Source organism: Suncus etruscus, chromosome 2 (assembly GCF_024139225.1).
Source record: "Suncus etruscus isolate mSunEtr1 chromosome 2, mSunEtr1.pri.cur, whole genome shotgun sequence".
NCBI classification, from domain to species: Eukaryota; Metazoa; Chordata; class Mammalia; order Eulipotyphla; family Soricidae; genus Suncus; species Suncus etruscus.
In genome coordinates, this window is record NC_064849.1 from 112,102,385 (window position 1) to 112,246,563 (window position 144,179).

Below are 144,179 nucleotides of genomic sequence, written 5' to 3' on the forward strand. Positions count from 1 at the left end.
AGATAGTATAACAGGTAGGGCACTTGCTTTGCATGAGCCAGATTGAACCCAGATTGGATCCCCAGCATCCCATGTGTTCCCCCAAGTTTTCCAGGAGTGATATCCACATGCAGAGCCAGAAGCCTTGAGTATCACTGGGTGTGGCCCCCAAAACAAATAAATAAAAAACAAGACAAGGGCCGGAGAGATAGCATGGAGGTAGGGTGTTTGCCTTGCATGCAGAAGGACAGTGGTTCGAATCCGGGCATCCCATATGGTCCCCTGAGCCTGTCAGGAGCGATTTCTGAGCGTAGAGCCAGAAGTAACCCCTGAGCGCTGCCAGATGTAACCCAAAAACCAAAAAAACAAACAAAAACAAGACAAAACCATCAAAAGAAATAAGGTGTGCCAATTCAGACTATTTAGTTCACACATATTCACAAATAAGTCATGCACTCTCATCTTGCACCCCATTATCGGGCAAAAAATTGCATACGATAGTCATTTGATAAAATATTAGGTATACTGAATTAAATCTTTAGAACTCTTATATTTTATTTTTATTCATGTGCTATTCTTGAAATGTCAAAATTACAAAAAAAGAAACAGATGAGGAGTGAAGGCTTGGTGAGAAAAGCACCTGGGAGATTTCTATGGTGATCAAGTTCTATATCTTGATCATGATAGTGGCTTCACAAATCTACACATGTGAACCTGACATGCTTTATACTCCTGTCAGTTCTCTCACTTTGATATCTAATGAACCTAAATAAGATGCAATGAATGCAGCAAACTAGACAAAGGATGCGCAGACCTCACAGAATTACTTTAACAACTTCCTCTGAAACCTACAAGTATTATAAAACAAAAAATTAAAAATCTGCTCTGAGACTTCTCTCCCAGCGTCCTTCATCTTTCTATGCATTTTCTCATGACTTGATCTCTCTTTGACCCTGCCTCTTTCCTCCCTCTCCTGTATTCTTCTTGAATTGACCAAATGAAGAAACTAGTCCAGCCCCCATTCTCCTGTTATCTTATTCCTTTAAAATGTCTTATAAAACAACCAACACTAAAAACATTTCAAACTAAGCTTTTTATTTATTTTTATTATTTTTTCCTTTTTTGGCCACACCCTGCAACTCTCGGGGGTTACACCTGGCTATGCACTCAGAAATCGCTCCTGGGTTGGAGAGATCAAATGTTGCTCCTGGGTTGGGAAGACCAAATGGGAGGCTGGTGATCGAACCAAGGTCTAGAACTATAGCTGATGGTGTTTTGGGGACCAGGAGTTGTAGAGGTTTTTTATGTGGGGGTGGGAGGAGCCACAACCAGCAGCGCTCAGAGGTTACTCCTGGCTCTGTGCTCAGAAATCACTCCTGGCGGGCCCGGAGAGATAGCACAGCACCGTTTGCCTTGCAAGCAGCCGATCCAGGACCAAAGGTGGTTGGTTCGAATCCCGGTGTCCCATATGGTCCCCCGTGCCTGCCAGGAGCTATTTCTGAGCAGACAGCCAGGAGTAACCCCTGAGCACCGCGGGTGTGGCCCAAAAACCAAAGAAAAAAAAAATCACTCCTGGCAGTTTTGGGGACCATATGGGATGCCGGGAATTGAAGCAGGTCTGTCCGGAGTCTGGTGTGTGCAAACCAAACGCCTCATCCTTGTGCTATCTCTCCGGCCCAGGTATAGAGGCTAAAATTCAGTCTGGACCCCTCTGATTGCTGAATTATCTCTACAGACCTAAGCATCATTCTGTTTCTTTTTGTTGGTTTGGGGACCATATCTGGGTGCTTAAGGTTCACTCCTGGTTCTGACCTCAAGAATCACTTCTGGAGGACTCTGGGGACAATTCAGGATTTCTCAAATTGAACCAGGTTGGCAGCGGGCAAAACAAGTGTCCTATTCACTGTCTTATTGTTCTGCCCCTCTAACCATCGTTTTGTTTGTTTTAGTTTGGTTTTGATGGGTGCCTCGCTCAGTGGTGCTCAAGGCTTACTTCTGGCTCTTAGCTAGGAATCACACCTGGAGGTGCTCAGAGGACCATATCGGGGAGCTGGAGATGGAACCCGGGTTGCCCACAAGCAAAGTAAGCATCCTAACCTCTGTACCCCAACCATAGTTCTTCATATTAACAACATACAATACACATCTCGGAACATTTTTTCTTTATGAACAGAGTATTCAATAATATTCTTGTACCTATGGATTAAGTGCATATAGTCAAGATTTAATAGGAAAAGTGATAAAAAATATTGTTGCACTAGTTTTTTTTTGCATAAAATCACAGGTTAAAAAAAAACATAGCCAGCCCATGTGCCCAGCACTTCATTTGGAAAAAGTGGTCATTACAACTTGAAAACATCAAACACACACAGTTTGTCCCCTAGGGCCTGCAGAGTGAATCTGGCAACACTTTGGAAAAGTACTACTTTCAGTTCTCAAGAACCCAAAGAGCCCTCTGGCTCTTCCAGTGGGTTCAACCCCCTAAATATTCTCAATCCTTTGAAAAAAAAATTATGAGTTGCAGGTGTTTACGTTTTCAATTATTTTCTTTCTGTTTTTTTTTTTTTTTAATTTTCATCATCATTTTGGATGCCTAGACAGGGAGTGCAAGTCGCAGACCTTAACAGTTATCCTTAAGGCAGGTGTCCTTTTTCTTTCAGACCTGTTTCTCTCTCTTCCTCTCCTCTCCTCTCCTTTTCTTTTTTAATTAATTAATTTATTTTTTGAAAGCAAGAAAACTTTTAATCTAAACAATATTATAGAACTAAGATCAATAATTTTGCCACATACTAAAGGTAAGTAGAAAAATAAGAATTATATAACATAATAATAAAAATTTGTTTTATTTATATTTTGCTATATTAAACCTTGCCTTTTTATTTTGATCATAGTCCATGTTCAAGGTTCTAATATATTATTGTGTACTTTTATTTCATCTTAACCTATAAGCTGATAAGTTGTAGAAATTCTAAGCCTTTATACAATTGGAAATTAAATTTTAACTATTTCATTACTGTAAACATTCATTTTAGAAGTTCACTTTAATTCACTGTGGAATTAGATGTTCTGTCTTATTAGAAAACATTTATTCTCTAATAGAGAATACAAAATAGAAGTTTATTATTTATTCTTTTTTAATTTAAACCTTTCGCCTCTTTTCTAAATCCCAAGCGTTCATCAAAACTCTCACTAGAGGAGACCACCCTAGGAAGGCGCAAGAACTGGTTTGAGAACGGAGAAAGTTTGTCCCTAGCGGCGACCCGTCCTGGCGGCTGCCCGGAGCAAGATGGCGGCGGTCTCAATGTCAGCGGCGCTGAGACAAGCAGTATGGGGGAAAAGGGCCGCGGTTAACGCCGCCGTGTGTGTTTCCCGGGTCCCGACCAGGTAATGAAACCGGCAGGACCCCTCTTGAAGGTTTTAGGGTCCGTCTGCTTCCGCGGAGATGTCTGCGGCCTGGGAGGCGGCCTGCCCCGAGCGTCCTCCGCTGACCCTTTGCTCGGACGGGACGGGCGGGCGGGCGGGTTTGGGGGTTCGGCCCGATCTGGGAGCGCTGGTCGGACTTCGGGGGCGTGAATGCCTGGAGCCGGGAGGAGGAGCCGTGGGGGGTTGTCTGGAGAGGGTCTGCTGGGTGGGGTGCCCCGAGAAGGGGAGGAGTCTCTTTGCCCCTCCCCCAGCCTATCTGCACCCCGAGTTTCACCTGTCCCCCCCCTCACGTGAGTCGTTCTTCAGACAGCCTCTCCTTTTCAGGGGTTGGCGTGGAATCCATCAGGTTTCTCAACGTGGAGGCTCTTTTCTTCCTCTGGACCTGCTTGGAAGGAAAACTTGGTTTCTTTCTTTAAATACTTTTTGGTGTATTTGGGGGTCAGACCCGGCTCTACTCTCATTTGGGGGTCAGACCTGGCAATGGCCATAGGCTTACTCCTGGCTCTACTCTCAGGGGTCATGTGGGATGATGACGATCAAATCCTAGTCAGCCCCATGCAAAGCAGCAAAGCAGGTGCTTTCCCTGCTGTACCATCTCTTGGGCCCAATCATGAACAATTTTTTGAATTTATTTATTTTTAAAAAATAATATCTTTATTTAAACACCTTGATGACAAACATGATTGTAGTTGGGTTTCCGTCATAAAAAGAACACTCCCCTGGGGTCAGAGAGAGAGCATGGAGGTGGGACTTCTGCCTTGCATGCAGAAGGATCGTGATTTGAATCCCAGCATCCCATATGGTGCCCCGAGCCTGCCAGGAGTGACTTCTGAGCGTAGAGCCAAGAGGAACCCCTGAGTAACACGCTGCCAGGGGTGACCCAAAAAAACAAAAACAAAAACAAAACAAAAAGAACACTCCCCTTCACCAGTTCAACATTCTCATCACCATTGCCTCATCTTCCCCCCATTCCCAAACCCCCCCCCCCCCCGCCTGTATTCGAGACAGGCTTTCTACTTTCTTCACTCATTGATATTGTTATGATAGTTCTCAGTGCAGTTATTTCTCTAACTGTGCTCATCACTTTGTGTGGTGAGCCTCATATCTTGAGCCAGTCCTTCTAGAGTCTAGAAGGGGTCTCAAACTCAATTTACCTGGGGGCCTCAGGAGGCAAAGTTGGGGTGATCCTTGAGTGCAAAGTCAGTAGTAAGCCTTGAACATTGGGGGGTGTGACCCAAACAACTAAAACAAAACAAAACAAAAAAAATTCCTCTAGGGCAGGGCCACAAAATGTTGCAAACGGGCCCGCAGGCCGCGAGTTTGAGACCCCTCATCTCTATTGTCTCTGGGCAGTGTTACAATAATGTCTTTTATTTTTCTTAAATCCCATAAATGAGCAAGACTATTCTCTCTCTCTCTCTCTCTCTCTCTCTCTCTCTCTCTCTCTCTCTCTCTCTCTCTCTCTCTCTCTCTCTCTGACTTTTCACTCAGCATAATAGATTCCATGTATATCCATATATAGAAAAATTCATGAGTAATTTTTGAAGGTGTGTTTTATTTTAGGTTTTTAATAGTGAGTGTTGGGTGGGAAATAAGAGTCCTTGAATCCTTGGATGCTTTTGACTGTAAGTGGTTTGTCACTAAGCTTGAAGACAGTGATATGAGATGGATGGTTTTTTGTTTGTTTGTTTGTTTTTGGATCACACCTGTAGACACTCAGGGGTTACTCTTGGCTCTGTGCTCAGAAATCACCCCTGGCAGGCTTTGGGGACCAAATGGGATGCTGCAAATTCAATCACCTTCTGTCCTGGGTTGACTGTGTGCAAAGCAAACGCCCTACCACTGTGCTCTCTCTCCGGCTCTGAGATGGATGTTTAATAAAGATAGTGCAGGACTTCTGGGGAAAGGTAAATAAGTTTTGTGGCTAGCTGTTCTATAAGCAGAGAAACTTGAAGGATGCAAAATGTTCCTTGTTTTGTTTGCTTTGGGGCTATACTCACTTGTGCTCAAGGCTTGTTATCAGGGATCTCCTGGTGTATTTTAAAAAAATTAGGCTGTACTAAGAATTGAACAACTGATTTACTGTACTATACTGTACTGCACTATTTCTGAAATCTCTAGAATCATTTCTGTTGGATAACATGCTCCTCTGTCTGAATTGGGGCCAGAATAGAAGTCTTTCAGTGAGTACTTGTTCTTTAAGATATTTTGAAGATTGGAGTTGGCACCATAGTACAGCTCGTAGAGCTATTGCCTTGCAAAAAGCCAATCACGGTTCTATCCCGCGCATTCCATATAGTCTCCTAAGACTTGAGCTCTTGAGCTCTTGAGCTTAGACCCAGGCATAACCCTTGAACACCTCAGAGTGTGGTATAATAAAACAAACATAAAAACATTGTACAGATTATGTATTCACATATGTATATGTGTTCATAGTAACATATGCATTCACAGTAACTCAAGAATTGAAAATCAATTTTAAAAGACCATGGTTGCCTTCATAATCAAAACATGGCAACATCATCTAAACTTTAAGCCATAACCAAATTTTCTCAATGTATGTTATACTAGCTGAAATGAACTTAATAGCTTTTTGTTTGTTTTGGGGCCACAGCCCTCTCTGCTCAGGAATTATTCCTGGAGAGCTCAGGGGAACATGTGGGGTGTTGGTATCAAACTGTAAGCTAAGCAAGCTTTCTGCCCACTATACTATCTCTCCAGCTGCTGAAATGACTAGATTTTGGAAATATGATAATTAGCAACATTTATCCAGTTGTGAGGATTTCCTTGCAGATGTTTGGAAGAGTTTTGGAAATAACATAAAACTTAAAATCATATAATTTTAACATTCTAAAAACTCAAAAACTAAAGAAAACAAATCAAATTGCAAGTTTATTTTTTCTGAGTCACTTTTTAGTTTAAAAAATATCTGACCTTGGGCCCGGAGAGATAGCATAGCTGTGCTAGCCTTGCAAGCAGTTGATCCAGGACCTAAGGTGGTTGGTTCGAATCCCGGTGTCCCATATGGTCCCCTGTGCCTGCCAGGAGCTATTTCTGAGCAGACAGCCAGGAGTAACCCCTGAGCACCGCCGGGTGTGACCCAAAAACCAAAAAAAAAAAAAAAAAAAAAAAATCTGACCTTGAGATGCAATAAAATTTATAAGCTTTTGGGGCCCTAATGATAGTACAGTGGGTAAGGTGCTTGTCTGACATGCAGCTATACTGGGTCTGATCCCCAGCATCCTGAGTACAGAGCTAAAAGTAACCTCTGACCATTTCAAGGTATGGCCCAACACCCCTAAACAAACAAACAAACAAACAAAAACAACCCACATCAAAACTGATAAGCCTTCTTCCTTCTATATTTTTGCTTTACATTTGTATGCAAATCTTTTCATTGTAATTGAAAGCATGCTCTCTATTGCTGAACCACATCACCCACTCATCCATTAGTGACTTGAGAGTAATGAGGATTTCAAAAAGTTGAGGGAAGAGAGGACAAATTAATTTGGGAAATCCCAGTATAAAATCAATTTAGGGCAGGAGAGATAGCAGATAAGGCCTTCACCTTGCACGCAATCAATTGGGCTCAATCCCTAGTACAATATATGGTCAGTCCACCAAGCATCACCTGGAGTGATCCCAGGAGTAGCCCCTGAACATCTCAGAGTGTGGTCTCCAAACAAATGGAACGAGATTGATGTTATCATGATACTTAGAAAAGCTGTTGCAAGTGAGCTAACATTTCAGATCACTTTCATAAAATGAGGGAGGATGGAATCAGGCATTTGACAAGAAAGATAGTTGGGAAAAAAAAAAAATATATATATATATATATATATATTTTTTTTTTTTTTTTTTTTTGGTTTTTGGGTTACACCCGGCAGTGCTCAGGGGTTACTCCTGGCTGTCTGCTCAGAAATAACTCCTGGCAGGCACGGGGGATCATATGGGACACAGGGATTCGAACCAACCATCTTTGGTCCTGGATCGGCTGCTTGCAAGGCTATCTCTCCGGGCCCTGGGAAAATATTTTTAAAAAAAGAACCTAATGGGGCCAGAGCAGTGGCATAGCAGTAGGGTGTTTACCTTGCTACGGCTGACCTAGCACGGACGTCGGTTCAATCCCCCGGCATCTCATATGGTCCCCAAGCCAGGAGCCATTTCTGAGCACATAGCCAGGAATAACCCAAGTGTCACCGGTGTGGCCCAAAAACAAAAAAACTAAAACAAAACACAAAAAAAAGGACCTATTAGAAAGATAGTTAACTACTATAGATTGGTTAACTACTATATAGTATATGCTATATACTATTTATACTATATATATCACATATAATATATACTATATACGCTATATATATATATATGCTATAGCATATAGTATATACTATATAGTATAGTTAACTACTATAAAGGTATATGAGCCAAACCAGCAAACAAACAAACAAAAATATACAGGTGAGAAAATTTGTATGTGTTTCAGCTGATCTAGTTTCTGTGCTCTGTGCTGTAATGTGAATCTCAATTTTCCATGTTACTTCTCATTTCCCCAAATTAAGTCTCAATTTTCACATGTTTCTCATTTCCCTGGAGTGATTGAGAAGCAGGGAAAATTCCTAAATCCACTTAAATCTACCTAAATTCCTAAATCTACACCTACCCTTACATTTCTGGACTTTCCAAGGGATTCTATGGCATTGTTGTGGGGAAGTTGAACTATTTACGTAGTATATTAAATGGACAGCCAGATAAAATGCTAGTGTATTTCCAGAGAAGTACTTAGACTTAAGATATTTAATGCAGTGGTCTTTAGTTTTTGGTTTTGACTATCTGTTCTTATATGGCACCTAATATTGGCCATTATTTCTTATTTTGGACTTGAGCCTTAAACACAAGGAGCTCCTTAGAATTGTAGATCTGCAGCTGATGTCAGTGATTGTATGGGACTTTTTTTTTTTTTTTTTTTTTTTGAGGCCTGTTTTGTGCTTCAATCTCTGTCTCTAATCTGTGGCTCTATTTTCTTTTTCATCGTTAGATAAGCCAGTATGAAATTATGAGTCTGCAGGGACCTTTGATGAGTAAGAGTCCAAGGGTTGACCAGAGTTCTGTGTCTGTTACACCTTTCTGGGAAATTATCTCAGCATGAATTTGAGAAACTCTTAGAACATTTAAAACCAGTCGGTTGGCTTCTACTTCAGATCAGCTGGATAAACAAATTCTTCTATAAAGGATACCCACTTTATTAGTTTTTAGAACACATCAACATCAACTTTCTAAGTTTGAAATGTCTCTGAAGTATATTCTAATAGGATTTATTGTTTTGCATATTTTTCTTATTAAAATACCCATAATTAGTTGTTCTGTTATCATAAATAGTAAACATTTAATTTTCTTTTTTTTTTTTTTTGGTTTTTGGTTTTTGGGCTACACCCGGCGATGCTCAGGGGCTACTCCTGGCTGTCTGCTCAGAAATAGCTCCTGGCAGGCATGGGGGACCATATGGGACACCGGGATTCGAACCAACCACCTTTGGTCCTAGATCAGCTGCTTGCAAGGCAAACGCCGCTGTGCTATCTCTCCGGGCCCACATTTAATTTTCTTCATTAGTTTTTTGTTTGTGTTTTGGACCACACGTGGCAGTGCTAGTGTCATGGAACTCAGGTTGCTGTGTGCAAGACAACTTTCCTATTCACTGTACTTGTGCCAGCCACCACAGGGTCTTTCTTGGTTATGTTAGCATAATATCCTGACATTTTTGGGGTGGAGATTGGGATCTTTAGGGTCACACCCAGTGGTGTTGTGGTGCTTCTGGCTTTGCTTGGGAAACGTTTTAGAGGTACTAGGGGACTGCTTAGGTGGTGCTGGACATCAAACCAGGGTTGGAATATATAAGGTCTTAACTCTTTGTATTGTCTCTCAGTCCAACACAGTCACTTTTTTTGTTTTTGTTTTTGGGCTACACTAGGATAGACACTAGTAACTCAGGATTACTCCTGGCTCTGCACTCAGAAATTACTCCTGGCAGACTCTGGAGACATCTAGGATGCTCGGATTTTAACCCAGATCAACATGTGTAAGGCAAACACACTACCCACTGTCAACACAGTCACTCTTGGTCCTACCAGTGCTCGGTGCCACTCCCAGTGTGCTGGGAATCATGGTACCTCCCTTTAACACACAAGCACTTATATACTCACAATTGAGCAATTTTAGCACACGGCAGTGGCTATATGATACAATAGGTGGGAGGTTACAGTATTGTGAAGGGCTGAAAATAGTTAAATACTATCTAACCAGTGTAATACTTCTATACTATGCTTATCACATAAATGATTAAGTGCATATTTAGTGATTATGAATGTCTAAGAAAGCATGAAGTCATAGACAATATTTACATTAACAACTTCATTAGTGAAAGCCAAGTAGGCATCTACCTATATAATATGAATATACAGTATCTTCATAATATTGTAGTGATCTGAGTTTAGTATAGTAACCAACAATTAACTTTTTTTTGTTTGTTTTTTGGGTCACACCTGGCAACACTCAGGGGTTACTCCTGGCTCTACGCTCTACGCTCAGAAATCGCTCCTGGCAAGCTCAGGGGACCAAATGGGATGCCGGGATTTGAACCACCGATCTTTTGCATGAAAGGCAAATGCCTTACGTCCATGCTATCTCTCTGGCCCCTCAAAATGAACTTTTTAATAGAACCTGTCTTACAAATTTTTTATATTCATTCATTCTAAGTGTATTAGTACATTTTCAGTTGTCTTGTTTTCTCTTTTATTTTTATATTTATATTAAAAGAACAAAGCTGGGGTCATAGCTTAAAGGGTTAAGGTGTGTGCTCTGCTATCTGGGGGCCTGGGTATAATCCCCAGAATTTTATGGTTCCTTGAGCACTATGGGGTATGGCACCCAACATTCTCAATATGGAAATTAATTATATTTGAGAAATATTACTCATAGAAAATGGGAGCTTTTTGATTTTGAATTAGTTGTAATTAAATGTTATTAGACTCTGCAGCTCTTTTTAAAATTTATTCTAAATATTGGTCTACACCTGGTGATGCTCAAAGATTATACTTCTGATTCTGCAATCAGAATTAGTCCTGGCAGGCTCAGTGAACCATATGAGATGCCTGGGATCAAACCATGTCAGCCAAGAACAAGGCAAGAGCCCTACCCAGTATACTAGCTCTTGAGCCCCAGACTTTCCAGTTTTTATTTCTAGGCAATGGTATGATTTAGCAGTCTAAAGGAATATATTGATTTTTTTATAATGAGAATAATTTTGTCTAATTAATACTAAATTAAAATATTAATCTCTGCTGTTTTCCTTTTAGCAAACATGTTCTTTGTTTGCGGGCCTATCTGATGCTCTTTACTTTCATTCCTTTACTCATTTTGTATGGTGTTTCCAGTTGAGAAATTAGAGTGAGTTTCTTTTGGTAGTAAGAATTTTTTTTCTTAAACTTCAAAATTGTTTTGGTGAGGACTTTGTATTGGTGATTGGATTCATCTGAAAGTATATTTGTGTAAAATAATGAATATCAAATATATACCTTATTTCAGTGATTTTTAAGGAAAACACCAGTCTGCCACCTTTAAAACATGGTCTGTGTCTGTCTTTTAAGAGTGTTTTTGTATCGGGGCCGGGCGGTGGCGCTCGAGGTAAGGTGCCTGCCTTACCTGCGCTAGCCTAGGAGACGGACCGCGGTTCGATCCCCCGGCGTCCCATATGGTCCCCCAAGCCAGGAGCGACTTCTGAGCGCATAGCCAGGAGTAACCCCTGAGCGTCACCGGGTGTGGCCCAAAAACCAAAAAAAAAAAAAAAGAGTGTTTTTGTATCCTTCTTTGGCTGGTCTGCTTTCCTTTAGCAGTTTCACTCACTACCCCTTTTCATCCATCATGAGGTCTGTCTACAGAGCAACTGAACCAGTTAAACTTTTGTATAAAATTAGACTTATTGATGCTTTGGTGGTAGAAATTTACTCTGTTGTGATTAAAACCTAAGTTCTTTAAGGTTGATAGATAATTGCATATAATACATGAATTATTATAACTTTTATTTTTTAATTTGCAATGTTCAGAGATACTGATGAAACTTGCCTATACCTGATTTTTCACGGATACTACATTCTTTATAACAACTTTTGTCTAAATATTGAGATATTTCAACAAACTCATTAAGCTTTTTGTCCTTTAAGCAAGACCCAAGCAATTTTTAATTTCTATTTTAAGTTTTCTTTTTCATGTCTGCTATTGAATTATTTTGATAGGGGAATACAACTTTTAGAACTAGTTGTTTAAATGTGATCTTTCTTTGCCTTTACTCACTTGGCTTAAATTTTCTTTTATGGGTTCATTCTCTATTTAGTGCTTTTTAAATCTTGGTTGTGCAGTAAAATCACCTGCTGTAGGCATTAAAATTTTGAATACCTTTCTTACAGTATGTATTGGTTTAGATTTAGGGTTAGCTCTGTGGTACGGGTTTCTTATGGAAAAAATGGGGCTGAAACTGCCTTTAAAAAACAGTTGTTTTATTTTGAAGTGTATTTTTCCTTGGTGAGGGGTGGGGAGAAATGAAGATTTTCACAAACAAAAATACTTCAGTTTTTGCATAATTTCCTAATCCAAATTGTTTTATGCTTTTCACCCATGCACAGTATGGAGGCTTTTTTTTTTCTCCTTGGAGAAACTTTGAAGCAAAGCAGACATTTTGATAATTTTGCAGAAAGCAGGCCATATTACTCATTCTCTAGAGACTCTGTTCTTCCTTTTGGAAGGGCTCAGGTTTAATATAGCACAGCTGTTGAACTCTGCCCTTCAGAGTTTTAAGAAGAAAGTGTTTTATCCTTTAAAATGGAAATGCCTTTTATAGGAGGTGGTCTTGGCTGGATATAGTTCTCTAAGAAAGTTTCATGCTTTTCTAGAGTTCTTTTTGTTTCAATGATTTCTTGGAATTTTGGTGTTGAGAGTACTTTCTCTGAGAATAAATATTTTAATGTTGTTGGTTTTTTTTTTTCTTTTAATGTTTTGCTGTGTTCTTAACAAAGCTAGATGAAGAGATTATTTCTTTGTGTTTTTTTCTAGTACTCAAAATGTATTCTTTGCTTTATTCATCATTCTATATATAAGTAAATGGTCCTTGAATAAGGCTTACTAGACAAAAGATCCCGTTCTAGATGAATGTTCAACAAGCCATATGCTTCTCCTAAAAATGTCAGTCTTTCTTGATGAGCTTTAAAGTGAATCCAGATGTTTTGGTTCTTTGGAGCACTACTGTTCTTTGTTTGGAAAGAGCACTTTTCAAAGAGATTTCCTTAAAAAATTTAGAAAAATTGACATATAATTCTTATTTATAATCTTTGCTTCTTTTTTCAAAAAATTACTCTAGGCAGTGTAGTTTACAATATTGATAACGGTAGAGTTTTCTGCATAAAACATTCCATACCACACCTCCACCAGAGTGTTCATTTCCCTCCATCAGACTTTTGCCTTTTAAATCTGATGAAATTAGACATTAGTAATTTGAATTTATATTATATGAGGATTATATTATATATTATATTATATGAGGATTGGAAACATAGGACTTGGAGTTGTAGAATAGATTTTTATATGACTTTTATTAGGATTTCATTTAAAACATTTGAAACATAAAATAACTCATTTACTTTTGTATGATAAAGATGATATTTTGTGGAAAGAATATAGTTTTGTATGGTTAATGCCCTGAACCTTGAGCATTTAGATATTTAATGCTTGGTCAACTTGAAAGCATATAGATTCAGATACGTTTGTGTTGGTGTATAGGTAAAACATATTTAACTTTACAAGAAGGTTTCCAAAGTGTACCTTTTTCCACTTACATCAGCAATGTATATAGTTGTTTTGCATCTTTGTTAATATTGGTAGAATCAGTATTTTAAAAATTTAGTAGTTTTAATGGGTGTACAATAGTCTTTCACTAGTATTTATTAGATATATCTTACAATTTAGTCTTATTAGGTGTATGATTTGATGGTTTCCAGCTTATTTAGAGTTGTGCAACTTATCACAGTCAATTTTAGAATATTTTCTTTGCTCCAGAGAGAACTTGATGTCCACTAGCAGTCATTCCTTGTTTGTGCCTTTTTGGAGGGGTGGGGATTGGGACCACACCAGGGTGGTGCTACACCAGATTCTGTGTTGGGGAGTGGTAGCTTCCTGTTCTCATCTGCCTTAACCCTGCACTCTCTCTTCCCCTCCTCCTTCTTTGTTCATTAGGTAACCACTAATCTACTTTCTGCCTGTATGGATAAGCCTATTAGGAAGACATCAGACAAATAGAATTCTGAGTTATTTTGATATGGGTTTCTTTTACTTTTTTAGTTAGTGTTTCAAAGGTTTATTCAATCTGTAACACACATGCTTTTTTGGGGGGGTGGTGGAGGGATCATACCTGCCTGTGTTCAAGTTAGGGGTTCAAACTCTGGTCCTGAAAGCAAAACATATGCTGCAATAGCCCTTTGAGCTATCTCTTTTTTCGGGGGAGGGGCCCACACCTGTTGATGTTCAGGGGTTACTCCTGGCTATTAGCTCAGAAATCGCTCTGGCTAGGGGTAGGGAGACAATATGGGACTCCGGGAAATCAAACCAGGTTTGTTCTGGATCTGCCATGTGCAAGACAAACATCCTACCACTGTGCTATCGCTCTGGCCCCTGAGCTCTCTTTTTATTGATGAATAATTTTCTTTGTATGATCATACTGCTTTTTGTTTATAAAAATATTTGTAGACTTTTGGTACTGTATTGGTGTCAGGGTAATGCTGCATTTATAAAATGAGTTGTTAATTATTTTTTTCATCTTTTTTCTTTTAAAAATTGCTTCAGTTTCAGCCTACAAAATTTGATTTATATTAATTTCCTTCAAAATAATCTATTTCCCTTGGTTGCTGGCTCCAATTTTCAGCACTAATTCTTGGCAGCACACTTGATCTTTTTCATCAATCTTCAGGTGATAGATCCTTTTTTTTTTTTTTTTTTTTGGCCACACCCTGTGATGCTCAAGGGTTACTCTTGGCTCTGTGCTCAGTAATTACTCCTGGTCGGCTCAAGGAATCTCATGGGATGCTGGGATCCAACCCAGGTCAATCACATGCAAGGCAAATACCCCACCTGCTGTACTATCATTCCAGCCCAATAAATCTTTTAAAATAAATGTTTTAAATCTTTAAAAATTCAATAATTTGAATTGGTACTCTGATAGATATTTTATTTTTTCTTTTTTATTTTATTTATTTATTTTGGGGGGTTTATGGGCCACACTCAGTGGTTCTTAGGCAATACTCCTGGCCCTGCACTCAGAAACTACTCCTGGCAGTCTCAGGGGCCCAAGAGGGTTGTTAGGATCAATAAGCACCTATTAAGTAATAAGTTACCTCTACAAACTTGATGTTACCTAAGTTTTAATTCCACCTCAGTTTCCTATTGGCCACCATTTTCAGTAGGGTATTGCTGCTTTTCCAGTGTATATTTAGCATAGCTTAGGGGGCTTGTGTGCATGTGCATGTGAGTTTTGAACCTAAGGCTTCATACCTTTACTGTACCACTGCCTCTTGTAATATTCTTGTAATATCTTCTAATATCCCTGCCTCTTATAATTATTTTCTAGTCTCAAAAGAGACTACAGACTTGACTACTTTCTCCACTCTTTTTCATAATTTCTTATTTCTTTGGGGATGAGTTTGTAGGATAGAAAAGTTCAAGCAAAAACTAGATCAATTCTCAGAGTCTTGTGGGCTGTCTGTTTCATTGACTTCTTAGAGTTCTGAGTCAGCACATGGGTCTTGGTTGGTTTATACCATACTCTGAGAGCTGATCTAGGAATTAGAAGTGAACAGCGGCATTTGCCTTGCAAGCAGCTGATCCAGGACCAAAGGTGGTTGGTTCAAATCCCGGTGTCCCATATGGTCCCCCGTGCCTGCCAGGAGCTATTTCTGAGCAGACAGCCAGGAGTAACCCCTGAGCACCACTGGGTGTGACCCAAAAAAAAAAAAAAAGGAATTAGAAGTGAAGATTTCAGGAGTGGTAGAGGGAAAACAGGAAAAAAAAATAATATTGCCATTCATTCTGTGACTAATAAAAGGCTTAGTTACACTGAAATCTTAGCATGACCCATTTGAGGAAAGTTGAATATGTATCCTCTGGTTCTATTCCTTTCCATTGAAGGTGTTAGCGCTTTGAGCGGTACTGGGGCTTCTGAAGACACTTAGACGTGATTGTTTACCGGAAGTGGAATGCTAGAGTCTGAACTATAGCGGTGATTAAAATGATATATGAGCTAAGGGAATGTGACAGAAGCATGAAAAAGTGTCACAGACTTCCTTACAACTCAAGACACTCTTTAACCTGGGGCTGGAGCGATAGCACAGCGGGTAGGATGTTTTTGCCTTGTATGTGTCTGACCCAGGTTTGATTCTTGGCATCCCATATGGTTCCCCAAGCCCGCCAAGAGAGATTACTGAAAGCAGAGCCATGAGTGGCCCCAGGTGTGGCACAAAAACAACAGCAAGAACAAAAATGATCTCTAATCTATTTTTTTGAAGGTGTGAGGGAGTTGAGGAGCTCAAGTGATAATTCTAATAACTGTCACTTAGTGAGCACGTAGGCACCAAGGTATTGGCTTTACTTTGTTACTTGGTCTCATAAAAGCAAATGATTCCATTTTAGATGATCTGTTGACAGTTATGATTTGATTTATTCCTAGAGTTGCAAATAACTTACTTATTGAAATTTGATTTATTTGCTAAGACTCTGAAAGAGAAGACAAAGGATTTGGAAATTGAGATCTTTTAAGTAACCAATAAATATCAATAGACATTCTCCATGGAAGTATTATTTTTTATATACAATTTCATGTTTAAAGTATTCGTGGCAGCAAAGTATTATTGTCCTGAGTGCCATGTATTTGACCATGGACTCTGTATAATGTCTTAGCAAATAAAAATCAAACCACAGAATTCTTTGAATTTGAAAATATAACTTAAATAATCACGTTTTTAGGAAAAGCCTATTTTTCCTTACTGTTAATGCCTAAGTGATTGAAAGATCAACAATTAAAAGTTAAAACAATTAAGATAGATAAGTTAGTTAAGAAAGTTAAGATAGTTTTTTCCTACCACTGACTTTTAGGCTCTAGTTCCTCTTCTACCATTACATATGATTATATGGTGGTAATATTTTCTTCCATTTTATTAATATGTTTTAGTGTGCCAATTCATTGCATAATTACAACTCAGATGTATATAATCTACATCTGAGTTCATTTCACAGATTTTGATTTTCTCTTCCCATAGTTAAAACATCATTCTGGGGCTAGAGAGATAATATAGAGGGAAGAGTGCTTACGTTGCACTGATCCAAGTTTGATCCCAAATACCCTACATGGTCCCTTAAATTCTTCATGAGTGATTCCTGAGCACAGAGCCAGGAAGGAGTAAGCCCTGAGCATTGCTGAGTATGCCCCACCCCAGCTCCCTGAATTATCATTCTGTTGTTGATGATGTTCATGATTTATTTATGTTCATCTTAGTTACTGCTTTTAAGTGGTCCATCATTAGGATTGGGGTTTCTTCTTTTGTTTGTTTTCTTTTGGGACCACACACAATAGTCTTTCCAGGTCTCTTAGAGTAGTGCTCAGGGGACCATGTGGTGGTAGGAATTGAAACTGGATCTCCTGCATACAAAACATGTGTACTATGTTCTTTGAGTCCCAGGGCATAGGTTTATTTTTTATTGGTTGTTTTTATTTTTGTTTTATTTGTTGTTGTTGTTGTTTTTGCGAGGGCAGGGCACACCAGGTGACACTCAGGGCTTATTTACTCCTGGCTATGCACTCAGAAATCGCTCCTGACTTGGGGGACCATATGGGATGCAGAGGAATCGAACTTTGGTCCATCCTAGGTCAGCTATGTGCAAGGCAAATGCCCTACTGCTGCACCACTGCTCTGGCCCTGTGGTTGGTTTGTTTTACTCTTAATTTTTTGTTCTGTATCTGTTGCTATACCAGCTCCCTTAATAATCTCTTCTTAGTGTCTTTTGTTTATTTTTTAAAATGTATTTCCAGGGGCCGGAGAGATAGCACAGCGGTAAGGTGTTTGCCTTGCATGCGGAAGGTCGCTGGTTCGAATCCCGGCATCCCATATGGTCTCCCGAGCCTGCTGGGGGTGATTTCTGAGCATAGAGCCAGGAATAACCCCTGAGCATTGCCAGGTGTGACCCAAAAACCAAAACATAAAAAGAAAAAGAAAAGAAAATGTATTTTCAGTGATTTTTCTCTTTATTCTTAACTGCATGTCTTTTAAAGTCAGTTCTACTTACACTTTAGTCTCAACACTAATGCTATCTAACTCTGTACCTATTTTGTACCTGTTTTCTCTCTATAAAGTAGACCTCATACGCTGTTTCATAAAGTATATAAACTGTTTAGGGTAGTGCCTAAAAAATTGTAGCAATATTAATCAACATTCTTTTTTTTTGTTTTTTTTTTTTGTTCTTGGGTCACACCATCAGTGCTCAGGGGTTACTCCTGGTTCTACGCTCAGAAATTGCTCCTGGCAGGCACAGGGGACCATATGGGATGCTGGGATTCGAACCAACGACCTTCTGCATGCAAGGCAAATACCTTACCTCCATGCTATCTCTCCCGCCCTCAACATTCTTTTTTATTAAAAAACAACAACAACAACAACAACTGGGGCCGGAGAGATAGCACAGCAGTGTTTCCCTTGCAAACAGCCAGTGCAGGACCTAAGGTGGTTGGTTCGAATCTCGGTGTCCCATATGGTCCCCCATGCCTGCCAGGAGCTATTTCTGAGCAGATAGCCAGGAGTAACCCCTGAGCACAGCCAGGTATGGCCCAAAAACCAAAAAACCAAAAAAACAAAACCAACAACTTTGTTTTGTTTCCTTTCTTTCCCACTTTCCCTTTCCTTTTTGTTTGTTTTTGGACTATACCCAGCAGTGCTCAGGGATTACTCCCGGCTCTTTGCTCAGGTATCTCACCAGCAGGGATTTAGGAGACGGTATGTGGTATTGGGGATTGAACTCTGGTTCTATGCAAATAAATGTCTTGCCTGTACTATTACTATGGGCCACCATCCCTATACCCTCCAGTCCCTTTATAATAAATCTTACTTAAATTTTAGTTTCTTCAGATAATGAGAATATCTTAGATTTTTTTCTTTAAAATGTTCTTTTCATAAATACATAAAAGAATGGCCTGCATTGGCTTTTCCAGATTGTGACCTCCTATGCACTCCCAACTTAATATAATTTACTTTTTTTTTTTTTTTTTTTTTAAATTTTTTTTTTATTTAAACACCTTGATTACATACATGATTGTGTTTGGGTTTCAGTCATAAAAGGAACACCACCCATCACCAGTGCAACATTCCCATCACCCAAGTCCCAAATCACCCTCCTCCCCACCCAACCCCCGCCTGTACCCTAAACAGGCTCTACATTTCCCTCATACATTCTCAATATTAGGACAGTTCAAAATGTAGTTATTTCTCTAACTAAACTCATCACTCTTTGTGGTGAGCTTCCTGAGGTGAGCTGGAACTTCCAGCTCTTTTCTCTTTTGTGTCTGAAAATTATTATTACAAGGGTGTCTTTCATTTTTCTTAAAACCCATAGATGAGTGAGACCATTCTGCGTTTTTCTCTCTCTCTCTGACTTATTTCACTCAGCATAATAGATTCCATGTACATCCATGTATAGGAAAATTTCATGACTTCATCTCTCCTGACAGCTGCATAATATTCCATTGTGTATATGTACCACAGTTTCTTTAGCCATTCATCTGTTGAAGGGCATCTTGGTTGTTTCCAGAGTCTTGCTATGGTAAATAGAGCTGCAATGAATATAGGTGTAAGGAAGGGGTTTTTGTATTGTATTTTTGTGTTCCTAGGGTATATTCCTAGGAGTGGTATAGCTGGATCGTATGGGAGCTCGATTTCCAGTTTTTGGAGGAATCTCCATATCGCTTTCCATAAAGGTTGAACTAGACAGCATTCCCACCAGCAGTGGATAAGAGTTCCTTTCTCTCCACATCCCCGCCAACACTGTTTATTCTCATTCTTTGTGATGTGTGCCATTCTCTGGGGTGTGAGGTGGTATCTCATCGTTGTTTTGATTTGCATCTCCCTGATGATTAGTGATGTGGAACATTTTTTCATGTGTCTTTTGGCCATGCGTATTTCTTCTTTGTCAAAGTGTCTGTTCATTTCTTCTCCCCATTTTTTGATGGGGTTAGATGTTTTTTTCTTGTAAAGTTCTGTCAGTGCCTTGTATATTTTGGAGATTAGCCCCTTATCTAATGGTTATTGGGTGAATAGTTTCTCCCACTCAGTGGGTGGCTCTTGTATCCTGGGCACTATTTCCTTTGAGGTGCAGAAGCTTCTCAGCTTAATATATTCCCATCTGTTAATCTCTGCTTTCACTTGCTTGGAGAGTGCAGTTTCCTCCTTGAAGATGCCTGTAATGTCCTGTAGTGTTTTGCCTATGTGCTGTTCTATATATCTTATGGTTTTGGGGCTGATATCGAGGTCTTTAATCCATTTGGATTTTACCTTTGTACATGATGTTAGCTGGGGGTCTAAGTTTAATTTTTTGCAAGTGGCTATCCAATTGTGCCAACACCACTTGTTGAAGAGGCTTTCCCTGCTCCATTTAGGATTTCCTGCTCCTTTATCAAAAATTAACACACAAAAATCAATGGCCTTTCTATACACCAACAGTAATAAAGAAGAAATGGACATTAAGAAAACAACCCCATTCACAATAGTACCACACAAACTCAAATATCTTGGAATCAACTTGACTAAATATGTGAAGGACCTATACAAAGAAAACTATAAAACTCTGCTCCAAGAAATAAGAGAGGACACACGGAAATGGAAACACATACCCTGCTCATGGATTGGCAGGATTAACATCATCAAAATGTCAATACTCCCCAAGGCATTATACAGATTTAATGCCATCCCTCTAAAGATACCCATGACATTCTTCAAAGAAGTGGATCAGACACTTTTGAAATTCATTTGGAACAATAAACACCCTCGAATAGCTAAAGCAATCATTGGGAAAAAGAATATGGGAGGAATTACTTTTCCCAACTTTAAACTGTACTACAAAGCAACAGTTATCAAAACAGCATGGTATTGGAATAAGGATAGGTCCTCAGATCAGTGGAATAGGCTTGAATACTCAGAAAATGTTCCCCAGACGTACAACAATATAATTTACTTTTGGCTTCCACCGTTCCTCTGAAATAGCTTTTATCAAGGTTTTCTGTGACCCTGTTGCTAACTGAATAGACTCATCTCAGTCCTTATCTTACATGACCTTTTATTACCCCCCCCCCAAAAAAAATGTCTTTATTATTTTTGATAGAGTCTTTCTTGACTTCTATTTAGGCTTTCTACTTTCTGTTTTTGTTTTTGGGCCATACCCAGTTGTGCTCAGGCTCTGTGCCAGGAAGTTACCGTTGGCAGGCTGGGGGACCATATGGAATGCCCAGTATCAAACCCAGGTTGGCTGCATGCAAGGCACACACCCTACCTGCTGTACAGTGCTCTGCCCCCAGTCTTTTCATTTTTTAAATTTCTTTTGTTAGTTTTGCTTTTTGTTTTTTTTTGTACCTGGCAGCACTCAGGGGTTATTCCTGGCTCTATGCTCAGAAATCGCTCCTGCCAGGCATGGGGGACCATATGAGATGCCGGGATTCGAACCACTGTACTTCTGCATGCAAGGCAAATGCCTTACCTCCATGTTATCTCTCCAGCCCTGGGTCACACTTTTTAAATTTCCTTACAGTACTCATCTCACCATTCTTTCAACTATCACCATTTCTCAGTTTGATTTATAGATCTTACTGATTTCTAGTTTTCACTATATGATATTTTGTGTGCACACACATATGTAGGGAAACAATAGCAAAATGAATTTCTGTGGCCTCACCATAAAATATAAAAGCAAGACAGTTAACTGATATGTATCTTTTTTGTTTGCATTTTTTTCTGGCATGCTGAACAATCTCTTTCCCTCCCTAAATTTGTCCAACTGTAATGTTCATATGGAGAAAGGAATTTATAAATGTGATTAAATTGAAGATTTTGGCATGGGCGATTAGCCTGATAAGCCCAGTGAAATCATTGTGGTTCTTATAAGACAGATACAGAAATCTAAAGAAAAGGAAATGCCATGTGGAAGCAGAGAATGGAGTGAAGTGACAGTATAATAAGCAGTGTCAGCAGCCTCTAAGTTGGTAAAGACAAAGCACAAATTGCTGTGGGAACCTCCAGAAGGAACCAGATAGCACTCTGATATCCTTATAGAAGATTTTGGACTCTGGAACTGTAGAGTATATTTGCATTGTTTTACTCTACCAACTTTGTGATAACTTACTAAAACATCAATAAAAGATTAATATATTCTTTTCGTATCTTGTTATCTAGCACGACTTCAACTATTTGTATTAATGCATACTGTTCATTTGCATCATAAAACTTTTCACTCTGTAGGGAGTCAGAGCAAAAGCACAGAAGATAGGCCTTGCAAGAGGCTGTCCTAGCATCCTGCCTGTCCCCCCAGTCACCACTAGAAATGACCCCTGAGCAGAACCCCTGAACACTGTTGGATGGCCCCCAAGCCAAAAAACCTTTCATTCATTAAAGTCAAGATTTATGTATAACAGCCTAAAAAGCCAAAAGAATATAGCCCAGTGGCTCAGTTAGTTTATTTATCATAATGAGTTCAAATCCTCAGTGTCTCCATATGCAATTAAGCCTGGCACCTTTGCTATTTGAGCCTGGCTGCTCTGCTCTCTTCCACCCTCAGCCATAGTAATTTCCTGCTATAGCATGCCCAGTAAGCACCACAGTCATAAGTCTAATGCTTTACTCACTGTTCTTATTCCACAAAGTAGTACAAATCTCAGAACTGTCGCCAAGGGTGCAACCACCACAGCCAGATGTTTGATCCTCAGCAAGTTCCTAAAGGATTTCCAGAGATATTTCTTAATATCTGCAGTTTTGCCTAAAGCATTGAGTTTAGTAATTAGTCTCCATGTTAGAGATGTGATTCTCTCTTTGTCTTGATTCATACATGGTTTTAGAGCTCTTTTCTTTTCTACTGCTTAAAATACTTCATTGTTATTGCCGATTTCTTGCCTGTATTTTCCTCTAGGTAGAAATTCTGTTTTTTCTTCACTTTTGTAATTTCACTGTAACACAGTGTTTAAGAGAGAGTAGATTCTCAAATTCTACATACTGTTTTATTATGGAAATTACAGAAATGACAAAAATTTACAGTGTGTTTCCTAAAACAGAATAGCACTTTATTTTTTTGCTTATGTTTTTGTTTTTTTGGGTCACACCCGGCAGTGCTCAGTGGTTACTCCTGGCTCTACGCTCAGAAATCACTCCTGGCAGGCTCGGGGGACCATATGGGATGCCGGGATTCGAACCACTGTCCTTCTGCACGCAAGGCAGACGCCCTACCATTGTGCTATCTCTCCGGCCCAGATTAGCACCTTTGATCAATTTCCTTTGTGAAATAGCTATTTGGTTTCTAAAACCATCATGGATTATAAAATCATAGATTACTGAAAAAAAAATTTTTTTTTTGTTTTTTTTGTTTTTTGTTTTTTTGTTTGTTTGTTTTTGGGTCACACCCGGAGGTGCTCAGGGATTACTTCTGGCTGTCTGCTCAGAAATAGCTCCTGGCAGGCACGGGGGACCATATGGGACACCGGGATTCGAACCAACCACCTTTGGTCCTGGATCGGTTGCTTGCAAGGCAAACGCCGCTGTGCTATCTCTCCGGGCCCGAAAAAAAATTTTTTTTTATAGTTCCATGATGTGTCCTGATTAAGTGTAAGTGGAATTAATGTTAGAAAGACAGCTTTTTGTATGATTTGGGGTTTTGTAAAGACTCCAGAATTTTTTAAAGAATGAAAAATATAAAAATTTATTGTACATTAAATATTACCAATAGTTCTTTTTCTCTTCTAACAAATAGCTGCTAACTGTAGATTTTTGGAATATTAAAGTTCTTGTTATCTGAATAGACCCAGACTTTTGAGTTGGAGCATCAAATATTCTGCCGTTAAAGTCCACATAGACAGACCACATGAAATTCCATAGTTTAGTTCACTTTAGAAATGAAAGCAAGTAAATTGGATATAATAGGGTTTTAAAGTATTTAGAGATATTCCCAAATAGAGGCCTGCTGGTTGAGAATTGAAAGGAGACAAAATGAGAATCACTGAAAAAATAAAAATAAGCACTGTTTAGAAACAAAGCATTCCTGTCTTAATAAAATTTTATTTTATATATATATGGTTTTTTGTTTGTTTGTTTTTGGGTTGCACCTGGCAGCACTGAAGGCTTACTCCTGGCTGACTCTGAGCTCTAAGAACTTAATTCCTGGCAGGCTCAGGGTATCATATGGGATTCCAGGGATTGAACTTGGGTTGGCTCCAACCCCTGAGTTTTATTTTATTTTTATTTATTTATTTATTTGGTTTTTGGGCCACACTCAATGACATGTGGGTTATTCCTGGCTATGAGCTGAGAAATTGCTCCTGGCTTGGGGGCTTGCACCACTGCTCCGGCCCCCCCTGAATTATATTTTAAAAAACATTATGAACATGCTTATCAAGACCATGCCAATCTTATTTTTGTTTTGTTTTGTTTGTTTCTGGTTTGGGGATTATATTTGGCAGTGCTCAGGGAGAGATTAGAATTTCGGTTTGTTTATTATTTCATTTTTAGGGGTGTTGGGACATATCCAGGTTGCTTAAGGGCTGATCACACTGTGTTTGTTTGTGGTGGTGCTTGGTGCTCTGGAAGTGCTGGGGTTTGATTGAATTCAGCCTTCTACTTTTGCATGCACTCAGCATGCAAAATTGAGCTCTTTCCAACCCTTGGTTTACATCTTCAAGTACAGAATTCAGATGGACGTATAAAACAACCAAAACAGTAACAGTTTTGTAATTGATTAACTTTTGCCAATATTTCTGATATTTTTTGCATATTTTATTGTTTGCATAATTGTCAACAGAACTAAAAGTTATTTTAAATTAAAATATCTTCAGGGGCCAGTGTGATAATACAGTGGCTTAGGATGCTTGACTTGCATGCAGCTAACCTGGGTACATTCTCCTAGAGTCCCTGAGCACCACCAGGAATAATTCCCAAGTGCAGAGCCAGGAGTAACCCTTGAGTAGTATGGGTGTGCCCCTTCCCCCAAGAAAAGAAAAAAACGGCAAAACATCATCTTCATGTGTATGTTTTTAAAAGAGAAAATATTATTAAAGTCAGTGAAAGAATCATGTCATCTTAGGGGCCGGATAGCATGAAGGTAGTGCATTTGCCTTGCATGTAGAAGGACTGTGGTTTGAATCCCGGCATCCCACATGGTCCTCCAAGCCTGCCAGGAGTGATTTCTGTGCGTAGAGCCAGGAGTAACCCCTGAGTGCTGCCGTGTATAACTCAAAAACAAAAACAAAAAAACAAAACAAAGAAAAGAATTATTTCATCTCTAATTTTTTTTTTTTTTTTTGGGTCTCACCCGGCAGTGCTCAGGGGTTACTCCTGGCTCCACGCTCAGAAGTCGCTCCTGGCAAGCACGAGGGACCATATGGGACACCGGGATTCGAACCGATGACCTTCTGCATGAGAGGCAAACGCCTTACCTCCATGCTATCTCTCCGGCCCCTCATCTCTAATTTTTATATAGATTATATTAGTTTTGTTTTCAACTGCATACAATTCTGAGTACTTATCTAAAAATTGTTGACTTAGGCATTTAGTTAAGTAATTTACTAAGGGAAGTCTGTGGAAGTTTTAATTTGTTCAGGTCTAGTAGTCTGCAGTTTTATTGACTGAATTTGGATGAATCTTACAATGATGAGTTTTTCTTAAGTGGCATGAAGGCCCATAAAACTATTAATTGAATGGCAAGCATGCTATATTCTTCATTAAGCTAGCCACCATGGAGTTTAGAATGTATGAACTTCAATGCTTTTGTACATAAATATTTTGAACATTTATGAGAAGGTAAATTTCTTTGTGTGTGTTTGTATATGTGTGTCTGCCTGCCTGCCTGCCTGTCTGTCTCTGTATCTATTTAGAGCCACATATGGTGATGCTCAGAGGTTACTCCTAACTCTAGTGGTTCTTGGGAGGACTATATGGGATGCTGGAGATTGAACCTGGGTGGGAATCAACCCGAGTCAGCTATGTGTAAGGCAAATGATTGAACCTGGGTGGTAGTGGGTAGGGGTCCCTGCAAGGCAAGTGCCTTACCCACTGTACTATCTTTCTAGGCCTCCTTTGCTCATATTTTGTACTTAAATTTGTACTAAATTCTGTTTGAATTTTCTCTAAGGATGTAAGTTAAAAGTGTAGGTGTTAGAATTGGGGAGTTAGCTCAGAGGGCTAGGTAGTGTGCATACTTTGCATACTGAGGCCTGAATTTGAACTCTTGTACTATGTGGTCTTTTGAGTACTGTGGAACTGATCTCTGAGTACCACTATGTATGGCCCCAAACCAAAAAAATAAAATCAAAGTAGATAGATTTTAGATAGTATTACTGATACCGGAGACCTCCCCTAGTTTCTATATCTGTACTAATTAACATTTATTGAGTTTTGATAAGGTGCTAATTTTTACATATTTTTCATTTAATACTCAGTAGCTATATAATAGTAAATGTGTGTTGAATATTACTTTTTGTTGTATAATATAACTTTGTCAGTTCTACTTATAGGAGAATTTGCAGTAAATTGTGTTATATAATTTTCAAAACTCGTTTCTCATATGCTCAGTTATCACTAATTTGCTCTTTATTGGGAAATCTTTATTATAGTTTCTTATGCTTAGAATTTGTCCGTGTATTTTATCAAATATATTCTTATTTCCTTAGTATTTTTCTACAAATAAATTATACCAATCAGTATTTTATTTTTTATTTTTTTTATTTTTTTTGGTTTTGGGTCACATCCAGCAGCACTCAGAGGTTACTCCTGGCTCCAGGGTCAAAAATCACTCCTGGCAGGCTTGGGGGACCATATGGGTGCTGGGATTCAAACCATTGACCTTCTGCATGAAAGGCAAACGCCTTACCTCCATGCTATCTCTCTGGACCCTTCATTTTGTTTTTAATTGTTGCTTTTCATATTTTCATACATACAAAAAGTTGCAAATGTGAGCCTGTAAAACCACTATTTAAGTTTAATGTGTTGTATTTTTGCTGTTTTCTCATTTTGCATTTGTGTGGATATATGTCTATAGGCAATCACAACACAGGAGTATGTATATTTATGTGTCTATGTTCAAAATACACATATTCTTTTTTGTAAGCTATTGCAAAATAAATTAAAACTATCTTGTTTTTCTATCCATAAGCATTTCCTTTTACTTTCTGATGTTGAGGCACACATGTGGTCTTCAGGGATTACTCCTAACTCTGTCCCGAGTCAGCTGCTGTTGTGGTGCTGATGGGGCCATGTAATGTCAGGGATCAAACGTGGGCCTTTGCGCTCAGTGCTCTCCAGCCTATTGAGCTCTTTCTGGCTCAGTACTTCCTTTTTTGTAATGGTGAATTACCATCCAATCCATGAAGGATTTCAAGCAAAAGAATGGAATGATTGTTTATAATTACTTGGTCATATAGGGATACCTTTACTGAAGATAAGAGTAGGATGGGGAAAATCAATTAAGTGCTTATGTTTTAATCTAGTTGCGTGATAATGAGGACAGAAGTAGAAGCATGCATTTGGTAGTACTTTCTAGTTAAATTGGATAGAAAAAGAAAAGTTAGCTATTTACAATATTTAGAGAAAGTCTGGAAAGGATGTGTTTGTTTAATCTTCTGTAGGATTTTTTTTCTTGCCACTAAATGAACTGGTCCTGCATGTTTACTAGAATGAAAGAAATGAACATTTATTTCTTTTTACACCAGGCACTCAATGCCAACAATGTAACGTGTTATTTAATTCTGCCAGTGATTCTGCGAGGTATTATTATCCTTATTTTTGCAGATGAGGAAATTGAAGTGCGGAGTTGTAAAGTAATTTGTTGTAGATCATATTGCTCTTAAGTGGCAGATCTGGAAGACTGACTAATTCTGAGGTCAGTGCAAGACTGTTTTCCAACTTGTTTCATGACGTTAAAGAATTTTCAAGTTAAGGTTTTCTCTTACTAAATGTCTTAGCAGTTCTTAATCATGTGATCATCAACCTATAAGAAGTAGTAAGCCCAGGAGTGCCAGATTGACTAATGGACAGATACTTCCTTGTTGACCCTTTCCCTCTGTTCTGATATTTGTGGGGTAGGTGTGTGTGTTGGGGGATGGTGGCAGGGAGAGTTACATCAGGTCTTTGGTTGATCCACTTGCACAACTCACTTGCTCACTGTGGCCACACAGTGGTTAGGGTGTACTGGAGATGGCCTCATGATACTTGGGATCACAGTGGCAGTGCTACTGGATTAGCACTCAGCGATTTGGGACTGTGCCACAGAGTAATATTGTGGTCTGCATGCCTTTAAGGCAGGACTCTACCATTGAGTCTCAGCTCTAGGCCTTTAAATATTTCATTTTGGAGACAGAGAAATAATCCAGTGGATAGAGTGCTTACGCTGCACGCAATCCACCTGGGTTTGTTCTCTGGGATACCCTATGGTGCCCCTGAGTACTAACAAAAGTAATTTCTGAGTGCAGAGCCAGGAATAATCTCTCCAAAAACAAACAAAATAATTCATCTTTGAATTGAAAAGTTTGGGTGTTTTTTTTTTGTTTTTTTTTTGGGCTCATCCGGTGATGCTCAGGGGTTACTCCTGTTTCTGTGCTCAGAAATTGCTCCTGGCTATGGGGACCATATGGGACACCGGGAATTGAACCCAGGTCCTCCGTCCTGGGTCAGCTGTGTGCAAGGCAAATATACTACCGATTTGCTATCGCTCTGGCCCCCTTTGAGTTGCAGAGTAAGTAATATCTACCACTAGCTTTTGTTTTGATAGAATTGTTGTTAGGTGTTTGTTAGACTGTCATGTTTTTATCATTTTATTTTATTTTTTTGTCATTGAGTTTACTGTTTATCTGAAATACTTTTTTCTTCTGTTTTTTTTTTTTTTTTTAATTTTGGGCCCACACCTGGTGACACTCAGGGGTTACTCCTGTCCATGCGCTCAGAAGTCATTCCTGGTTTGGGGGACCATATGGGATGCTGGTATTCGAACCACTGTCAGTCCTGGATCAGCTGTGTGCAAGGCAAATGCCCTACCATTGTGCTATCAGTCCAGTCCCTATTTGAAATGCTTTTTTTATACATGCATAAACCTAAAGATTTTGTAAGTTATACAGAAAATTTTAAAGCTGAGATACCTAAACTACAAATAAGCCGTAAACTGTAATACTTCAAAAGAAGCATAAAGACAAAAAAAAAAATGAAACCAATAGAAAGAAAGGCAAAATATATACAATAAAACCAGAAAATGAAAAAAAAAATTAATGTTCTGAGACTTAGGCAAGTTTTGGACCAAACCCAAGGAGATGATGGCTCAGGGTAGGTGGGTGGGAAGATAGGTGGTGGCAGGTGTTTGGAGTCACAGAATCAAACCCTTCCAGTGCAAATTCGGGGAGACTACTTGTTCATTGTGGCTGAGGGTTTATTGTACAGAGGCCTGGCCAATAGGATGCATAGTTAAACCTGCATGCAGAAAGTTTAAGAGGAAGTGAAGGTCCTTACTGGTGACAAGACCATCAGGTAACATTTGAGTACCTGCAGTGTTTAATGGCTAAGCAGGATGTGGGCTCTGCTTTAGGGAGACTAGCTGTGTTGTTCCGTAAATGCTCATCTCCCCCATCCAGGGATGGCCTCTCCCACAAGGTTGCATGTTGAGGCACCTTTCAGGGGCTTGTTGAGAAAGGGCTTTATGAAGGCTTCTGCTGTTTGTTTTTTTTTTTTTTTTTTTTTTTTTTTTAGGTGGGAGCCTTGTCCTGCTTTTCTAAGCCTAGCAATAAAAATGAGTCTAGGGCCCGGAGAGATAGCACAGCGACGTTTGCCTTGCAAGCAGCCGATCCAGGACCAAAGGTGGTTGGTTCGAATCCCGGTGTCCCATATGGTCCCCTATGCCTGCCAGGAGCTATTTCTGAGCAGACAGTCAGGAGTAACCCCTGAGCACCGCTGGGTGTGACCCAAAAACTAAAAAAAAAAAAAAAAAAAGAGTCTAAAATACATTGATTTTTCTTTTAGTAAGTGGTAAGCTGTTTAAGAAAAAGAAAAACAACAACACATAGGTGATACAGCAAAACATCTTATTTTGTTTCCCTTTAAAAAAATAAGTTGTAATGCTATTAAACACTAGCAATGCAATGTTTTAAAAGTGACCTCTCCATTCACTTGAAATCACTAAATTCTGAATCTATAATACTCATAACCTTAATCTGTCAGTGTAAAACAGACATTATACAACATAAATTTTCACAGCTTACGTTCTGCAACTGAGATTCCAGAGAGAGGTATATGAAAAGAGAATTACTTATCAAACTCTGTTAGGATATATGAAACTCCAAAATACTGACTTACAATGCCAGACTTATTTTTTGTTCATGCTGCATTTCGCTTTGGGATGGACAACTGAGAACTGTACTCTTTCATTTGTCCTTACTTGGTGACCCAAACTCTGATTACTCTGACAGAAGCAGAGAGATAGCTACTATCAACTGACTTTCATTTATTTATTTTGTTTAACTGTGAGGACCACATCTGATGATGCTCTGGGATTACCAGGGTCAAACCCAGAGATGTTGGGGATTACATTTTGTATAAAAAATCAAACCAAAGCCTTGAAAATTTAACATGGACTCTAACACTTGCACTATATGCCAATTTTAAAACTTTCCTGAGTCTCAGTTTCTAAATCACAAAACTATACTCAACTTTAGAGACAGCAGTTAAGTATAATCTTATATGCTTAGAAGATAATATTGTATCTCATGGCCAGAATACAAACTTTTAAGTAACAGCATTATGTACAGTTGATTAGATGAATCTATTTGGGTGGAGTTAAAGTCTCAGGGGTTCCCACTGGTGATTTGACTAGCTAGGCCAGAGAATGGATCTGAGGTTACTGTGCATTATTTTAACATATCAGGCTCACTATCCTTTATCCCTCCTCCACTTTTCACTTCTCCTTTACCACTGTCTGTTCTCCTCTCACCTTGGTAAATTTTGTTCTGTTGGCATAGTCTAAGGGTTTTTCATTGAACATTGTTAATTAAACCCTTGCTGTGTTTCTTTATGTATCACATATGAATGAAATCATCTCTCGTCCTTTTGACTTTGGCTTGATATGAAACCCTCCGATTCTGTGGCCGGAGACGGCACAGCTGCGTTTGCCTTGCAAGCAGCCGACCCAGGACCTAAGGTGGTGGTTCGAATCCCGGCGTCCCATATGGTCCCCCGTGCCTGCCAGGAGCTATTTCTGAGCAGATAGCCAGAAGTAACCACTGAGCACTGCCGGGTGTGGCCCCAAAACCAAACCCCCCACCCCCCAAAAAAAGAAACCCTCTGATTCTATATACATTGTAGTAAAATACAAAATATCTTTGGGGAGGAGAGTTTGGGCCAAACCTGGTGATGCTCAGAACTTACTTTTGGTTCTATACTCAGGGCACTGCAGGCAGCGCTCAAGGGGACTGAATCTGGATTGGCTTCGTGCAAGGCAGTGCCCTATTTGCTGTTCTTTAAGGTGTAAGATTAGATGATTTATTTAGGCCTTGTTACCTTATGCAAACCATGTTTCCTTAAGCAAGCCATGTGCAAGTAGCTTTGAACTTTACACTAATCTATTTTTCATATTTTATAGTTAATGTCTTTGTTTCCAGAACTTCTTTTACCACTTCTTTGGTTTTTTCATTTTTTTTTTTTTTCATTCTTGAGCAATAGATATTCTAAGGATGTTGCTGATGTCCAAAGGTTTGAATTGATACTGGTTTTCTTTCTTTTTTTTTCTTTCTGGTTTTTGGGCCACATCCGGTGTTGCTCAGGGGTTACTCCTGGCTGGCTGCTCAGAAATAGCTCCTGGCAGGCACGGGGGACCATATGGGACACCAGGATTCGAACTAACCACCTTTGGTCCTGGATTGGTTGCTTGCAAGGCAAACGGCGCTGTGCTATTTCTCCGGGCCTGTTACTGGTTTTCTTTTAATGGTTAATTTCTGCCTTTATAGCATTGTGATTTGAAGGGATACTTGACATGATTTCAGTCTTTTTTTTCTTTTTTTTTTTTTTTTTTTTTTTTTGGTTTTTGGACCACATCTGGCGGCGCTCAGGGGTTACTCTGCACTCACATCTGGCAGCGCTCAGGGGTTACTCTGCACTCAGAAATCCCTCCTGACTTGGAGAACCATATTGAATGCCAAGTGATTGAACCTCAGTCCGTCCTAGGTCAGCCGCATGCAAGGCAAATGCCCTACTGCTGTGCCACAGCTCCGGCCCCCCAATAAATGTTTATTAAGCCCAGCTATTTATCTCCATACTTAAGACTATTTTTTTTGTATTAATGTTTTTCTTGTTGATTCGGTCAATGTGAGAGTAGGGTGTTCAGAGTTTCCTACTATTATTGTGCTCATGATTTCTCTGTATCTGGCATGGGACTCTCTGCATGCCAGGCATGAACTGTAGCAGTATGAGCTATCTTGGCCCATATCTTTGTGATGTCTGTTGGAATTTTTCTCATACTTTAACATTTTAAGTCATCTTCTATTCATTTTCTTTATTCACTTTGTTTTCTGATTTTGTTTGTGGATCACACTCCATGGTGCTCAAGGACCTGGCTCTTACTCAGGACTCACTCTTGACTGTCTTTTTAGGGATCATAATTGGTACAGGGGATCAAATTAGTATCAGCTGCTTACAAGGCCTTATTTCTGTAACCCTTAGGTTTATTACTTTGAAGTTTTTCTTAAAGTAATGGAGCTTAGAAAATTCTGATGTGCTTGAATGTCTTCCCTTGCTTTTCTACTCATTCATCTGTGGGTAGGTTCCTCTGTTTCTTTATTATGTATGTTGCTAACTGAGGAATAGGGGTGAGGCTCCTTATTGCATCAGGCCAGTTGGTGATGGGTGCAAGGCAGGGACTGTGGCTTTGAATTTTGTATGGATCTGGATGTCTGTGGACAATTTGTGTTTAGGAGTAAGTGGCTTTGGTATAAGAATCTTCTGATAAAAGGTGCAAGAGATGATAGTTTAACTTCTTTTCTGATTCAAATCCTTTTGGTTTTCTTTTTCTTTTTTAAACAAAACCCAGTGGGCCTTCATAGAGGTTGCAGTTATAGATGCCCAGTAACAGTTGTAACATTGAATTGTGTGAACCCAGTACTATGCAGCAACCATAGTGCTAATGTTATGTGGAACAAAGTGGTATCCTTTGGTGACTTATTGTAAGTGTTTGGCAAAGCCTGTGACTCCAGATTTGGATGGCATCAAATTAGGAATACTAATTCCTAGCATTCCAAGCAGACCTGAACAGTGACCAGGAGCGCATGTCACAATTGTCCAGTGGCAGGTCTCTGCTAAACTTGAACAAGCCTGTAGGTGACCTGAGAATTAAGATTTTGGGTGTTTGAGGGCACATTTTCAACATTTAGACAGCAGATACAATAATTAGGGCTTGTTCAGGAACTGTGCATCATGTTAGTTATCCTCAAAACACACTGTACCTCAAGATTGTAAGTACCTGGGGCCGGGAAGGTGGCGCTAGAGGTAAGGTGTCTGCCTTGCTAAGTGTAGGACGGACCGTGGTTCGATCCCCCAGTGTCCCATATGGTCCCCCCAAGCCAGGAGCGATTTCTGAGCACATAGCCAGGAGTAACCCCTGAGCGTCAAATGGGTGTGGCCCAAAAATCAAAAAAAAAAAATGCAAGTACCTAAGGTATCTTTGTATTGGAATAAAGAGGAGGACCTGGCAGGCATTTAGGGGTTCATGGTCTCCAAACTCAGGGATGCTATCCATGCTCGGCTGTGGCCATTCAGGTCACTATAGGCAGGAGCTTCTGGAGGCTGCTGGAGCCTCAGTGACAGACAGAGCAACCCTCCAGTGATAGCAGTCCCACCAGTAATAGCCAGGTTCCCTTGCTAATTGTACTTTGGGAGGTCAGCTGTAGAGTATGAGAAACTGGGTGTGATGACTTGGCTAAACAAGTATAGCTGAATTCCCAGCTTGCTGAAGTATGGATTTGGGATAGTGGAGCTCACCTCAGGAATATGCTCTCAGGATCTGATTTTAAGGATGGAAAATTGCTCCTTAAGAAAATGGGGAGGATAGCTCAAAGTGCTCGAGCACATGCCTCATACCTAGCAGGGTTCAAATCATGGATCTCTGAACATCCCAAGGGTAGTCTTGGTGTGTGGTACTGAGGATAAGAAACAGGTCACTAGGATGTACAGCAAATACCTTTTAAAACTCTGTATTAACTTCAGCCCCTTTTTGTCCACTTTTTTTGAGGGGCCACCTGTCAGTGCTTAGGACTGACTCTTGGTTCTCTCTGGGATTACTCCTAGCAGGGAGCAGGGGGCAATATGGATATAGTATCAAACCCAGCTTGGCTATGTGCAAGGCAAGTGTCTTACTTACCTGCTGTACTATGGCTTCAGCCCTTTTGCCACTTTTTATCTGGGTTGTTTTGTTGTTAAATTTTAAGATTTCTGGGCCAGAGAGATAGCATGGAGGTAAGGCGTTTGCCTTTCATGCAGAAGGTCAGTGGTTTGAATCGTGGTATCCCATATGGTCCCTGAGCCTGCCAGGAGCGATTTCTGAGCATAGAGCCAGGAGTAACCCCTGAGCGCTGCCGGGTGTGACCCCAAAACCAAAAATAAATAAATAAATAAAATTAAGATTTCTTTGTATATTTTCAGATATGTGTTTTGCAATTATTTCTCTTTATTTTGTTTTATCTTTTTATTCTTTTCATTCTTTTTTCTTTTCATTCTTTTTGGCTTTCTTTCAAAGATAGAAACTTTATTTTTTTTCCTTTAATTCTTTATATAAGCACCATGGTTGCAAAAATATTCAGAGTTGGGTTTCAGTCATTAAATGTACACCACCCTTCACCAATGCAACTTTTCCCACCATCACTGACCCCCATTTCCCTCTTTCTCTAACCCAGGGGTCTCAAACTCAATTTTCCATGGGGGCCGCAGGAGGCAAAGTCGGGGTGAGGCAGGGCCACAAAAGGGATTTTACAAAAGAAAAAGCCCTCAAACTTCATTATTAACAGTTTTCATTATTTCTTCTGAACATGAATAGAACATTGAGTGAAGATCATGAACAGTTCTGCTGAACATGGCATCTTTTGCCTATTCCTTGCTGCCAGAGACTTGACAGCTCTTCTTCTCACAAATCTGAACCACATTTGGCTTTAGAGAGGAAGCAGTTGAGACTCTCAGTAATGCTTGAAGATGATCATCATTAAGTCTAGACCTGTACTTTGACTTATTGAAGTTCAATGTGGAGAATAACTTTTCACACAAATATGTGCTCCCAAAAAGGCACATGGTGCGCTTGAACATTCGGGAAAGATCAGGGAAGCTGGGGGGCAATTCTCTCAAAAACTGCCCATGCATGTCTGCTTTTCCACTAATCTCCCTGAACTTGGCTTTGAGATCAGAGTTGCATTGCAGGTCAGTGAGCTCCATTTGAAGCACAGGAGGGGCATCTTGCACATCAAAGGAAAAGGAGTCCACAAAAATTTGGAAAGTGGCTCTGTGCTTTTTGAAATCTGCAAATCTGTGATCAAATTCCTTCTCTAGCTTAAAAATAGCATCAACATATTTCTCACCACTGAATGGTATGCCTGCACCCACAAGTTCCTTGCATGCTGAGAAATGGCAAACGTTTGTCTGAGAGAGCTGGGATTTTCATAACACAAGTTTTGTGGAGAATGCTTTCATGTTGTCATAGGCAGCACTGATAAGCTACTCCGGGCCTTTTAACATCTTGTTTAGTACATTCAGCTTATGTGTGATGTCAACAAGAAAAGCTAAGTCCATGAGCCATTTGTGATCACTCAACTCAGAAACAGCATTCCCATCCTTCTCCATGAAGGCTTTCATTTCTCTCAACTCAAAAAATCTTTTCAGGACATTTCCCCTGCTGAGCCAACGTACCTCAGTGAAATAGAGCACATCTACATATTCTGACTCCATTTCCTCTAAAAAAGCACGGAACCTCCTGTGCTTTAAGCCCCTGGATCTGATTTGGTTGATGCATTTCACTACAACAGACATCACATTGTCACACGGCAGGCATTTACTGCAAAGGGCCTGCTGATGGATAATGCAGTGAAGAGCAATGGCCTTCTCTACACCCTCCTCTTCAAGTTTTTTTTTTCTTTGAACAAGTGCCACCAGTCCATTTTTCCTCCCTGTCATCGATGGCGCTCCATCGGTTATTATTCCAACACACCTCTTCCATGGCAAACCTGCATTCTCAATGGCATCACACAGATGCCGAAATATCTGATTTGCGGTGGTCTGGCCATGCATTGGAATTATTGTGAGCAACTCCTCTGTCCATTCAAAATTGCACTCAACACCACGGACATAAATTGTGAGTTGCGCAGTGTTTGTTATATCTGTGCCCTTGTCAAGAGCAACTGAGTATGCATCAAAACATTTGGCTTTCTCACACAGTTGATGATAAATGTCACTTGACATGTCAGAAATGCGCTCTGCCACATGTTGGCAGAAAGGCTGATTTTGCTAAACTGACCTTTCTTTTCCAGACAGATAATACTTGCAGCCTGTAACATGCATTTTTAAACAAACTCTCCTTCTGTGAATGGTTTCCCTGCCTTAGCAATCATCTCACTAACTATGTAACTAGCTTCTACTGATGCAACATTCTCTTTGGTTGCTTTCTTGAAGAAATCTTGTTGCCTCTTTAGACATGCTTTAAGACTGGCAACCCGCTTGGCTCTCTCATTTCCTTGATATTTTGCATATTCCTCAGCATGTTTAGTTGAATAATGGTGTTTCAAGTTGTATTCCTTGTGCACTGCAACATTCTCTGAGCAAATAAGACATGCGGGGATGCCCCTGTGCTCAACAAGGAAATACTGCTTCTCCCACTTTTCCTGAAATTGTCTGTGCTCGCCATCAATCTTTCTCTTCACTGCAGGCTTTGATGAAGTCATGATGAAGTATAACAAAATCTAATTCTGTAATAAACTTCTCTCCCTTCTCTCCCTTAGGCCTCCAATAATGCAAGGGACAGCGGGTAGGAGCAGTGGAAATGACGTCTGCGCTAGGCACAAAGTATTCACGATTATTCTCTTACTGAATATTTGCAATAAAAAATCACATTAGTAAGACAAAATCGCATTAAACATTTGCATACCCCGAACGGAACTGCTCGGTTTATGCAAATGTTTAATGCGATTTTTTTTCTCACTAATTTGATTTTTATTGTGATTATTTGGTAAGTGAATAATCGCGAATATTGCCATATTTGAAGGCCGGCCGCAGGCCACAAAATGTTGTATGGAGGGCCGCAAACGGCCCGCGCACCGTGAGTTTGAGACCCCGGCCCTCACCCCTGCCTGTCTCTGGTGCAGGCATTCTACTTCTTTCTCTTATGGTCATTGTCTTGGTAGTTGTCAATCTAGTTAGTGCTTTAACTTTGCTCACCACTCTTTGGGGCAAGCTTTAGATCATGGGCTGCCCTACCCTCAACTCTATTATCTTTGTATATTACCATACTGTCTTTTATTTTTCTTATATCCCTTAGATGAGTGAGACTTTTCTATCTCACTCCCTCTGACTCATTTTACTTAGCTTAATAGTCTTCATGTCCATCCATGTATAGGCAAATTTCATTACTTTATTTTTCCTAACAGTTGCATAGTATTCTATTCTGTAGATTCCATTATGTAGTATTAGAAACTTCATTTATTTATTTTTTGGTTTTTGGGTCACACCCGGCAGTGCTCAGGGGTTATTCCTGGCTTTATGCTCAGAAATCGCTCCTGGCGGGCTCCGGAGACCACATGGGATGCCAGGATTTGAACCATCATTCTTTTGCATGCAAGGCAAACACCCTACCTCCATGCTATCTCTCCGGCCCCTAAAACCTGTATTTTAATGAGTGCCATCTTACCTATATTTTTTCTTTTTTTTTTTTTTTTGGTTTTTGGGTCACACCTGGCAGTGCTCAGGGGTTATTCCTGGCTCCAGGCTCAGAAATTGCTCCTGGCAGGCACAGGGGACCATATGGGGCGCCGGGATTCGAACCGATGACCTCCTGCATGAAAGGCAAACGCCTTACCTCCATGCTATCTCTCCGGCCCCTTATATTTTTTCTTAATAAATTGTGTTTTGACGTTGTTTCCTAAAATCCCCTGGCTAAACAAGATCACTTAGATTTTTGTGTATTTTTACTAAGGTTTCAGTTTTATTGCTTACATTGAGTTCAATGATTCATTTTGAGTTGATTTTGTGGAATTTGGAAGGTGATCATGTCAATTTTTTAAAAATCTACATGTGGATATTGTTCCAGTTTTTACATACTGAAAAAAGGAAAGTATTTGTTGTATTGTATTGTGTTTGTGCTTTTTTAAGATCAATTGGTTGTGCATATTTGACTAGCCTGTTTATGGACTGACTATTCATTCTGTCCATTGATCTAATTGTCTGTTCTTTTACCAATTACACATCAATTTGATTACTGTAACCGTGTACTAAATCTTTAAGTCAGAAAGAGCCATCCCTTTGACTTTTTTATTCTCTTTCTCAATTAAGTTGATTTTTTTGAGTTTTTGACTTTTTATATGACTTTTTTAGAATTGGCTTGCTGGTGACCATGAAATAACTTGTTGAAATTCTGATTTTGGTTTATTGGAACTTAAGATGAAGTTTGGGAGCCTGGGCATTTTAGTAGCATCAACTTTTTGTTTTGGGGCTATACCCAAAGGTGTTCTACACTCAGGAATTGCTCCTGGGGTGCCAGAGATTGAACCTGGGTATAGCATTTGATAGCTCTGCTATCACTCTAGCCCCACATCAACTTTTCTTATTTTGTATATAATTTATTACATTTTTTTTGTAATTTCTTTCATCAAAGTTTCTAGTTTTTCTAATTTATAACAGATACTGTATACTGAGAAGTTCAAGATGTTCTCTCAAAAAAAATATTAATGGTAAAAAGAGAATGCAAGCATTTCCAGAGAGCTTGTACAGCACCCTCAGATGAATCCTGAGCACTCTTGGACCCTGAGCACTACTATAAAGTCTGAACTGAGGAGGCCCTCAGCCCCTGAGCTCCTCTCTGAGTGATGTTCATTTAGTACAAAGCTAAAAGAAATTATTTGGGGGGAAAGAGATAGTATAGGGGTTAAGGCACTTGCCCTGCATCTTGCCAGCCCCTGCCTCATCCCCTGTATCACATGTATTCCTTGAGTACTACTAGGGGTCCCTCCTGCACACAAAGCCAGGTATAACTGTGGGCCACTTAGACTCCCTTTTTCCCTCAAGAAAAAGAAGAGAAATAATTTGTGCTGAGAAACAGTTTCTGAATATCACTGATTCGAGAGTACTAATACTGCTTTCCCTTTAAAGTATATTAACCTTACAATGAGAATAGGAAAACTATATCTTTTATAGCAGTTTGAAACTACAGCTTCAAATTTTATTGACATGCCTGTAGGTTTCCTTCCCCTAGAACCTGAGTAGTGTGATTGCTAAATAGAGGCAAGGCTCAATAAACTAGTAGTTTCTGTTTACTCACTCAAAACCCAGCAACCATGTTGTGAGAAAGTCCAAGCTGCCTTATGGAAAACTGTGCAGAAAAAGCCACAGGCAGTTCTATTAGTTAGCTGTGTGAATAAGTCTCTGGGCACGGACTCTAACTCAGCTTGAACTATCTCAACAGATACCATAAGTAACAGAGATAGACATTTTTGTCAGACTGTGACCAAACTATAAGTAGCTCTATACGTAGAAAAAAATGGCTATTATTTTGCTAGTTGAGTATTGGGGTGATTTAACTATATTATCATTGCAAATATTTCACTATGCCTCTCTCCCTCCCTCTTTTTATTACTTCCTTCCTTCCCTCCCTATTCCTTCCTTCCTTCCCATAAAACTACCCTCCATCCCTCAGGAATCCTGGCTATGCCAAGGGGACCATATGGGATGCCAGGGATGGGACCCAGGTCAGGCCTGTTGAAGGCAAGAACTGTACCCACTATACTATTACTCTGACCCCTCACAATGATTTTATAAGCATTAACTTTAAGGAATCAAAAAATAGGGGCCTGAGGGATAAAGTAAAAAGGCAAAGATCCCATATATGCTTTATTTAAATGTAATGGAAATGGAAGTAATGTGCTTTAATTTACAAGTGAATTATTTGATTTGAATGCAGATTTATCATAATTTCTAGCCTTAACTTACAGTATTTACTATGATCTTAAACGTTTAACAGATCAAATTAATAATTTTCTCACAGAGCTTCTTTTTCCCCATTCTTCTGAGTCAGGTGGAGCTTTTAGGAGGACTAATAACAATTGTGCTTCTGGATACAGCTCAGATTAAACCAATCCTTTGAGAGTCATCCAACAGACTAAGGAAAGATTTGTGCAAGAGGGATAAAGATAATTATGTTCACATACCAGACTTGGAATGGAATTGACAAGTAATAAGAAAGAGAATGTGGGCAAGGTATAAGAGGGCGGTAATAGAGAAACTGGAGGGCATGATGGAAAATGTAAAAAAGTAAATGAGAAAGAAATAGACCCAGGTTTATAGTAACAGCATATCAAAATAAACAGTGCAAATAAAGAGGACTAAGAAGGAAAGATGTCGCTATGGCAGTAATATAAAAAGCCAGACTAGAAAAAACTCACAATTAAAGGCAAGTCATTGATAATATTGGCGAGAAAAGAATTTCTCCACTGATTGGAATGACTTGAGAATTGAGTTTGTCTTTTTTTTTGGCATATCCTATAAAACCTGGGAACAAGTTTGCCAATTTGTGTGGGGGGGGCTGGCGGGGAGGTGGTTCACACCCAGCAGTGCTCAGGGGTTGCTCCTGGCTCTGTGCTCAGAAGCCACTCCAGGCAGGCTCGGGGGACCATATGGGATGCCGGGATTCGCACCACTGTCTGTTCTGTGTCAGCTGTGTTCAAGTCAAATGCCCTAACTCTGTGCTATCTCTCTGGCCCAAGTTTGCCGATTTTTTTTTTTAAGTTTGCCGATTTTAACCTAAGAATTAAGCATAACAAATAGTGATGAATATAGATTAATGGAAACACTATTTCACTGAACAACCATGGCAGATTTTCTGCCAGTTTTTTTTGGAAAAAAGTGATGTGTGACCATTTGTGAAGCTTTTTTTTTTTGGTTTTTGGGCCACACCCTGTGACGCTCAGGGGTTACTCCTGGCTATGCGCTCAGAAGTTGCTCCTGGCTTCTTGGGGGACCATATGGGACGCCGGGGGATCGAACCGCGGTCCGTCCTAGGCTAGCGAAGGCAAGGCAGGCACCTTACCTCCAGCGCCACCGCCCGGCCCCCTGTGAAGCTTTTTTAAAAAAATTGTGCCAGTATTATTTTAGATAACTGGATCTGATGATTATATGTAGTGAAATATGGAGTGAGGTTTTTTTTTTTAAATAACCTTTGTTGACAAAGTCTTGGTAATCAAGAGACAAAACAGTAAAAGAAAAATAACTTTTGAACAAAGGGTGCTACAAACTAAATCATAAAAAATGACATTGGAGGTAATAAGTACAACGTATAGCAAATAAACTAATATAAGATATACAAAATACTGTTAGAAAACAGGACAAAAATCACAGAAATAGAGGGATGGGGAGAGAACAGAAAATATAAAACACAGTAAATGGTAATACCAATAACCATTTTAAATGAAAATGATAGAAATATATCAGCTGGAAAAGGACTATATAAGTGGATAGAAAAACAAACCAGAACCCAACTATAACATACATGGAGAAACCTAATTTGTTTAGAGCATTGTTTAAAGGAAAGTGATCACTCTAGACGCAATGGTCCTCAAACTATGGCCCGTGGGTCACATATTGTATTTATTCCCATTTTGTTTCTTCACTTCTAAATAAGATATATGCAGTGTGCATAGAAATTTGTTCATAATTTTTGTTTTTACTATAATCTGGCCCTCCAACAATCTGAAGGACAGTGAACTGGCCCCCTGTTTAAAAAGTTTGAGGACCCCTGCTAGAGGAAGTGGGGGTGCTAAAATGTGGAAAAAACAGTAAATCACAGCTGTCTAATCTAAAGTGCCTGTCTTAGAGGCTGGCCAGGTATGGGGAGAGAAATATTTCAGTTTTTGGGTCACACCTGGTGGCACTCAAGGGTTACTTTTGGCTTTGTGCTCAGAAATCACTCCTGATAGGCACTGGGGACTATATGGAATGCTGGGATTCGATCCACAGTCTGTTTGAATCAGCTGTGTGCAAGGCAAACGCCCTACCACTGTGCTATCTCTTTGGCCCCAATAAATATATTTTTTAAAGCAATTGTACTTAGCCCTTTGAAGCCAGGTCTCCATCATAGATAAAAGCACAGAATGGTCAAGACATTCCAGTGCTAACACTGGATTAATCTCAGATAAAGCAGACTCATTAAAAATTATGTATCACAAATAAGGTGTACTAGGGCATGATATCTTGTCAAATTATTAAATATGCCATTAGTCATTTTGAATGTGGGGGCAGGAAGATGACTTGGTGGCTAAAGTTCTTGCCTTGCAATCTTGAGGCCATGAATCTGATCTCCAGTAACCACCCACCCCCCTGCACATGGTGATCCTGGTAATGCTCTTGTCTTTGATCCTCTGAGTGGCAAAGCTTTCTAGCTGCACTGCAATACAACTAAAGGGTGCAAAACTATGGGAGGAGAAGAAGTGGGTAGAAATGAAATGTATTGGAAACTTAGCAGGGAGTATGACCAAGCAGGCCTGATGACCAAGACTATATGAGCATCACCCCTGGTGTGTGAACCTTAGCAGAGCACCAGAACAAAATGTGTGAGCACTACATCCATGCATGTGTGTTCTCCCCAGTTACCCCAGTATTATCAACAGAAAGGAAAGAGGGAAGAGAAAAAAAAATCTTTCATGTCTGTGTGCCAAATGAGAAATTAAAAATAAATAAGAGGAGAAATAACCTGATGGAAGAAACCATTACTTTAATGAGAAACTTCAACACTGTTTTTGAAGTAAATGACCAAGTCATTTATCACTGACAAATGACAGACAAGACATAAGGATATATGGTTGAACAGCTTCATCAATCAGCTGTATATGACTGACATAAATAGAACACTTCATTTACATTTGCCACAGACTCTTATGGAATACTTACTAAGTAAAACTATATTTTAAATTTATAAAGTATACCTTAATAAATGTAAAGAATAGACATCAAACAATGTACAATTGTAAAAATATCCTATATACTGCATTTTCAATTCTAGGTGAGTAGGTCTGAAGCAGGGTTGCCACACAAATTAATAAACCAAGATAGTCATGAGGGAAAAAAGCATGGAATCAGGTGGCTTCTAGCCTCGCAGTCTCTGGGCCCACCAAACCCAAACTTCTCTTTATTGACCAGCTGAGATCCAAGGGGAAGAAGAGGGGGAGGGCCCAGTGAGAGACAAGAATCTATCAAGCTAATCTAGTCTAGGTGGACTTTTACATGTTAAAGGTAATTGGTGAAAAGGAAAAGGAAGCTGGGGAATGCCTTTGTTTTGGGTAAAAACAGTGTACCAACACACAGTCAATTACAATTAAAATAGAGGTCAAAAGGAAATTACTCTTGTCTTTTGGGAACATATCTGGTGGTGTTTAGGGATTATTCCTGACTTTGCATTCATTAATTACTTCTGTTAATGGTGGACTATATGGGATGCTAGGGATTGAGCCCAGGTCAACCATATGTGATTCTAGTATCCTATGTAGATCCAGAGTACCTCTTTTTAAAAATTGTGAGCTGCAAGAGGGAATTTTATAGTATTAAATGCATATCTTTGAAAAGGTGGCCTAGGGGCCAGAGCGATAGCACAGCGGTAGGCCATTTACGTTGCACGCCACCAACCCCAGATGGACCCCAGTTTAATTCCTGGCCTCCCATGTGGTCTCCTAAGCCTGCCAGGAGTAACCCCTGAGAGCTGCCGGGTGTGACCCAAAAACTAAAAAAGAAAAGAAAGGAAAAGGTGGCCTAGACTCACGATAGTACACTGCAGGGGAGAAAAAAAAATCCATGGCAAGCAGAAGAAAATTAATAAAAGTATTATATTAGAAAATGATACAAAATATCAATAAATCTCAAGTATTTAATCAGGAAAATAGAGCTAAGAAACAGATTATCAGTATCCAAAATGAAATACAGATAACAACTAGTGGCCTGGGTGTTTTAAGGATAAATAAATACGAGGAACTGTGCTGACAAATGTAGGAACTTAAGATGAAATGGCTTTTGTCTTGCATGCTGCTAGCCTAGATTTGCTCCCTGGCGCTACATACGGTATTCCAAGCCCAAGCAATAGTGATTACTGAACACAGCTAGGTGTGAGGAGAGAGGCAGGAAGGGAGAGAGGGATTTAATGTTACTAAGATGCCACTTCTCCTGGCATTAAATGGAGGAAAATTGCTCTATTTTTAGAATTTTAGAACTATAACTCATTTGTAGTTCCAAAATTAGAATTCTGGCATGTTAATTCATGGTTATCCACAAGCCAATTCTAAAATTCGTATGGAAAAAAATAAACAAACAAAATAGTCAGCATAACAGAGAAAGAGTGAAAAAGCCAGAGGAATGGCACTTCTTGACTTCAGGCTTTAGTACTCAGCTAATGTCATCAAATTAGTATGGAACTGGTAAAAGACAAAGAGATCAATGGACAGACTAAGTAGTTCAAAAATGGAAAGATAAGTATTTGTAAAAGTCTGTTAAAGAACCAATATCCATGATATGCAAAGAGTTCTTAAAATTCAATAAGGTGAACAAACAACCTAGATAAAAAGTGAGCAAAAGAGCTGAATGTACATATCATACAAGAAAACATAACAAAGTATATGAAGAGTGCTCATCATCATATTTCATTAGGGAATTAAATGAAAACAATGTGATATAATTCACATGTATTAAGGTAGGTAAAATTTAAAAAAGTAAACCCCCACCCCCACCCACCCAAACCCTGAAAACCTAACAAGAATGAAAGCAAGTTTCATTCTTATGTTGCTGTTGAGAGTGCAAAATGGTAGTCACCGTGGAAGACAGTTTGGCTGCTTCTTAGAAAGCCAAACATAGTCAGCATACACTCTAGCAATTAATTGCTTTCTAGATATTTGTCCAAATGAGTTACAGGCCTGTGTCCTCACAGAAACCATCAAATGAATATAGCAATACAATGAAATGTTAAGGGACAAATAGATAAACAAATATATGCTTTTAAAAGTTTTTAAGCATTGCATAGGGGTGTGTGTGGGGGGGGGGCGGTTGTCTCTGCTGCCTGGACTTCCAGTTATACTCATCCTAACTATATGGGTCTAAGGATTCTGTGCTCTGCTATTATGATGCAGTACTGCTTTGGTCCAGCAACGCAGAGAGGCCTTTAGGGCAATGCTTATTGGGACCCAGGTGGTTCTGCAATGTCAGGTATTGAACTCAAGACCTTGTACATGCAAGGTTTAAATCCAAATCTTTGAGACACTTTACCTAGCCATGCACAGATCACAGTGTAATAATGTAATAACTCACATTAATTTAGTATTATCTTCATTAGAAAAATAATGTATTTTTGGGGAAAGAGGTTGGGACTACACCTAGCGGCAATAGGAGTTACTCCTGGCTCTGCGCTCAGAAATCACTCCTAGAAGGCTCGAAGGACTATTTGGGATTCCAGGGATTGAACCCAGGTCCATCCTGGGTTGGCAGTGTACAAGGCAAATGCCCTACCATTGTGCTGTCACTCCAGCCCCTGTAGTTCCTGTAGCTTGATTTTTAAAAATGTCGGGGAAATGTAGCCACGTTTTTGTTTCCCTTGTTACTTCCTGGCATTTTTCTTTCAAAAATTTTATTTTCTGAGGTAACATAATTTATACTAGTTACCATTTTGTTTTGGACATACAAATTTACTATACTACCACCATCAAAGTTCAAAAAAATATCCTTCACCTCTGATCCTTTCTGGTCTATGATATCTTCCAAAGCATGAATTTTAACTGCTTGTGCAAATAATTTTTTTTTTTTTGTTTTTGTTTTTTGTTTTGTTTTTTGGGTCACACCCGGCAGCACTCAGGGGTTACTCCTGGCTCCATGCTCAGAAATCGCTCCTGGCAGGCTCGGGGGACCATATGGGATGCCGGGATTCCAACCATCCTCCTTCTGCGTCTAAGGCAAACACCTTACCGCTATGCTATCTCTCCGGCCCCTTGTGCAAATAATTTAAAGTAAGTTTTATGTAAATGTATTTTGGATGCAGGAGTAGCTTATTTACAATGATAAATTTATAATAACAAGTAAGTACAAATGATTTATTGAAAGAAAAACAAATAGGGAAATGAGTACATATTTAAGACTATTAAGTCAACAAATTCTTTCATATTAATTTTTAAATTGTTACGAGATTTTATACACATATGTATTATATGTAAAGCTATTGAAAATTAGGTGAGAGCTGGAGTGATACATCCTTGCACTTGGCTAACCCCAGGTACAACTCGGTATCCCATAAGTTCCCCCAAGTACCACTAGGAGTGATTTTTGAGTGCAGAGCCAGAGTATCACTAGTGTGACCCAAAAACCAAAAAAGAGTTGATTAAACTTTTTATAAATTGTTTTGCATAAATATTTGGTATGTTATTATGATACTACACTTAAATTATAATAGGTTTTGGAAATTTGAGTCACAATGATATCATAATAATTTCAAAAGTGGTCTAATATGATGGGTTAACTTTATGTCTTCTTTTGGGGGGACCACATGTTGGGGTGGTCAGGATTTACTTTTACCTCTGCTCTTAGGGATCTCTCCTGTAGATTTAGGGGATGATTTAGGGTGCAGGGATTGAACCCAGGTTGTCCATGTACAAGATAAGCATACTATTGCTCTTGCCTTAGGGTAAGATTTTTGAAAACTGGGGCTGTAGAGATTGCATGGAGGTAAGGCGTTTGTCTTGCATGCAGAAGGTCAGTGGTTTGAATCCTAGCATTCCATATGTTCCCCTGAGCCTGCCAGAAATGACTTCTGAGCATAGAGCCAGGAGTAACCCCTGAGTGCTGCTGGTTGTGACCCAAAAACCAAAAAAAAAAAAAAAAAAAAAAAAAAATTTTTTTTTTGAAAACTGAAATGTTAAATTGTCAAAGCCAGTTATTGCTGTAACATTAGTAAAACTAGTGTATACATAAAATAAGTTAAAAATCTGTTCACTTTAATTTATTTTAGGTAAGATTGGGATGATGCTAGTATAAAAGAACTGGATTTTATATATAATTTATGACTTAGTATTTTTATATGTAGATTTCAGCTCTGTGGATTGGATATAGTACTAAGCCAATAATATTTGTTAGTATGATTGTGCATAGCATTACTATTTATATTTAATTTTGAAGACTTTTTTTTTTTTTGGTTTTTGGGTCACACCCGGCAGCACTCGGGTTACTCCTGGCTCTAAGCTCAGAGATTGCCCCTGGCAGGCACAGGGGACCATATGGGATGCCAGGATTAGAACCACTGTCCCTCTGCATGCAAGGCAAATGCCTTAACTCCATGCTATCTCTCCGGCCCCGACATTTTTGTTGACATATAATTCTTCAACCTTTTTGTCTATTAAGAATATGTTGAGATTTTTCTTTCTGCTGTCATCATGTAGGTATCAATCAATATTCTAGAAAAATTACATAGTCTTGTATTTCTTTTTTCATGGTTGTGATAACCATATGGTCTACACTTATAAAAACAGCATAGAATTTGTCACTGGTGGCTTTTCTTTTTCTCCTTTTGTTTGTTTGGGACCATATCCAGCAGTGTTCACTCTTGGCTATGAGTTCAGGAACTGATTGGTGGAGTGTGAGGGAACATATTGGATCAGTAACAACCTATAAGAAAAGCATCTTAGGGGGCCAGAGCGGTGGCACAAGTGGTAAGTCTGCCTTGCCCGCACTAGCCTAGGACAGACCAAGGTTCAATCCCTCAATGTCCCATATGGCCCCCAAAGCCAGGAGCGATTTCTGAGCTCATAGCCAGGAGTAACCCCTCAGCATCACTAGGTGTGGCCCAAAACCAAAAAAAACAACAACAACAAAACAAAACAAAAGCACCTTAGCCCCTGTAACATGGCTCTGGCTTCTGGAGGCCTTTCTGTGACAGAGCGAATGCCCATAGACTGAGAGAAGGTATAGATTGTGATGAACTGTCACCTGAGAGTTTGCCTGAAACTTAGGAAACATAGCAACTTGGGAGAAAACAGATAGTTTTTGTATCCTCTTCTTTCTTTCTAAAACTTTTAATTTTATAAGACAGATACTGTGAAAATAATTTGTTGATCTGAGATTTGTCTTTCTTTTTTTTTTATTACATGGATCATTTTCCTTTTTTGTTGTTGTTGTTGTTTGTTTCTAGCTACATCTGGCTATGCTCAGGGCTAACTCATGATGGTTCTGTTTTCAGGGATCATTCTTGGAAGGACATGGGACCATGTGGGGTGCCTGGGATCAAATCCAGGTGGTCAGTGTGAAAGGCAAATGTCCTATCCATTGTACTCAGGCTCTAGCTCCGTGCATGGATCATGTTTTAACCTTAAGTCTTGCATTGCAGGTTGTTGAGCACTTCCACATGGAAGATGACACCAGAGCAAACTCGAGAAAAGCAACTCATAATAGTTGATGAAAAATTGGTAAGATTTTATGTTCTAAAAGGAATAGAGTATTCTATGATTTTGCATAAGGCTTTTTTAAGGAGGTGATTATGAATTTCTAGATTGTACATAAGTTTTAAGAAATATCACAGTAAGGTAGGGGCCGGAGCCGTGGCACTAGAGGTAAGGCAACTCCCTTGCAAGTGCTAGCCTAGGACGGACCATGGTTCGTTCCCCTGATGTCCCATATAGTTCCCCCAAGCCAGGAGCGATTTCCGAGCACATAGCCAGGAGTAACCCCTGAGCGTAAAACGGGTGTGACCCAAAACAAAACAAAACAAAACAAATATCACAGTAAGGTAACTGTTGTTAAGTTTTCTCTAATATATTATACAATGGATTTATCCTCATCAGATAGGAATAAATGTGAATGTAATTCAGTCATATCATGCAATTACAGAAGGCAGACTTGGGAACCAGAGAAATAGTGCAGACATAGGGCACTTGCTTTGGATGCAGCTCACTGGGTTACTATCTCTGACACCCCGTAAGGTTCCTGTTAGAAGTGATCTTTGAGCACAGAGCCAAGAGTAAGCCCTGAACAGCGCAAGGTATAACTCAAAAACCAAAGGAAAAAAACAAGTTCAGATTCCAAGTCTTTTTTACTGTATGTATTTACTTTGTCATTTTAGAGTTGACAGACAAGACATTAGGGACAGAAAGTTTATCATAGATTGGTTGTCAGGCTAAGGTGCTTTTCTTTCTTTTTTCTTTTTTTTTTTTCTTTTTTTTCTTTTTCTTTTTTTTTGGGGGGGGGGTAGGGAGGAGCATACCCAAAGCCATAGAGAAATGAGGAAAATTTGGGTGGTGACATAAATTACTGGTTTTTAATCTTTTTACACCTATAGGCTAGCACACGTTTACCTGAAGGTCAGCAGTTGAAAACCACTGATGTAAATAGTCTCTCTCACTCTCTATTTTTTTTTTTAATTGGTTTTGGGACTACACCTGAAAATATTTAGGGATTATTCTTGACTGCACTCAGGAGTCATTCCTGGCAGTGCTTGGGGGACCATATGGGACGTCAGAGATTGAACCCCAGTGGGCTGTGTGCAAAGTAGATCCAGCCCCTAAGTGCTTAATATCATGATTTATGGTGATGGTTCTATTTCACAATCCATACTTGTTTTATTTGTTTTTTTTTTTTTTTTTTTTTTTTTTGTGGTTTTTGGGTCACACCCGGCAGTGCTCAGACGTTATTCCTGGCTCCAGGCTCAGAAATTGCTCCTGGCAGGCACAGGGGACCATATGGGGCGCCGGGATTCAAACCGATGACCTTCTGCATGAAAGGCAAACGCCTTACCTCCATGCTATCTCTCCAGCCCCGATACTTGTTTTATTTGTAAAACAAAACCCCACAGCACTCTATAATTAAAAGGATGAACTTTACTACTTATAAATTATTTCTCGATTGTTTATAAAGGGCTATGATATCTTAATTCTGTGTGGATAGTACTTTATAACAAATATTCATTGGTTTACAGTGTACCATATAATAACATAAAGATCATGCCATTTTCTTCATGACAGCTCTGTATATTTGAAAACAGCTGTCTGGTCCCAAATCTGTGATTCTTTTTTTTTTTTTTTTTTTTTTTTGGTTTTTGGGTCACACCTGGCTCTATGCTCAGGAATCGCTCCTGGTAGGCTCAGGGGACCATATGGGATGCCAGGATTCGAACTACCATCCTTCTGCATGAAAGGCAAACGCCTTACCTCCATGCTATCTCTCCGGCCCCAAAATCCGTGATTCTTTTTTTTTGTTTTTGTTTTTTTGTTTCTGTTTTTTTTTTGGGGGGGGGGGCCACACCCGTTGGTGCTCAGGGATTACTCCTGGCTGTCGGCTCAGAAATAGCTCCTGGCAGGCACGGGGGACCATATGGGACACCGGGATTCGAACCAACCACCTTTGGTCCTGGATTGGCTGCTTGCAAGGCAAACACCGCTGTGCTATCTCTCCGGGCCCAAAATCTGTGATTCTTAAAGAGTGGGCTGGGCAGAGGGGACTCAGACTGAATGCTTTTGAAAATATTGCCAGGATTTCTCATGCTACTCCAGATGTGCAGTCATGTGTAGTGGGGATTATGATCTCTGTTCCTTTAAATCCTAGCACTCTAGTAAGGCTGTTTGAAATTTGCTTTCTTTATACTGATATGGATCTTATGTTGTGTTCTGCACATTAATTGCATATTAATTGCATCTTCTTATCTTGTTTTTTTCTCCTTTTTCCTAAGGCATAGAATGTAGAGGGAAGGAAGTTTGGTATTTTTTATGTAAAGACTATTCTTTCATTTTAGAACTGTATATAATACTGACATTGTTAGAGACACTTCAGAGAATTAAATATCCAGATTACTATTAACAGTGAATTTTGTATGAGAGCATGTGTTAAATTTCTTGCCACTTTAAGATGTTTTGTTGTGTCTGAATTAATAACCTTTTCATTTACTCTGAGAACTATTAAGATATTGAATATGCAAAGAATAGGCGCAGCATTTTAATAAATACTGTCAATTTTTGTAGAAGCATAATGTTTATTTTAGAAAAAACTTTGTGGACTACACTGTTGTTAATTCCAATTATGTGATGATACTTCATACAGATAATGAGGAAACTTAAAAATGATTGCCTGCCTGGCCTTGATTTTGCTGCAGGAATTTGGTGGTATTGAGACAGGGTGAAGAATGTCTTTGCCTTTGTGCTCTATTTAGAGTGACTTTTTTTCTCCTTTATGCTACCCCTCTCCATTCTCCCTTTAGTATATTTGATGAATACCCAAGTCCAATGTGTATGTTATATTTTTATATTCATATCACTTAGACTGTATAAAAGAAAGAAGTAGATTTTGCAATATCTTTTAAACATTTTTTAATAGATACTCCACCACAAAACTACCAACATATTAAGTACAAGTTTACGGGCATATGTGTTTTAATCATTTTTATTATTTAAAAAATTCAAGTTTGCTGTACTTTAAATTAGAGTTATACAGCCTTCTACAAATCTCATTCATTATTTGCTACTATAGTGAAGCATTTAAAACAAAAACATCATAATAAATAGTAAGAATTATTAATAAAAATATGTGCAATAAATCGTAATAGTTCGGACATTTATATTTCTTCTGTAAAATTATGTTGACTGCCATTTTTCCTTCATCATTTATTTATTCAATATGCAAAGCACTTATATTTACTAGACACTATACTTGCTTCATTGTTTCAGTTCACACTCTCACTAGTTTATTTTTCACTTAAGTGCATAATTATTTGATTTGAAGACTCTTAAGTATCGCCTGTTTTAAATTTTATAAAGGCATTATGGCTAGTTATTCATGCATTCTGCAAAAAAAAAAAAACTTCTGTTAGAACTCTGCAAATCTCAAATCTGGAGTTAATGGGTAAGGATGATCATATTTCTGAGCTTTTTTCCTAAGATATTGCATGCTATTCGAGTCAATAGTTTGGATAGTTAAAGTAGTTTGTGATAATATCTTGATTTAAAATTTAGGTGTGCAGTGTTCTGATTGTTGCTGAATTTATTATTCTTTATTTCTTGATGACATCTTCCAAATAACAGTAACAGCAGTTAGTTTTGTTACTTGCTGACACTTACAATAAGTAATTGCTATTTAAGCAATTGGTATTAAGCAAATGGTATTAGTGGCAGCCAGCCAATTGGATGATAATATTGCTGTTTTAGAATGGCTGCAAACAGCAAGTTATTTAATCGAAGTTTTTGTTAACTATAATAGGTTTACATTTTTTTCATTGCTTGACCTTGTTCTAAGGAATTACTAAAATTGAATGATTTTTGCAAACTTTCAAAAATAAACTTATTGCTACATAGGCAATTTTTAAACGTTTTTTTCTCTTAATGTACGAAATGTTAATAGATGAAAACTTTCTGTAAGTCTGCAAACTTGAATTTAAAAAAAAACAGTCATTAATAGGTGATCTGCACATAAAGATAAATCTAAGTTGGAGGCTTACTTTTGCTTTGACTGTTTGCTTTTTTTTAAAGGGGTCAGTTTTCTTTTGGTGAGATTACTTTCTTTTGGTGTATGGCAGTGCTATCTCTGCTAGATTATTGAAGGAGCAGTGTCTGCGATGGGGTTGTACAGCCTTCTAGAATCTCAAGTGTCTGTTTTGTCTGGACTGTCCACACGAAGCATTCTTGTGCAAAAATTTCAAGGCTTTAGTCTGGAGCACCGGGTCAAAGGATATGTCTCTTTGAAGGGTAGACAGGAGTTTTTTATGTTTTATTCACTAAGTAGTATTTCATTTTACATCAAAGAATTGCAGCCTTGAGAACCTTCCATGGTGGCAGTTTAACATGTTGCTTTTCCACTAAATATGGAATGTTTCTTCCTATTCCTCAGTCTATACATAATAATTTATACTTTTATCTTTAGATAAGTTTATTCAAAGAAAGTAATGACTGATTATATAGATATTAGTTTGCTATGTAGCTTTATGTTTTAAAACAAACTTTATAACAGTTTTCTCTGGTTTTACAAACCCCCAGCTCTTAAAAAATTAATAGTTTTAAAGATTATAGCAAAACTATTGTTTAAAACTCTAAAGAAAAAACTAATGATTTTGAAGCATATGTTTTATATTGAAATGACATGATTTAATTTTTTAAAGTATTTTCATGTGTGTGAGCTTAATTTTGAAAAATATTTAAAAACCCTAGTAATGAAAAAGATCTTTTTTCTTTAAATATATCAAAAAGTATAGAGCTTTTTTCTTAAAAATATCCTAACTAAAATGTTATTTTCACACACTATCAAACTATGTAAGACCTGTTCTTTCTAAATTCTTAATAGAGAAAATATTAATAATAGTTTTTAGATGTAAGCAAGAACCTCTAAAATTAACAGAATGATCTTGCTATATTAAAATTGTTAAAGTAACAAAAGGTTTTTCCTCTACAATATTCAGCCATCTCTATTATCTGTGATTCTTCAGCAATTAAAGCAGATTTATTTTGCTCTTTGTTCCTACTTGGAATACTTGAACAATGCTAGAGAATTGAACTGGCTGGAATGTTTTATCTTTGAAAAGCTTTAAAGTTCTATGTACCAATTAGCAAAGTACAGTAAAGGTTTAAACTGTTAATAGCCACAACATCTTTAATGCATAGATCTGTAGTATGCCAGCACTCTGTAACAGTTCTCCATTGTATGTCTCTTTTAAGGAAAGTAACTGTGTCAGTTTTTTTCTTGCTTTACTACCTGCTGTGTATGGAAATTGTGTATAGTACTTGACACTTGCTTTCAAGAATTTAAAATTCTTGCATATTATTATGTAGGAAGTTTGGCTCTCGTTAAAGTAGAATCAATGATATTTGCTTAATTTTTCTCTTAATATTTTTGGTTATATTTTGGAGATATGTATGTGAAAATACTATTTTTTTTCTTGAATGAATTCAGTGTATATATCTATAAATTACCTCCTAAGGAAAATATGATGATTATAAGCTAATCATCAAAGTTTATATTGGTGTATATAGATAAGATGATGCTTTATTTTATATTACATTTGAATGCAGGTTTTTTTTCCCTTTGGTATTAGGAAAGTTGGTTTTTTGTTTTTGTTTTTAAGGGTTAGGACTTATTAAATTGACCATTGTGCCAAATAATTTCAAAAGTTAAGAATTCATCCAGATTCACCCACTCTAAACTTATTTTTTTCTTTTTTTTTTTGTGGGTGTGACCCAAAAACAAAAACAAAAACAAAAAAAAAAGAAGAAACATGTGAATGGGCTTTTTTCTTTTTTGCTTTAATTTCTGTTTTTGTTTTGTTTTGTTTGTTTATTTTTTGGGGTCACACCCATGAACCACCGTCTGTTTTGGATCGGCTGCATGCAAGGCAACACACTACTGCTGTGCTATCTCCCCTAATTTTTGTTTTTTGTTTAATAATTCTTTTAGCTTTAAGTATATTGCATATTACCGTATTTTCCAGCATATAAGGCAACTTTTTTTGTGTGTGTGGTTTTGGGGTCACACCCAGCAGTGCTCAGGGATTATTCCTGGCTCCAGTCTCAGAAATTGCTCCTGGCAGCACGGGGAACCATATGGGACAAACCGATGACCTCCTGCATGAAAGGCAAACGCCTTACCTCCATGCTACCTCTCCGGCCCCATAAGACAACTTTTGAAACAAAAAAAGTCAACCGAAAATTGGGGGTCGTCTTATACGCAGTGTATATCCCAAAAATGTTTCAATATGCCGCTAAATGAAAATTGTCTAAATATTGCCACAAAATGAATTTTCTAACTCGATCCTGCACCAATCACTGGAAGGTTGCTCGGACCGCCTCTCTAACTCAGCCAATCCAAGCAGGCTTTTTATGCATGCAAATTAAACAATGTTCTGGACCTGAATCTACACTGTAAATAGCCTGCTCAGATTGGCCAGAGTCAGAGAGGAAGTCTATTACAGTATAACCTTTGAACCATTGCTTGTTGTGATTGGCTCACTGTGGTACATACAGTTGCAGCATAGGAACGTTCTGTCTGATACAGCGAATATAGGCCTAAACCTATGTTTTAACTGCAAAATTAGGGGGTCGTCTTATACGCCCAGTCGTCTTATACGCCGGCAAATATGGTAGTTGATGACGATTGTTTTGTTTTGTTTTGATTTTACTTTTCAAATTTTTGTGCTTCCAAAAAGATATGAAAATGATCATGGCTCTCTCGATCTAATACAGTGAGCACAGATAATACCAAAGTCTTTTATTCAAAATGTTTATCTAAATTAAATTCAATAACTAAGGATCTGATTAATATAATGATTTGCAAATATCACAGTGACTACTGAATATATGTTATAATTAAAATCTACCAATTGGAAGCCAAAGCGGTGGCACAAGTGGTAAGGCATCTGCCTTGCCTGAGCCAGCCTAGGACGGACTGTGGTTCAATCCCCCCGGTGTACCATATGGTCCAGGAGCGATTTCTGAGCACATAGCCAGGAGTAACCCCTGAGCATCACCGGGTGTGACCCAAAATCCAACAAAGCAAAACAAAAAAACTACCAGTTGAAAAGAGTTTGGACTAATTTGAGGTTTGTTATCTGTCCATGAGGGAAGATTCTTCTCTAGGTTCTTGAGCTGGGCAAAGCAAACAAATCAGCATCAGATAAATAGGAGAAAAGACCAACTTAAATAGATACACATGGAGAATTGATGTGGCTATAAATTTTTTTTTTTTTTTGGTTTTTGGGGTCACACCCAGCAGCATTCAGGGATTACTCCTGGCTCTACGCTCAGAAATTGCTCCTGACAGGCTCGGAGGACCATATGGGATGCCAGGATTTGAACTACTATCCTTCTGCGTCTAAGGCAAATGCCCTACTGCTATGCTATCTCTTTGGTCCCAGTGGCTGTAAAATTTTTAATGACTGGTGTAAACTGGGATAATCCTGTGCTATGGAATGGGACAGTGTCTTGGAGCATCAAAGAGAGAGGAAGACAATCTATAAGACAAGGATGGGAATAATTTCATCTGACAGAATACTATTTGTAGATCTAGAGATGATCCTCAATCAAGATAATCCGCATTTCTTAAGTAGTGATAACAGTTTGTTTCAAGGCCTACAGGGCCTGAATTGACCTAAGTTCCACATATCAAGTGGTACATAGTAAGTAAAAAAGGTCTATGGTAGGGGGCCGGGCGGTGGCGCTGGAGGTAAGGTGCCTGCCTTGCCTGCGCTAGCCTAGGACGGACCGCGGTTCGATCCCCCGGCATCCCATATGGTCCCCCAAGAAGCCAGGAGCAACTTCTGAGCGCATAGCCAGGAGTAACCCCTGAGCGTCACAGGGTGTGGCCCAAAAACCAAAAAAAAAAAAAAAAAAAAAGGTCTATGGTAGACATCTTAGAAAATGCTTGTGTACTTTTAGGGTGAGGCCAGTCCTTCACATATCAAAGAAAAGTTCTTGCTATATTAATTTTATACTGTATTACATATTTATTTAAATATGATGGGATTATGTCTAAATTGTTTGGAGATTAAAATTCCTGTAACCCCAATAGTTTTTAGCTACAGTGTTCTGTAGTTGCACATGAACTTTCTGAGCACAAGCAGGGGTTTCAAACTCAAATTTACCTGGGGGCCCTAAGAGGCAAAGTCGGGGTGATCCTTGAGTGCAAAGTCAGTAGTCAAAGTCAGCCTTGAATATTGGGGGGTGTGACCCAAACAACTAAAACAAAACAAAACCAAAAAAGATTCTTCAAGGGCAGGGCCACAAAATGTTGTAGGGAGGGCCGTTTGCAGCCCTTGGGCTGCAAGTTTGAGACCCCTGAGAGCCAGGAATAAGCTCTGAGTATTGTCAGATGTAGCGCCCCCTGTCTCCAAAATTACTTTTAAAGCAAATCAGAGATTAATTTGTTGGCATTTTATTTTATTTATATTTCTTTTTGGCATTTATAAGTTTTTATAAATTTTGAGTATGTAGAACTGGAGAAGAAAATAAAGCAGGTAAAGTGTTTTTTCACCTTGCATGCCTCTAATCCTGGATTGATTCCCTGGTACTATATATGGTTCTTTAAATACTGCTAGGAGTGATCCCAGAGTACAGAGCCAGGAGTAAACCTTGAGCAGGTGTGGCTCCACCTCTCTTTTCCAAAAAGTAAATTGTAGACAGAAATTTTTAAAATTAGGATCCTAGGGTCTTTTCCTTCGCATTTTATTTCATTTTTTATTATTTTATTTTTGGTTTTGGTCATTTTTATTTTTGGTTATACCCAGTGGTGCTCAGGGCCTGGTCTGTGCTCAGGGATCACAGACAGGCTCACAGATAGGGATCCTGGAAGACTCAAGGGACGATATAGGATGCTGGGGATCAAATCCAGCTTGGCTGTGTGCAAGGCAAATGCCCTACCCACTGTACTGTTGCTCAGTCCATCCATTTTAGAGTTTACATATGTATAACAACTTATATTAAAAAGTTTTCTTGGATTTGAAATAGTTTTTTTTATTACGGCTCTGTTGGGCACTGAGATAATATGTCTGTCAACATCTAATTCCCCATATTTCATGGCTTTTATCCTACCACCACCCCTTAAAATGGGGAAAGTTTGTTTTTTGGTTTTGGGGTCACACTCGGCAGCACTCAGGGGTTACGTAATCCTGGCTTTATGCTCAGAAATCTCTCCCGGCAGGCTCGGGGGACCATATGGTTGCCAGGATTCAAATCACCATCCTTCTGCATACAAGGCAAATGCCTTACCTCCATGCTATCTCTCCGGCCCCGAAAGTGAAGTTTTTAATGCTGCAAAGGAAGATAAGAAATTGGAGATGCCGTGATTTGAACCATCATCCTTCTGCATGCAAGGCAAAAATGCCCTACCTCCATGCTATCTCTCCAGGCCCGAAAGTAAAGTTTTTAAATACTGCAAAGGAAGATAAGAAATTGGCTCAGCTGCTGTCCACTATGTAGGTGCTGACAAAGTCCTGAATTCATTTAAGCTTTTGTAACTTGCTTCTGGTCTGTGGCTGCCTTCAGTCTCTCTCTCTCTCTCTCTCTCTCTCTCTCTCTCTCTCTCTCTCTCTCTCTCTCTCTCTCTCTCTCTCTCTCTCTCTCTCTCTCTCTCTCTCTCTCCCCCTCCCTCCCTCCCTCCCTCCCTCTCCCTTTCTCCCTCTTTCTCTTTTTTTTTCTCTCTCTATCCTTTCTCTGCTTCTTGGAGTTTACTTTGCCTATTTGAATGACTTTTCTTCTCTGTCTTTGCAATTCTCTCTTGATTATTGCTGACTTTGTAGTTCACATTTATCTCTTTTCTTTTTGTCCGTTGTTTCCTTTCCCTCCACTTCATTGTCTCCTTTTATCCAGTATTCATCTAATATTTGTCTTCATATTTCTTATTCCTGCCTCTACTTAGTTTTAACTATTGGTCAGATTTTGGATATCATCTTCCATTGTTCTTTTCTCCCATTGTTGCTTTTTCCCCATTCTCTCCTTTCCTCCACACCTTTCCTCCTTTTGTCCTTTTTGTTCTTTCTTTCTCTTCTCCCCAAGTGACAAGAGAACTCTATCCTATCTAGAAAGGAGGATGGATGACCCTACTCTTGCCAATGCAAAAATTTAGGGATCAAAGACATCTGAGATCAGGACCCTGAAGCTGGTTTTCAGCTGCTGTCTATGTGCTCTGGTTCTGGAAAGTCTATGTGCTATTTCCCACAGTCAGGACAAATACACATACAGGATGCCATATGTGGGGATACAGGACACCAAGAAGGTTCCTCTGTGCTTCTGGACCTCTCTTCGCTCACCACCACCACCTGGTCTCTGAGTCACATGAGTCCCATCACTGGATCTTCAGAGCTGAGTCAAGGCCCCATACCACTACCAATTCCTTTGCCACCTGGAGCAAGTCTCTTTCCAGCCTGAACTTGCTGAGTGGGCGCTGGGCAGATTTCAAGGCTCTCCAGAACATGCTGACCCTCTGGGGCTGCAGGTCATTCCCCAGTATGTTCAGGCTGGCTAAGCTCTTGCTGTACCGAAGCAAGCGGGATTGGTGCTCGCAGCCTGCAGCAGTGAGCTGGCACTTCTGTAACCCCTGCATGGTCATACTATTTTTCTGTTCTGTTTCATTTCTTCCTTTGGGAATATGCAGGACTTTTGAAGACATTAACTGGAAAAAGAAATGCCAGGATTCGTACCTTATATTATTTGAAAACTTTACCTCAGTGATATGGACCCCTAAAAAGATCATGCATTATTCATAGCATTAGATTTTTAAGTTCTCTTCTTTTAGGTCTGTGACCTGCACACGTTATTTAATCTACGAGTGTCTTTGTAAATGAGACACCTTTATTATTTAACTATTAGGGCTACATTCAGTAGTACTCAGGGTCTACTCCTGATTTACTGTCCAGTGTCTCTACTGGTAGTGCTTGACGTACTATATAGTGTCAGGGATCAAACCTTGGCCTCTGCATGTAGAGCATACATACTGTCAACTATTCAGCTATCTCCTAGCCTGCAACTAATATCTTTGAAGAGTTGTTCTGAAAGTTAATTGAGAATCTGGAGACGTTTGTGATTTATTAATGTTTGGCTTTTTTTGTTGTTAAAATTTGCTTTAGGGCTTTTACTGGCTTTTCGCACAGGAATGAATCCTGGAAGTGCTTGAGGGATCATATATGGTATTGGGGATCCAAACCAGATTCAGCCATATACAAGTGCCTTATCTCTTGTACTATTTCTCTGGCCTACTGGTAGATATTTTAAACTGTATTATACCAATGAAGTATCTGAAGGTCCATTTTATTTGCTCATTAAAAATGCTTACTATTGGGGCGGGAGAGGTGGCGCTGGAGGTAAGGTGTCTGCCTTGCAAGCGCTAGCCAAGGAAGGACTGCGGTTCGATCCCCTGGCGTCCCATATGGTCCCCCAAGCCAGGGGCAATTTCTGAGCGCTTAGCCAGAAGTAACCCCTGAGCATCAAGCAGGTGTGGCCCAAAAAAAAAAAAACAAAAAAGCTTACTGTTTATTATTTTATTTTTATTTTTTTATAATTTTTTATTTTTCATTATGAGAACAAAGATGCAAAGAAAGAGGACAAGGTAAAGTTACAGTGGAAGGACAGTCACCCATAACATAATTCTCAGAAGTCCCCTTGCTGATATCTTAACTTTGAAATTTCAGCCAAAGAACATTAAGATAAATAAGACAGAATCCATGCACAATTACTTTGTCCCTCAAGTCCCCAGATTGTAACACATTATAATATTTCTTAACAGCACACAAGGCAATCTAAAGCCATAAAACTTTTGTAACTTCTTAAACATTACAGGCATAGTATTTTTCTACATATCCGTGTACATGCATATTAGCTTAAGTTAACCTCAAATTTTAAGTGGGTTCTTTTTAAGGATTAGAGTCAAAGGAGCACAGTAAAAATGGTGTTAGAGTGGCAATTGTTGTTTGCATAGGCCCACCAAAATATGAGGGACATGGAAAGGAATAACCTTGGCCTAAATACAAAGAGACCCTACCCCTGAAGTTTCCTGGCACAAGACCAACTCTAGGCTCCAAAGCTTACTGTTTAATGATAAACATGTAGAAACATTAACTTGAAAATGTTAAAGAATAAAGAAAAACTAAAATCACCTTTACTTTTACAAGTTGGTGAATTTATTGTTTGTGAGGGGCATACTTGGTTGTATTCAGGGCTTATTCTATGCTCTGCGCTCAGATGTCATTTTTGGTCAGCTTGGGGAATCATATGGGGTGCTGACAATTGACCCTAGGTCAGCCATATGCAGGGCAAGTCCCCTACCCACTGTACTATCTCTCTAGTCCCCTGAATATATCGTCTAGATGAATACAACTACATCCAACATATTTACCTATAGTATATATATCATATTCATAGTTTTATGTTTTTATACCTTATTAGCTTTACATTGAAAAATCTATCTTTTGGGGCTGGAGAGATAGCATGGAGGTAAGGCGTTTGCCTTTCATGCAAGAGGTCATCGGTTCGAATCCCAGCGTCCCATATGGTCCCCCGTGCCTGCCAGGAGCAATTTCTGAGCATGGAGCCAGGAGTAACCCCTGAGCACTGCCGGGTGTGACCCAAAAACCACAAAAAAAAAAAAAAAAGAAAAAAAAAAGAAAAATCTATCTTTTAAAATTATTTAATATTATGTATTCTTCATAGCCTGTGATTTTTTTTCTAATGTACATAAGCCAATTGTATGGATGTCATTCAGAATCATAACAGATGGGACTCAGCAAATTTTACTTAATAAATATTACAGGGCTGGAGAGATTGTACAGTGGCTAGGGTGCTTGCTTTGCATATAGACAGCCTGGGTTTGGTCCCTGTCATCCATGTGATTCCCTGAACCTTGCCAGGAGTGATCCCGAAGCACAAAGCCAACAGGATTAAGTCCTGAACACAGCTAGATAGAGCCTCAAATCCAAAGATAAACATTGCATGTCTAGAATTAAAAATCAATAAAACACACTACAAAATTTAGTTATGTCCAGGGGATCATTGTTATAAACTTAACTTTTACATTGTACTATTAATTTGTGGAAATGCTGGTGATTAAGATTTTCATCACAAATATATGTAAGATATATAACAATTAGTGCTACTGGTGTTATTATTTTATAATTTATTATCTTATTATATAAAGATAAAACTTAAGTAGTATTCTGTCAGCCTATATTTCTTTGTTTTGTTTTGGTTTTGGTTTTTGGGTCACACCAGCAGTGCTCAGGGGTTACTCCTGGCTCTGAGCTCAGAAATCACCCTGGTCAGGCACGGGACCACATGGGATACCGGGATTCGAACCACTGTCCTTCTGCATGAAACGCAAACGCCTTACCTCCATGCTATTTCTCCGGCCCCGTCAGCCTATATTTTTTGTTAGAAATTTCTCGTTAGAAAGTCTTCCTAGGTCAGTGCAAGGTCATTATTCTTTATATTAATATCTATAACTTTTTATCACTTATTGATGATCTACACTGTAACTGAGTTCCTTTTTATTTAATGTGGTTGTTACTCAGGCTCAATAGTGTTGGGAGCCATATGGGCTACATCTGAGGGTACTAAGGGGTGCATGTAGTGCCTGTGTTCCAAATCTGGTCTTCACGCACGGTGACCCTGAGCTATCTTCCAGTCCCTAGTAGATGTTTTTGTTCTGTTTTGTTTTGATGATGTCTAGTTGTAATTTTTTTCCTTTTATTATTTTTTTTTTTTAGTTTTTTTATTTTGACCAAAGTAGATTACAAATCTTTCACAGTAATATTTTAGGTACATAGTGACATTAAATCAGGGGCATTCCCACTACCAATGTTGTCTTGCCTTTACGCCTGTTCCCAACATGCATCCCATATCCCCCTGCTTTGCCCCCTGGGCTGCTAGTATGAGTGGTCCCCTCTGTGTCTAGCTTGTTGTAGATTGGGTATTGATTCTATTGTTGTTTTTGGATTTGGTATTTAAGTCTGATCATTTTTTTATTTTTACTCAATGTTCATACTACTGTTTGATCTTGATTACCCTCCATTATTTCCCCCTCAGTTTATGTGGCGGAACAAGATGGTTCAAGTTATGTGGTTCTATTTGAAGGAACCTAGTAGACGTTTTTTAATTTACATCTTCTGCCATTATTCATTGAAATGTTAATATCTCCAATTATAATGTCTTCTCTTGAATGTATGTGTATGTTGCTTTATTTTGAAATTGTCTTTAGTGGCATAAACATTGAAGTTTGCTTTATTCTTGTTTAATTCTGTACATTCTTTATCCTGATGTCAATTCTTGTTCTGGTCTACTTTGATGCTATTAAAGTAGATCTACTTTGAGGCTATTCATGTTGTTTGCTTTATTTTGGGGGGAGTAAGGGACATACCTTGTAATTTTTCAGGGGGCAATGTGGTGAATAGGGTCTAAACTAGGACTTATACATGCTAGTATGTGCTTAACTGAGTTCTGCTCTTCATTTTGTTTTTTTATTAGTTTTGCATGCTGCTTCTTATTCCACTCTTACTTGTAATTGATTTTAAAGTTATGTTTAAAGTTTGTTATGTATATGGGCGGGCACACCTGGAGGCACACTCCTGGCTCTGTACTCAGAAATTACTCCTGATGGTGCTTAGTGGACCGTATGGGATGCCAAAGATAACCTGGGTTGTGTGTGTGTTGTGTGTGTAATGCAAATTTCCTATCTATTGTACTATCTCTGGTGTGTGTGTGTATGTGTGTGTGTGTAATGCAAATTACGTATCTATTGTACTTTCTCTGGCCCCAGACTCCTGGCTCTGTACTCAGAAATTACTCCTGGTGGTGTTTAGTGGACTGTATGGGATGCCAAAGATAACCTGGGGTGTGTGTGTGTGTGTGTGTGTGTGTGTATGCCAAAGATTGTATGGGATGCCAAAGATAACCTGGTGTGTGTGGGATGCCAAAGATAACCTCTGTGTGTGTGTGTGTGTGTAAGTGTGTGTGTGTGTGTGTGTGTGTGTGTGTGTGTAAGTGTGTATGCCAAAGACTGTATGGGATGCCAAAGATAACCTGGTGTGTGTGTGTGTGTGTGTGAGTGTGTGTAATGCAAATTACCTATCTATTGTACTATCTCTCTGGCCCCAGAAATTTGAATCTTTTGTCTTTTATCCAACTAATTCTTTATCTTTTCTCCTCTTCCCTTTTCTCTTCCCAGTTTCATTTTACATTGAGTACATTTTCAGTAACCCATCATGTTTTAACCATAGCTCTGTTTTTAGTCATGGTTTTAGGATTCTAATATATATCCTGAGCTTTCTACTTCATATAGCAGGAATTAATAATATACTACTTTGCAAGTAACATAATAACTTTAAAACAATGTTTTGATTTCTTACTTAGTCCTTGTTATTATTGACGTATATTTTAGTGCTACATATTAACATAATACATCCCATAGTAAATTATTAATGACTTAAACAATCATTTGGTTTTTCTTTCTCTTCTTGGGCTGTGGTTGAGGGTTTGGGCTACAATCAGCAATACTAGCAGGTGGTCCCATGTAGTACCTAGGAAACCATGTAGTCCTGGATTCAGCACAGGATCTTTATGCAAAGCATGAGACCTGTCCATTGGACCATTTCCCTGTCTTTTAGCAATCACTTAGCTTTTAACTATACTAAGAAACAAGAACAATTTTTTTTTTCTGTTTATTGACAGATTTTAGTTTCTGATGCTTTTTACTTTCTTCTTACATGAAGTTTTCCTTCCTTTCAGATCCAGGCACTTAGCGTTTTGTTTTTATTTGGGGGCCATACCCAACTGTGCTGGGGCTTACTCTGGGTTCTGTGCACAGAGATCACTCCTGGTGGATTTCATGGGGACCATACCATATGGAGTGCCATGGATTAAACCCAGGTTAGCTATGTGCAAAGTAAGTGCCCTGCTTCACACACAATTACATTTTTTGTAGTGCAGATAGGTTTAACCAATATTTTAAACAAAACATTTCTTAAGTTTTGATAACTGAAAATGCCTGTTTTTACCTTTGTGTTTTCGTTTTTTTCTTAGTGGGGGTGTGGTTTGGCCCATACTCGGTGATGCTTAGGGATTACTCCTGGTTATACACCCAGAAATCACTCCTGGAACTCAGGGAACTATTTTGGATTCTGGGGATTAAACTCAGGTCTATGCTAGGTCAGCCATGTGCAGGGAAAATGCCTTTGCTATGTTCTATTGCTCCGGACCCTTGCCTTCAGTTTTGAATGACTTTTTTTTTTTTTTTTTTAGCTCAGACTGCCATACCAAAACATCACAGAATGGACTAAAACAATATAAATTAATTTTCTCATAGTTCTGGAAGATAGAAGTTCAACATGAAGGTGCTAACACGATTGGTTTCTGATTAGCACTGTCTTCCTCAAGTTGCCGCTGTGCTCTCTCTCCGGGCCCTGTGATAAATTTTTCTGCTGCACAAACGTATCATTGGGATTTTGATAGTTTACCTTGAATTTATAGACAGATCTTTTGGTAGGGGAGAGGGCTACACCTAGTGGTGCGCAGTGCTACCTTGTGGTCGTGGGGGTTCCCTCTGTGAATGCCTCAAGGAAGAATGCTGTGTCTATGCCAATCCAGGTGATACAGTCCTTCCTTCAGGAGCAGGAGATCCAAGCCTCTTCTGTTCTGGAGCATGACATCTGCAAGAGAACTCAAAGATTATTTTAAGATGTTCAAGGGAATTTCCAACCTCCGTGAAGTCCTGATTCACCTCCCAACACAGATTCTTGATTGCAGAATGCTGCGTGGTGAAGGCTGCAGTCCCTGTGGCTGCACCTGCGAGCCCCAGGATAGAGACCACAGTCATGGTTATGACTCCCACAGCTCGTCTGTCTCACTCTCAGAGGAACCCTCCTTCTCAGGAGGCATACAGCTCCTCCACGAAGTGCCAGGTTACTTGAGAAAACAGCTGAACTGCTACACAGACATGATCCTGCAGTGAACCCTTATACAGGCAATCAGTTAGGGCTGCCCTGACACACAGCCATTTCCCCACCTGAGGACATGCCCACGGGTGGTTTTGCTGCTTCAGTTGATATAAGAAAGGCATAATGAGTTAGAACCAGATTCATTTCTTATGAATGCTCCTTGTCCCAATGTCTGGGAAATAAAGAGTTTTAAGACATCAAAGATTAGGATGTCAGGAGTCATTAATATCCTGGTAGAAGGTGACAGGAAGAGGGGAATGAAATGATATATATTAACAGTGGAAGCCTCTCCCCTTCTTCAAGAACCACCTCCTCCTCCCATGCCAATTGGATAGGGCCATTGGCACTAAGCGTCCTGGTAGGCCTGGAATTCCCTGAGTAGATAGGTCTAGACAATGGCCCCCTAAACCCATAAACACAAATGGCAAAACTTCAAAAGAAAAATGGGAAAAATACAGTTCCTATGTCATGTAAAATTTTTAGGGGTTGGCTAGGAGCAAAAATGGTGCATGGTTTTTCTTCTGGGGGGACAGTCCTTTTATCTGAGAGGACTGTTCTGTGACCGCCCCTTTATCCTGTCACAGAAGTCTTCTAGCACCAGATGCCCTACTGACTTTTAAGTGTCTGACCCATGCCTGCAGGGAATAGGAGACTTAAGACAATTCAAGAATAACCAGGAAGAGGTGGAGCAGAGTAATATAAATCCCAAACTAGATACCCAAGAAGAAAAAGAGGGGGCCAGAGAGATGGCACAGCAGTAGGGTGTTTGCCTTGCATGTGGCTGACCCAGAGGGACCGTGATCCCCCAGCATCCCATATGGTCCCCCAAGCCACGAGTGATTTCTAAGCACATAGCCAGGATTAACCCCTGAGTGTCACCTGGTGTGGCCCAAAAATCAAAAAGAAAAAAAAGGATGGAAATAGCGATAGGGAGAAAAACTAAATGTGTCCACGTTAGCATGGAGAGCCCTCCCTTGAAGGGACAATCTATTACCTCCTAAAAATACTTACTGAAACCCTGAGAAGCCGTAGACCAAGGGTGGCCCCATTTGGGAGCCATATGTGATCGTGGGGTCCCCCTCTGTGAGGGCCTGTGCTGCAGTGGGTCAGAAGAGGGCCCTTCCAGCATTTTCCTCACAGCACTGAGCCTAGATGGTAAGAAGGCAAGAGAGGGCCTTGCCTCAGTACCACCCAGCCCAAAACAAGGGCACTCAGACACAGACAAGGCAGTCCCATTTTTATTGAAAAAAGAGATGAGGGGCTAAGCACAGATGGTTGAGGCTCTTTCAAAGGGGTAATTCCATAAAAGAACAATGTTAGCCAAGCTCTTTAGACTTTAAAGGAAGCAACATACCTTCTATATTTTTAGGTATTTCCTTCCTTACTTCCTCCCTCCCTCCCTCCCTCCCTCCCTCCCTCCCTCCCTCCCTCCCTCCCTCCCTCCCTCCCTCCCTTCCTTCCTTCCTTCCTTCCTTCCTTCCTTCCTTCCTTCCTTCCTTCCTTCCTTCCTTCCTTCCTTCCTTTTTTCTTTTTTTCATCACACCCGGCAGCGCTCCTGGCTCTACGCTCAGAAATCGCTCCTGGTAGGCTCAGGGGGCCATATAGGATGCCGGGATTTGAACCACTGTCCTTCTGCATGCAAAGCAAATGCCCTACCTTCATGCTATCTCTCTGGCCCCAGGCCAAATTCTTTCACTTGAGAGGCCCAGGGGCCAGAAATGCAAGGCTAGCATAATGGGGTTTTCAACACTACCTCCTGACCCTGTGCTTAGGAATTACTTTTGCTGGTGCTCAGGGAATTACATGGGGTTCTGGAGACTACATGAACCTGGAGTTGGCTGCGTGCAAGGCAAATTCTTTTCCAATTGTACGATTGCTCCAGCCCTAGTGTTGACATCTTAACCATATTAAGATTTCTAGTTTTTGAACATAAACTGTTTTACTTTTATTTAGTCTGTTTTAGTTTCTTTCAGCAGTCTTATATTTTCAATCTATGAATCTCACATTTTTCATTCCAAAGTATTTGTGATACTACTTTGTGATACTACTACAAATAGAATTTTTCCTTAATTACCTTTTTTTTGGGGGGGGGTGATTTTTGGACAACATCTGGTGGCGTTCAGGGGTTACTCCTCGCTCTGCTCTCAGGAATCGCTCCTGGTGGGCTTGGGGGACCAAATGGGATGCTGGGGATCGAACCCAGGTCTGTCCCAGGTCGGCAGCATGCAAGGCAAATGCCCTACCAGTATGCTATCATTTCGGCCCCCTTAATTTCTTTTTTTATATTCTTTATTAGTGTACAGAAACACAACTGATATTGTGGGTTGATTTTTGTTTTGGGATTAAACTGGTTGCTCTGGGCAGGGAATGAGGAGAAAAGAGTGCAGAATATAGGGATGACAGGAGCTACTTCTTGCTCTGAGGTTGCTTTTAGTTCCATTCAGGATGTATGTACATAAAAAACATGCAACCCTTTGAACAACCTTCCTAACCCCTTGTGTTTATTATTATTGTTTTTGTTTTTAATCGTTGGGTCATACCCAAAGTGCTAACAGCTCAGGACTCATTCCTGAAGTGCTCAGAGGTCATATGCTGTTGTGTCAGAGATTATACTGGGTCAGCTGCATGTAGGGCAGACACTATACCCACTCTCAAGCTCCTGAATTTTTTCCCATTGAGCCGAACTTGTTCATGATCTTTGGGAGGTGTGTGTATATGTGTGTGTCTGTGTGAGCGTGCATGCCATCTTTCAAATTTAAAAACATTTTAGATCTTTCGTGTCAGTTTAAATGCTTTCTAACTTAATTATTTAGCTTTCTTAATTAATGACTCCTTCAGAACTCTGGCTCACAGTATATTGATCAGTAGTTGATCTGAACCTGAATTCCTGGTTTGTTTGGTTTTTTTTGTCCACTGAGACATGTAGGTTCTTCTTAAACTTCACTATTGTCTGGACTATGCCTCCAGGTATCAAATCTGAGACAACTGCAGGCCTAAAACTACAAACTACAGCAAAAGCTGTAGTCTGAAGCCCAAAATTCTTCATAACTGGCGGTATATCCATGTACTTAATATTTTACCTTGATAGTTTAATAGTTTTACCTTGATAGAATTACCTTGACAATTCTCTTGCAATAATGACTTTGTTAACAAACCTTTACCTTGAATAGAAGCCTCTCCAGTTTTTGCCAGCATACTTGGCCCCAGTAATATGAGTTTTTTTTTTTTTTTTTTTTTTTTTTGGTTTTGTGCTTAGACCCAATAATTGGAACCATGAAGGCAGTTCTGGAGAAGGGGATTTGTAGTGGGTGCTAAGCATTAAATTCAGATCTAATGAGTGCCCTTGACTTTCACCTGCCTCCAGCAAATCTTTACTTTCACCTTTACTTATCACCTTTTCTCTAGCTTTTGTTTGTTTGTTTGCTTGTTTTGGTTTTTTGGTTTGGGGTCACACCCTGCGGTGGAGCTCAGAAATTACTCCTGGCTGTGTACTCAGAAATCGCTCCTGGCTGGCTCAGGGGGCCATATGGGATGCCAGAATTTGAACCAATATCCATTATGGGTCAGCTGTTTGCAAGGCAAATGCCCTAATGCTGTGCTATCTCCCTGGCTCTCTCTAGCAAATTTTTATTTCTTTAAAGTAAAGTTTGGGAACCATATACAGTCCCAGGGATCAACTAGCATTTCTCTCATGCACAACTGCTTTATTTAGCCATGTACCATCTCTGTTGCCTCAGTCTTTAACAGTTTTAATAATGATTAACAGTCTTTATTTATTTGGGGGGATTGGGCCATACCTGGCAGTGCTGTTACTTCTGCACTGAGATATTACTGCTGACAGGCTTGGGGAAACCGTATGGAATGGCAGGGATTGATTCCAGTTGTGCTGTGTGCAGTGTGTGTGTGTGTGGGGGGGGGGGGATTGATTCCAGTTGTGCTGCGTGTGTGTGTGTGTGTGTGTGAGAGAGAGAGAGAGAGAGAGAGAGAGAGAGAGAGAGAGTCCCATGACATTTACTATACTTTCCTTTACTTCTTCTAAATGATGCTTTTAGATAGATTTTGTTGTATATTTTTAGAGGAGGAAATGAACATAGAAATTTAAGTGACTTTAGTACCATACAAGTAGTCAATGGGTGGAGCTTGGGTTTCTTCTGATAAGGTTTATTTCTTAATGTAAAACAACTTTTCTTTATTGATTTCTACTCCTCTCTCATTTCTTTTTTTTTTTTTTTTTTTTTTGGTTTTTGGTTTTTGGGCCACACCCGGCAGTGCTCAGGGGTTACTCCTGGCTGTCTGCTCAGAAATAGCTCCTGGCAGGCACGGGGGACCATATGGGACACCGGGATTCGAACCAACCACCTTTGGTCCTGGATCGGCTGCTTGCAAGGCAAATGCCACTGTGCTATCTCTCCGGGCCCTCCTCTCTCATTTCTATGAATACACAACATAGGGTAACTTTAGGAATACAGTTTTATCTTTATGTTCCTGCAGGCTCTGGCTTCGAAAGATAACTTGACATAATAGGATCTTTCATTTAAATTGAAACAAAGTTTATTTATGTCTTATTCTTTACTTTCATGAATGTCAGTGGCTTACTAGATGAGGACATACTTTATTTAGTCCTCATTTTCTGTATTAATTGATCTTATAGATGACAAATTAGGACAAATCTGTGTATATGCCCATAGTTAGGAGTTAGTTTAAACAGTTGACTCAACCCTATTTTGACTCTACATTATTACTATTGACAAGGATCTATGAATAATAAAGATAGTTGACTGACTGAGATATATGTAGTTTATTTGCTTTGGGCCATACCTGGTAGTACTAAGGGGTTACTCCTGTAACTGCACTCAGAAATTATGCCTGGTGGGCTTGAGGGAACCATCTTGGATGCCAGGGATCAAATCTGGGTTAGCCTTATACAAGGCAAGCACCCTACCACTCCCTGTATTATTGTTCCAGCCTCATATCACATGTCTCTGATGCTTAAGCTTGTTTAGTCATATAATGCACAATATAGATGTAATCTGTTTCCATCTCAACATTCCACTTGAAACTTTAAATAACTTTGATCATTTTGTAAAATAAAATGGTATATTATAACAGTTGTTTCTTTACCTGACTAAACTCTGATCAGTGTATTTTTTCTGAACAAAAATTGATACACCTCTGTTTTTACAATTTTGATTATTTTAGAGTTCTTCCATTGGCAAGTATATTTTTATGGTTAGCTATCTCTAACTTTTATATGTCACCCTATATGACATTATGGAGTTTTCCTGTGTTAGATACTTAAAGATGATACTTAAGTATCCTGTAGGATATTTTGAGATTAAAAAAAATTTAGATTTGCAATAAAATGTTTAATCTTTCATGGCATACATAGAATATAAATGCAGCCATCAAATTTATATCAGTTTTACCTCTACAATACATTTCAATACATAACTGCTAATAAATAACCTATAATAGAAAGGTTTATATAAACAATATTTATAGCTAATTTTCAATGTATATTTTATTAAACATTTTCAACATTGGTCCAAATAACATGCAAGTCTATGAATTTATTACCAAAAGGCTGGTAAAATTTTTGGCGTTTCTAGGTGTACTGAGAGGTCTATTAAAAATACGTAAAGTAGTGAAATCCTTTTTTCATTTATTTCTCTTTATGACGAGTGTAAACTATTAAGGTTAAGTGGGTGGGGCAACCGGAAGTAATTACTAAGACCAGTGGCATTTTTGTGGTTTAATAAAGGCAGAATCTGATTATTCAGTTTTTATTTAAGTGAAATGGTGCCAAAAAGGAGGTTCCTGCAGAGCAGCTGCACTCCTTCAGTGTTACACTAATTTACCAAAGACACAACTGTCACAAACAAAACTTTTAAACTTGATATATAGCCACAAAAGTAAGGAGGCTTTTGTTTGGAGTGCATGCAGAAGAACTCCTTTATACAAATCAACCGGCAGATGACGGACAATGATGAAAATTTGATTCTTTGAAGTCATAATAGTCATTGAAATGTGTGAAATTCTGGTATTCAAAAGAGAGCGGCCAGCAAGACTCTAAATCCTGGGTGGTTGCAAGAAGCTTGCTGGGAGGTTTTTCTGCATTTTGACACCAACTTCCCATTGCTTGTTCCCTGCTTCCTTTGTTAAAAAAAAAAGTTTAATTCACACAAGAGAAATAGGGACAGTTGATAATCGAATCATAGTTTTTATATAGAAAACTTATACTTATAAAACTAACATTTATAATGGGAAGTAGTATTTCAAAGGAAGCTTATCTATATTTACTAGCATATATTTTCTTAATGATTTAAAATTTTTTTCTTCCACTTAATTACTCTCCTAAAATGATAACTTAGCTATTAACGCTTTCAGATTTTTAAATTGTGGAAAAGAAGATCCTTACTAATTATGTCATGTATTTTTCAATAGCAAATATTTAAATAGTTGGCAACTTTCTTAAAATAGCTTAGCAAGTTTTATTAATTTGGTGACACTCTTTGATAAACTATAAAAGAATTTTATGCTTGACCTGCTTTAAAAAATTGTCGTTTTAAATTTTTGTATTTTATTAAAAAATGGGTAAGATCTGTATATGTTAGATATCTTGTTAGCTAGAATTTAGATCATACCAACTTATGAATCTTGAGGTTCCTCGGGTTTCAACTTCAAGGTTTCTTGAATCTTATGTGACATCTTTGTGTAGTCATTGAAAATTCATTATTTTTAAATTAAATATTAACTAATAAAGTAAAAGATCTATAGTTACCTTACCAATTAGGTGAAAGGATATATATATATTATATATACATATACAAAGCATTTTTATTTCTATAAGGGATTGAAAATAAATACGGTTTGTGTTAAAAAAAAAACAAGTAAAAACTTAATATTAGATCTCTATAGTTTAAATCTTTTGCCTATATTTTGCTTAGTAAAAATTGATTTGCAGGTAGGCCAGTGAGAATTTAGAGGAAAAGCACAGAAGACACAGATTCAGCATAGTATCTCATAGTTCTTTTTTAACTATTACATTGTTTTAATGGAATCTTGGAGTGGGAGCTTTAGCCATTGAAATGTCGCTTAAAGGACAGGTTCTTCTGTCCCTAGCTGAAGCTGTTTGGAAGAAATGATAACAATAGAGTGCCATGATGCATTTTAAAAGTGTGAGAAATCAGTCTGTCTAGACTATGATTGTGCCTACAGGGACTAGGAATTTTAGAGCTTCTGTGCCCTTTAGGTGTCAAGTATTTGAGAGATGCCAAGTCTTTTTATTCTTCATTTGGCAGCAGCTCAACTTAGCTGCAATACATCTCTACTGCAGGCAAAAGCAGGGATTCTATGTTAGAGTAACTTAAACTTCAGAATTCAGAAACTCCTTTTGAATACCTGCTTTAAATTGAAGGAAGATATTAAAATGATTATCGAAATTTGAGAAGACAGAAAACACTGTTAGGAGCTTAAAATATAAGAACTAGGGGCCCGGAGAGATAGCACAGCGGCGGCGTTTGCCTTGCAGGCAGCCGATCCAGTACCAAAGGTGGTTGGTTCGAATCCGGGTGTCCCATATGGTCCCCCCGTGCCTGCCAGGAGCTATTTCTGAGCAGACAGCCAGGAGTAACCCCTGAGCACCGCCGGGTGGGGCCCAAAAACAAAAAACAAAAACAAAAACAGAAAAAAATATATATAAGAACTAGCATCATTTTCTAGTCTCTTAAAGTTTTCTGTTCTTAAAAACCACTCAGTAGAGAATCAGCTGTTAGTGGATAGGGTGCTTACCGTATTTTCTGGCATATAAGATGACTTTTGAAACAAAAAAAAAAGTCAACCAAAAATCAGGGGTCGTCTTATACGCTGAGTATATCCCAAAAAATGTTTCAATATGCCGCTAAACAAAACAAAACAACAACAAAAAAAAATATCAGGCCGCAGAGTTTCCAAATCTCTTTCTTAGGTCTCCCAAACAGTACTCAGGAGATCTGGGGGCCACTTCTGGCAAAACCCAGCTAACCGTGTTGGTGGTTCAGTGCTAGGGTCTGAGGATTGGGTGTTGTTTGGTTCATGTAGTGGGGGAGATTAACTGACGCCACCAGGGAATTGCCAGAAAATGTGCCTATGATAAGGGACCAATCACTGCAAGGCTGCTTGGACAGCCTCTCTAACTCAGCCAATCCAAGCAGGCTTTTTATGCATGCAAATTAGACAATGTTCTGGATCCGAATCTACACTGTAAAAAGCCTGCTCAGATTGGCCAGAGTCAGAGAAGAAGTCTATGAGAGTATAACCTTTGAACCTTTGCTTGTTGTGATTGGCTCACTGTGGTACATACAGTTGCAGCACAGGAACGTTCTGTCTGATACAGCGACTATAGGCCTAAACCTATGTTTTAACTGCAAAATTAGGGGGTCGTCTTATACGCTGGAAAATACGGTAGGATACATTACGTGCAACTGATTTGGGTTTGATCCCTGGTATCACAAAATGGTTCCCCATGCCATCCAGAAGTGCAGAACTCAGGAGTAAGAGTCTTGAGTACCATTGGGTGGGTATGGTCCCATCAAATAAATAAATAAATAAATAAATAAATAAATAAATAAAACCAAACAAATTAAGGTACATCATTCTGTGGGATCAAGGAGATGACATAGGGGTTGTAGCCCCAGTGCAGTTCCATGCACCAAATGGGCACCCTATACCATCAGCACTACCTAGTTGGATCATTGTGTTCCATAGAATCACCGGGTTCAATCATCTCCTCATACTCAGATACTAGCATTGAACGATCAGGTCCCATTGTCTGGGTATTGAGTGACCCCAGATCTCCCAAGTGCAGCTTAAGATGACCACCAAAATGTCATTCTGTTCTTTTAATAGGAATACAGTCTCTGTTTTTAAAAGTTCTATGGCTTAAACAGGGATCCCAAACTCGTGGCCCATGGGCTGTTTGCAGCCCTCCGTACAACATTTTATGGCCCTGCCCTAGAGGAATCTTTTTTGTTTTGTTTTGTTTCAGTTGTTTGGGTCACACCCCTCAATGTTCAAGGCTTACTACTGACTTTGCACTCAAGGATCACCCCGACTTTGCCTCCTGCGGCCCCCAGATAAATTGAGTTTGAGACCCCTGGCTTAAAAAATTACTTTGCCATAAATATATTCATTATAAAGAAAATATGTTTCACATTTTCTGGATCACATTTTCTAGAGATAACGACTGTTGAATTTAATATGTGCCCTTTTCTTAGTAAATCTTAAAGAGAGGTCAACCTGTTAACTCTAGTTTTCATTGAATTTGAAAAAGATGTATCACTCTATAGTTTTGTATCCTAGTCAACTAGCTGAGGAAATAAGATCCATTTATCTCAAGATACATAATACAGAGCAGTGAATTTTGTCAAATTACAAATGCTGGAATAAATTCATAGAGGGAAATAAGCTTTGAAGCATCTTAGATGCTAAATCTGTTCAGCTCTTGATGAGGAAATTGCTTTAAAAGTAAAGTCATTAATTGTAGTAATATTTGAAATTTCTTATCTTTATAATTTGAACAAGACTATTGAAACTTAATTCATACCTTTAAAATTAGGTATCAGTTGCACTCTTTTTTTTTAGTCCTATAGGCAAAGAAACTTTTAAAAATATAAGAACATAACTTGAAGTACATATTTGTATAAATATTTATATGGCTTGATTTGATAGTTTTCTTCAGATGAGCTGTGACAGAATAATCACACCTAATTATTGGTATAGATAGAAAGACATTGTGTTAAACAGAGGATTGATTGACTTTAAGATGACTTTCAGGAATTGTTCTTGTAATCTGTGGATAGAATTGTTAGAAATGTTTTCCTGGTACATATTGCAGTCTGAGTGTATATATACTAATTATTTGGCCCATAGAATTGATTAGAGTGGAACTACAAATTAAACATTGAATATAGGAAACACTTATGAGGAAATTAAAGTTTGTAAAATAAGTTTTCTGACTTTAACAAGTCCAGTAGAACTATTTTCATATTAATTCTGTTTTTAATCAGTTATCTAGAATAACTGGAGTAAGAAGGCTATGATTTTAAAACGCTCCCATTATTTGTTTGTTTGTTTGTTTTTGTTTTTGGGGTCACACTTGCAGCATTCAGGGGTTACTCCTGGCTCTACACTCAGAAATCACTCCTGGCAGGCTTGGAGAACCATATGGGATGCTGGGATTCAAATCACCGTCCTTCTGCATGCAAGGCAAACGCCTACCTCCATGCCATCTCCAAAATGCTTCCTTTATAAGAATAACATAGTTTGACCCTAATATGATAGGACTTGATTAGGTCTACTTGGTGTGATAAAGTATTTTATCTTTACTAAATAAAAACTTAAATTTTGAATTACTTTAAGTCCTGTCACTATTTGTTTGTTTGTTTGTTTTTGGGTCACACCGGCAGCAATCAAGGTTTACTCCTGGCTCTACACTCAGAAATCGCTCCTGGCAGGCTCAGAGGACCATATGGGATGCCGGGATTAGAACCACCGTCCTTTTGCATGCAAGGCAAATGCCTTACCGCTGTGCTATATCTCCGGCTCCAAGTCCTGTCACTATTTGAAAAAATATCATGGCATTGAAGTTGTGTGCATTATCAGTTGAGCATTTGCTACTTAATAGAGTTTAACAAAAAGAATTAAGGAAGTTCCCATAAGTTTTAAGCTCACAATTCTATAAAATTCTTTGGGCTTACCTTTGTATTCATAGATTTGGGGGGTTTAGGTCCATGCTGATGGTACCTAGGACTTACTCCTTGTTCTGTGCTCAAAATCAGAAGGGGTGTAAGAGATAAAAAAAACAAAAACAAAAAACATGTTTGGAAAGCACGTTAGCTCCATACTATCTATCTCTCTGGTCTTGTATACTAAATTAACATACCATTTTCTCTTTCATTGATTTCACTAAAGGGAAATAAAAATGCTAACTAGGGATTAGAGAAGTAGTTCAATGGAGGCTGGAGTCCATTACTGCATGGTTTCCCAGTTCCGCCAGGAGCAAATCCCAAGAACAGGCAACAGTCCGACACTGATAGATTGGCTCCCAAACAAAACAAAAATGTAAAGTATAAGTAATTTTTTTTAATTCTCACAAAAAGTTTAATGCTGAAGGTAATATCTTGTTATGAGTACTTTGACACTTAAACTGCTGGTATTAGGTTCTTTTAATTTAATATTTACTTTTAATATTCCCTTAGATTCTTTTTTTCTGACTTGTTAAATCTGCTCCTGAAATAAAGTCTGTTGATAACAGAAATTCTTAGTTGGGAAAAAAGTGATCTAATTTTTTTTAATGCCTACTTTATTGTTTCTAACCTCTGCAATTATGCTGTTTTTATATCTCAAAGTAGAAATTTATATATTAAATAGTAGTATAGTTCAGTATGCCAGAAAGTTAAAACATTTTTAATAACAAATTTGAAGAGTTACATGATGCAGTGAACATAACAGTATATTAAATGACATGTGGATTGTTAGAAATTGGTTTTATTTTTTCTTTCTTTAGGATATCACTACTTTAACTGGTGTTCCAGAAGAACATATTAAAACTAGAAAAGTTCGGATCTTTGTTCCTGCTCGCAATAACATGCAATCTGGAGTAAACAACACAAAGAAGTGGAAGATGGAGTTTGATACCAGAGAGCGCTGGGAAAATCCTTTGATGGGTTGGGCATCAACGTAAGTATTTTGATTTGATTTGAATATGTTTTCAGCACTGTTCTATGCAGATTTTCCTTTCTAAAATACCATTTTTCAAAAGTCACATGTCTTTAACATCTTTTATTCAATATGTTCAATGGCATATATTTTTATATATACATACATAATGTTATATATGTTAATATTTCTATAAATCCTACTCAGCATAGTGAACCATAGAATTTCTTTTAAATAGTTCTATTAATTGGATAAAAATGACTGATTTTGTTAGCATGATATATTAGCTATATGTATTAAATATACACTGAATAATGTTAATCAATTGTTGGGGGGGGGGGTTTGGTGTCACACCTGGCGGTGCTCAGAGGTTCCTCCTGGCTCTGCACTCAGAAATAGCCCCTGGTAGACTTGGGAACCATGTGGGATGCCAGGATTCAAACCGCCATCTGTCCTGTGTTGGTTGCATGCAAAGCAAATGCCTTACTGCTGTGCTATCGCTCTGGCCTCTAATGATAACAATTTAATAACAACTTTTAAATTAAAATGAGGGGCCGGAATGATAGCACAGCGGTAGGGTGTTTGCCTAGCTTGTGGCTAACCAGGGAGGGATCTGGTTCAATTTCTGGCATCCCATATGCCCCCCAGCCTACAAGGGTCGATTTCTGAGTACAGATCCAGGAGTGACCCCTGTATGCTGCTGGGTGTGGCCCAGAAACCAATCAATCAATCAGTAAATTAAAAAAATTTAAAAAATTAATTAAAATAAACTACTTTGAAGAATATTTCTAATTTCCTGAGGTCTTGCAATAAATGTACAATATATTTGAAGGAAAAATAATTGTCAGATTGTGTTATCAATTAAATCAGTGACCTAAATCTGTGTGGTAGAATAAAATTCAGTGTTTAAATAATATGACCCCCCCTTCTCCAGTTAAACTACTAGAAAAACTTCTTAGTACGCTAGAAACATGTTATCCATATTGAGACTCATAGAACCTTATTTGTGTTCAGTTGAAAATAGGTATCTGCGGGCCCGGAGAGATAGCACAGCGGCGTTTGCCTTGCAAGCAGCCCATCCAGGACCAAAGGTGGTTGGTTTGAATCCCGGTGTCCCATATAGTCCCCCGTGCCTGCCAGGAGCTGTTTCTGAGCAGACAGTCAGGAGTAACCCCTGAGCAATGCCGGGTGTGGCCCAAAACCCAAAAACCCAAAAACCCAAAAAAAAAAAAAAAAAGAAAATAGGTATCTGCTTAACTTATGTTTTAAAAAGTATAGAATTTAGCATCTTTTTCCGGGGGGAGGTACATGTTTGGCCAAAACATCTGCATATTACAATTAAATGGTATTTTAGTTGACAAATAATTACACACAGCTTTATGCATTTCATATAATATAAGGTTTATGTGTTTCATATAAGATAGTTGTAAAGCACATGCTTATAGTCTAAAGAAGTTTTTAAGAAACTTTGTCCATTCCTTGTGGTTGAAATGTTTTGATTATTTTTTATATTAGATGAGATTTTAATGTGTCCATCTGTTTTTCAGACTGAATGTAGTAACATATTCCCAGCAATATATCATTACTTGTGCATTAATTACATAATAACATTTCTAGGTAAATTATTCTATATACCTTTGAGTGAGTTAAAGTGAGTCTATAAGTTTCCCTTTGCTATCATTATTAGAGCATGTGTTTAGAAACTGCATACTGATTATTTAAGACTCTAATACTTTAAGAGTAAAATTAGAACCAGTTATTATTGCACATTCAAGTTGAAATATTGCATTTTTAAATATAACATTGATTAAAAACAAGAGATTACTACATGTTTGAAAGTTGTTTTTGAAATGTATTTTTCCAAAGGATGAAGCATTTTTGAGTACTATTGTTTTGAATCTTTACTAAATCAATTCCATTTGTTCTTGTATTAATAGCCACAGACATATAAAAAGTACAGTAAGACAATATACTAACATACCGGAGAGAGTACAGTAATACAGAGAAACTTGCTTCGCACATGGCCAACACAGGTGTATCCTTGAGTCCTGCCAGGAGTGATCCCTGAGCACAGTCAGGAGGAATAAACACTGAGCACCACTTGGGCCAAAATGAAGGGAAGGAAGGAAGGAAGGAAGGAAGGAAGGAAGGAAGGAAGGAAGGAAGGAAGGAAGGAAGGAAGGAAGGAAGGAAGGAAGGGGAAGGAAGGAGAAGGGAAGGGGAGGAAAGGAAAGGGGAAGGAAGGAGGAAGGAAGGAAGGAAGGAAGGAAGGAAAGAAGGAAGGAAGGAAGAAGGAAAGAAAGAGAGGAGGGAGGAAGGAAGGGGGAAGGAAGGAAGGAAGGAAGGAAGGAAGGAAGGAAGGAGGAAGGAAGGAAGGAAGGAAGGAAGGAAGGAAGGAAGGAAGGAAGGAAGGAAGGACAAGAGAAAGAAAATATATTATGACTAATTTTTTTTTTTGGTTTTTGGAGGGAGGGAGGGAGGGAGGAAGGAAGGAAGGAAGGAAGGAAGGAAGGAAGGAAGGAAGGAAGGAAGGAAGGAAGGAAGGAAGGAAGGAAGGAAGGAAGGAAGGAAGGAAGGACAAGAGAAAGAAAATATATTATGACTAATTTTTTTTTGGGGGGGGGGGTTTGGGCCACACCCGGCAGTGCTCAGGGGTGACTCCTGGCTGTCTGCTCAGAAATAGCTCCTGGCAGCACGGGGGACCATATGGGACACCGGGATTCGAACCAACCACCTTTGGTCCTGGATTGGCTGCTTGCAAGGCAAACGCCACAGTGCTATCTCTCCGGGCCCATGACTAATTATTTTACTTGAGTAGAAGAGTCTGCCATTTGAGTCAGGATTTTTTTTTAACTGAGATGTCTTTTTAATGTTTCCTTAACTCATGATTTTTTTAATATAATTTTTATTTTGATCATAGTGGCTTACATATTGTTGACAATAATATTTTAGGTACATATTTACATAAAATCAGGGGGGATTCCCATCACTGATTTGTCCTCCCCACACCTCCGTTTTTGTCCTACCTCCCATATCCTCCTACCTCACCCCCGGGGCTGCTAGAAAATGTGGTCCCCTCTGTACCTAGCTTACTACTTAGTAGTCTTGCACCTGTTTGGTCTTGGTGCCTCCCTTATTTCCCCCTCTAACTGGGAGGCAGGACTAGATAGTTCAAGTTATGTGGTTTTGTTTGAAGAAGAGAAAAGTAATAAACTGGGGTAAAAGTCTAATGCACCAAAAATGGGCAGAATCCTTCTAGAGGCTCTCATCATCAGTTTGAGAGACGAAGGAGAAAAAGAAGGTGAAACACCCCAGCAGTACAAAAAGAAGTGTCAAATATCCAGTGAGGACTCCAACAATAATGATAAGCACCACAAAAAAAACCATGGTCTTGAGATAAGAAACATGGTAGAGCACATAAAGAAAGAAAAGAAGAGAAAAAAAATAAGTATAAATGGGGAGAACAACTTCAATAACCACACCAAAACAAAGAAATCAACAAAAAGTAGATAGGTAAATAAAAATAAAAAATAATAATAAATGAAGATAAAAAATAATATATAAAAAATAAAAAATGTTTTGTGCTTTTTGCTTTTTTTTTTCCTCCTGCACTGGCAGAGTAAATATTGGGGTCATTCGAAAAGGAATTCACTTGGCCTAAGAGATATGGGGTTTCTCCGCCCTTGGAGTATATTGTCATGGGATTAACTATAGACTTTGTTCAGGTTCATTTACACACCGGGAGAGTAAGGATTTTATTTTTAAATAATTTAGTGTATAGTGGATGAAAATATTACAATAACATTATTTAGCAGATATCTTCACAGAGGATGCTTCATGATATAGAACAAAATGCCAGCCAATATTGTTAATTTTTGTAATTGTTTTAGTTGATATTAGTCTATAATTGATTTTAAGTCATCGTTTAGGCCAGGAAGACAGCTACAAGTTCAATCGCCTGCACTGCTGGGCCCAGACATTACTTGGTGTTTGGAGCATTTCTCCACTCTCATCCTCAATGTAATAAATATAATTTTAAAATTAGTTGGAACTCTTTTGCTGTGCTTAATGCTTTACAGATTTTTCTTTTATTTGAATAGTACATTCAGAAAAATGTACATTTCTGAATATACAATTTTTACCTTAGTATTTCATTAAGTTCAAATGCACAAGCAAAAAATATATTTATGTTAAGACTGAAGAGAGATAATACACAATTATAAAAGTTAGAATGTGTGGAAGATTTTATGGGAAAGACTGCACAGTGTCTACCACAGGAATGGTTGGAATGGAGCTCTATATACTGAGTTAGTGTTTTATTGCTATATTCCAAGTGGAAGAAACAAAACAAACTTCTTAAAACCTAGAGAAACGGGTCGGCGAGGTGGCGCTAGAGGTAAGGTGTTTGCCTTGCAAGAAAGGACCACGGGTTGATCCCCAGTGTCCCATATGGTCCCCCCCAAGCCAGAGACAGTTTCTGGGTTCTTAGCCAGGAGTAACCCCTGAGCGTCAAACAAGTGTGGCCCGAAAAAACAAAAACAAACAAAAAAAAAAAAAAAAACCTAGAGAAACAGTGATCTTAAATAACTTAGTTTTACTTTTAAAGGGAGTACTTTAAAAGACAAAAGTAAGTTCAGGTCAGATTGTAGAACTGCTTGGGGTCCTCAAACTTTTTAAACGGGGCCAGTTCACTGTCCCTCAGACCATTGGAGAGTCTGACTATAGTAAAAACAAAACTTATGAACGAATTCTTATGCACACTGTATATATCTTATTTTGCAATGAAGAAACAAAACAAATACAAATACAATATGTGGCCCGCGGGCCATAGTTTGAGGACCACTGGAATGATACGGATAGGTGATTGAAATTTATTTGGTAGAAACTAAAATTTTTGAGTTGGTAGTAAATTTAACTTTAGGAAAATTAATCTGGTAACACAGTGAAGGATGGAGTCAAGAAAGAAAATATAATTAGGGTGGTTAGTTTAAATGGTGACAGCATACTAATAAAGAACCACAAGATATAGGAGATTAAGTAAAAGTGGTAAGAGTAGAAAATGAATCCATAAAAGAAGGTGACTTATTAATACGTTTTATCTTTATTATACACCTTTGCAGCAATTAGAGCTTTAGTCTTCTGTCTTCTTCATTTTACCTAGTTTGTTTTCTGTATTATTTCTTTTTTTTTTTTTTTTTTTTTTTTTTTGTGGTTTTTGGGTCACATCCGGCAGTGCTCAGGGGTTACTCCTGGCTCCATGCTCAGAAATTGCTCCTGGCAGGCACGGGGGACCATATGGGACACTGGGATTCGAACCGATGACCTTCTGCATGAAAGGCAAACGCCTTACCTCCATGCTATCTCTCCGGCCCTCTGTATTATTTCTTAATGTCAACTAAGCTAATGTGTATATCAGCACACATTAAATTGCTTGGATTTTTATGTTGCCACTTCTATTCCTAGAGAAGTTTTTATCTACCACTAAGAAATCACATATACTTTGAAAAAGAGAAATCAGAGTAAAATTAGCATTAGCATTGTGAAGTTCTTTGGCCCAAGGTGGCATTTATGGCAATAACATACTGTGAATCTGAGAACTAAAACAACTAACCAGAACTTATGTAACAACAATTTGTGAGTCTTCTCTTTAGTGGAGCTATATACCCTGCAATCTGTTTGTGTATCTCATGTTTTTCTGTCAACTTAGTTCCTGAATCCTCTTTTCTATTTTTACTTTCATGCTTTCAAATAATGCTTAACAAAATACCATGTTCACCAGTTTGGTTTTTGATCCTTCTTTCAGTGTAATGCTGGTGATTAATCTTAGCCTTATGCTGATAAGGCAAGTGTTGTGTCACTGAACTGCATTCCCAACCACTTAATTCTTTTACATATTTGTAGCAGGCCTGGTGGGGTGCTTGTTCTGCTGTACCCCACCAATTTGGAATGGATTTCCAACCATATATTGTTTCTCCAAAGCCTTGCCAGGAGTGGTTCTTGAGCACACAGCCAGGAATAAGCTCGGAGCACTGCTGGGTGTGGCCCAGTCAGTCAATCAATAAATAGTAATAAAAATTGCTACACATTTTTAATAAGTATACTACTAAAGGAGACATTTCAGAAGTTCAATAATACTTTGTAATGAGCCTATAAGATCTATAAACATTGTCACTATTCTCAGACTGAAGAACTCAGTTAGATGCTAGATATAAGAGCTTTATTTTTGTAAGTACACATTGCTTGAAGATCATTGTTACTAATGATAGAAGATTCATTAAGAAGTAGTGAATGTTGCTGCCATTTTTTTTTTTTACTTTCAAATCTTAATTTGATAGGGATATATCCAGTGTTGCTAATGGGACCAGTCAGTGGTGGATATTGAATTATGGCCTGCATTTTTCCCAGTGTTAACGTTAATTTTTTAGAGTTAAGTTAATGCTGTTATTAAAGACTAAAAATTGCCAAGAATGTTTGCAATTAGAAATTTTATAAAATTTAGGGGCCGGAGAGATAGCACAGCGGTGTTTGCCTTGCAAGCAGCCGATCTAGGACCTAACATGGTTGGTTCGAATCCGGGTGTCCCATATGGTCCCCATGCCTGCCAGGAGCTATTTCTGAGCAGATAGCCAGGAGTAACCCCTGAGCGCTGCCAGGTGTGGCCCAAAAACAAAAACAAAAGAAATTTTATAAAATTTGACAGTACATATAAAAATATTATAAAATGAATATAGAAAAAGGTAAGTTTGAGATGGTTTAAGTAAGATATTCTCAATAGTGTGCTTATTTGTAATTGTTAATTTTCTAAATATTTTACTGAACTTTTAATTCTGACTTTTTTTATAGAGCTGATCCCTTGTCCAACATGGTTTTAAACTTTACTACTAAAGATGATGCCATTGCCTTTGCCGAAAAAAATGGTATGTTTGACTCATTCTGTCTTGACAAATAAAATCAAGAGATTAGATTTAAAATTTTCAACTTTAAAAGCGGGAAAATACAAAATTTGAGTTTAAAAAAATACCTGATTTTAGTGTCCACATGTCCATATAAAACATAACTATTCTAATTTGAATTAAAGGTAAGGAATAAAACTTAGCTAATTCCTACTTTGTTTATAAATTCCTTTGTGAAATCACTAACATTTAATTTATAAACTCTACTTAAATATTTTATTCTAGTTGTTTTGTTTTATTGACCACAATCTGGCATTTCTCAGAAATAATTCTGCTTTGCACTCAGGAATCACTCCTGGCAGGCTCAGGGGACCATACATAATGCCAAGGATCAAACTTGGGAGAGCTATGTGCAATGCTAATGCCTTCCCTACCCACTGTACTATCACTCTGGCCCCATCTTATTCTAGTTTTGATACTTAGTGTGCTTTGTTTTCTTAATTTGAACTAAAATCTCATATCTATAGCCTTCTCCATTATTTGGAAATAATTTCAGCATGTCTATTTTGTCATTTTGGGGAGTTAGTGTTAGTATAGTCTTACTACATTAGAGCTGTCTTTCTGCCAATAAAAATGCAAAATATCTTGCCCCCCCCCTCATTTTCTAATATCAGACAGCACAATTGTAGCTTTTTAAAAAGAGGTATCCAACACAAATCTGGGCCTAATTATTTTTTATTTTATTTGAGCCTAATTATTTTTTATTTTATTTGAGCCTAATTATTTTTATGTATTTAAGCATATTTTATTATAGGTTAGGTACAAAACTGTTTAAGTTTGTTACTAAATTACTGAAAAATAATTTTGGGGTTCTGTTTGTTTTTGAGCCACATCCAGTGACACTTGGGTTACTCCTGGCTATGCACTCAGAAATCACTCCTGGCTTGGGGACCACCATATGGGATGCTGGGGATTGAACTGAGGTCCTTCGTAGATTAGCCTCATGCAAGGCAAATGCCCTACTGCTATACTATCACTCTGGCCCCAACAATAGTTATTTTTATGTCACTCTGAAATAACGTAATTTTAGATTGATTTCAAAATGGACTTAACATTTCTCATTGTTGAATAATGGTATTTATCTTCTGAGGTAGATGTATTTATACTTGGTATAATTTAAAATAAAATCTGTGAGGACTATGTGAAATAACATGAAGTAACTACAGGTAATGATAACTGGGTCACTTTTTTACAGCACAATAACTCTGAAAAGTTTTTGGATCATAAATAAAAGATTTCTACTTATCAGTCTAATACAGTATCTGTGTGAGATGCAGAAAGCAACAGGGATACTCCTATAGGATGGCAAGAAGACATTGTCAGGTGCCTTTGGGAATTATTAGCTAACTAGTTAATAAAAGTACACATCCATCATAGCTAGTTTGGTCCAATAGCCATTCTCTCCACTGTATGACACATTTTGCTGATATCTCAGGAGCCAAGTGTAATACAAATCAGGTACCCATGGTGCCTAGCTATAGTGGCCAGGGAGAATTGTACTTCTGAACCCCATAAGACATCTTTATAAGACCAATCCTTCAGAAAGGAAAATGATTGTAGACTAACCAAATATATAGAAACAAAGACTTAGAATCAGGCAAAATGAAGTAGAGGAATGTGTTCCAAATTAAAAAAAAAAAAAAAAAGATACCCACCCACCTCCCAAAAACTGCCTTAAAGAAATAAGTAGAGGATTTTTTTTTAAGTGAGGGGTCATGAGTTTGATTTCTGGTGCCATTCACATGTACAAAGCATGGTCTCCATGACCCTTATTTGGAATTTTGACATCAGAACTCACCCTATGTGCTACCCTTGGTCATTGTAACAACAAAAAGTTCAAAGTACTATTTAGAATATTGCTTACCAAACTTGGGTGTAGAGTGATAACTATATCTCAAAAGGATTAAGAAAAGACAAAATAGAAGTTAGAGAGCTGAAGAATACAGTAAAATTTACTCAGAGAATGCAGTAAAAATTCACTCAAAAGATTCAACAGCAGATTGGTGGCAACTAAAGAGTGGTTGCATGAGCTGGAAGACAATTCAGTAAAATGAAAAGGGAATTTTAAGTAGCAATGAAACTTTAAGGAACTCTTTAAACATCCAGAACAACATATATATTATAGTGGTACCTGAAGGAGAGGAAAGAGCAGAAAACTTACTTGAAGAAATAATTAAGTTCTTATTTGGGCCGGAGCAGTAGCACAAGCAGTAGGGCGTCTGCCTTGCATGCACTAACCAAGGACGGGCTCAGTTCGATTCCCCAGCATCCCATATGGGATTTCTGAGTGCATGGCCAAGAGTAACCCCTGAGTGTCACGGGTGTGACCCAAAAACCAAAAACAAAAAAATAAATGAAGTTCTTATTTAAGAAATTGCTTAATCTGTGTAATGAAATGATCACCTATATCTAGAAAAATACAAAGATGAGCCCAACATGAAAAACCAAGACATTAAAATTTAAAGTAACAAGGTTTAAAGATACAGAGTGGGGCCGGGCGGTGGCGCTAGAGGTAAGGTGTCTGCCTTGCCAGCGCTAGCCTAGGACTGACCGCGATTCGATCCTCCCCGGCGTCCCATATGGTCCCCCAAGCCAGGAGCGACTTCTGAGCGCATAGCCAGGAGTAACCCCTGAGCGTCACGGGTGTGGCCCAAAAACAAAAAAATAAATGAAGTTCTTAGTTAAGAAATTGCTTAATCTGTGTAATGAAATGATCACCTATATCTAGAAAAATACGAAGATAAGCCCAACATGAAAAACGAAGACATTAAAATTTAAAGTAATCTAGCTCATTTTGTTTATTTATCATTCTTATTTCTGCCTATGTGAGTCTTCATAAAAATCTGTAGCCACACTTGTATATACAACACTTTGAAAAAGTGTTTTTTTGAATTGAGGTATGATATAAATATAAAAGTAAATATTTACTGTCATTTCATGACAGTATTTTTAAAGCACATGAAATATCTATATTAATTACAAATGGAAATATTTTAGAGATATATTTGGCTGTGAAAATGATTAAAATTAATGTTGGTTTTTCACTCTTTGCATCTACTATAAAGTTTAAAATTTTGTATTTTTATTTTATTAGATATATTTTATTAGGTTATTTAGCAATATGCAAAATATAGGTATATGTCTATAGTTTTTATAGTATATATTTTAATAGGTATAATAGGAAGACCTCATCCAATTTTGCAAAAGTTAACATTTTATTTTTTTTTTACTTTAAGTTCTGTTTTCTTCGCTTTAATCAGTAAATCATGGAAACTCATGTTCTATACAGTGAAATAGAAGAGCTTAAAGGTACCTGTGTTAATCGGTATTGTATGACAAAATTCTCTATTAGTCACTTTATTTTAAATTGATTTCTTTTTGAGCTGGGGCCACTTGGGCCATACAGGCCTGTTTCTTTGGGTTTTCTCCTGGGAGTAGGGTAAGAGACCGAATGCTTGCTGTACAAATATAAACAGGACTTAGCACTTATAAATACTTAAAGTACTTACAAGGCAAGTACTTTACACCCCCTGTACTTATCTCAGGTTCTATTTTCTGTTTCTTAAGGTGTTGTCAGGTCTCATTTATATAAGAATGTTCTTATCTCTGAGACTGAAATTTTACTTCGTCCTGCAGTTCTTCCTGAAACTGCCTCCTACTTAAGTATTTTTACTTAAAATCTCACCATACTCACGTTTCATAGAATTTGGTTTCTGTGAAAGTAGGTACTGGGGGGGTGAAAAAGACTGAATGCCCTTCCATGGTTTCTTTTTCCTCTTGCATCTCAGCTCCCACTTCCTTCCATCTCTCAACACATTCATAAAGTCAGTACAAAGAACTTGAGTCTTAACTAATAAGGTCTCATCCAAAAGATCTTCCTTTGAGCTCAGCGTGTATATTTCAGAGGAACTCTACTGAAATTCTTTCTTTACAAAGTAAGGTTATCTGGGTTTTCTTCTGAAATGTAGATGAACCTTGTTTTAGTCTGTGTGGGGCTGGGGGTGGGGGGAATACTGAAAAGACCTACCATTCCCCTGTGTGGCTTTTGTCTTTCTTGTGTTTGTTGATGTGATGGAATGTAGAGAGAAGGAAGCTGTAGAAATTTGAACGGTTTGAAGGCTAAGATCTACTACCATTTACATGCTAATGAACCAGAAATGGCTCCCTACCTTCCCACCTCCCTTTTGATCTGATTTGAAACTTTGTGACTTGCCTCTGGTATATATAAGTACCTCCTGTGTTTTTCTCATTGCTGTAAGTTGTAAAGACTCTTTGAAATTAGCTGAATGTGTTGTCTTTTGAGAGTAAGACAACAGAGGATCAATCTTGGAACTGCATTAAGAGGAAAATCTTCCTCTGAATAGGAGGTACAAGTAGGAAAGGAAACCAATAAGATCTGAGCTTTTACCTAACTTAAATGACCTTCTAATGAGGGTCTAAATCTCAAGTCCATATATGTTAAAAGATACTTTAAAAACAAAGGTAAGAATGTCACTTGGCATCCAGATAAACCAAAAGAATATTTTGCCATTTGATTTAAAGATTAAGATTCACAGTAAAACAGCAAAAAAAATAATTTTAAGTAATAATATTGGAATAGTGTATAAAAGGAACACAAATGGAAACAGTTGGGAGTGGAGTTGATTAATCAATACAACATAGCTATCGTTATAAAATAGCTGAAAAACAAGGCACTGAGATATCTGATACCTTAGAAGTGGAAGAAAATACAAAATATGATATATAAATTCCTACTAAAATTTATGTTTTACTCTTCTTAGACAGTCTGAGACAGACATTTAATAACATGTATACCTCCTGTTAATCATGGGAGATAACCCAGTGTAACCCATCAAGACCATGCCCACTAAACTAAGATTTAATATGGAACTGATGGAACTGAATTATTTCTAAACCTAACCCTTCCCAAGAATGTAATCTTAATCTACCTATCATAGTAATTGTAAGTAATCTGTGTGGTCAGACGCACCTTTCATTCTGTTAAAGAGAGTGGCCTTGATTCATTTTTCTTTGGCTAAAGAACCTCCTTACTAATGCCCTCTGCCTATAAAAATTTTTCATTTTGTTTCCCTTTCTTAAGGTTTCCTTTTCTGTTTCACAGAAACAGTCTTCTATGGAAAGTAAACTGTGGTACAAAAGCAGGGTAAAAGCAGGAGCTAACACTAGCAGGAAGAAGAGGAATTTGAATCTCAGCTAAGGGCATTCTTAGACAAAATGGGGTTCTGATAGTACCTTAAGGGAACTGAAAATAGAACAAGAGGTAGTACATGGAGGGTAGTGAGATAATAGTCCTTGTATGATGCTGACCCAGTTGGCTTCTACTAAGCTATTTAAACAGAATTATTTTGAATGGATTTGGTTAATATGAGGGAAAATGGTAAAACAAATCAAGTCACCACCTTAAATGCCATCTCCCATATAACAGTTAGTGGTAGTTCATGGGAGATTGGGGAACTCGGGGTCTGAAAGCAGTGCCAACACAGGAAATAATCTACACCAGGTTAGGAAGTTAAAACAGGCTCTGGAACTTCCAAGTAGTCTGCAAGCAGGCAAAAGGGGACCAGCAGGCAGACAGGCTAGCTGTGGAGCCCAAATCACAAATCTCTCTGTCCCAAGGTCTTTATTGGGAAGAGTTGGACCACGCCATGGGTGGGGAACAACTAAGAGTAAGGGGGCCAGTCCAGAGGTTCTTCCCGTCCAGGAGGTTCAAGCACATGCAAAGAAGAAATATCTTGATTAGAATGAGAACCAATTACTCCAACAGTAGTGGGAAACCAATTGTGAGAGGTTAAGAGGCAACCATAGAAAAGTCATAAGATCATTATTAGCAGACTTACTCCAAACCTCCTCCACTGATGGTTTCTAGAATTTCAGTCATCTACTTGTTAGAAAGGACGACAAAGATTTTCCTTACTATTGTAGATATCCCCCACAAAAGAACAACTTCGCATCTGTTTTCAGATATTATTCCTGACTGATGTAAAAAAAAAACAGCCAAAGAGAATTCTTATGCCAAAGAAGCATATTTTGGAGTGGCTTATTCATTTTTTATCAATCACCACATAAGCTTGAGTTTCCTTTGCAAGGAAATTTTTTGGTAAGGAATATAAAATTGGACTTTTCCAAGCCTCTTGAGTATAGAAAGTCATACCACTAACTATATTTTTTTTAGTGATATTTATTGATTTGGGCAAAATTCTTTTTCTTCTTTTCCTTGTGTGTGTGTGTGGGGGGGGAAATTCTTTTTTTCTTTATTCGTGTGTGTGTGTGTGTGTGTGTGTGTGTGTGTGTGTGTGTGCGCGCGTGCACGCGTGCAAACCATACCTGTCAGTACTCAGAGGTTACTTCTGGCTCTGCATTCAGGAATTACTCATTGCTCAAGGGACCTTATGGGTTGCAGGGATCAAACCCTGGTTGGCTGTGTTCCAGGCAAATGCCCTTTACTCACTGTGCTATAGCTCCAGCCCCAAATTCTTCTTTTCTTGAGATCTGAATTAGCCTGTTCTTAACCCACTGCCAGATCATTTTATCTTCCTTGGGAGGATTTGTTAGTATTGGCTCCAATAAAGTTTACTTTAGTTCTTGATTAAGTGAGAATCATTTTTAAGTATGTTTTTTCAGGTAAGTCCTTGACTGCTTAACAGTACTTCTAATTATGTTCTATTAAAGAGGAGGACATATTGTTATATTCAAGTAGTTGTATTATTATGAAAATAAAAGAGTATTCAATGTTGGGAGATGATCTAAAGTTCTGGAGCACCTGCAGTAGTTAGGGGTTTGGTGCTCCCATCTAAGCTGGAAGAAGTGACCCATCATCCCAACACTGCCAGGTATGGTCCAAAAATATTCAGCAGATAGTTCCCAAATTCAGTAGGCATTATTAAGTCAAGAATACAGTATCATTCATAAATGATACAAATTTTAATTTGCATAGCAGAGTCTGTTAAATTGTAATGAGTTTTAGAGATCTTCAAAGGAAAAGGACTTCTTAGATGTCCAGAAAATATAAAAAAAGTATAAAAATATTTCAGATATAAACAGTGATATTATTCTGTTGTATATAATTCTGGGGTCATAAATGTATCTACTTCTCAGAGAATTCTGGAAGTTCTAGCTTACTCCACTTGATATGTTTAAAATTGTTCCCTGCTGTTAGAAGTTTGTAAAAGTATCAAATGTGGGCCCGGAGAGATAGCACAGCGGCGTTTGCCTAGCAAGCAGCCGATCCAGGACCAAAGGTGATTGGTTTGAATTCCTGGTGTCCCATATGGTCCCCCGTGCCTGCCAGGAGCTATTTCTGAGCAGACAACCAGGAGTAAACCCCTGAGCACCGCCGGGTGTGGCCCAAAAAAAAAAACAAAAAAAAACAAACAAAAAACAAAAGTATCAAATGTATTTCAGTATGGTGCTCATTTTCACACTCTGGCCTATATAGTTTACTATAATAATTGCTTTTAGGGATGCATCAGAATATAATGAACATACTCATAAATTATGTTTATAGTTATGTTACTGATAACCTAAAATTAATGTGTAAGAAATAATATAACAGTCACTCTCAAAATAGTAAGCAAAAATATTTTTAAATAATCACTGAGTCTCTTTAATGAATGAACATTATATTTACCAAGAAAAAAAATCTTAATATAGGAGCCAAAGTGATAGCACAGTAGGTAGGACATTTGCCTTGCATGCGGCCAGCCCAGACTCAAATCCCAGCATCTCATATGGTCTCTGAGCCTACCAGGAGTAATTCTGAGTGCATAGCCAGGGGAAATCTTGGAACACCACCAAGTGTGATCCAAAAAGAAACAGATAAACAAAAATCTTAATATAAAAACCCTGGGATATTATAATTATAATATATTAGAATAGTATGTTATAACATACTATAAATATGCTAAATACATTAATGTACCAGTAAACATAAAAAATAGTTCATGTACCTGTATATACCTAAGGTAAGTGATACAGATTTTCAGTTGACAAATACACATCTAGCTTAGAAGATAGAGTCCGGGCCCGGAGAGATAGCACAGCAGCTTTTGCCTTGCAAGCAGCCGATCCAGGACCAAAGATGGTTGGTTCAAATCCCGGTGTCCCATATGGTCCCCCGTGCCTGCCAGGAGCTATTTCTGAGCAGACAGCCAGGAGTAACACCTGAGCAACGCCAGGTGTGGCCAACCAAAAAAAAAAAAAAAACAGAAGATAGAGTCTAAAATAAAGAAGATGGAGCCAAGTTAATGTTTGTCAAAATAGCTGAAATTGTAAGATATTGTCTGAAATTATGCAAACTACACAATTGGTACATTTCTGGACTTAGCATATTGCATACAACTTCAATAATATTTTACCATAATTATTAGGTTATTCATTTCTTCTGATTTAACCTGTCTACCAATATAGCTTCAATAGTAATACATAAACTAAAAATCTATTTCTAGCACCTCCCTTTTATTTCAAGATTGAAAAAAGGATTTTCTTTTTTTTTTGGTTTTTGGGTCACACCCAGCAGTGCTCAGGGGTTACTCCTGGCTCTATGCTCAGAAATAGCTCCTGGCAGGCATGGGGGACCATATGGGACACCGGGATTTGAACCATGAACCTTCTGCATGAAAGGCAAACGCCTTACCTCCATGCTATCTCTCCGGCCCCTGAAAGAAGGATTTTCTAAGGATCCTCAAGGATCTCAAAGACAGCTTAGGTTCAAAGATATTCTGAAACTGAAATAAATCCTTTGCAGTCTAAGCAGATTACACAAATAGAATAACCCTTCATAGTAGGTAGAAGCAGTAAATAGGAAATGAATGAAAGGAGCACATGGAGATAGAGTTGACTTTGCTATTAAGGGTAACTAATACTTACCTGGCAGGGGTGATACCATGATCACGAAGGTGATTTCCCCAGGGCGAGGCTCATTCATTGCACTCCAGATGTGCTGACCCCTGCAATTTCCCCCAAATGTGGGAAACTCGACTGCATAATTTGTGGTAGTGGGGGACTTAAAAAAGAGAAAAATTTAAAAAAAGGGGGGGGTTACTAATGTCATAATTGTTCAGACTATTTTACATATAAAAGCAAATAAAATTTCCTTTTTGCAAATCTTATGATAAGTTACTATATTCATTCAGGTTTTGTCATTCACTGTTCTTTCATATTCTATAACAATTAGCCACAATACTTTAGGAACTAACTATTCTGTTTTCCCATTATAAATAAAAACACATTTCAGTACTTCACACATAAAGTTATACACACGCTTTGTCTTTCTTTCTCCCAGTACAATTTCATTCACATGTAAAGACATCTATTAACTAACCAAACAAATCTAATAACTTTAATTTCATACTGGATGATTGTTGCATCAAATAATTAAGGATGGGGCTGGATGGTGGAGGATGCCATCCAGCCCACATGGTTCTGCAACCTCCATGCAGCCGGCGAGTTCCAGGCCCAGGTGAAATTACTCACTCACACGCAGCCATCAGGAAGAATCATCTTTATTCATGCCCTTGCCACCACAGGTGTGTGGCCTATGTCAACCTTTTAAGCACAGCTATATTTTGCTAGCCCTGCATCTTATCTCCTGTTAGCCATCTTCCCTTTGGGCTCCATGCGGCCCAAAGATCCAAAAGCCAGGAAGCCAAGCCGGGCCAAAAGAGAAACGGCAAAAGGGCCGAGTCCCCTGGCTCAGAGGTTTATCTATCCTTTTCCAGACCCCTCCCAGAAATGGGAGGTCTTGCAGGTAGTTACACCTATTATCCGGTTCCCAAAACTCCTCCCAGATATGGGCGGGTCTTGGGGTACACCACAGATGATAATTCAAAACAGTTGCATATTAGTGTTTTCATATACTAGCATAAATTTTATACTAGCATAAATTTTAAATATGCTTAACTCATCTTTCTACAATCATTTGCATTCTTTGTGATCTGGCTTTAACTCATGGCAAAAAATGATTGATACCTTAACAAAGTAAAAAGTAGAGCTCCATAGCATATAACAAATATATATATACTTAAAATTTTAATTAGCAATGTCTAAATATTTTTAGAAACAACTTAGGTTCATGATCATTTTAGTATTTATGTAGAAATTATCTAGATATAATACATAATTATTAATTTCAAATACAGTTTTAAGTAACCCTTAGATCAGTTTGTGGTGGGGGGATTCAACCTCAACTGTATATAGAGGCTACTTCTCGATCAGTGCTTAGGAATTGCAACCAGTTCTCTGGGGATCTTGCATCTATTTAAAGACATAGGACAAGTACTCCTGAAATTTTTATGGAATTATAATTTACCCTTTCCACATGCACACCCTAGCCAAAGCAATCCTAAGAAAAAAGAAGATTGTAGACTTCTCTTTCCCAAACTTCAAACTGTCCTTTAAATCTGTACTTATCAAAACAGAGAGGTACTGGAATAAGAACAGATTCTTAGCCCAGTGGAAGAGAGCTGAGAGTCCAGAGACAGAACCTTAGATGTATGGACAGTTAGTGGTCAATGAAGAAACAGAAAGTATTGAAGCGTGAAGAAAATAAATCCTCTTCAATAAGGGGTGTTGGGATAATTGATTGGTCACATTCAAAAAGAAAATGAAGTAGATCCTACCTTACACCATACACAAATCAAATCAGTGAATTAAAGACTTTGAATATTAGATTTGAATTTACAAGTTATATTGAAATATGATATGGAAGCAAGAGATACAAATGGAAGCAAAGATAAACAAATCAGACTATATCAAATTAATAAGCTTCTTCACTGCATAAGAAACAAGGGCCAGAATAAGAAGACACCCCTTCAGACTATGATAGGATATTTGTCCACCACTCATCAGATAAAGGGATAATCAAGAAATATAAAGCAGTAGTAGAACTGCTTTAAAAAGCAGTTTATAAAGAGGAGCCAGACCTCATCCAAAAAAATGAGGGAAGAGATGAAAGAAACCGCCTTAGACAAACACATTAGATTTTCTTTTCTTGTGTGCTAGTTACTATATATAAAGTCATCATAAACACTAAATTAGCAAATACTAAATCATTACCTCTCAGAAAAACAATTCCCTGAGTGTGTGAGCCGTGGTCATGAAATGATGTCAGTTGATCAGTATTTCACTTTGTTTTGTTAGGTGTTTATATTTAGACACCTTACTTATTAGAAATTATTTGGTATGTATTATAATTTATGCCAATAACATTGCATATCACAATCTTTTGTAGGAAAAGCACTACATTTGGGAGGCAGTTTTAAATATGAAAATACTTATAAGAATAATTTTAAAAAACACACACACACAAAAATGGGGTTGTAAATAGACCATGAAAAATAAACTTGTTTACAAGAACCAAGGAGGCAAAGCATTACCTTGCTTGACCTCATCTGGGCACAATGTAACACAGAGTGCTCACCCTTCCTGTGCATGTCACAAATGACCAAGGAAGCATCATGAGCACTGATTTGGGAGTTAAAAATGAGAGAAAAAGGACAATAAAAGGATTCAATAAAAGTCTGAGTATCACAGACTGTATCTCATTGTTAAATAGTTTTCTAATGAGTGATTTGCAATAATGCTTTTATAACACAAAAGAGGAGTTAACCAGTAAGTTCCTGGGTTTTGTTTTAAGTAGAGAATAATGTAGTTCAGATTGGTGCCTTAGATAGAAATAATGATGCTGGATGGTAAATATACTAAAGAATAAAATTTGAGAGCAGGCATATGGCTCAGTGATAAAATGCATTCCTTTCAGTTCATGAGACCTGGGTTCAATCTTAGCACCTCAAAAAGAATTTTTATAGAAAAAAATAAATTTTAAGGGAACTGTTGATTATTACATCAAAGTTGGGTTTTTTTTTCCCCTTTGAGATGTATTGTGGTTGTGGTAGGAGATACTCTAGTGTTGTTAAGCGAGTATATATTTTGGTGCTTCATTTTTTAATTTTCCTACTTGGTTTATTTTATGTCATTTTTATATGGAATTGCTTTGCTAGTACATCTAAACCATTATTCCTCTATATTTTGCAGGACACTTTGCTTTTGAATTATTCTGAAACTCCTCCCCCATTCCTGCTGTCTTAAATATTTTGCAGTTTCAAAGACGAGGACTTTTAAAGTAATTCCTTAAAAGCTGTTTTCTTGTACCCACTCCCAGCAGTCTACTTATATTTTAAGTTTCCACTTTGCTTTAACTCAGGCATAATATGGGTACAGTTTGGTAAGAAATTGTCAAGTGTTTCAAGTCCCAATATATCTTGTTTGGGCTTCCCAAAGCCTTTGCTACTCTGATACATGCCTCTTAGTGGTGACTGTTAGTTATCATCAGGCTGTGCCAAATTATGTGGTGGCATTCTTGCTTTGTACACAAATAGGTAATAGGAAAAACCATTAATGCAGTTCACTTCCGAACTCATGCTTTGAGATTAGGTTACTAGAGGTGAAAGACCTCTTACGAAATTTGAACCAAGGTTACTACTACAGGTAGAATATTTCATAAGCAGTAATACTTTATCTGTATGTTTATATAACATACAGATGATTAATAAAATTATTCTATAAATACAAATGAATTTTTTAGTATATATGGATTTAAAATTTAGTTGAATCCACTTCATTTCTAGGGCTTTCTGGGAGAGGGGGTAAATTTTAAAAGATTATACCATTTAGGGGCCAGAGTGATAGCACAGTGGTAGGACATTTGCCTTGCACGAGGCTGACCTAGGACGGACCTCGGTTCAATCTCTGGTATCCCATATGGTCCTCCAAAGCCAGGGGCAGTTTTTGAGCGCATAGACAGGAGTATAACCCCTGAGCATCATCCGGTGTGGCCAAAAAAATAAAATTGATACAAGCTAGACACAGAGGGGACCACTTATACTAGCAGCCTGGGAGGCAAAGGAGGGGGATATGGGGTGCCTGCTGGGAATGGGGTGGAGGGAGGACAACAATGGTGGTGGGAATGCCCCTGATTCAATGTCACTATGTACCTGCAATAGTACTGTGAAAGATTTGTAAAAAAATTTTTTTAATTAAAAAATTTATTAAAAACAGAAGAGATTACACCGCTTATGTCATAGGATATATGTTTATAATATTCCAGCCATTACCTAGAGATCATAAAAATAAATGGGTTTACTTCTAAAAAAATTAGAATTACATTTAATTTTACTAATGCATTTGCCAGAGGTACTTGTTATACCAAAATCTCCTTGTGAAAGCATTCCAGTGTGAAACAGTAAAGGGAATCATCGTTTAGGTGCTGCTGGTTGAATTTGTGGCTAATCCATGCCATATGGCTGCTTCCCTTCAATGGGAAGTGATGGCAGCCCTAGGAGCTTTATTCCATCTCTGGGGCAGCTGCCTGGGACTCAGTTGCTTTGATCTTCTGCACAGCTGGGAAGAGCAAAGGCTGGGAAGAGCAAAGGCTGGTTTTCAGTGTCCTAACGGAACATTATGGGTCCATTGTTGTAGGCTACACCTTGATTTTTATATAAGCTATTTTAGGGAAAGCAGGTGTTTTTGCATCCATGAACTTGTTCAGAAACTCATTTCTTTTAAAAGACCTTATTTGGAAGACTAAAAGAAATTTAAACATTCCACAAATAAGATTCCATTCCTGATTTCTACTTCTTACAAGTTAAATTATTTCTATTCACCAACAAGTTTCAAGAAGGAGGGAAATAAAAAGGTGAATTCAGTTCATATGTCATAACCATTGTAGTCTTTAAGTGGTGTTAATTAATTGGTGTTTTTAGCTAAACTCTGTTTTCTCCAATACCCTTTATATGTCAAAGTATTATTAGCAGGACCATTACATTGGTTCATTCAGGTCTGTAGATTATATATACAGAGAGAGGGGGGAGGATTCTAGGAAATGTGGTCAGATTCTTCAGTTCTAAAAACACAATAAAGTTTTTCATAAGTCCTACATAGGTATTTTACCTAGAAAATTCCGTGGAATCTGTGTAGGTTCTGACTGGACCCTCATAGTCAATGTTGTCAGTTAGCATTAGATTTCCTTGGCTCCTTCTTTGCTCTCACTCAGAAGAAGGTAGTTAGTTGTGGAGCTCTGGTAACAGTCATTTTCTCAGAAAATGTGAGGAAAAAGAGGAGTGAAAAAGAAAGATAGTTCATGGGTAGAGCCCTTGCCTTGCCAATCCAGGTTTGTTTTTGTTTTGTTTTTGTTTTGTTTTTGTTTTTGCTTTTGGGTCACACCCGGCAGTGCTCAGGGGTTGCTCCTGGCTCTATGCTCAGAAATCGCTCCTGGCAGGCACGGGGGACCATATGGGACGCCAGGATTTGAACCACGAACCTTCTGCATGAAAGGCAAATGCCTTACCTCCATGCTATCTCTCCGGCCCCGCCAATCCAGGTTTGATCACCAGTACTATCTCTGGTCCTGAGTCCCACCAGGAGTGAATTATAACTATTGAAACATAAACTGTATGGCAGTCAAAACTACTTACTAAGAAGCTCTAGCATGAATCATGATAATTCATGAGCTCAAGAGGCTTACTTAAGTTAGACTACAGAATAGTTTGGTTTGGATATTTTATGTGTAGCTGCATGATTCAGCAGTGAATCAAAGGTTTCAAGATGAATTATTGAAGATAGTCCTGAGAGACAAGAATGAAATTGCAGGGATGAAAAATTGACCTTCTGAGAAAAGTGAGTGTTCTAGAGGTTGCTTGGACTCGGAATAGAAGGGTGACTTCATTTTTTCAAGGAAAAAGATGTTGATTTGATTGTTCTGCGTTGCTTAATAGAACTGAGAATTGGTTTTTAAGAGGAAGGCAAACATAAATTTTATATATACATATATATATATATATATATATATATATATAGACACACACACACACACACACACACATATATATATATATAAAACATTGAGAGGAAATTTGGAAACACTAAGAAAAAAAAGCTTATACCAGTGGTTCTTAAATTTCTTTCTTTTTTTCTTTCTTTTTTTTTTTTTTTTTTTTTGGTTTTTGGCCCACACTGTTGGCGCTCAGGGGTTACTCCTGGCTATCTGCTCAGAAATAGCTCCTGGCAGGCACTGGGGACCATATGGGACACTGGGATTTGACTAACAACCTTAGGCCCTGGATCGGCTGTTTGCAAGGCAGACACCACTGAACTATCTCTCTGGTCCCGGTTCTTAAATTTCTATGAAGAAAAAAAATAATCCAGGGTCAGTAAAATTCCAATTCCCAAGCCCTCACTGAAGTTTCTAATCAATGGGCTTCTGGTTAGGCTTAAAAATTTATATTGAGTAACCAGAAAGATACCTCACCTGACCAAGCACATGCTATCTGAATGAAGGAACCCTGGATTTGAAACCAGCACTGTATGGGCCAGAAGCACAGAACCAGTTGTGGCTTCAAAGCAAATAATATTGAAAAAAATTAATATTCTGTCAACTACTTCCATATTCTAATCTACATAATACTTGAATCAAGTATTAAAAAACTAAGTTTAATGACTGGTCTGTCAGAGCTTAGGGCCTGAATCAAGTATCTTGTGTAGTCTACCCCAGTGTTGTACATAAGTAGATATGTTTCTGTACATAAGTATGTACATGGTTAGTATTGAGCTTCGAAATGTCATAAAGGTATCAACTTTTAGAAAGCAGTAATTTGGGATTATTTCCAATGTTATACATTACAGTTACTAAATTACATATTACTACAGTTACATATTAAACTGCATATAAAGGAATGAGAATATTTATATAATATGTAATGATCAGTTATTAAGCAAGGAATATTGACTTAGGGGAAAAATCAAATCATGTGTTATATCTTTGAGAGATGATAAATCTTAGGCAGTGTTTTAACCCTCCTGTCATACTGGATTAAATGGGAACAAATTACTAAGTATTTATATTTGAGATGTGTTGACATGTACTTCTGATGATAAATGAACACTAAAATCATGAAAGTTAGCCTCTTCTTGCAGTGTTCTTCAGGTATCCTCTAATTTGTTTTTGTGGGCTTGTTTGTTTTTATTTTCTAGGATGGCGCTATGATGTTGAAGAGAGGAAGGTTCCAAAACCTAAGTCCAAGTCTTATGGCGCAAACTTTTCTTGGAACAAAAGAACAAGAGTCTCCACAAAGTAGATTGGCACTCACTCTCTCTCTCTGCTCAACTGTGCATAGAGTCAGCTGTGCAGTATTTATAGTTCGTGTATAACACATCACTCTCAATTTCCTAATAAATTTGACCTTTCAAATACAAATAATTTTTTGTGTTGTCCTTAAATACTTTTATTTCTCAAATTGAACATGTTACAGTTAGAGAGATTTGAAATGACCAGACCTCTAGGAAATTTCCTGTAGTTAGAATCTATTTAAAGGAATGCTTAAAGTCAGCCACAGCATTGAAGTTCTATGTCTTTTCTTGGTGCTAAGGATTGAACTCAGGGCTTCAGACACGAAAACAGGTACTCTTATCACTGAGCTGTATCCCTAGACCTGAAGTTTTATATTATTTACAGTCATTTTTAAGATAACAGCTTTAATATAAAAGTATTAATAGCACTAATTATTAAAATGCTGTCAATGAAATTTTGTTCTCAGAGGAAAAACTCATAACTAATATTGCAGTCTGATAACCCTATGCCCAGATCTCCTTTATAGTTGAAAGTCTATTTTAAGTAGAACTTTAATGTTCTGTAAGTGTCTATGAACCTGCATGAATTTTCTTTCTGCGCACAAACTAATACTTGTGATTATGAGGGCTTCAGATAATTCTTTTATTTGAATAAATTCAAAAATATTAAGAAATATACAAAAATATCTAGAAAAATAAAAATCGAGTTATTGTGATATTTTTGTATTTACTTTTTTTGCTTATATGTTTGTTTGTCTGTTTGTTTGTTTTTTTGTGGGCCATACTCAGCTATGGTTAGGGCTTATTCTTGACTCTGTGCTCAGAAATCACATATGGCAGGGTATTGACCAGAGTGCAGCTACATGCAAGACAAATGTCTTAATCTCCATAAATACATTATTCTGCAATATTAGTCATTTGGGTCACATGAGTTATCAAAAGCATACTCCTGTTAGGTTCTTCCATAAATGCTTTGTATACTAACCTTCATAATGATCCTATTAGGTAGACATTTATTTTGATCTAGCCCAATAAATAAATATATCAAAGTGTAAATTTGAATATTCTGTAGCACCTGTTAGTGATCTTTCAAAATGTTGGTTGTGTATTGAATTCTACTTAGGGACTGGAGAGAAGAGTACACAGGTTTGGGCACTTGCACTTGGTCAACCCCAGTTAGATCTTTGGCAGCAAATGATCCTCCCTCCCCCAGTACCACCTGATGTAACCAAAAAAAGGGGGGATAAAGTAGTCTTCTAGGGAAGCTGCCTATAGACATGTATAAATACATATAAAGATAAATATAGAAAAATATTGCAGAATTGCTTTTAATTACTAAGGTGAAACTTTTAATGTATATTAAAGGTAACATTTACAGCTATTTTAAAGAAAAGGAAGTATGTGCAAGCTGTTCAGAGTGATGTTCAAAATAGATTGTTAAGTAAAGGTTGGGATAAAAAGAATATGCCAGGGTGGATGGCAAATATATACATTCAGTATATTTTGGTGAATATGCTTATAGTACGTTGGGAGCCCAACAATGCTCAGGAATCTCCCAGTGACAAAAATGTTGTACTAGTCTTGAATACCATTAGTTTTACTCTTTCATACTAAAAAAATTTAAAACTAAAGAAAAACATTAAAAAGGAGTTTAAATACTGCCTGCTAGTTAATAATTTAGTATAAGACAGTTACTGTGTCTTACTTGTGTCTGCCTGAATTCTTTCTTGTTCAGCTACTTTTATGCATTGGTGATCCCTACAAAGTTCATTATGCCTCTCAAGTCTTAATATCCTCATCTCTAAAACCAGAGGTATCTACTTCATGGGATTATTAATAATTAAATTATATACTCAGCATGAATAGTGAGCAGTTACTGTGTATGTAAAGGGCCCAGTGCAGTGCAGAGTATGGAAGTTTTCTCTTTTAAGAAAATATCCTTGAGCACTCCAACCAAAGACCTGTTCTTACAGAACTAATTAGCAGGAAATGTTGACCCTTACTGTGTACTGCTTTGTACTTTTGAATTGCATTTTTGATAATTTATTTAAAATGTGCTTTGACTATAAAAAGTGATTATACAATATGAACACACCAAAAACTAGGAATCAAGCTTCCAAATGACTTTTTGGCAAATACTCTAATACCCCAAAAACCCTATTTAGAAAAGACATTTGTACCCTTATGTTCAATGCAGCTCTAGTCACAATAGCAAGCACACACACACACACACACACACACACACACACACACACAGGGGCTGGAGCGGTGCTGCAAGCGGTAGGGCATTTGCCTTGCATGCACTGACCTAGAATGGACTATGGTTTGATTTCCCGGTGTCCCATATGGTCCCCCAAGCTCGGAGCGATTTCTGAGTGCATAGCCAGGAGTAACCCCTAAGCGTCACTGAGTGTGGCTCAAAAAAAAACAAAAAGAAAAAAGAAAAGATAGCAAAAACATAGAAATAATCTAAGTATCCAAGAAGATATGTTTGGATAAAGAAACTATCACACACACACACACACACACACACACACACACATACACACAAAGAAACTATGATACATATACACAATGGAATATACTAAGCTAGTTTAAAAACTTGAAATCATACAACTCAGATGGTTCATGCTGAATGGTTAGAAGGGGAGGGATAAAATGATCTCTCATATGCGGAATATAAAGAAATGCATTCAAGGAATAACATCCAAAGAACAGAAGTTGAGAACTGTTCTTAAGTGGAAATCTTGGGGTGGGGAATACTGAGGGATACTGTAATGTATGAAACCCTACCAATATAACATTCATCTAATTCAAGGTGCTTAAAATAAAATTTAAAAGTAAGGACAAAGAACTGTTTTCTAAATCCTGTGTAAGGTAGTTAAAGCCTGCTTACCATCTGTCACCAATAGTCATGTGGGCATTTGGAGAAATGAAGCCTCAGATTAAGCTAAGTATTCACCAAAAACAAGGACCTCAAAGTTGTAAGAAATGCCATGCTACAGCTTAAGATAAGGCAGGAACATGGTGGAGTGTATAAAATACACTGCACCTTTTCCACAATAACTTTTTAATATTTGGCATACAATTGTAATGAGTCCATAATAAGATAATATTCTGTTGGTAAATTGGCCTAAAATAATAAGCTTCTCAAAGAATTTTTTTTAGTTTTTGGTTTTGGGTCACACCTGGCAGCATTCAGGGGTTACTACTGGCTCTCTGCTCAGAAATTGCTCCTGGCAGGCTCAGGGGACCATATGGGATGCCAGGATTTGAACCACCGTCCTGCATTCAAATGCCCTACCTCCATGCTATCTCTCCAGCTCCTTCCCAAAGAATTTTAATGTTAAAATATTAGAATCACATTAAAATATCTATTGGTATCCCAACGTTTTTTCTGGCTGGTTATATTTATTTTGTGTGTGTGTGTGTGTGTGGTTTTTGGGTCACACCTGGCAGTGCTCAGGGGTTATTCCTGGCTCCAGACTCAGAAATTGCTCCTGGCAGGCACAGGGGACCATATGGGATGCCAGGATTCAAACTGATGACCTCCTGCATGTAAGGCAAACGCCTTACCTTCATGCTATCTCTCCGGCCCATATTCAATTTTTTTTTTATTAGTTTTGGTCACACCTGGCAGTATACAGGCTTTCTCCTGGCTCTGTTCTGGGGCCACTGATGATATTTGGTGTCAGGGATTGAACCTAGGTTAGCTACATGAAAGGCAGCCTCTCTACCATTCTGGCCCATTCAGTGTTTTTTGAAGTATAAAAATAAAGGAATAAAGATTATTCAAATTAATTGATGTGTTTCTGGTTTTTGTTTTTAATTACCTACATAGACATATGTTGCTTTTGTAAAACAACTGATTGGAACTGACATTGGTGGGAGTGTAGTATGGCACTTGGGAAAAGTTGTAGAAATTTCAACTTAACTAAACATAATATCCTATGGCTCAGCAGCTTTACTCATGTATATTTACAGAGAAATAAAATTTTACATTCATCGAAAGATTGTGAGTAAAAAATTTTGTAAATGATACTGGACTAGGGAACCAATATGTGTCTGGAAAAATCTGGTAAAATTCTCTTTAAGATTCAGAGAATCTCATGGAATTCTGACAAGGTGGAGAGAAGCAGTTTACTGTTAACATGATTAAGTACACTCTACAAATACCATAAGTAGAAAGAAACAAAAAATAATGAAAGTTCTCAATCGTTAGTTTTACAAACACACTTAACAATGGTAAATAATGCTACTCCTAGAAGCTCAAAACCAAAATACAGAAAAACCCTCTGCATTCCTATGCTCATTGCAGCCCTATTCACAAAAGTAAGAATCCAGAAACAACCCAAATGCTTAAGAACAAATGAGTGGACAAATTGTTGTACATCTACACAATGGAATACTACACAACTGTTAGGCAAAGTAAAGTCATGAAATTTGCTTATACATGGTAGCATGATAATATCCAGAGACAAAAGAGACATATGCCAGGAGGAAGAGTCCATGGTAGGATGCTTGCCACAAATAGCTGAGGAGTGCAAAAGGGACCACCAGGCCATTGATAGTTGGAAATGATCTCTATGGACAAGAACTGAATGCTAAAAGGAGATAAAGCAATATGCACAATACTCCTTCAGTAGCAATAATGCAAACCACAGTGTCTAAAAAGGAAAATGAAAGGAAGAGAGAAAAAGACAGGAGAGAGAAGAAAACTGCTCCATATGCAGTCAGACGGGAGGGCAGGAGGGAAACTGGGGTCATTGATGGTAGGAAATAGCCACTGGTGAAGGACATTGTACATTATATGACTGAAACTAAATTATTAGCAACTTAGTAATTATGAAACAGCTATTATGAATAAATTAACCATGGTGCTTAAATAAAGTAATTTTTTTAAAACTTGATAGCTATTAGTATTTTAAGCCACAGTGAGGAGGAACAAAGGGAGGAACAAAGTGCTTCCTTTAGGAACAAATTAATGGAGACAAAGGCTGGTGCCCTGCAGACATTGATGAAGGGAAGTGGACACTGGTAAAGAGATCAGTGTTGAAACACTGTATGCCTGAAACTCAATCATAAATAATTCTGTAGTTTCACAATGACTATGTAAAATAATTTTTTCAAGTGGGATGGGGAGAGCACATAGCCAATCTGAGTTTGATCCCCTGCACTTTGAAGTTTAATTTCTCAAACCCTGCCAGGAATGGTCTCTTAAGTGTAGAGCCAGGACTAAGTCTTGAGCACTCTAGGTGTGGCAAAAAAAAAAAAATTTTAAGCTATTGGTTAGGCCATGAAGATAGCTCAAAAGGCTAATGCACGTGCATTGCTTCCAGAAGGCCAAAGTCCAGAACCTCATGGTTCTCTGGCAGCAACCCAAGAGCAACACTTCGGAAATAGCCTCTGTATACCACTGGGTGTGTCCCCAAAACAAACATACGAAAGGACATTGAGGTTTTCTACATTTAAAGGATACGTTTTTGTCAAAGTATATGATTATATTATTTTTTAAATTGGTCTCTTGAATGCACAAAAATTAGAATAATTGACTGGAAAACTTAACAATGGGATTAGATTAGATCCAAAAGAAGAGGAATTGATTTACAAATTATATATATATATATATATATATATATATATATATATATATATATATATATATATATATATACATGGAAAAAAAAAGATGATTCAGGAAGAACAGTTATTAGTAGATGAAAGCAAGGTGATCTAACCAATGTGGAATCACTAGAGAAGAGAACCGGAACAGGCTATATTTGTAGATAGGGTCTCATACAATTTTCTCTAAGTTAAAATCATCCAGGTAGTTCCAGTACTTGCCAAGCCTGAGGCTAACGATGAAATCATGGATTTAATCCCAGCACCACCCCACATGTCCATGTCTAGATTTAGTTTCACTATATGAGATTCCACTGACTCAATAATGTATAATTTGCATACACAATCAAAAGTGTCATCCCAAGTCATTACTGGGGAAAAAAAGGAAGGAGAAATATTTATTTTTTTTAAAAGCCATAAGTATGTAAATACAAGATAAAATCAAAGTAAAGGAAAAACGTAAATCTTCACTTTGGTAATTAGAAAAATTATATTGGAGCCGGAGAGATAGTATGGAGGTTGGGCGTTTGCCTTGCATGCAGAAGGACGGTAGTTTGAATCCCGGCATCCCATATGGTCACCCCCCAAGCCTGCCACGAGTGATTTCTGAGCATAGAACCAGGAGTAACCCCTGAGCGCTGCCGGGTGTGACCAAAACCAATAAAGAAAAGAAAAATTATAGAATACAATTGAAAGTATGTTAAAAAGCATGGACAAATAGGAAGATGACATATACTTCAAAACAAGATGTCAGCATCTGTATCACTTTAAGTGAAAAGTGTGTAAAAGAGAATTTCTCATGAAAAATAATAACTGACATGGATGTATAGGGGAAATAACTTCCAAGATGCCAAAAGCATTTTGCAAAAGCATTTCCCATGTGTAGAGGACCTCTTCTAGCTCTGGAAGGATCTTTTTCCTTCCTGAGAGCCGGGAGGTTCTGCCAGCATGGAGTTTGGCAGACCTCCGCCATGCCAAAAGCCTCTTTAACCAGGCCTAGGAAGGGGTGCAGGACATGGGTCACCCCAGCACCCCCCTACCTCCTTCCTCCGGAACTCCAGGGCTTTTCCTGACCATATGGTTGGGCAAGCCAGCAAGGTGGGTCCCTTGGAGGAGCTTATTGGTTTCCCTAGGCTTTCCCCATTTCCCTCCCGGCTCTAAAGAAAGGGTCTGGGGTGAGGGCTCTGATCTTCTGGCCTTCTAGCTCTGGAAGGATCTCCTTCCTTCCTGGGAGCCGGGAGGTTCTGCCAGCATGGGGTTTGACAGACCTCCGCCATGCCAAAGGCCTCTTTAACTAGGCCTAGGAAAGGGTGCGGGACATGGGTCACCCCAGCACCCCTCTACCTCCTTCCTCCGGAACTCCAGGGCTTTTCCTGGCCACATTCCTGGGCAAGCCAGCGAGGTGGGAATAGCAGCGCAATAGGTTCTGGCTTTAGGGCTTACCAGGGAAGTTTCCTTATTAAATCTATCCATTGTGAAACCACGCGGGAACATAATGACAAATATTTGGATATCATTGTGTTTCATCTGTTTGTCATAATCTAAAAGCCGTCCAGTAGCTCGTTTTATTCCTTTACTCCCTCACTCCCATCTCTTGTTACCCCACATTTAACCATTTTTCTGTACTAATGATTTTTGTTTTGGCCAAGGTGGATTACATATCTTTCACAGTAATATTTTGGGTGGAGTCTGAAGCTTCAGCAGGCAACACATCATGGCAAGGTTCCACGCTGTAGGCTTTTTGGCCAACATAAGGTGAAGATGCAGCCTCGGCTGCCCCCCACAGCCTTCTCTCTCCTTCCTCCCCATCCCCAGGGTTATTCCTCAGGGTCCCAGCAAGTGGGTTCCAGTGAGGTGCAATTTAAAAGAGACCCCAGGCTTCCTTGTTCCTGCAAGGGGCTGGAAGGGGACTGGTGAACTTTCAACTTCCAGCAATTAGGAAGCAAACGCCTCTCGAGGAGTCGAAGCTTCAGCAGGTAACAAGAAGAGGACATGGCTCCATGTGCTCTTCGCTTGTCCAAATCACAGACCAAAGTAGTGTCTCAGAAACAACATCCTCCCTCTTGACTATTTCTAAAACATAAAGGGACACGTGTATCTCCTTTATATATCTCATATGTAGTCCCTTAACATCTATAACTCTTTTTGAACATCCTCATATAGTGACAATTTTGCCCACTGGCTTTGTTATTTGATTGTTTGATTTTTTCCACCTTTGAGATCTGTTTTATAAACAATACTGGTAGAAGAGTATCTCTGTATCTCATGTTTGAACCAAGTTACGGGGAATGTTGGACTTTATTCATTGGCCCCCAGATGCACCAACAATATCTTGTGGCATTGCTTATCTTTTGCATAGGCACATTAAAATGGGAAAAATAATACATATGCAAACAAATTCTTTTCTTTTTTTTTTTTTTTTGGTTTTTGGGCCACACCCGGTGACGCTCAGGGGTTACTCCTGGCTATGAGCTCAGAAGTCACTCCTGGCTTGGGGGATCATATGGGACGCCGGGGGATCGAACCGCGGTCCGTCCAAGGCTAGCACAGGCAAGGCAGGCACCTGACCTCTAGCGCCACCACCCGGCCCCACAAACAAATTCTTATCTAATAGAGATGGGAACACAAATTTGATAATGTAATTACCCTGAACATTGGCATAATGATTTGGCTTAGGCCTCAGAAGAATGGGCATCGCCCACACACACCTGAACAATGGATACCATCTATGGAAACAACCACAATTGTCTATAATATTACCAGGATCCAAGCCTCTACCAGGAAGGAAGGAGGAAGGAAGGAAGGAAGGAAAGAAAAAGAAGAAAGAAAGAAAGAAAGAAAGAAAGAAAGAAAGAAAGAAAGAAAGAAAGAAAGAAAGAAAGAAAGAAAGAAAGAAAGAAAGAAGGAAGGAAGGAAGGAAGGAAGGAAGGAAGGAAGGAAGGAAGGAAGGAAGGAAGGAAGGAAGGAAGGAAGGAAGGAAGGAAGGAAGGAAGGAAGGAAGGAAGGAAGGAGGAAGGAAGGAAGGAAGGAAGGAAGGAAGGAAGGAAGGAAGGAAGGAAGGAAGGAAGGAAGGAAGGAAGGAAGAAGAAAGAAAGAAAGAATGGAAGGAAGGAAGAAGGAAGGACGGAAAGAGAGAAAAAAGAAACAAAGAAACAAAGGAAGGAAGGAAGGAAAGAAAGAAAGAAAGAAAGAAAGAAAGAAAGAAAGAAAGAAAGAAAGAAAGAAAGAAAGAAAGAAGGAAAGAAAGGAAGGAAGGAAGGAAGGAAGAAAGAAAGAGAAAGAAAGAAGGCAGGAAGGAAGGAAGGAAAGAAAGAAAGAAAGAAAGAAAGAAAGAAAGAAAGAAAGAAAGAAAGAAAGAAAGAAAGAAAGAAAGAAAGAAAGAAAGAAAGAAAGAAAGAAAGAAAGAAAGAAAGAAAGAAAGAAAGAAAGAAAGAAAGAAAGAAAGAAAGAAAGAAAGAAAGAAAGAAAGAAAGAAAGAAAGAAAGAAAGAAAGAAAGAAAGAAAGAAAGAAAGAAAGAAAGAAAGAAAGAAAGAAAGGAAAGAAAGAAAGGAAAGAAAGAAAGAAAGAAAGAAAGAAAGAAAGAAAGAAAGAAAGAAAGAAAGAAAGAAAGAAAGAAAGAAAGAAAGAAAGAAAGAAAGAAAGAAAGAAAGAAAGAAAGAAAGAAAGAAAGAAAGAAAGAAAGAAGAAAGAAAGAAAGAAAAGGAAAGAGACAATAGGCAATAGGGCCTGGAGAGATAGCACAGCGGCGTTTGCCTTGCAAGCAGCCGATCCAGGACCAAAGGTGGTTGGTTCGAATCCCGGTGTCCCATAGGGTCCCCCGTGCCTGCCAGGAGCTATTTCTGAGCAGACAGCCAGGAGTAACCCCTGAGCACCACCGGGTGTGGCCCAAAAACCACAAAAAAAGAAAGAAAGAGACAATAGAGTTGACACTAATTCTAAGAGCCTGGGGATACAGATTAAATGAAAATCTTTGATATTTTTTCTTTTCCTGTTTTTAAGGGGTGGGGATAGCCATACCTGGCAGTGCTCAAGACTTAATCCTGACTATGCTTGAGGATCACTCCTGGCAGAGCTCAGAGGATGAAACAGGGGTGCTGGATCAAACCTGGGAGATAAGGTAATCACCCTACCCATTGCACTATCTTTCTGGCCTCGATTTATTTTCCACTTTGCTGTGTCAGAGATAGAACTCTGGGCCTCACACAATGTGAGCTGAGCTGTGTTTCTCGATTCCTCTCTTTGTTTTGAAGAAGAAAAAGATAAATAATTTTCAGTCTGATGACGTAAGATAAGAACATTATCATGCAAAATGTAATTAACTAGCGGATAAAGCTTTAAATGACCTTACTAGAAGATATAAAAATGACTAATACATCTCAGTAATTCAGAAAAAAAAAAGGCAGAACAAAAAAAAAACAACAGTAACATTAGGAAATAGTTTTAAGAAGACATCAACAAATTTGGTGTAATGTGTCCATGTAAAACCCTGCACGCAACATCTGTGGACTACTCATTCTTTCAAAGCACACTTGGAACTTTACAGGAAGTTTACATATACTAAATCACAAAGCAGATTTGTCAGTGTCTTAGATCAGATTACCCTAGAAGCCCAGTTGCAAGGAGGGACTCGTGAGTGAATGATTTATTGAGGGAGTGCTCTCAGTAGATGGGTGTAGGGAAAGCAGGAGAGGGCAAAAAAGAAAACGAAAAATGAATGCAGGCTCTAGTCATAGGTGAAGCTGGCCTTTTGTTTCATGGAATCTCTCTCTAAGACAAAGTGCCAGAATGGTTTCCTCTCATTTGAAAAAAAACGAAGCATCTGTACTCTGTCACTCACCGATGGGCCATCCTCTTGGACAAAACAGCTACATTCGGGGAAAGTCTCCAGAGATCAGGATTCACCAACCTTGCTGTGACAACAGGAATCTGTCCTTAGACATTGCCAAATATCACCTGGGGCCCTATGACAACTAGAAGGTTCTCAACTAGAATAATTAAATCCATCACTTTCAACCACATACCAATCTCCTAATAGGTTTTCCAGGACCTAAAGTTTTAAGTAACCATAGGGGCTGGGAAAAAGCAAAAATGAGCCACTTATCAATGTCTAGGGAAATTGACTTTGCCTTTAAATGTTTTCATTGCCTGTTTCTAGAGAAGATAAGTGTAACTGATCATTTTAATAACCAGGGTCAGAGAGCTAATGCAGGTTATAAGGTCGTTGCCTTGTTTGCGGTCTACCATGCTTTTATCCCAGCGCTGCATGGTTCCCTGAGACTCTCCAGGAGCAAACTCAAGAACTAGGAGTAGTCCCTAAGTAATGGTGATGTAGGCCCAAGCCCCAAATATGAGTCCCCCCCCCACCCAAATTACAATAACATCAGGCATATTTCTTTATGTAATGTGACTTTTTTCTAGACATTTTTTTTACTAAGCATGTCCTATTTCCCAGCATATGGTCAGTTTAAACTATTTCAACATTTAGGTATTTCCAGATTTATTTTTTTAAAATGTTTTTAGTATAACTGCTATCTCTTCAGACAAACTGTAAATGATTAGGTTTAGGATTGCAGTTTCTCAATGTCCTCCACACAAAAAATTAATAACTCATGGAAAATCATAATAAACAATTTGTTTAATTGTTTAGGAGATTCTAAATACAAACCAAATCTCATCTGTGTCATTTGGGGGGGGGGGAAGAAGAGGAACATTTTGCAGGTGGTTTGAAATCCATCAGTTCTCAGGGCTTATTCCTGGCTCTGTGCCCAAGGATGACTCTTAGCAGTTCTCCGGAGTATTATTTGTAGTGCCAAGGATCAAAATGAGGGTAGGCTGAGTGTAAGGCAAGTACTTTAATGGCTGTACTATCTCTCTGGCCACCGTCTGTGTGATTCTTTTGTGGTTTTAGTTGATACATCTTTGAAAACGCCCTACCCACTGTGTTATCACTCCAGCCCTAATTTCAATATATTTTCCTTTTTATATTTAGGTCTTTTTAATGTTTAGGAAACAATTTCCTAGCTTCAATTTTTTGTTTGTTTGGGGCTACATCTAGTGATGCTCAGGGGATATTCCTGATTCTGCATTCAATAATCATTCCTGGAAGAACTCATGGGATTACATGGGATGCTGGGTGTCAAACCTGGGTTGACAGCATTCAGAGTAAGTTCTCTACCCACTGTACTATCTCTGCGATCCCAAGATGCCTTCCTTTTCAAAATGTCAAATCTTATCAAATTCTCAAAGCCTGGGAAAAATTAATTGTATGGTTACTATAGGAATTTCTGGAAAATAAATAGTAAAATCTTACATGGGCAGTGAAGATTAAAAACAACAAATTGAAACGACAAAATTGGTTACCGTATTTTCCGGCATATAAGATGACTTTTGAAACAAAAAAGTCAACCGAAAATCGGGGTTGTCTTACACGCCGAGTATATCCCAAAAAATGTTTCAATATGCCACTAAACGATGAAAATTGTCTGAATATTGCCACAAAATGCATTTTCCAACTCGATCCTGCACCAATCACTGCAAGGCTGCTCGGATGCCTCTCTAACTCAGCCAATCCAAGCAGGCTTTTTATGCATGCAATTAGACAATGTTCTAGACCCGAATCTACACTGTCAAAAGCCTACTCAGATTGGCTGGAGTCAGAGAGGAAGTCTATTACAGTATAACCTTTGAACCGTTGCTTGTTGTGATTGGCTCACTGTGGTACATACAGTTGCAGCACAGGAACATTCTGACTGATACAGCGAATATAGGCCTAAACCTATGTTTTAACTGCAAAATTAGGGGGTCGTTTTATACGCCCAGTCATCTTATACACCTGAAAATACGGTATATTTTGTTCATTTGGGAGTCAAATCTGGTGGTATTCAGTTCCTGGCTCTATGCTCATGTATCACTCCTGGCAGAACTCAGGAGACCACATGGAGATGCTGGGGATTGACCCCTTTGTGTAAGGCAAGTGATTTACATGCTTCTATCTCTCTAATCCTGAAATCAGAACATTAAAAAAAGTACAAACATATTCTAAACTGTGATTGAAACAATCACTTAAAATATAGAAATAAATTTTCTCTGCTCGTTGGGCTGTGATATTCCTATGAAAAAAATATGCTATGTCAGAGGATGGAGAGAGCATAGCAGTAGGGCGTTTGCCTTGCATGCAGCAGATTCGAACAGATGCCCATATGGTCCCCTGTGCCTAACAGGAGTGACTTCTGAGCGCAGAGCCAGGAGTAAAACCTGAGCACTTCAGGGTGTGACCCAAAACCCAAAACCAAACCAAACCAAACAAACAAAAAAGAATATGCTGTGTCAATGTTGTCAGTTTAACCAGAAGTCCTCAGAAAAGTAGAGAAGGGAGATGGGGGGATGGGTGCATTGGTGGAGGGAAGGTTGTACTGGTGAAGAGGGGTATACTTTTTATGACTGAAACCCAACTACAAACATGTTTGTAACTGTGATGCTTAAAAAATTTTTTAAGACAAGTAGGATGCTGACTTTGAACTGTCCATATGCTAGGCAGCAAAGTTCTGTATCCTGAGAAATCAGATTTTCCTCTACATCAAAGGGTCACTTATTACACGTTCCAAGTGTTTCCCTACTGAAAATTTCTCTAAATTTTTTATTTAAAAAAGAGAAAAAGGATTGAAAAAGAATACTCTATGCCCTTAATGTAAAGGTTAGTAGTGGACGCTTTGTCACATGTGATTTGCATTATTTCTCTCCTCCCTCGTACCACTGTTGTCTCCATGTAAAAGTTTGGTGTTAGTGCTCAATGTTAGAGTAAGCACCTTGTATATAAGAGACTCTGGGGTCAGTGATCAGCACTTCGAAAAGTACATAGAAGGCACAGACATTATAACCTTACCTCCAAGTATTTCAGGATGTGTCTCTCCAGAATAAAGACTCTCTTCTACTACCATTATGGTATGAACATTATTTTAATTTAAGAACTTATCTTCTAAATTCATATTTTACCAGGTTGTTTCAAGTTGTGCTTATATTAATTTTTAAATCTAAAATTTAATTAATAACTAAACACTGAATTTAGACTCCTTTATTTTTTTTGTCCCCCAATTCACAATACAGACCAGAAAAAGGGCCTGGGTTGAGGTGTATATGGGGTGCATTTACTGTACCTCCTCTTTCTATACAGTCAGTGTAAAGAACACAGCCTGTGGTAAGAATTGGGAGGCCTTATCTTATCTTTTCTTTTCTTTTTTTTTGATATATATATATATATATATATATATATATATATATATATATATATATATATATACATACACACAAAAAACATCCTTCACCAGTGCAACATTCCCATGACCAATATCCAAGTGTCCTTCTTCCCCACCCCACACAGGCCTGTACTCTAGACAGTCTAGTCTCCTTTATTCTTGACCTGCCTTTTTGTTTTCTTTACAATACTGAAAATCTTTAAAGAACCAGGCTAGTCATATCATGGAATGTTTTGTAATTTGGATTTCTCTCATTATATTCTCATGATGAGATTCAAGTTTAACTTTTTTGGTAAGACTGTAAAAAATGCCAAAACAAGTTGGTGAAATTTTGTTGGGAAACAGGATTTTTGCAATCTCAAAATAACAACCCAAAGATTACATACTAAGCAAAAAAGAGATAAAAGTACTTTATGATGAAAAAAATCTGACTTCTATTGCTTGAACTAAATGATGAAGTCTGTCACTTTGTGATGATGATGTGAAAAGTCAAATAAATGTTTAGGAGGCATATCTTGGGTGTGTGTGATTTATGAGCATTTGTGAAGACTTAAAATGGATAACTAAAAAATACATAAAATTTTATATTTGGTTAAAATATTATTGTTAGAATTTATATATAAAATGGTCAAAAAAAGTCAGATTTTCCATTTCTGAAGTCTTTTGAAATATGACTAGGATGGTCCATGTGGAATAAGGAAAACTGAAGAAATGTGGGAAGAAATATTACTCAAAACTGACATCTGCAGAAACCAAAAAATAAGATACATCTTTAGTTTTCCATTATTGTGTAAACCAAAACAAAACAAAATTTTTAACATACCTTACTTTGATGAAGCAATCATTTTCTAGTGTTATTTGGTTTTCTGTTTATAACATATGCATGAGAAGATAATTTTCTCCTGGTTATTTTGAATGCAAGATGCTAATGAGCTACTGAACTGAAGATGCACAGAAAAACTTTAAAAGAAAGTCACTTGAGGTGAATAGACCAGCTAAGAACAACATCCTAGAAGTGATAACAATGATTAGAGAAACTAATGCAATCTTGTGAGGAAGAAAGGTCAAAGGTAATTCCTCAAGAAAAATATTTGGTATATGTAGAGGAAGAAGAGCTAAGGAACAGAGGAGACCCATAAAACATTTCTTTAATAAAAAAGATTTTCTTTAAGTTTGAAGTATTGTAGGCTATTAGGTGCTTAGGATCAAGGCTACTAGGATATCAGAACTGAAAATTGTACAAATTTTGGTGAAAATTCATAAGGAAAATGAGGCTCCACTAAAGCGTACAAGCTAATTGCTTAGTTGTAGTTTTTTGTTTGTTTTGGGGCTACACCAAGCTATATTCAGTGATTACTCCTGTCACTGCTCTCAGGGATTATTCCTGGCAGCTCTGGAGAACATATGGGGTGCCGAGGACTGAACCCAGGTCAGCCTGGTGCAAGGCAGATAGCCTACCCACTTTGCAATCATTCTGGCCTTCTTTGTCATTATTAAAGTTTGCTGTAACACATCTAAACTTCAGATGTTAAACAGTATATGTGAATTCTGGAGGTGAGGTGGACAAACTCAGTATCAGCAGATTAGACACTGTTCACAAAATCCCTTCAAAGGATCCTTACCTTTTCACATTCTAGAGCTACTTACTGTCTTTGTCTTTCTAAACTCAGAGTCCTTATCTCTGTTTTCAAAGCTGAAAACCTCATCTTGTGTGAGTCCCAATTATCTTCCCCCTGGGCACATTTCTCTGTGCCTCTGTCCTATAAGAATACACTGATTAGGGGCCGGAGAGATAGCATGGAGGTAAGGCGTTTGCCTTTCATGCAGGAGGTCATCGGTTAGAATCCCGGCACCCCATATGGTCCCCCCGTGCCTGCCAGGAGCAATTTCTGAGCCTGGAGCCAGGAATAACCCCTGAGCACTGCCGGGTGTGACCCAAAAACAAACAAAATAAAAATAAAAAATAAATAAATAAAAAAGAATACACTGATTATGTGTGGAACCCTCCCAGATAATACAGAAGAAAGGAAAGACCAAAAAATGCCCCAGAATGACATCACAGTTGATTCCTTCAATCTGACAAGTTTGCTCGACAGCACTTCATAGTTGAATGCTTGTATTTCAGAAAGCTTTTTAAAGATAATTTAAAAGTAGATTGAATTTAGAGTTGTGAAATAGGGAGTACTATTTACGAAAGCACACAAACTAATCTTTTTTTTTTTTTAATCACAATGAGGTTTCTTACAGTCTGTCCTTTTGCAGAGTTCTCTCTTAAGGTCACATGCTCTTTTTGACCTGACTGATGAAATTAAGCCAGCTTGAGCAAAGGAAAGTTTTTAAGCAATGAATTTAAAAATTAGCACATAGGGACCAGAGTGATAGCACAGGGGTAGCACGTTTGCCTTGCACACGGCTGACCCAGGAGGGACCTTGGCTTGATCCCCAGTGTCCCATATGGTCCCCCAAGCTAGGAGCAATTTCTAGGCGCATAGTCAGGAGTAACCTCTGATCATCACCAAGTGTGGCCCAAAAACCAAAAAACAAAATAAATAAAAGCACATAAAATAATCAGATTTAATATCCTTTTGGAGGATACCTCAACCAGGGTATTCCTTAGAGAATCCTTAAATCAAATGGCATCTGTGCCATTTGTACTCAATTTATTCTGCTTTTGTGTCTTTATCAAATAATATTGAATAAATATGTACTTAGTAAACATTTGAGCAATGTCAGACACCCAAGAAAAATGCATCTTATGGGGCTGGAGCAATAGCACAGCAATAGGGCATTTACCTTGCATGTGACTGACTCAGGACAGACTTGAATTTGATCACCAGCATCCCATATGGTCCCCCAAGGCTGCCAGGAGAACCCCTGAGCGCTGCCAGGTGTGACTCAAAAACAACAAAAAAACATCTTATTAAATATTTTCTGTGGCCAACCCTGTGTGTTGTATACATGTGACTTGGATAAAGCATATTCTTTAAAGATAGAAGAGAGATTTCTATATTTCTATTTTATTTTCTTTAGTTTTTGGGTCACACCTGGCGTTGCTCAGGGGTTACTCCTGACTCTGTGCTCAGAAGTCGCTCCTGGTAGGCTCGGAGGACCATTTGGGATGCTGAGATTCAAACCACCATCTGTCCTGGGTTGACTGCATGCAAGGCAAACACCCTACTGCTGTGCTATCTCTCTGGCCTATATTTTTATTTCTAAATGGATAGTTTAACGTTAAAAGTTGGTGTCTGGTAGACCAAGTCATGAATAACAATGGGTACCCTAGCCATTCAGCAGAAAGCTGACCATTTTGGGAGGAGAGGGAGGACCATGCCCCCAACCTGCCGAAGACATGCCTGCTGTATTCATCATTCAGAAACGTGTTTTGGTCTATGGCTCTGCCTCAGCAACCCTCTATGATTATCTTTTTTTTTTTTTTCCTCTATGATTATCTTCATAGACACCAATCTGACCAAGCTTCATGTATACTAGTATTTGTGCTGATATCACCAGGGCTTTATGGTGTGAGTGTGAGCACCTTCCCCCCCTCTCCCCCTGCCCCATCCTCCTTTTTTCAGGAGGCCTGGCAGCTGAGTATATTCCCCTAAAAGTTTCAGAATCAGTAATAGTGCTTTGAAGTTCTAGACAATTTCATTTGTTTGATACTGTCATCTCAATAGGAACACACCAATTTAACATAATGGACAGTTAACAACAACTGTTTACTAAACCTTCTGCCATTGTATTAATGACATCATTGGAGATAACAATAATTTTTACAAATGTGCTTGCTCTGTGCTTCTTTTTTTCTTTTTTTCTTAAATTTTTTTTCTTCTTTTTTAATAATTACTTTGTTCTCACTTACCTGAAAACAAAGGTATTATGTGATGCCTGAGTTGACGACATGCAGAGAAAACACTTTAACTACTAAACTATCTCTATGGCCCTTTTTTTTAAGAGAGAAATCATGACTAGTTGCATTTTATTTAGTCTCTTTAGTTAAATGATATCAGGGGCTTATATTTAAATATAAGATACTATATTAGGTATTTATTTTAAAGGTATATATAATTATATATTACAACATATAAACAATATTCATTGCTGACAATGAATTATTTATTCACTGTCAGTTTTATGTCATTCTTGTCTGTGGTAATAAGGAACCAGGCTAGGTAACTGATAGTCAATAAAAAATTAATCACAGTTCTCTGCTATATCCCCTGTGTTAACAGATACTGAGACCTAGGAAGGCACCAAGTTTAAAAAGGCCCTAACTACCTGACATTCTCAGATTTAACATTTACAGGGATTCAAATATTCTTTATCTAATAATTATTAACACTTTTCTTAGAGCCTATCAAAGATTACTCAGATATATAAACATACCACATGAGAAACATTTGCGTAGATTCAAATATTTTCTATTTAGTCTTATAGAATAATTACACACCCTCAAATCTAGCTTTGCTATTAGCCTACATGCATTCATATTAAGGGTTAACATTTCAGCCCCAATTCAGAATGCATAAACCAAAAAGATTCTGAACTGACTTTGCTAACTGAGAAACTTCTAATAGCAAAAAACGGCTTTTAAGATGAAACTGCTCTGAGTCAGAAATATGCCTTGAACAATTTGCCCCTGTACCTTTATATAGTAAATTAGCTTTGTCTGAAAATTATGACTTGTCAAGAAATTGAGTATAAATATTCCACCTTTTGCTTTGAATAAACAGAGTAGAGCTTGAACTCAACTTGACTCCTTGGCCTCAGTTTTCATTCGCCGAACCAAGCACACACTTTTCAAGGGAACCCAGAAGATTCCTTATGTCAGGACTAATCAGGACTAATCAGAACTAATCATGACATTTCTAGATACTGGAAGTTCAAGATAAACATACTGGCACATAGGTTCAGGTAAGACTGCATTCCCTGTTTCTAAGAATGCCCTCTTAACTGTGTCCTACTGATGAAAGAAATGAGAGCATTCTCCAGGCCAGTTTAAGAGTATTAAATGTGGACCAGAGCAGTGGCACAAGTGGTAGGGCATTTGCCTTGTACGCGATAACCTAGGACAGACCACGGTTTGATCCCCCAGCGTCCCATATGGTCCCCCAAGCCAGGATTGATTTCTGAGCGCATAGCCAGGAGTAACCCCTGAGAGTCACTGGATGTGAGCCAAAACCCAAAAACAAAACAAAACAAAAACAAGAGTATTAAACTCATGCATGAGACCATGATTCAAAGGCATGGACTCTCCGTATACTCTCCATATACCTCCGCATCACATTGGGGGTTAAAATTTCAATATAAGAATTTGGGCAGAACATAAACATTTAATTCATTAAAAAATTATAAAATTCTGGCCGGCCATTCACCCCTGAACCAGGGAAGCTATCTACAAAACATCCAAGGTTTTTTTATAACAACACCTGGAAGCAATCCTCTACCAGGGAAGACCCTACCACGGCTCTGACATCGACCTGCTCAAAAGAGACTTCCCTTAGCACTAAGAAGACTTGACAACAACAATGACCTGCTTACAGGACAGGGTTCTCTGCATTGCCCTTTAATTGTGAGGTGAAACGAAAGGATGCTCTGCACCATCCTGACTGCAATATAGGATAAGCAGATTCCAGGATCTTTAATACAGAAACTTGAGACCAACAACAGAGACTGTGTGAAAAATAAAAGTGTATTGGCACTACAGACAATAACCTGGATTGGACAAACTAGTTTGCCTGGAGCCTAGAGTTGGTCTTATGCCAGGAAACTTCAGGGGTAGGGTCTCCTAGTATTTAGGCCAAGGCTTTTCCTTTTCATGTCCCTCATATTTTGGTGGGCCTATGCAAACAATAATTGCCACTCTAACATTGTTTTTACTGTGCTCCTTTGACTCTAATCCTTAAGAAAAACAACCCACTTAAACTTTTGAGGTTAACTTAAACTAATATATGCATGTGCATGGAAATGTAAAAAAGTACTTTGCCGTCAATGTTTAAGGAGTTATATAAGTTTTATGTCTTTAGATTGCTTTGTGTGCTGCTAAGAAATATTATGTACTACAATCTGGGGACTTGAGGGCCAAAGTAATTGTACATGGGTTCTGTTTAATTTTTCTTTATGTTCTTTGGCTGAAAGTTCAAAGTTAAGATATCAGCAATGGGACTACTGAGAATTCTTTTTATGGGTGATTGTCCTTGCACTGTAACTTTACCTTGTCCTCTTTCTTTGCATCTTTGTTCTCATAATTAAAAATAAAAAATTAATAAAAAAAAATTCAGGCCGGCAAGGTGGCGCTAGAGGTAAGGTGTCTGCCTTGCAAGTGCTAGCCAAGGAAGGACTGCAATTTGATCCCTCGGCATCCCATATGGTCCCCCCAAGCCAGGGGCGATTTCTGAGCGCTTAGCCAGGAGTAACCCCTGAGCATCAAATGAGTGTGGCCTGAAAAAAAACAACAAAAAAAAATTATAAAATTCAACCTGATTTCCTCAAAATTTATTCCACCTTATATGCAGAATACATTCCTTCCCAACAACCTCCAAAGGTTTCTTAACTTATTCCAGCACGTACATGAACCTAATACCTAAACAAGTATGACTGAGATGTAATAATGAATTCATCCTGAGACTAATTCCTCTCTAATTGCAAATGTTTGAAACCATATGTTATATGCCTTGAGAACTCAGTAGTGGGACACCTATAGGATGAACATTTTTATTTCATAAGGGAGAAGTAAGAAAGATGGAAGTGTTATTATATCCCAAGTAAATCCAAATATTAAGCAAGGTAAATAATATTAAACTTTAAAACTCAAAAATAATTATATTCAGGTTTGGGTTGATAGCTACACTCTGACTACTAAGATAGAGAGGTCTTACTTCACAGACACTGGGGGGGGGCAAATGTCACACTGTACACTGTCTACATTGGTCCTCTGTAATAGCTGCATTTGCATGACAATTCTCTGTGAAATTGGGGATAAGAACCCTCAGGTCCTGTGGCCAGTCGTCATATGTCCTTTGGACTCTAGTTCTGTTTTGTGGTATAAGGAGGCAGTCCTGCTTCCCAGGCTACTCTACTCTTATGGAATAGTCTCTCCAAAATGGAATATTTTGGAAGTTGCGTACAAAATGGATTGTTTTCATAAAATTATCAGAGTAGTTGGAAAAAGTATGAGTCAGCCCATCTAAAACTGTTGTTACCATTTCAAATAAAGTCTACAAAGAAAATTTATTTTAAGACAGCTTATAGGCCTTAAATGGGAGTAACTCTTTTCAAAACGTAAAACTATCAAATAAATCCTTTCCATGTGAAACAAATAGCTCTCACAATTATAGCATGCCATATTTTTCTTACAAATGACAATTCACATAAGGACACAAGGGCAGAGCACTTGTGGAACATGAATTATACGAATTCAAGACAGCGCATGACGAATGTCATCTAAGAAAATTGCTAGTAATAAGATGAAGGTTTATGGAGAACAATCAGATTAATTTTAATTATGGAACAGATAACAGAATGAAGGACCAGGGTGAGTATACAGTTTACAGTGCAAATTCACTTTGTATTCAACAGGGGATACATTGGAATATGTGAAGAATTGTTTTAACTTGAGCTGGAGAAAGTACAAGAATTACAGCACTGGCCTTGATGCACTTGGTACTAGTTTCATCGTGACATTACGTGGTGCCACCCCAATGATCCCCAAACACAATTCAGGAAGTAGGCCACAAGCACTGCTAAGTGTGACCAAAACACCACCCCCAGATATATGCTAATTAATTGGTTAATTTTTTTATGAATTGCTTCAGTTAAACTTTAAAGGATCAAGTATACATTGCATGTTTTATTAGGTTACCGATTTCAAATACAAGGAGAATTCTAGAGAAGAAAATGCCAAACACCAAAAGTGTATGTGCCAAGCACTAAAAGTATGTGTTTCTTAAGGAATAATTAATAGCTTAAAGCAATGGTTCTCAAATATTTTGGTCTCAGGGTCTCTTAATTCTTTTAAAAATCATGAGAGATTTCTGCTTTGAGCTTCAATGCTTAAAATGCTTGGAAGCTGTCACTTCCAATCTTATGACAAAATAAAGTGGACAAAGTAAAAATCAGCAACTTTTCTTGGATACATCAGAGACCTGTGATCATAGCCCAAATAATCTCCTCAAAGTCTGTAGAGATGTAGAAATCAAAGGAGTCACGGTTGAGAACAACTCATCTGGCAAAGCTACTGAAACCATAAGCTAGTAGGGATATTAAAATGGAAATGTTGACAAATAGTTGGAGAATGAGTATAGACCCACCAACACACCAGACTGAATTGGCCAGTAAAAGGACACAGGTAGTATTAAACACAAGGGGCACCCTTACCTTAAAACATATCACAATGCAGATATCTATTTATTTTCAGAATCTGTTGATTTGAGAATAAAAAAATGTTTGATCCCAGTGTGCTGGTTGCCATAACCCAAGAAATAAAGTAACAGAGATAGGGTGAGGCACTAAAAATTAAAAAGCAGGGAGATAGCATTGGTTTATAGTGCAAAATATCAACAGCATCTGGATGCTGTGGCATAGATTCTGGATGAAATTAGTCAACATGCACCTTAGATTGCTACTGAGATCTTCACAAAGCCGGACCCTCCCCGCTAGAACTCACTGTACAGTAGATACAGCAAAGAAGTAGAGATGTTAACCAAAATTAATGGGTGAAGACAATCAGCTGAAAGGCTCCCCAAACACCACCAACTCAGTACTACTCAAATAATGATTTCAAAGTGACCATGGTGAAGCTCTTTAATGAACTGGAGATAATGACAGACAGACCTCAAAGAAAAAAAGAGAGTACAAGTATGCAGTATGAGAAAACTGTAATCAGAAGTTACTGAAGAGCTCAGTATGTGAACTAAAGAATTAACCAGAAGATCTTGGCAGCAAACTGATAGAAACTGAGAAGTCATTCAGTGTGCTGAGGGTACAGCAAACCATAAATTAAGAAAAGAGGAACCAGATACCAAAAAAAAAAAAAATAGAAGCAGCAATAGGACAGCAGTAGAGAATAGCCTGAAGAGCTATTAGAACAAATCATCATCCTGAGCATCAGGAGTGTGAAGTTCCCAAACCTCCTGGGCCAGCAATGGGGTACCAGACATCTGGAAAAGAAGCAAAGGCAGATCACAAGATTGAATATCAAGTACTGAGGTAGACTGCTAGAAAATAAAATTGTGACAAGGTGACTTTAGAAAACAGAGGCTGAACTGGAAGCAGAAACTGTGGCCACTCCTAGAGACAGGAGTGAGTGTTGCCCTGAATTGGTCCTACAGCAGGGTTGGGAATTGTGGAACACAGACAGATTCATCAGTGTGGCATAGTTCAGGGGGTCTCAGACATTAGCACAGAGGGAGAGAGAAGGAGCCAGGATGCAACAGGAAGGCACCAATTAAGTCACACCAGTAATGGTGCTACTACACAACTGGCAGTGGGGTGTGGTTGTTGCTAGGAGACTGTCTAGAAATACCTCTCTTACTCACTCTTTTGTTTTTTTGTTTTTTTTTTTAGGGGGAAGTCACACCCGGTGATTCTAAGGGGTTTCTCCTGGCTATGCACTCAGAAATCGCTCCTGGCTTGGGGGAACCATACGGGACACCAGGGGATCAAACCATGGTCCATTCTAGGTTAATGTACATAAAGCAAAGGCCCTACTGCTTGTGCCACTGCTCCAGCCCCTCTTACTCATTCTTTTTTAATTTATTTTATTTTTTTGGTTTCTTTTTTTTTTTTTTTTTTGGTTTTTGGGCCACACCCTGTGACGCTCAGGGGTTACTCCTGGCTATGCACTCAGAAGTTGCTCCTGGCTTCTTGGGGGACCATATGGGACGCCAGGGGGATCGAACCGCGGTCCTTCCTAGGCTAGCGCAGGCAAGGCAGGCACCTTACCTCCAGCGCCACCGCCTGGCCCCTATTTTTTTGGTTTCTGTGTCACATCCGGCAACGCTCAGGGATCATTACTCTATGCTCAGAAATTACTCCTGGCAGGCTCGGGGACCATGTGGGATGCCGGGATTTGAACCACCAAACTTCAGCATGCAAGGCAAACACATTACCTCCATGCTATCTCTCAGGCCCCCTCTTACTCATTCTTAAGGCAAGAATCTGAGCAGCAGGATGGCCTAAATCTATCTGCTCAAGAGACACAGACATTAGCATTGAAGGAGGGAGCTACAGCTAACACTGACAGGAGGACCCAATAGCAGCATGGCTGTTAGATGGACAACCAGGGTAGTGAGGCAGCAGTGAGGCCAATTTGCTTCGAGGTCTCACATTGCTTCTAGGCAAGCAGCCCCACCACAGCACATAAAAAAACACCACACATAGCAAAGGTTACAATGGGAAGACAACACAGAAACCCACCATACATAATGAGGATATTTGTTCTGAGGACTCAATCAAGTTTAGTCACCTATATCGCCTATCTAGTAAAGACTTTAAAGAGGAAATGTGGAGAATGTTCAAATAATTCAAAGAAACAATGGAACAAACTGAACTCATAGTATATAAGACTCAAGAGGATAAGAAAATAGAAGTGAGAAAACCTCAAACTGAAATAACAGGTCTGAAAAACTTGGTAGGCAAAATGACAAACTCACTGGAAAGCCTCACTAGCAGAGTAACAGCGGCTGAGGACAGAATTAGTGAGATGGAAGATAAGCAGCATTGCACTTTCATAAAATAGAAGAAATTGGAAAAGAGCCTTAAAACAAATGACCAGAAGATGGAAACAATCCTTCAAATAAGCAAAATAAATAAACAAACAAACAAACCATTAAAACTTTGGCACAAATTCAGCAGGAACAACATAAGTATCAGTAGGGTCCCAGAGAGGCAGGAAGAAAACCCCAATGAAGAAGTAATAGACAAAGACATCATTGCTGAAAAGTTTTCAGAATTGAATTGAATTGATTACATCCACATCCTAGATGTCTGAAGAGCGCCAGCTAAAAGAGACTCATATAAAAGCACCCCAAGCAAATCTTAGTCACAATGATGAAAACCATTGGTAGGGACAGAATACAGAAAGCACAAGATCAAGCAGGGAAATTAAATACAAAGAAGCATATTTCACCCAGCCAGGATGTCATTCATTTAGGTTTAATGGAAGGATACATTGATTCATGGATAAACAAGAGCTCATAAACTTTACAGACTCAAAGACAACCTTAAAAGAAAATTTGAAGGATCTACTTTATGGCAGATAAGCCTCACAAAAACACCAAACTTTTACAAAAAGATGTCACAAAATCCCATGACAATAATCTCTCTCTCAACATTAGCAGACTAAATGCACAAGTTATAAGACACATACTGCCAAAGTGGATCAGGAAATTAAATCCAACATCTCACTGACTGCAATAAATACATTAGATTATTAAGAGATAACACAGACTCAAAGGTTTAAGGACAGTTTTTCAAGCAAACAACTCCCTTAAAAAGACTGGCATGGCTATATTAATATCAGATGACATAGACTTTTGCTTAAAAAAATTACTAGAGATAGAGAGGTCATTTCTTTTTTGTTTGTTTGTTTTTGTTTTTGGGCCACACCCAGCGGTGCTCAGGGGTTACTCCTGGCTGTCTGCTCAGAAATAGCTCCTGACAGGCACAGGGGACCATATGGGACACCGGGATTCGAACCAACCACCTTTGGTCCTGGATCGGCTGCTTGCAAGGCAAACACCGCTGTGCTATCTCTCTGGGCCCGAGGGTCATTTCTTAATAATAAAAGGATATATACATCAGGAAGAAATCACACTTTTAAACATATATGCACCTAATGAAGAGTCACTAAAATACTAAAACCAGTGTTCTTCAACATTTTTGTGCAAAGGCACACTACCACCATTAGAAACTGTTAAAAAATTATTTTTAGAAAATGTTAAAAAATTTTAGTCTGTGCCTATATTGACTATATATAAAGTACTCTCTTGAATAGGAATCAAATAAACACAAAAATTTTATAATTACTTTATTATGGAAAAATAAAGTATTTTTTATAATTGTTCATATTTCTGTTTACTTAGTGCAAAACCTGAGCCTATTTGGCTGAACACAAAGCTGATATTCTGGCAGGAATCGAAGAAAGACACATATGTAGTAGCTCTTCAGTTCTCAATCTCTCTCTGTCTTTAGTTTTTATAGTCCGTAACATGCGATTCGGCTTACAAATAGACCAATCATGCCAAAGCCACATGTTACAGATGAAATTGGAATTTTTTCCACAGCACACCAGACAATATCTCATGGCACACTAGTGTGCCACAGCACAGTGGTTGAAAAACACTGCTTAAAACAACTGCTAGTAAACTTGAAGAAAGACATCAATAGCAAAACAATGATTGTGGGAGACTTCAACACCACTCTGTCAACTCAAACAGACTAAAACTTAACTACCTTTGAAGGAATAAATGGAAGTGAGTGGCATAGTAGACATTTATATTTCTATATTCAGAAAGCTGACTATATGTTCTTCTCCAATGCACATGGGATATTCTCCAAGATAGACCACATTCTGGGCCATAAAATATTATCTCAATAAAATCAAAAGGATAGAAATTATATCAACTATCTGCCCAGATTATGATGCACTGAAAATAAAAGTGAATTACAAACATAAATGGAGATAGAATTTTAACACCTGGAAATTAAATCACTCACTAATGAACAACCACTGGGTCATAGATAAAAATCAAGGAGAAAATTTAAAAAAAAAGTGAGAAAATAAAAAGTTCCTGAAAACAAGTGAGAAAATCAAGATTACTGGAAACAAATGAGAATGAAGGCATGGATTAGTAGAATTTGTGGAATACATACATACAGAGCAGATTAAGAGGAAATGTATAGCTTTGTAACATTCATCAGGAAGGTGGCAAAAGGCTTACATAAATAACTTAATGGCAAAGCTTAAGAAATTGGAAAATTAGCAGGACTCACAAATAAAGGGAGAGAAAGAAACTTAATAAACAGGATCAGAAATGAAAAGGAAGATGGTACTGCAGATACTACAGAAATACAAAGGCTAATCAGCGATTACTTTGAGATTTTTTATGCCACAAAACAAGACTACTTGGAAGAAATGGATACATTTTTTGAACTCCTACAACATCCCAATGCTGAACCAAGATGATCTGAAATACCTAAACAGACCTATCATGGTTGAGGAAATTGAAATAGTAATAAAAAAAAAAATCTCACCCGAAACAAAAACCTAGGCCAGATGAATTCAATAGTGAACTCATCCAAAACTCTAAACGGAACCTACTGCCAATCCTTTTCAAGCTCTTTGAAGAACTTGAAGAAATAGAAACACTCCCAAATACTTTCTATGAAGCTAACACCACCTTGATACTAAAAGTAGACAGAAACACAGGAAGGAAGGAAGGAAGGAAGGAAGGAAGGAAGGAAGGAAGGAAGGAAGGAAGGAAGGAAGGAAGGAAGGAAGGAAGGAAGGAAGGAAGGAAGGAAGGAAGGAAGGAAGGAAGGAAGGAAGGAAGGAAGGAAGGAAGGAAGGAAGGAAGGAAGGAAGGAAGGAAGGAGGAAGAAGGAAGGAAGGAAGGAAGGGAGGGAGGGAGGGAGGGAGGGAGGGAGAAAAGAAGGGAGATAGAAAGAAAGGAAAAAAGGGAGGGAGGAAAGAAAGAAGGGAGGGAGGTAGAAAGGAAGGAGGAGAAAGAAAAGAATAGAAAAGAAAAAAGAAAGATAGAAAGAAAGAAAGAAAGAAAGAAAGAAAGAAAGAAAGAAAGAAAGAAAGAAAGAAAGAAAGAAAGAAAGAAAGAAAGAAAGAAAGAAAGAAAGAAAGAAAGAAAGAAAGAAAGAAAGAAAGAAAGAAAGAAAGAAAGAAAGAAAGAAAGAAAGAAAGAAAGAAAGAAAGAAAGAAAGAAGAAAGAAAGAAAGAAAGAAGAAGAAAGAAGAAAGAAAGAAAGAAAGAAAGAAAGAAAAGAGAAAATATCAGCTTAGGGCTGGAGTGATAGCATGGAGGTAAGGCATTTGCCTTGCATGCAGAGGTTGGTGGTTTGAATCCCGGCATCCCATATGGTCCCCCGAGCCTGCCAGGAGCAATTTCTGAGCATAGAGCCAGGAGTAACCCCTGAGTACTGCAGGGTGTGACTCAAAAAAACAAACAAACAAAAACAAAAAAAAAGAAAAGAAAAGAAAAGAAAATATTAGCTGATATCTCTGATGAATACAAATGCAAAGATCCTCACAAAATACTAAAAAATATAATCCAACAACTCCTCAAGAAGATGACCAGTAGGATTCATCTCAAGGATGCAAGGATGGTTTAACATACACAAGTCAATCAACATAACATTCCACATCAATAAAAGAAAAATCAAAAATCATAAAATTATATCAATAGATGCAGAGAAAGCAATAGATAAACTCCAGCACCTCTTCATGATAAAAATTCTTTTTTTTTTTTCATGATAAAAATGCTTAACAAAATGGGAATTGAAGGAACTTGCCTCAATATAGTCAAAGCCATTTACCACAAGCCTATGTCAAGGTTGATATTTAATGGGAAAAAATAAAAGCCTTTCCTCTAAAATTTGGCACAAGATGAAGTTGCCCCCTCTTTCCACTTCCATTCAATATATACTAGAACTACTTGTCATAGCAATTAGGGAAGAAAAAGATATTAAGGGCATCTAGATATGAAAGAAAAAAGTCAAGCTCTGGCGGTTTGAAGCTGATTTGATATTATATATGTAAAGTCTAAAGATTCTAAAATGCTTCTTCAAACAATACACCTGTGTAGAAAAATAGCAGGCTACAAAATTAATATATAAAAATCCATGGCTTTTCTATACCCGAATAATGAAAGAGAAGAAATAGATATTAAAGAACAATCCCATTTACAATTGTGCCTCAGAAAATCAAATACTTCAAGCCAACTTAACTAAAAAGGTGAAAAACCTATGCAAAGAAAACTACAAAACACTCTTCAAGAAATAAAAGAGGATACAAGGCAATGGTAATATATACCATGTTCATGGATTGGGATGATCAACAACAATAAAATGTCAATGCTCCCCCAAAGCATTGTCCATATTTAATATAATCCCCCTAACAATGCCTTTGACATTTTTCAAATAAGTGGATTAAACACTCTTGAAATCAATTTGGAACAATAAATGTTTGTTATATGATACCCAGCTATTACCCAAAGCAAAGACATTCCCCTAACTCCCTCTTTCTTTTTCACTGAGCCTTTTTATATGTAAAAGTCTACCTGGTTCACACTCTACCCTTCCTCACCTGGTTGAATCTATACTGGGAGAATAAAGAAAGATCAGTCTGGCTTGGTGCACAGAGAGATTAGGAGGCAAGATGCCACTGACTCCATGACTCTCCCCTAACTGGTTTGATTTATTAATTCGTTATGGCTACCTTTTTCAAACCTGTCCTCCTGGGCTTGGAAATAAAGCATGTGGGGTGATTTCACAAAGTGAAGATTTATTTTACAAATGTCCACAAATAGCTAAGGCAATCCTTACAAAAAAAGGAGATGTGAAGCATAAATTTCTCCAAGCTTAAACTCTACTATAAAGCAGTAGTCATTAAAACAGGATGATACTAAAATAAAAACAGACCCTCAGATCAATGGAATAGACTTGAATATTCTGAGAATGACCCACCCTTCAGGTATACTACAACTAATCTTTGAAAAGTGGGCAAGAAATACAAAATGGAGTAAGAAAACCTCTTTAATCAGTGGTTTTGGGAAAACTAGTCACCTACATACAAAAACATCTCTAATGTCAGATTTCTATTTGATGTCATATATAAGTCAAATAAAAATGGATTAAAAGACCTTGATATCAGACCAGAAACCATAAGGAACATAGAGGGTAGGCAGAATACTCCATGGCATTGAAGTAAAAGGCATATTCAAGGAAGAAACACCACTGCCTAAGCAAATTGAACTAAAGATAAACAAATGAGACTGCATTAAACCAAGAGGCTTCTGTTTCAAAGAAAACAGTGACTAGGAAACAGTGACTACCACAAAATGGGAGAAAACTATTCACCCAATCAGGTAAGAAGTTAATATGTAAGATATACAAGGCACTGATAGAACTTAGCAGGAAGCAATAAACATCTTCCCTCACCTGAAAATGGGGAGAAGAAATGAGCAGTCAAAGATTAGAAAATAATCAGATGGGGCCGGTGAGGTGGCGCTAGAGGTAAGGTGTCTGCCTTGCAAGCGCTAGCCAAGGAAGGACTGCGGTTTGATCCCCCGCCATCCCATATGGTTCCCCCATGCCAGGGGTGATTTCTGAGTGCTTACTCAGGAGTAATCCCTGAGCATCAAATGGGTGTGGCCCCAAAAAAACAAACAAAAAAAAAAAAAAGAAAAGAATCAGGTAAACTTTTGTCTAATAAAGACAAAGGTAGCCCTATTATATCAGCAACATAAATTAAAAAACCAGGACTCACATTATTTAATGAGGATTTTATACTCATTAAGATATATGAATAATCATCAAAAGTATAAAGCAACTAAGAGACCTTAGAAAATAAACAAATAGTAAATATCAATAAGGAAACAATGGGTTTAAAGGAAGAAATGGATAGGAGAGATAGCACAGTGATCTGAGTACATTCTTTGCATGGAGGAGGCTTGGGTTTGATTCTCAGTACTGCATTGTTTCCTGAGCACCATTAAGAATTATTACCAGACACAGAGCAGGGAATAGCTCCCAAAAGAACTGCAAGGTGTGAAGAGAGACAGAGACAGAAAGACAGAGAAACAGAGGGAGAAAGAAACTAGAAAAAAATTGGATCCAGTAGACATTTATCTAGCCCTTTTTACCCACTGAAAGTTGAGTCCACATTTTATCCAATGCATTTGAGACATTTTCCAAGAGAGACCACATTGTAGAACACAAAACAGGTCACAATGAAGTCAAGTGACTACAAATCGTATCATCTTTTTAGGTCACAGTGCTTTGAAAGTGGAAATGAACCACAAATAGAAAGTGGGAAGAACCTCAAATACTTGGAAACTAAATGACTTAGTACTGAACAACCACTGGGTCAAGGAGGAAATTAAAGTATAATTCTAAATTTTCCTGGAAATAAATGAGATGAAGAGATTAGTTATCAGAACACATAGAACAGCAAAAGATGTTCTAAAAGGGAAGTTTATAGCAATGCAAGACTTTATCAGGAAACAGGATTCAAATGAATAAACCTAACTACACATCTTAACATGCTATTGTGGCTTAATTAATTGGCTCTCAACTCTGGTTTCAACCTGTGAAGTCAATCAGAAAAAGGAAAACAACTAAAGTACGCACCAAAAGAAATAATAGTCAAGGCAATGCTGGGGAGAAAAGATAGACTTTTATCTCCCCACCTTTATTTTTATTTGTTTGGAGGTCACACCAGCAGTACTTCAGGGCTTTTCTGGGCACTGTGCTCAGGGTCATTTATGGTAATGTTCAATGGGACCTTACACAATACCAGTGATCAAATCTGAGCCAGCCACAAGCAAGGCAAACACTTTACTTTTTTTTTTTTTTAGTTTTTTATTTAAACTCCATGGTTACAAGGTTGTTTATAATACAGTTTTCACAGTTAAAGTTGTCCGTGGTTGAATCATACAATGCACCACATTCATCAGTACACATTTCCCACCACCAATGTTTCCAGTTTCCCTCTCACCATCCCTAATGCCCTTTAATTTTTGTACTATCTCTCCAGTCCCTCTCTCAAACTGTAAATTATACTATAAATATATATACTTATACTATAATCTAAACATAACCCAAATCCCCTGACAGATGGAATGAATAACATATATTTACAATGGGATACTATGCAGCTGTAAAAGATGAAATCCTGCAGTTACTGCAGAATTTTTTTATCATGTTGCAGGTACTGTAACATAAATGGAACTAAAGAGTATTATGTTATGTAAAGTGCATTAAAGGGAGAAGGACAGATGTGGGATGATCTCACTCAACTATTTGACTGTAAAGAGACAAATAGGAGACTGTTGAGCGCTGAACAATGACAAATCCTTGACCTTCGAATATAAACCAAGCAGTGCGGGAAGATTAGGGGAAAAGAAGACCAGAAGGAAAAGTGGTGGGTTGTTCAGGGCATTTTGGTATTGCAGTAATTTTGTGCACCAATACTTTAACACTATTACGACTACGTAAAGTATAAAGAATAATAAAAATATTAAAGCAAAAATAATAAAGTAATCAAGACTGTGGTAATTAATAAAAGGCAGTCTCAAATACATTAGGACAAAGTTGGAAGTCTATGGGACAAGTCCTAGGTTATATGTACTATGATTTTTTTCATTAAAAAATTAGGTGAAGGGGCCGGCGAGATAGCATGGAGGTAAGGTGTTTGCCTTCCATGCAGAAGGATGGTGGTTCGAATCCCGGCATCCCATATGGTCTCCAAGCCTTCCAGGAGCGATTTCTGAGCATAGAGCCAGGAGTAACCCCTGAGTGCTGCCAGGTGTGATCCAAAAACAAACAAAAACAAAAACAAAAAAAATTAGGTGAAACAAGGAAAACCTCCTTAATAAATGGTGCTGTGATAATAATTGGTTTATCACATACAAAATAAAATGAATCTGTATATGGCAGGAGGAATAGTACAGTGGTTAGGGTTCTTGCCTTGCAACCTGGGTTTGATCTCTGGTATCCCTTGCTCCCCAAACACTGCCAGGAATAATCCTATGAGCACTGTTGGGTGTGCCTCTTCTCCCATACACACACACACACACACACACACACACACACACACACACACACACACACACACACACACACACTGAATCTGAATCTCTATATTAAAAGTAAACCACAAAAAGTTTTACCATATAAAAAGTAAACTCAAAATGGATCAAAGATCTCAACATTAGACCTGAATCCAAAAATTACACTAAGGAATATAGGTAGAATTCTTCATATTATCTTCATAGTCTTCATATCTCAAGAAGTATCTTTTTATTTATCATTATTTTTTGTTTTGGTTTTTGGGTCACACCAGCAGCACTCAGGGATTATTCCTGGCTCTACTTTCAAAAATCGCTTCTAGCAGGCTCTGGGGACCATATGGGATGCCGGGAATGGAACTGAGGTCTGTCCTGTGTTGGCTGTGTGCAAGGTAAACGTCCTACCACTGCGCTATCGCTCTGGCCCCTCAAGAAGTATCTTTAATAAGTCACTGCTTTTGGTCAAGCAAACATACAAAAAGATCTATTTGAATTATGTCAAATTGAGATGTTTCTGCTTTGTGAAATAACAGTTAAAGATACCCTATTAAGGATGTGAGGGTGATATGACTGCAACAACTGTCACCGCATTGATCTCCAGGGTTGATTCGGCTGATCTGGATGGCTAGGTGGGTGTCCCCTTCCTCCTTCACAGCTCCATGTGTTTCCCTCTCGAAGCTGCATGCTTGGTCAAAGATGGCCTTCCCAAATGAAGAGGGACCGTTGTTCTGTTGAGGGTATACGAGTAGCTGCATACCCCTGCCAAAACCTCAACACTCTCTCAAGGTCCATTTGTAGAAGAACATAGGGTAGTCAAGTTTACAAGACTCCAGACACATCCAAATGAGGCACTGCATGTGGTAGCCTGCTTTCCTTTAAAAAAAAAAAAGTAGAAAAAATATTCACATATCACCCTGGACATAGGTTTAATATTCAAGATTTATAAAGGACTTACAAAACTAAACAAATTACCCCATCAAAAATGGGTAGAAGACACTTTTTTAAAGAAGATATACATATGGCATATGCAGAAGCATATAAAAAGTGTTCTTTATCCCTTATCAGAAAAGTGAAATAAAAACTTTTTTTTTTAATTTTTGGGCCACACCCAGTGATGCTCAGGGGTCACTCATGGCTATGTGCTCAAAAATTGCTCCTGGCTTGGGGGACCATATGGGACTCCAGGGGATTGAACTGTGATCCATCCTGGGTCAGTTGTGTGCAAGACAAATGCCCTACCACTGCACCATTGCTCCAGCCCCAAATAAAAATAACACTGAGGGCTAGAGCAGGTACAGGCACAGCAGGTAAGGCATTTGCCTTTCAGGTGGCCAACCCAGGTTCTATCCCTAGCATCCCATATGGTCCCATGAGCCTGCCAGGAGTAATTCCTGATTGTAGAGCCAGGAGTAATCCCTGAGCATCGATGGATGTGGAACAAAACCAAATAAACAAACAAAAACACCATCACCACCACCACCAAATCAAATCAGCTAACCAAACAAAAAACAACAAAGGGATATCACTGAACATTAGTGAAATTGGCACACATAAAAAATAAAATAGAATCAGTCAGTGATGACAAGGATATGTGTGTGGGAAAGAACCCTTAGTTACTATTAATGGGAAGGTGGTCTGGTTCAAACTCTATTAAAAATGGTATGAGACTTTACACAATGCGCATACATACATACATACATACATACATACATACATATAAATCAAACAACTCAATTTTAAAATTGTCAGAATACCTAAATAATAGGCATATGAACAAGACGTCAACATTACTAATCATCAGGAAAATGGCAATAGTAATTACTGTTAACTACCCTTTCACTATTGTTCAGTTGGCTATAACTGAGATTCCAAGTGTTGGCATGGCTAGGGATAGAGGGAACCTGCATCACTATTGGTGAGAATGTAAACTGGTGAAGCCACTGTGGAAAAGGATAGGAAGCTTCTCAAAAAGAGCAAGAGAACAAGAGCATAGTTAAAAAGACTGGAGCAGAATGATAGTACAGTAGGTAGGATGCTTGCTTTGCATGGTTCAATCCCCAGCATCTACAGATGCTATATGACCTATAGATTCCTCATGTACCACCAGGAGTAGTTCCTCAGAAGAGAACCAGGAGTAAGCCCGAACATCAATGGGTGTTGACCCCCCTCAAAAAATAAAAGACTGGCGCTCTAGCGATAGCACAGCGGTAAGGAGTTTGCCTAGCACGCAGCCAACACAAGACAGACTCTGGTTTGAATCCCGGCATTCCATATGGCCTCTCAAGTAACTCCTGAGCACCGCCGGGTGTGACCAAAACAAACAAACAAACAACAACAACAAAAATAATAAAAGGCTGAAGCAATGATTCCTATGTGGGAGCCCCAGGGTTAATCCCCAGCACCATAGTCTCCTGAGGACTGCCTGGTGTGCCCCCCTCTTTTAATCATAGAACTTCCCTGTAATCCATATAATCCAGTAACCCCTCTTCTGTGTATTTACCAACTACAAATGAAAACACCAACCAAAATGACCTGAAATTACAGAAATAACTTATTTCTCCATTTAAAAATATCGTCATATTGGGTAATAGTGAGAAAGTAAATAAATTCCTTGAAAATTATGTTAAAGGGAAAGAACCTTTCTTTCAGTCTCTTTATTCTCCTGATGGAAAAAACTTATTAAATAATAAACTTTTCATCTGAAAGACTTCCCCAAATGTTGACTGGATGGCAGGAGAGGACTGTACTGCTTATTAAGCATAAACATCTTACACTGTGGTGGTTACCAGTAATTTGATTTGAGAATTGTAATTTTTTTTTGAGAATTGTAATTTTGTAGGAGAAAAAAAAAGAGAAAAAATTTTTATCACATAAATATCAAATTGAAAAGAAACCTTCTCAATAAGACTGAGAAGAAGCTGATGTCTAGCTGTCTCTAACCATGTGGCTTGCCACTTCCACTCAGAGCATAGGTTTGCAACTGTATTTTTTTGTTGTTGTTAGTGTAGAATTTTCTGTTCAGGAGTGACCAGGTAAGTCATAGTCAGACTAAAATCTCAGGAAATGAAGCAAGCCTATCTTCTGTGGCCTTGTTTTGTTTTGTTTTGTTATTTTGGTTATTTTGGGCCACACTCAGTGACGCTCAGGGGTTATTCCTGGCTATGTGCTCAGAAATTGCTCCTGGATTGGGGGACCATATGGGATTCTGGGAATTGAACCCAGGTCCATCCTGGGTCAGCCTCATGCAAGGAAAATGCCCTGCTGCTGTACTTGCTCCGGGCCCTGTTCTGTGGTCTTATAGAAGTATAAGCAGGATTTCCTGGGAAAGGGAAAGATAGGTAAGTTCACAGAATTGAAGTATTATCTTTATTCTGTTGGGAATTGTTAAGCTTGGATTTTCTGGCCAAAGAAATTATGTTTTCTTTCTGTTTTTGTTTTCTTTATAGTGGTATGAAAGTGAGTTTGGTCACACTGGCAGATATGCAGGGGGTCTGTTCTTGAGGTTCTGGAGGATAATATGCAGAACCGGGAGATCATTTGGGCCTCTGAAAAAGCCCCAGAGTGCAAATGGGAGATCTAAGACAGACTGGTGTTAACACAGGAACTTCTTGGTACAGGGCACCCACCAACAAGCAAATGGGAAAAAGCAAGCTAAGCTTGAGACAAGGCTTGGTTAAGGTAGCATTCTTTTATTCTTTTAAGTCAAAATTATTTTCTCTTCCAGAAAATATGATACTTTACACAGAAGAATATCCTCACTAGAGACCATTTAATGAAGCAAGTTATTGGCTTTGACTCAGTTTCTGAAACACACACCAGTACCAATACCCATTCTGGACTTGGAGCTAAAAGACTAGAGTTTTAATCTTTCTGCTCTATTTATTAAAAAATCACATTTCCCAGGAGGGATGTGGCCCATTATTTGAAGAACACAAAAAAAGCTAGTCTTGGCTGAAAAGTTTATTTTTTTTCTTTGGCTGAAAATGTTTCTTTTTTCCTTTGGCCATTTCTGGTATGCTCAGGGGATAATACAGGATGCCAAGGATTGAACATCAATTGGCTGCATGCAAGGCAAATGTCCTATCTGCTGTGCTATTTGTTCATGTGAAACTATTAAAAAAAGTTTCATAGTGGTAACTTAAATAGACTGTATAGACAGAATCTAATTACCTCTGGCTTTAGGGGTATGTAAATGTCTATAAACACATTAAGTGTGTGATGTCTATGAGCAAGAAATGGTTAGAATTGGGCTTTTTCTTAGTTACTATTCAAAATATATGCAGTCAGAGGAGTAGTAACCAGAATCCTGGGTCAGTCCTTAAATGAAGCAAAGTACAACCACACTAAAATGCAACCAAAGACATGTTTGTAATCATGGTGCTCAGATAAAGATATTACAAATAAATAAATAAATAAAATAAAAAATTATTTTGGGGGCTGGAGAAATGGTGCAGTGGTAGGGCATTTGCCTTGCATGTGTCTGACCTATGATGGACCTTGGTTTGATCCCCCGGCATCCCATAAGATCCCCAAGCCAAGAGCGATTTCTGAGCACATAGCCAGGAGTAACCCCTGAGCATCACCGAATGTGGCCCAAAAACAAAAAAAAATATTTTTGTCAAATAATTCTCAATGACACTGTGTTAAACAGTGATTCATTCTTATTCTTCCTTTTTCTTCTCCTCCTCCTCTTCTTTCTCATCATCCTCCTCCTCCTCCTCTTTAAAAACAAGCTTAATTTGACGGTACTGAGGAAGGGGAGAGAGAGGATAAAGAACAGGAGAATAACAATCTCAAGAGAGAACATGAATTTCTCCAAAGGTGGAGAGAATCCAGCATGAAAGTAGGAAAGCCCATACCTCAAGAGCAGAGATGTAGATGACATATGCATGTAGGCACCATATGCATGTTCCCAGAGAGATATGTGCCAAACAGTGATTATTTCTACAAATGTTGGAAATTTTTAGATTTATAATTCTCACTCTTTTAAAATACTCTGTGAAAAACACACACAGGCTTTAATCTAAATGCTTAATAAGGCCTAGTGATAGCACAGTGGTAAGGCATTTGCCTTGTATGCGCCCAACCCAGGATGGATGGTGGTGGTTAGATTTCTGGCATCCCATATGGTTCCTCAAGTCTGCCAGGGGTGATTTCTTTGTTTCTTTCTTCTCTCTCTCTCTCTCTCTCTCTCTCTCTCTCTCTCTCTCTCTCTCTCTCTCTCTCTCTCTCTCTCTCTCTCTTTCTCTCTCTCTCTCTCTCTCTCTTTCTCTCTCTCTCTCTCTCTCTCTCTCTCTCTCTCTCTCTCTCTCTCTCTCTCTCTCTCTCTCTCTCTCTCTCTCTCTCTCTTTCTCTCTCTCTCTGTGTGTGTGTGTGGTTTTTGGGTCACACCTGGCAGTGCTCAGGGGAAATTCCTGGCTCCATGCTCAGAAATTGCTCCGGGCAGGCACAAGGGACCATATGGGGAGCCAGATTCGAACTGATGACCTTCTGCATGAAAGGCAAATGCCTTACCTCCATGCTATCTCTCCTGCCCCTCCCCAGGGGTGATTTCTGAGCTCAGAGCCAGGAGTAACCCCTGAGTGCAGCCGTGTGTGACCTAAAAACAAACAAACAAACAAAAAATGCTTAATACTACCTTGCCTACTGTTTTTGTAAAATGAAATCTTTATCCTAAGTATAAGTGGAAATAGGCTTAAAGCAAAGGAGAAATAATTATGAAAATAAAAAGCAAAGGAACACACATGTTGATTTTCAATGATGCACACATGAAACCTATATAATATTATAATGCCATGATACTTCAATACATTTTATTTTAAAAAGAAAGGATAGGTCCTTTAATATTGGAAGAAGACAATTCATGTAGTCTTGAAAACAATAACAAATGTAGATTCTCTCAACACTATGGTAATATTCTTGTAGTCTTTTATTTGTACAAGCTCTCATCACTACAGCCTGATACACTAATACGTCTTATTTTCTATTGTTTGTGCACACTGCCAATTTAAGACTGGATCTCACCAAGTGGAAGACTACATGTGCTCCATTTATTTTCCTCCAAACATCTCTGATGAATGGCCAAAATTAAATGAAAAATTTAGTGTCTAGTTGACAGGTGGCCTGATTATTAATTGATGGAAATATAATTTCCAATTATTTTCCCATAAATCTATTGTTTCCTAAGACTTCCTAAGTTGCTGTCTCTGTAGTACTTCAACATTTACTGGGAATAAGTGCTTTAAAAAGCATAGGCCCTTTGAAGTGTCTTCTCATCTTTTTGCTTTGTTTTATTTTGCTTTGCTTTGGGGACATGGCCAGCAGTGTTCAAAGCTCACTCTTAGCTCTGTAATCAAAAATCACTACTGATGGGCTGGAGGGCCTATATGGGGTCCTGAGGATAGAAGCAGGGCTGACATGTACAAGGCAAGTTCCTTACCTGTTGTGCCTATTGCTTGGGCTCTTCTCATCTTTTTATTACCAAAACATACCATAAAAGAGGAATCTGACTTTGCTTAGAACTTTGGGGGTCCATGTAGATTAAATTAAGTAGACTGAAATTAAAAAAATCTTGAGGTGGTACACATATAGTGATTCTCAAGGATTACTACTGGTTCAGTGGCTGAGATGAGCTGAGTAATGATTAGACGAAAAGCATATGCTGCAAACCTTTGGCATATCTACTCATCCCACCGCCCTCCCCCGAATTCTTTATTTTTTTTAGTTCTCTTTTAAATATAATTGCTTTTATTTAAGCACCACGGTTACAGAATTGTTCACAGTGAGATTCAGTCCATAGAATGTACATTACTGTTCACCAGTGCACCTTTCTCCCACCACCAATGTCTCCCATTTTCCTCCCACTCCCATACTGATCCCTTTAATTACCTCATAATAGGGCTCAGCCTCAGGTGTTTATATTCCCTGAGTAGGAATTCTCCGTGAGCAAACACACTGGAATGACAGGTAGAGAAAACAAAGCCACGTGACCCCATAATGCACAATAAGACTACAGAGAGTAGGCCCAGGAAAGTTGGTGCTTAAATGTGTTTAACCTCAATGATAATGGCTTAGGGGCCTTGTTCCTGTTCCTGATCATCAGGCAAGAATGAGTTAGACATTATGGAGAGGAGGGAAAAAACTCTAATCAAATCTATTAAATCAGAGAGAGCACACCCAGGCCGCAAAGTTTCATTGGATCTAGCGCTGAACCAAACTGGACCAAACACAATCACTCAGTAGCTACTTGATCCTTGAACCTCTTAATAGTTCGTCCTTTCAGGGACTCCCTGACTTCACCTGAAATTAACTGGCAGAATTGTGTGAGTATGTCAGGACAATATAGGCATGTTTAGCTGAGGGGTATAAACCACATAGTATCACTAAATGTTAGTGATTTATCTCCCCAGAACAACTAGAAAGTTTTCATAAAATTATTAATTCGAGGATATTTGAATAATAGGAAAGCAAAAGTCTCATGCAAGTGCAATAATGAAATTTTCAGTTACTGCAGATAATTACTTTTTCTGCTACCCTTTTTTTGTTTGTTTGTTGTTGTTTTTGGATCACACTTGGTGGTGCTCAGGAATTATTCCTGTAATGGTAATAATGCTGGAGATAGAATCTAGATCAGTCACATGCAAGGAAAATGTCCTATGTGTTGTACTAATCTCTCTGGTCCTCATCATGCTACAATTTTAACACAGATATTACTGAAAAAACTTGAAATCTTATACATCTTGTATTTCCATTATTAGCAATATGCCATACTAAGCACTCTACTAATTTCTGAGTTTTTGATACTAAAAGTTTGCATGAAAGGCATCTAGAAATGATCATTTTTGTAACCTTTCTGACTCAAAACTTACCCCCAATTTAAAGTTAATTTCTTAAAAAAGCATATGAAGAATTTCCCTAGGATTGATTAGTGATGTCAGCTTCCTTTATGATATATAAAGAAAATGCTGACACATTTGAATACATTTTTTCCTATGAACCCATATGAATTCAAGCAATGGAATTTACTTGAAGACCAAACAAAATATTACATTTCATACAGGGGAAAATGAACAAAATATGCTATTATCTGAACAATATGAAGATCACATAAGAAATGTTATTTCTAAATTTAGAATTCCATTTCTAAATTCCCAGGGTAGAGAAACAAATAATTTCAAAGTGCTTAGTTCCATAATACCTTCTCTGCAGGGAGGAAGACCACTATCCTAAATTTAGCTAGGAGCACCATGAGATTTCCCGTTCTTTTCTCTCCTACAGGAAAAAAAAAATTCAAGGGGGAAAATAAATGAGTGAGTTTTTCCTGGCTCTGGGACCATAATTTATATTAGTTCCAAAAGGAAAATCTTATAACTTAAGGACTCATTCCCCTTAGATACAATAAGAACTTCCTCTCACTTTAGTAGGCAATGCAGCCAAACCATATTAAAGCTACTGCAAAAACATACTTTTAGGTGAAGATAAACAGTCAAACTAGCCACGGGTCAATATTTTCCAGGAGCCAGGAAGTTAGATGGACAACTAGAATCCTTCAGGGTATTAGGCTTATAAAAGCATTCCACTCACATATATTTATATAACTATTTTAAATAAAGGCAAAGTATTTCTGGAGTTTTTTTTTTTTTTTTTTACTCTTTAAGAATTGGCTTCTGGGGCCGGAGAGATAGCATGGAGGTAAGGCGTTTGCCTTTCATGCAGGAGGTCATCGGTTCGAATCCCGGCGCCCCATATGGTCCCCCGTGCCTGCCAGGAGCAATTTCTGAGCCTGGAGCCAGGAATACCCCCTGAGCACTGCCGGGTGTGACCCAAAAACCAAAAAAAAAAAAAAAAAAAAAAAAAAGAATTGGCTTCTATATATCTGCTACTTCATATTACTTGTTGTACCTAAGAACATCAAGAGTCTCAAAGATCCTATGTTTTCATTCAAAAAGGTAAACAGAGTTCAGGTAGATCTAAGATGAACAAATCCTATGCAAGTAAGTGTAATGAGTCAATAATTGATTGCCTCCACACAACTCCAATTTTCTTATTGCTAGGAAGCCTCTTTATAAGAAAGCACTAAAAAGGGATATAAACATTTTTATGTTCATAATAGTTCACAATTATTCACAATGGACTCCACTTCCATATGTGCTCAGACAGGCTACTGCAAAGGAAGATTTGGGGGTGTGTGTTGTGTGTTTACATATAGATATATACTCAAAGGATTATTACTGTCATTAAAAAGATAAAATCATGCTTTTCAGACAAAAGCATGGTAATCATATTATGATGATCATAAAATGATTATGCTGAATAAAATAAAAAAGTGAAGAACAATTATTAGGTGATTTTCACCCAGGAGAAATATACAATTACTAAGCAAACAAACAGCCAAGACACAAAACTTGTGAACATGGTGGAACTATAGTAGTCCTACAAAGAGATAAATATGTGGGTGGTGAATAAATGAGCAGAAAAGTAATTTTGGAGAAAGGAAAGTCACGGGAACTTAGATACTTCCTTAAGTACAGGGGTAGTGACAATTATATGTATAATATGGATAAATCTATACTCCTAATTTTAAATATAAACCAATCACAGGTTAATGAAAAATCAAATAGAACAAAAAATCTTGGTTCTCATTCAACTGCTAAGGAAATCTGTTGGAGGGCCTCTTTTTTCCTGCCAGCTACCTCCACACATGACAAAGAAAATTTCTACAAAGATGCTCTGACCACACCAGCAGAGCTGTGTCACTTGCTGTGCCTTTTGAATAATGTGGACAAGTTTCTTTAGAAAAAATGGTGATAGCCCAAGCACCTATCTTGGTGTTGTTGGGTTAAATAAGAATGTTTTCTAATGTTCACAATCAAAAGTCAGTAGCATCAGTGTCTATGCCATTAAGCACAGGAATGAAAATGACTTCAGTTACTCACCTTCAAAATGATTGGAAGATTTCTGCTTTCCCCTTCGGCCTGGGAGGGTTTTGAACACCCAGCAGGAGAGCTGAGTATTGATTTGAACAACCGGGGAGGCAAGAACCTCTATTCCTTCATCTAAAACCAATTCAAAGTGTGATACAGTCTTGTGATACAACTGAAGCTAGTTTTTCTTTCTTGGGGGGGGGGGGGCACAAACCCAATGGTGCTCAGGACTTACTCTGGCTCTGCATTCAGGGGTCATTCCTGGCAGGTTTGAGGGACTTCATAGGGTGCTAGAAATATAACCCAAGTAAGCAATATGCAAGGCCAGAATACCACCTGCTACAGTATACCTCTGCTCCTGGAGCCAGATTTCAATGCAAACCAAACCTGCCTTCTCTGTTCTCTGCTCTTCCAGACGTCAGCTTCCATTTTTCTCCTCAGGATTCCTTTGTAGCTCATTCAAGTGAGATCCTTACAGCTGTGTGCAGCTTCAGAATGGAGAGGAGGACTTGGGCAGGTTCTGAGTGTTCACATTGCTGGACCCTAGTTAGCAATTTGAGCCCCAAATTGTAACTAAGGAGTGAACATGTCCTTTCATGAGGTTTGGGGCTTCTCTCCTACGAAGAATGGCCAGTAGTGGGGCTGAGAAACTGTTGCTTTCCTCATCTGCAAAGTTGTCCTGTTTTCTTCTGGCTTATTCATTCCAGGAACCCTGCAGCTAAATCTCTTACCCCCAACCTTCCAAACATGAGAGTCAAGAAATGTCTTCCTCTGGTCCACTGCCCCAGTTTTCTCAGCCGTCCTAGATTGGACACGCCACTTACTCTTGTTCCCTGCACAGATCATGTATCCCAAGGCCCCATTGGCCTCACCAACTACTTGATCTTTTTCCTTTTTCTTCATGTTTTGTTCCTTCTATCAACAGCCTAGGCAGCTGAACTCAGGGTGAAGACATTGGTGTATCAGGGGCCGGATGCTGATTTATTTGTTTTGGGGCTAAGACCTGGCTGTTAATCTGGCAACTCCTGACTCTGAGCTCAGGGCTCACTAACTGGATTGACTCTGGGGACCATCCTGCGGGTGACAGGGATCAAACACAGGTTGGTTGTGAGCAAGACAAATACCCTACCCACTATTTTATCTCTCTAGCCTCTCTGATTTAATTTTTAATTACTGAAACCTTTAAATATATGTGTGTGTGGAGAGAGAAAGAGGAGAGAGAGAGAGAGAGAGAGAAGGTGCTTGTTTTGCACATTGCAATCCTGTTTCTATCCCCAGTACCCCATACAAAGCCAAATGCCCCCTACCCTTTTGTATTATTTCTCTGACTCCAGCTCACAGACTCTTAAGAACCACAGTCCTCAGAGGGCTGCAGGAACACCAGACCCAGTGGTGGCCTCCTGT

The 144,179-nt window shown here is 38.4% G+C and overlaps 1 protein-coding gene, 1 non-coding gene and 1 pseudogene across 2 annotated transcripts; 2 read left to right on the forward strand and 1 right to left on the reverse strand.

Moving 5' to 3' along the window:
• Positions 1-3,247: 3,247 nt before the first annotated feature.
• NDUFS4 (NADH:ubiquinone oxidoreductase subunit S4) lies at positions 3,248-100,308 on the forward strand. The gene is made up of 5 exons (XM_049768144.1): positions 3,248-3,363; positions 48,334-48,412; positions 76,934-77,106; positions 83,929-84,002; positions 100,083-100,308. The coding sequence occupies exons 1-5, from the start codon at positions 3,266-3,268 to the stop codon at positions 100,184-100,186; spliced, it is 528 nt and encodes a 175-aa protein (XP_049624101.1). The 5' UTR covers positions 3,248-3,265; the 3' UTR covers positions 100,187-100,308.
• LOC126002839 (uncharacterized) lies at positions 92,917-93,064 on the forward strand (annotated as a pseudogene).
• Positions 100,309-113,879: 13,571 nt separating the features above from the next.
• Positions 113,880-114,012, reverse strand: LOC126002537 (small nucleolar RNA SNORA51). Its single transcript, XR_007493226.1, has one exon. It is a non-coding gene; the product is annotated as a small nucleolar RNA SNORA51 (small nucleolar RNA).
• Between the last annotated feature and the right edge of the window lie 30,167 nt (positions 114,013-144,179).

Excerpts from the sequence above, each read along its gene's own strand:
- NDUFS4 (XM_049768144.1), top strand. The coding sequence starts at position 3,266 with ATGGCGGCGGTCTCAATGTCAGCGGCGCTGAGACAAGCAGTATGGGGG. Across the intron at positions 3,364-48,333 it reads GTTTCCCGGGTCCCGACCAG|GTTGTTGAGCACTTCCACAT; the intron begins GTAATGAAACCG and ends CTTGCATTGCAG. Across the intron at positions 48,413-76,933 it reads TAATAGTTGATGAAAAATTG|GATATCACTACTTTAACTGG; the intron begins GTAAGATTTTAT and ends TTCTTTCTTTAG.